We start from the raw sequence: 144,179 nt of genomic DNA on the forward strand, positions 1-144,179 counted from the left end.
AAAATTCTGTGTTTACTTTCGGGTGGGGAAGATTTGGAGTTAGTATTGTCAAGAAGTCTTCTTGGACTACATGCAGTTCTAAATAGTCGATTTTTTCTTCACTGAAAATATTTAATGAGTACCTAAAATTTTTATGTTGATTTGGGGGACAGGGAACCTCCTAATCTAATACATTTCTTCCGTGGTTCAGGTGTGCACCTAGTGAATATTTAATGACCACTGTTGCCTTTTACAGGCCAGGCAGTGGGTACAGAAGAAGAACAAAACTGACCTAATCCCCTCCCTCACTGAGCTTCAGTGTAGCTGATCTAAAATCATCAGTGTACAGCTGAGAGTCATTTAAACCAATGGGAACACTGATCCCAAATTCCTTCCCCGGGAGGAGCATGCTCAGGAAGTAAACTTGGAAACAGCCTAAGAAATCATTCAGCCCGCCCCTCTGCCAGCACAAAGGGCATAAACACTCGCCTGTATTCCTGAGTGGTACTTGCTGTCCTGCTTTCCCCAACCAAATACACAGCACCATCCTGAATTGGAAGGACTCACTGGACCTGCACAGCCCTAATGAGGGAAGGAGATCATGTCTGAAGACAGGTTTGGGTTGAAATCTCAGCCTCAGAGCATCACTGCCCCTGAGTGGCCCTGAGTACATGCCTGATTTCTCTGAGCCTCGCTTTCATCATCCATCTAAAAAGGGGCAGCAGGGTGTATCTGTCTTTTAAAGCTGTGGTGACGATTCAGCAAACTAATCTAACTGGAGAAGAGCACAACATGCAGTGTTCAGTAAATGTTGTTGGGCTTCAAGATCCTGTCCAGTTGTCAACTGCTGTAGTAAATCAAATCTTCTTAATTCCCCTTGGCAGAATATGGGGCGCTCCCTCGTGTTCCCAGCATAATGTAAATGCAACTTTTAAAATTTAAGTCTGCATTTTTTCCCACACAGCCACGAGCTCCTTGAGGGTAGGGGACGTGTCCTCTGTATCTGCACAGCTCTGCCCTCATCCAGTGCTAGAACCTTTTCACTGCTCTGCATCTCCAGCCCCTGCTCAGTTACCATGACTTGTCCCACGAATAGGATGTAAACACGACAGGAGGTCAGGGAATTCCATGGAGCATCCTGTCAAGTGGAAAATTATGCTTGGCAAATCTCTGCCTCCGTGTATACCTGCAGTGTAAGGTCCTATAAATTTCCAGGTGAGTGGCCATATGTTGTTGGCAGCCAAAATAAAGAAGGAAATGCATTTACGTGATTTGATGTGGAAAGAGGAAGGCAAATGGCAGGCATTAGGAAAAGAGCAATTAACTCTGGTATTAATAACCAAAAAATCATTTCTCTGGGGCCTCATATAGAGAACGCTGTTTAATTCAATTAACAATGCACACACAAAAGCACCCTTGCTGTAAATACATGACAAAAGGCACGGACCAGAACATCTACAAACTTTCCTGATGGTCGTTTGCAATCTAGAGACAGGTTTTATAGTACCTAGAGGAACAAATGGACAGCATAATATTCAGACAGTCCTGAATAAACGATGTTTTCCCAGAGCCAATTTGACACGCATGGAGCTTCGTGATGCTGAGACCTGTTCCCTGAAATGGATAGCACTGAGCTGTGGTTAGGAAGCCAGGCTCTGGACTCATCTGATTTAACTCCTTGCTATCAATTCTGTGACCTTGAACAAATCACTAAATCTCTCTGAGCCTCATTTTCTCGTCTATAGAATGGGAATGACAACAGAATCTATATCTTAGGGTTGTTGTAAGGTTAAAATAAAACGTGTGAGAAGTGCTTAGCTTCATGTATGGGACATGGCAAGCATTATTAAATAAATTAGTTATTAACACACACTTTGAAGGGAAAAAACAGTAACTCTCCTAACTAGTTGCTTCCTTCAACTGAGTTTGGTCATACTTCACTCTGACTTACAATTTCTATTCTGCCCTTGCAGGCGTTTCCTTTGTGCCTGTGCTATTGTGAGAAACGAAATTCACTTGAATTTGCAGTTATTCCTTTTATGTGAAACCTAAGCCTCACTTCTTGAAGGAGGCATTATCCTTCAGGAATGTTCCTAAAATGGTCACGAGTCATGCCTCCAAAGCCTCCACATACCACCTGCTCCTCTTTGAGATGACTTACCTTGGTCTCTTCCTAGAGTGTTCCCCTCAGGGTTCAATGTCAAATGTTACCAGACCCACTCAGGAATATTCCATCCTGGAGTTTCTGTGAGATCTTTCAGTAATCACTTCTTAAGCACCGACCACGTGCCAGGTGCTGTGTCTGGTCCTGGGATTGTTACAGTGAACGAGATGGGCCCTTGCTCACAGGGCCCAGGATGGGCTCCCCAGCTCCTGTCCACCACATGCTCCGACACAGTGTGAAGAGCCGATGTATCCCAAGAGCCCGGCCTGGCTCACGACCAGCGTTGGCCCAGGGCCAGCGTTGGCCCAGGGCCTTGAGGAGGGGCCAGTGGGCTGCAGTGTGTGTGTGTGTGTGCACACATGTGTGCCCCCTCACTGGGCCATGCCCTGATACTTTAGATGCTCCCCATCTCTTTTGGAGATTCCAGCCTCACTATAACAATCTTGGTCAAAGTAAGTCTTTGTGATTCTATGAAATCAATTACACAAGCATTCAATTTTGTGGATACTTACTGAGCTCAGGAAATGAGTGGAATCGACATCTTCTGTGTTTGTGCTTGGCATGCTTTCATTTCTCTTAAAGTGGTCTCTGTTTGGGAGGCTAAGGCAAAACTGGTTGAGTGGCCGCAAAGAGAAAGCTCAATATTTGTTTTCCTTCTTTCCCTGTATACATACTTTTCATCAGGACTGTCCCTTTTTTGTCTCCAGAGAACAGCTAGATCCCTGAGTTTTATTCAGATCCAAAGATCCCTGGGTCTTATCAAGGTAAGAATCCCTGCTTTCATCCACCTCTCTAGGTCTAATTTTGTCACATTTTAGATGTCAGACAGAACTTTGGGGGCACAAGAAAAGTTCAGATTTGAGTACCTTCCATGGAGCAAGCATTGAAATAAATGCTTTACAACTCTTATTTTATTTAGTTCCTAAAGTAAAAGGAAATGTTTAACATCTTTTTCTTACAGAAGTGGAAACCAAGATGCAGAGAAGTCAAACAACTTCCCCAAGATCACAGAGCATGTACACAACTAAGTCAGGACTGGAATCCATATCTGAGTCCAAAGCCACACTTTTAACTATAACAGGGTTTCTCAGCCTTTGCACTATTGACATTCTGGGCCATATAATTCTTTGTTAATATGACCTATGTACTTTAGGGTGTGTAGCGCATGCTGGACCTATACAACTAGCTGCCATTAGCACTCTCTATTTGTGACAGTGAAGGTTTCTCCAGACTTGGCCAAAGGCCCCTCCAGTGAGAACTACTGCTTTATAATAGACTAAGGGAAACCATTTATCCAACATAAATAATCTGTTCTCCTGGAAAATTACTGAAATATCAAAGTACATAAGGCCATATGTTAGGTGTGGGGGGAGCTCCACCCACAGGGCCCCCTGGCTGCCACGGATGAGAATAAGTCTACCAAGACAGGATCTACTTGGGGAGGAAAGGTGGCTGATCTCTCAAAGGAGAAGGGCCAGAGCCTTTTCCAAACCCAATGGGCTTTTATTGGGTTCGTTTTGCACAGGAATGCAGGTAAAGCTCACTAACCATTGTCAGACAGTAAGGATCAAACAACAGATAATGTACAAAGAACTCTGAGGGCCTATTCTGAGTCAGGGTTTGTTAGCTAAAGGGCTGCAAAACTTTGGGAAACAAGCTCATTTCCTGCTCAGACCTTAATCATTTAATTAAGAGCATTCTTAGCAAAGCAGGTTTCACAGTTTATATACTCTTTCTTAGGCCAGATCACCTGGAGAACCCTCCCTTTCCAGCACAGGGCTGCACCGGCCCTCTGTCATTGTTTCAGGCTTAAGTCAGGGAGGGGAAGTAAAGCAGCCAAGAGATTAGGAGATTTCTCTCAGACAGAATGAGGACTCAGGCTATGTCAAAGTCAAGGGACAAGGATCTATCACCCCCTTTCTCCGTAGTCCCCCAAGTCCTTCCCCCGGGCTTCCATGTGATCATGCCTGTCTTAGGTCATTCCCCTCTTGGGGACTCTTACTTGTCATTGGGTAACTGATCAAGCATTGGGGGCCAGTTATGGATGAAGTAAAAGGAGAAGCAGCCCTCCTGCCAGGGAGATAAGCTTTGTCTCCTTATTGGCTTATGATCTGAAGGTCACTCACTCAGCCTTGGCCATGGTGGTGGGGGGCGGGGGTTACAGCTTCTGAAACCAGGCAGGGTGGTTTCCAACAGTTAGGAACTGGGAGAATGTAAAGGTGCAAGAAATATCTTTAAGGAGCTTAATAAAAGGGGTTTGGAATCAAGGAAAGGATGTTGGGCTTGTGTGTGGGGATCATAATTTACTGTACCATTCAGTAATCTGATCAGCATTGTGAGTATCTTATAATAACATGATGATAACATGGATAGGAATAATCACAGTTATGAAAGTAAAACTGTGATATTGAGAGTTTTGCTGATGTTAGGGATGAAGGAATAGAGGCTGAGAGAAATAAAGTAGCCTGCCCCAGATAGGGCACCTGTGAAGAGGAAAAGGTCACGGTGGGCAGCCATTTCTGTCCGCTTCCAGCCAGTATGCAGGAGGATAGCCAGGGTGGACAGCCACAGATGCCATGACCAAAGGTGAACAATCACGGATGCTGTGACAAAAGCTGGAAGAAGCTTTGGAAGTGAAGTATAAATAGCAAATTTGACATGAGCTGCAGTGCTGAAACAAAATGAGAATATTTGTCATACCTATTTGGAAAAGTGGTCTCAAATGCTAGAGATATTATCCTGTTTATATACTATAAATAAAGACATCCCTTCATGAACAATCATTTAAGCATCAAATTGCAATATTTATTTACCTCAAAAGGAGGGGCAATCCTAACTGGTAATATATTACACTAGAGCAAATTAGGAATATTCAGGCAATGGAAAGAAAGTTGTTTTTTTGTTGTTGTTGTTGTTTTTTTGTTTTTTGCATAACCCTAATTACCTATAGAAAAAGAAACTCCAATGAGAATGTTTTATCCTTGCTGGTTCATAGACGAAACCCATTCTGGAGATTGTTCTGCCCTTTGTGTATAAGAGAAATTTCCCCAGGCGCTAGGGGATTGTCCTGCATCGTCCAGCACATGTGTGAGGTCTCATTTCCTCTCATGTGGTGAACTGCAGCTGACGAGGAGGCCTGCCAATCCACTCTCCTGGGAGCCCACTTGGTACCATGCACAGGCGTCACAGTGAGAGCCGAGAGTAACCCTGTCAGGCTCATTTCCTTGCCGCCTTCCTATGGCTGTAGGTCTTCAATTCAGAAAGTTGAGATTCAGTCCACTCTAAAACAGGGGCACTCTCTTTAACTGAATTTTTTAATAGTTCTGGTGAGGAAATATCTTTTTAACCATTTGAACAGATGCCATACAAAGTGTTTAAAGTACAGGGAAAATGCCATGAAAAACATATATAACACATTTGAGAAACATTCTTAACACATATGATAGAAATGAGACCAACAGTTTGAATATATAAAAAGCTTTCATAAATCTTGGAGACAAAGAAGAATGAATAACTCAATAGAAACAAGAGAAAGAATGCAAGAAGAATGCATTTAATTTAATATAAGAATGCATTTCTTATATTTCACGTATAAGATATGCGATTAATTAGCCAAGCAATATAAGAAATACACGTTCGCCACCATAAACTTTAAAAATTAAAGTGAGGTACATTTTCCACTAATTACCTCAGTATAAATTTTATACATAAAATTTTGTTCTTTTTAATGTCCCTTTATATTTTGCTATTCTAGAATTTTTTTCATTCAAGTTCCCACTTCCTTGGAATTGTCAGACAGACATAGCTTCACATTTTCCCATTACTAAATATAATAGAATAAAAAAGTAAATGTCAATAAAGAAAATGGAAGTAAAATTATTTAAAGAAATAGATTTGGCAGTTAAATATTAATATTGCAGTGCTGTAATGTTGTCTGTTTTATTTAGCTAGTTATTCTCTATTTTATTTGTTTTGCAAATATCTTGCCTCCAGAAATATCTCCAAGCTCTGAAAGATAGTGCTTGTTTTCCCTAAGAAGTGATAAACACACAGTAGCTGCTTAACTGAATTGCTCTTAATTAACTTGAGCAAGGAAAAAGAATGGGACTAAGACTCCAGAGACTCACAGAGTTGCCTAGAGATCACAGGAGGCTCCAGGCCGGGTGGCTGGCTCACTTGGTTGGAGGGTCCTGGGATACACCCAAAGCTTGTGGGATGATTTGGGTCAGGGCACGCACATACCTAGGCTGCCGGTTGTTTCCCAAGTCTGGGTGCATAAGGGGGGCAACTGATGACTGTTTCATCCCTCTCTCCTCCCCTCCCCCCTCTCTCATTAAACATATCCTCTAGTAAGAATATTTTAAAAAGAGATTACAGAAGGCATAATTACTTGGGATCATCCTAGAGTCTGTCTACCATATATTCCTTCCAAAAAAGTGAACTGGAATCTGACCAAGCCTCTACAACTAATTACTAATTTTCAGACATACAGTTGGCAAAGGAACATGTAAACATTACCATAAAGTTGTGAACAAGAGAAGCCAACCTATGAAAATCTTTGTGTCCACCTTGCCTGCGCCCGCCCAGCGCTAGCCCTTAGTTGGCCCCACACTTGGCATCCAGTGAAAAGCGCCGCTGCGTGGAGCCGACATACAGAGTGAAGACGGTAGTCAGGCTCCTACTGGGGCTGTTGCTTCTTGTGCAGGTCCTACCCACGCAGATTTCTTCAAATCAACAACTGCTGTAACACCTGCAAGTAACCCCGCCCACAACACCTGGACTCCTCCCAGTCCAGCAAATGCCACCACTAAATCAAGTGTCGGTGCTCTGCAGTCAACCGCCAATATCTTCGTGATCTCGTTTTCTCTTCTACATCGCTACTGAGAAAAGACTGGAGCCCAGAAAGGTCTCTATGGAGAAGTTAAGTAACAGGTTAATGTTGCAAGCTTATAAGTAATAGGGCTGGGACTCAAGCCTCTGTCCAACTCTAGATAGGATATCACTCATTTTTATAGGATATCATGATTCCTGTATTAAAATACATGTAAGGAGAAAGAAAAATAATATTGTCGTAAAATGGCAACATGTTAAGCTTAGTGCTTTTCACACATATTTAATCCTCAGAGATGTTATTTGTTTCCCCACATACTTTACTTTTGAAGAATTATACTAAAAATTTTAGTCTAACTTCAAATAACATCTTCCCACTATCGAAAAAAGAAAACAAAAAGGGTATTTGGGTTAAATTAGGGTCCAAAGACTCAACTCTCCCAAAACTCTCCACTAAAGGGCCAACTGAAACCTCAACATTTAGATTTAAGGTTAGAAAAATGTTATCAATTACTAAATTTGGAAATATGGTTCAATGCTAGATCTAGGCAGATACATCCTTACTCCTGCAAATATATGTTGAAGCATGGGTGGGTTTGCATAAACTAGCTGGGCGTTGCTAATTGAGTCATCTTTATGTTACGCAATATATCATTTATACTTTAAAATTTTTAGTTATTTTTAAAACTCTATTTTTTCTTTTATATATAAAGGTGTTGCCTGATCTTGGGAATAAAACACCAGCTCATGAGTGTATCACCTTAAAGAATCTCATTTTAAAGCAGCACATTTTAAGTCTAGGATGCAAACTGGGATTGAAACAGAAGATTTGGAATTTCTAGACCCTATGAAAGATCATTTTATTTCAGCCATAAATTTCTCTTTTTTATTCAAGTAATATTTGACCAAAACTACATAGAGTGACACATTTCATATTAAAAGTCAATATTTTTTGTAAAGCTACCACAAAAACATATTGACCCAAATCAGCATTTTATATTATTATAAGCTTATAATTTCCCTAAAATGGCAAGTCGACCTTTTCAATCAGGCTGTATAAATGATGTATTACTATCGATATCAAAAATTATAAAATCAAGAAATCTGGGGGACCAATGAAAGTCAAAGGACCTCTAAACGCAGATCCATTGCCTTCTAATTGAATGAAAATAAATATAGTGAGGTAAATTTTCTCAGTTCACATAGTGCTATCGAGTAGGGCACTAGAAAGCAACATGGGCTTGACCTATTTTAAGAACTTTCACAGAAATTAGAAATACAAATGTCTTCTATATGACAAGTAATGTTTTTCTAAGTGTGTGTATGAGAGAGAGAGAGGGAGAGAGGGAGAACCTGAAGATTGAGGTCAATCTCTGGTTAGCAGACATCAGAAAATAAAAATGGAAGAAAATTTCACTTTCACTCTAGATGGTGATAGCTGAAAGGTAATGCTGTTCCCACCAAAACAACAAGGAAAAAAGAAATCTACAAAATTATAGCTTTTCTGGAGACCATCAGATGTCTGAAATGGCAAGATGGTAAGACCTGGATTGCATTTCAGTAAGTGATGAGTTTTTTAAAGGAGAGACAGAACACTCAAATTATATCACTGTTTATAGAACATGGGAGGAGAAATTGTCTGCTATAAAGTTGTTAAGAAAGTATCAGGTAAAATCGGAATGGATTTTTAAAGGCCAAATGTGGGCCAGCATGAAAGTTTAAAATAACCGGGAGCCTAAAATACTCAGGAGGAGTTCACAAGTACACACTCAGAAAAGCTCTTTTTCATGGGCCTTTTTCATGGGCCTTTCTTAATGTTCATTAAGATAGATTGACGGAAGGGCTAGATGGGGAAAGCACACAGGTCAGGATGGCTGCAAAATCCTTCCAGCCTCCCCGACCAGTGTGGTTCAGTCGGTTGGCCGTCAGTCAAGGGTTAGATTCCAGATTGGAGAAGAGGCAATGGATCAATGTTTCTCTCTTTCACATGGATGTTTCTCTCTCTTTCTCTCTCCCTTCTCCTCTCTCTACAAATAAAGAAATAAATAAAATCTTAAAAAAAAAAAAAAAAAACCTTCCCTACCTTCCAGGACACATCTCTCATATAAGTCAAAAGCTTTAATTCATTGGGAAAACTTTCACACAAACACAAACACCCACCTGGATTTGGGCATATAAATATGCTACCTTTGGAGGGGAGATAGAAAGAATACCCATCTGCCTGTGGTGGAAGGATTACCCAAAAAACAAACAAACAACTAACAAAACCCTCTCACATGCACAAGAGCTAGCAAGATCTATTGTTTCTAGTAGAGTGGTGGACGTAAAAGCCATCTAACCTTGGTAAAGGAGCAGGGAATTCGCCAGGGGTTAGGATCCTGCACCAGTTCAAAGCAGAGCTCTTGCTACCACTGCAGGCACAGCAGGAAAACCTGTGCCATCTAAGGCACAATTAAAGGCAGTATTTGACATTTTGAAAGAGCAGGAATACTGAGAAAGATCCATATACCCACCTTGAGTTTCACAAAGGTTACATAAAAGCGAGGGTGGACAAGGAGACTTGAAACTCACCCCTCGGTCCTGCCACAAGTAACGAACAATAGCAGTCTACTGTTGAGAGGAACCAGAGCGTGGAGAAATAACCCTGAGGTGTCGTGAAAATTCAGGGACTCCTGAAAGCTGAAGACAGATCAAGAGCACTGGGTAAAAGTCCTCTGATATTCCAGAGCCCACCCTAGACACACGGGTGGGTGGATTGGAAGGCTTCGGTGCACTGGACCAGTGGCAGCAAAAACAAAACCCCAAATGGCTCAATTTCTGGTTAGAATCACTCAGCCTCTTATATTACATTCTGAGAGAGGAGACAGGCCCATTGCAGGGCATAGATATAATTTACCTACACTGCTCCCTTTCATATACACGAAATGTCCAAAATCCAATTCAAAAAAATGACATAACACAGACAGGCACAAGGAGAAAATATCCCATTGTGTAAGAGATAAATAATCTATATTATGAGAATCACAGGTGATTTATATGTTGGAACTACCAGACAAAAATTTTAAAATAGTCTAATTAATGTCAAAGGAGCTTTGGGGAAATTTTAGAAGATAAAACACATTAAAAAGAATGAAATGGAATTGCTAGAAATAATATACACAATATCAGAGGTGAAGAATTCCTCACCATGTTCGCCGGTAGACAGGACTCAGCTGATGAAACAATCAACATTGAAGGTAATCATTGCAGTGGGAAATAAACAAAAACACACAGAAAGAGGATAAAGCTTCACAGAGCTGTAAGGCAATAGCAACAGTCTTACATATTTGTAATTGAAGTGCCAGAAGAAGAAGAGAAATTAAGTTATGAAAATAAATATTTATGATTTAAAGGCTAAGGATTTCCAAAATAAGTTACCACATAGTTCCAGGAACCTCAGAACCCTAAACAGATTGACTAAATTTTAAATAAGAATAATCTCTATCAAATAAGCACACCTAGGTTCACCATATTCAAACCTTCAAGAAAGATAAAAAGAAACGTTGAGGGCAGCCACAGGGAACAAAGGAGCATCATATTTTCTTTCCCATGACTGTAGCTCACTGAGGTCTACCCAGGCGTCTTCACAGCTAGAGAAGTGGTGGGCTTGGTGTAAAGGCAGCATCTTTCAACTTACACACACGGCCAGAACTAATTGTTGGTGCTAGCACGCCACAGCCCTGAGACCTGGACACGCTGTCTAATTTTTTTTTTAAGATTTTATTTATTTATTTATCTTTAGAGGAGAGAGGGAGAGAAACATCAGTGTATGGTTGCCTTTCGTACGTCCCCTACTGGGAGTTGGCCTGCAGGGAACCGACCTGCAACCCAGGCGTGTGCCCTGACTGGGAATCGAACCGCGATTGTCTGGTTCGCAGGCCCGCGCTCAATCCACTGAGCTACACCAGCCAGGGCCACGCTGTCTAATTTATGTGAGACTCTAGTTACTCTTTTATGAAGTGGGGCTATACTCACATTTCCATAGGATTAAATGCTTATCACTTGCCTGGAAAGTCCTGTTACTTCTTATTCAGAAGACTAAGTCTTCTCTCTTTTGTAACCTTGCTTAAGCTGCCATCAGAGAATCCATTTTTGGCTCCTAGATGCGCCTTAAGCTTAAGACTATCTAGCCTAGAAGTTTAGCAATATGATACTCACAGGTGACAAATTCAGGTCTGAAGAAAAGTAACTTATTTTTCTAAACTGACCTATTTTTTCTACCAAACCCCTACCCATCTTCTAACACAATCCTAATCTCTCAGAGTTTTTTATTAAAATCAGCAATTGTCATCCACCATCCCCCTGGGTGTGTCTAATGCTACCACTGTGTATGTGCATATGTGTGTGTTTGGGTGTGTCGAGTGCAGAGTATTGTTTGGGATGGTGGTATCAGACAGAGGTAATTCAAAACACATCTTTATTCCACATCAACACGGAGGTTAAATGGTGGTAATTTAAACACATCTGATGGCCAATCTGAACAAGACACGCCATTCCTGGGCAGGTGGCAAAAGATTTGGCTCTTCTCAGTTTTGAGAGGCTGTCTCCAGCCCTTCTGCCACAGCTGTTTCTGCTCTGCTTCTCCCACACCATAAGAGGAAGCCAAAGAATTCTCTCACAGTACCTTGTTACACAAACACAGGCCCTGTGAACTACAACTATCCATTAAGCAATCAAAGTTCAGAGCCCATCTTCCTGAGATTGCTCATCTTCAATGGATGAATTCCAGCAAAATGTGATCAACAACCTCTCATTAGAAGCTTGTGTATTGAGTTCCATAACAGAGCTTCCAGTCCATGTGACCAGTAAGCATAACTGCCCTAAGGACTTTAACTTTAAGAGTGATTTTATAATACAACATATGAATGAGTCCTAGGACATTTACTCCGTCATTGAAAGAGCAACTATGACTCACACAGGCAATTCATGGTGAAAGTGGTTCACACTGCAAGGAAGTTTGGCTTTGTGGTTGAGAGAAGATTCTGTCTTCAGTCTCCTCTTTCCTTCTGACTCGCTATGTGACCTTTCTGTGTCTCAATAACCTCTTTGAAAAATGGTAATAACTGGCCCCCATTGTGGTATTAATGAGAGAATTAAGAGATTATGTATACAAAGTTCTGAAAACACTGCCTGGCATACAGTAAATGTCAAAAATGATAACTATTATTGTAAATATAGATAAAAACAATATCTTGATTTGTGAAAAAAATGAGAAGTCAGTAACTTTATCTTTAAAATCCTATATTTAAGGCTTTGTTTATTGTAATTTTATTGATTATAGACATTTTTCTTGTTGAACTTTTTATTTGATTGGATCAGACTTACATCTCAGGGTGCAATGGTAGCTAATGGTGGGGCAGTGCTCCTGACAAGAGAAAACAGGGGAAAAACCCCACAATGAAATATAGAAAATATCTGGTAGAAAGTTTCTGATGCAACTAGAAGTAAAGGGACTGAAATACTGGAAAGATGACCCTCTGTTACTTTCTTTACCCTGGGGGACATTGGCTATTTCTGGGCATGGAGAAGAGGCTGACAGTTCAGGTTTTGAACCTGGAGAAGGGGTTGCTAGAAAAACTGGCAAAGTATTTGGAGGAGACCTGAGGAGCTTCAAATGCACTGCCAGCGTTCTCCTCGGGATCTATGCTGAATGCTGGGCCTCAAGGAACCAGGAGGAGAAAATGCAAGTGAAAAGCCTCTGAACAGCAGAGAGGAGATTTCAGTGGTCACAGAAACAAAAACGAGGTTTCTGCACTCAAGAGGAGGAGATATGAGGAATGTACTGGGCTCCCAGCTGAACACCCGAGGAGGGCAGAGAGAACCAGGGATGGATGGAATCTTACAGGACTGCAACTCAGCCTTTACTCAGAGCTGCCCGTGATTGGATTAAGGCCTCCACTCTGACTGCCTAGAGAGAAAAGATAAAGATGACATCTGGAGTCTCTATATTTTTGAAGAAACAATCAAGATTTTTGAAATTAATTAGACCAATAACATACAGACCTCCTGACCAAAAACAATAGAAAATTAAAATAGTAGAAACAGCTGGCCAAGATGGAGGCATAGGTAGAAATGCTTCACTTTCTTGCACAACCAAAAGAAGGATAACAACCAATTTAAAAATAATAAACCACCAGAAGTGCCAGAAAATCAAGGCTGCGTGTAGCTCCGATAATCAAGGAGTTAAAGAAATATTCATCCAGACTAGTAGGAAGGGGTGGAGACAGGCAGCTTAGTAGAGAGGGCCCACAACAAGGTGGCAGACTGTATCACAAGGCAGGGCTGGCTGAATGGGAAACTAAAGACTCAAAACTTCTAGCTGTAAAATACTGCAGGGATTGCAACATTGGGAGAAACTCATAGTCTCACAGAAAATTTCCTTGGAAAGTAGGACTACAGTGCAGTGATCAAGAGGCACTCTCTGACTCATCAGAAGGGTCACACAGTAACAAGGGTTGCCCTGCCCTGGGAAATGCCTAAGGCTCCACCCCTTACAACATAACAGGTATGCTGAGACAAAGAAATATGGCCCAAATGAAAGAAGAGCTCAAAACTCCAGAAAAAGAGCTAAGGTGATGAGAAGATGGACAACCTATCTGATGCAGAGTTCATTACACTGGTAATCAGAGTGCTTGCAGAACTGATTGAGCTCAGTTGCAAAATGAAGGGACAAATGAAGGCTACACAAAACTAAATAAAGAAAATATACAGGGAACCAACAGTGATGGAAAGGAAACCAGCACTCAAGTCAATAATTTAGAACAAAAGGAAGAAATTGGAAAGAATTAAGAAATGAGAAACTGGAACAGAATTAAGAAACAAGAATTTAAGGGGGAAAAAAAACAAGGAGATGCTTAGGACCCCCAGGACAACTCTAAACATTCCAACATCCAAATCACAGTGGTGCCAGAAGGAAAAGAACAAGACCAAGAAATTGAAAACTTACTTGAACAAATAATGCAGGGAAACTCCTCAATCTGGTGAAGGAAATAGACTTTTGGGAAGTCCAGAAAGCCCAGAAGAGAGTTCCAAAAAAATTGGACCCAAGGAGGAACACAGCAAGGCACATCATCATTAAGTTACCCAAGATTAAAGATAAAGAGAGAATCTTAAAAGCAGCAAGAGGAAAGGAGACAGTTACCTACAAAGAAGTTCCCATCAGACTGTCAGCTGATTTCTCAAAAGAAACCTTACAGGCAAGAAGGGGCTGGAAAGAAGCATTTGAAGTCATGAAAGGCAAGGACCTACATCCAAGATTATTCTATCCAGCAAAGCTTTTATTTAAAATAGAAGGGCAGATAAAGTACTTCCCAGATAATGTTAAATTAAAGGAGTTCATCATCACCAAGCCCTTATTATATGAAATGTTAAAGGGACTTATCTCAGAAAAAGAAGAAAGTCAAAACTATAAACAGTAAAATAAGAACAAACTCAACGATCAACAACTGAATCTAAACCACAAAAACAAAAACTAAGCAAACAACTAGGACAAGTACAGATCACAGAAATGGAGATCACATGGAGGGTTATCAGTGAAGAGAAGAAGGGGAAAAAGGGGAAAGTACAGGAAATAAGAAACATAATTGGTGGGCATAAAACAGACAGGGGAATGTTAAGAATAGTATAGGAAACAGAGAAGCCAAAGAACTTATATGTACAACCCATGGACATGAACTAAGGGGCTTGGTGCTGGAGGATGAGGGGGTGCCAGGTGGAGGGGGGATAAAGGGGAAAATCAGGGCAACTGTAATAGTATAATTAATAACATATTCTTAAAAAATAAATAAATAAAGTAGGAGAAACAGATACACAAGTCATCTACCTGCTAGAGTTAGGTAATGTGGATTTTAATGTGACTAAGGTGATGGAAAGAGAAGAAATAACAACAAGATTAAAATTTAGATAAAATGGCCCTGGCTGGTACAGCTCAGTGGATTGAGCGCGGGCCTGTGAACCACAGGATCGCGGTTTGATTCCCAGTCAGGGCACATGCCTGGGTTGCAGGCCAGTTCCCAGTTCCTGGCGGGGGACGCATGAGAGGCAACCATACATTGATATTTCTCTATCTCTCTCTCTCTCCTTCCCTTCCCCTCTAAGATAAATAAATAAAATCTTTAAAAAAATTTAGCTAAAATGAGTTTTATAAAGATAACTAAATGAAAATTCCAGAATTGAAATACAAAGTCTTTCCAGAAAGTATTCAGCCATGTAAATTGCTATACCACGTTGCATTTCAACCAGCAATGTTGGATGAAATGTAGAGTCATGTATTGAAGAAAATACAAGATACAAAAAACATTACACAGAAGACAAGGACATCTCAGTCTCCTTCAAAGTAGGAGACCATCTTGGGACCTCACACAGTTCTCCTAATCACCATCAGCTGTCCCATAATATTTTCCTGAATCTCACCAATGGCCTGAAATCTCTTCCCTTTCAAAGATGATTTTAGTTTGGGGGAAAGCCAGAAGTCCCAGGCACCAAATCTTGGCTGTAGGGGAGCTGAATTACCTGGGTGATCTGATGTTTTGCCAAAAAAAACTCTGCATGTGACATGATACATGAGCAGACATATTGTAATGATGAAGCTGCCCATCACCAATTGCCCATAGCTGTGGCCATTTTCATCATATTGCATCTCTCAACTGATAAAGAATATTGAGGTATTAATTGTTTGGCCTGGAGGGGCATAATTGGGATGGACAACCCCTTCCCAATCAAAAAACAGTTAATGTGGTCTTGATCTTGCTGCAACTTGGAAGCATTTGTGCCACACTTTTATCAGTGCTGTGCTCATTGCATTGTCCCCAAAAGTTTCTGAATCATCCAAATATTTTCTGCGGAGGAATGGTCAAGCTTAACGCAAAATTTGATGCAGATTCATTGCTCCACTCAGTCAATTTGAATGTGAAGGCTACACAGTACACACGCTCACTCAACAGTGTCTACTGCTCTCACTGACTAGTACAGCGAAGTCATCGTTGTTCATTCAGGCACATTCCAGTCCACTCTCCTTGACTGCCAGGTTATACTGATGTTGCACAAACTGTTCTTGTTATATTAATAATGGCTGAACTTTTTTTGGACAGATCTGGTATATAATATTTGAAACTAAATTATTTGAATTAAATTGAAGTTTTAAAAACAGAGTAAGATTCCTTTTTTTCACTTCTATGCAGTGAAATTGTGGCACTAGAGTAGCAGGTGCATAATGAATGATGATGCACTATTCTTTTCTCCTTTTAGTGTCTCTTCTCCAAGCTCTGTCCCTCAGGCTGCAATGTTAATTCAACAATATCTACAGCACTGACTGCATATACAAAAGTCCCAAAATGAGTGACAGCAGGTGGAGAGAGCAGCTGAGAGTTAAAGAGAAAGGATAGATAGGCATGGTCAGTACCCTTTTAGTAAATAAGAACATCAGAATACACATTCAAAATTCAGGAGAGTGGCTTCTGGCCCAGGTTTCCTCTTAACTAGCTGTGAGACCTTGGGAAGGACTATTTTCTCTAAACCTCATTTTAATCCTGTGTAAAACAAGGGGTGATCAGATATCTACGTCAAAGATTCCTTCCAGTTCTGAGGTTGAAAGCAAACTGAACCAAGAAGACCCAATTCAGATATCCCTTTTATAATTGTAAGAGAATCTACTCATGGTTTTTCTAAATGTGTTTAAAAATCAGCTCTGTTGAAGTATAATTTACATAAAATACATTGCAGCCACTTTAAGTGTACAGTTCAATACTTTTTGACAAGTATAATTATGCAACCACTACTACAATCAAGATACAGAACACCTCCGATAGCCCTGAGAGTCCTCATGTCTCTTTGCAGTAAATCCCAGCCTCTAGTAAACACTGATCTGGTTCATGTCAATACAGTTTTGTATTTTCTACAATGCAGTCTTCTGTGCCTGGCTTTTTTTCATCTACAATAATGATTTTCAAATCTATCATGTTCATGCATTTATCAATAGCTCATTCATTTTGTACGTTGCTGACTAGTAGTCCATCTTATAAATAAAACATGCTGTTTATCAGTTCATCACTAGATGCACAATTGGGTTGTTTCCCATTTGGGGCTATTATGCATAAAACAGCTATGAACATTCATGTACAATTTATTTTGTCTAGACATATTTTCATTAATTTGGAGGAAATACTTAGAGGTAAGCTATCTGGTTCATATGACAGCTGTATGTGTGACTTTGTGAAAAAAAATCTACAAAACTGTTTTCCGAAGTAGCTGTACCATTTTGCATTTCAACCAGTAATGTAAGAGGGTTCTTGGTTGCTTCATATTCTATCCAACACATTTGTGTGGTTTTAACTAACACTTTTCTAATAACTAATAAATGTTAACTATTTTTTCAAGTACTTATATATCATATGTATATATTTCATTAAGTGATATCTATTAAAATTCTTGGTTCATTTTTTTCATTAATTTTTTTTAAGATTGTTTATTTTTAGAGAGAAGGGAAGGGAGGGAGAAAGAGAGGGAGAGAAACATCAACATGTGGTTGCCTCTTGGGCACACCCTACTGGGGACCCGGCCCACAACCCATGCATGTGCTCTGACTGGGAATTGAACTGGAGACCCTTTGCTTCACAGTCCAATGCTCAGTCCACTGAGCCACACCACCCAGGGCCATTTTTTTTATTTTTAATTGAAATTTTTACTGAGATAATTATAGATTCACGTACTGGTTTAAGAAATAACATATAATGATCCCTTATAAAATTTTTTTTAGTTTCTGACTATGGTAGCAGCTTTTGAAACTGTACACCATAACTAGCATATTGACATTTATGTAGTCCACCAATTTTATTCAGATTTCCCCAGTTTTATTTGTGTATGTGTGTTAAATTCTCTACAATTTCATCACCTATGTAGATTTGTGTTTCCCCCATACCAGTTAAGAATAGACCCTGGCTGGTGTGGCTCAGTCGGCTGGGCATCATTCCATAAAGGTCTCTGGTTTGATCCCCCATCAGGGTGTATGCCTAGGTTGTGGGTTCAGTCCTTGGTGAGGGCACGTGCCAAGAGCCACCAGTAGATGTTTCTCTCCCTCTTTCTCTTTCTTCCTCCTCCTCTCTCAATAAATAAATAAATAACATCTTCAAAAAACTACTACACAGATCCAGTACCACGAGGGTCCTCCCGCTGCCCTTTTATAATCACTCCTGCTTCTTCCACCTTCATCTCCTTCATGTCCATCCCTGACCCCTGGCAACATCTAACCTGTCTTCCATTTCTAAGATTTGATCATTTCAATATATATATATATATATATATATATATATATATATATATATATGATTGAAATCACAGAAATCATACCATCTGTAACCTTTTGTGACTGGATTTTTCACTCAGCATGTTTCTTGAAGATTCATCCGAGTTCTGTGTTTCAAATAGTATGTCTCTTTTGTTGCCGGATAGTATTCCAAGGTATGGCTATAGCACAGACTGGCCAAATGCTTGGCTAAAGGACTCTCAGATCGATTCCAGGGTTTGGCTGTTACAAATGAGGCTGCCGTGAACAACTGCGTGTGTAGGACACTGGTAGAGAGATTCTACCGTACTCCTTTTGCACCAGGGCCTATTGGGTGCCCGGTATTGAAAGACACCTTCTGCCTCCTCAGGCAATATCAACAGGGTGTCTGTTATCTACATACAACACTACATGTTGTCGAGTGTTTGATTTTAATTGTTTATTGTAGCAAACACTTTTTGTCACATATTTACTCTGCTTCCTGTACACATTTACCTCATACCCTCTGTAAAAATGATTTTGAATTAAATCATAGGTCTAAATAAAATAAAATAAAATAAAAGCTAAAACTCTAAGTAAACATAAAGGAAAATGTTTATAAACTTGGATTATGCAAAGATTTCTTAGGACACAAAACACATGAAACATAAAATAAAAAATATTTGGTCTTCAACTAAAACATTTGGTCTTTCAAAAAGAGTAAAAATAATGTAAAATGCAAGCCACGTGTTAGGAGAACATATGTGCAGTTCACAAAAGTGATAAAGGTCTTGGTGTTCAGCATATTTAAATCATTTTACAATTCCAAAGTCAGAATACAAACAACACAATTAAATATTGGGCCAAATCAGGGCAGGCAAATGGAATAGTTAAAGGATTCAGTTAAATAAGGGTCTAATCCAAGAAGTTTCTTTCACCCCACGGACCAAAGACTGTCCTCTTTTACTTAGAAAAAGCTCCATCTTGGAAGAAATGGGCAATCTCTGGGGTCTGGGTTTTGGCTCATTAGCTCCATTGATGTGCCCAAGTGGTATATGGTCATCTTAAAGTCCATTTTCTCCCATAGTCATCTATCTCCTGGGCTCCTGCATTCTGCATCACCTCTAACCCAAAGGCAGGTAGAAAGTGTGGAGAGTGTTACAAGTGAACATGCTCCCTTTTGATTTCACAAACCTCCATTTTCTAATCTTCCATCCCTGGGAAATGTCTCCTGGGATGCTGCTACTAACATTGCCCAATGGTAGCAGCATCCATCTGGGCCGGAAGAGGGGAGTTACCTCTGAGGGCAACAAAGCTAGCTGTGCAATGGGTCCCAGCTCTGGGGGTCAGGCGTCAAGGAGGGCTTGGCCTCTCAGTCAAAATCAGGTACTAGAATGGGATCTTCAACAATGGCTGCTTGAACACCTGGATATTCACAGGCAAAAGAATGAAGTCGAACCCCTTTCTCACGTCATAGTCAAAAATTAACTCAAAAGGGATTATAAACATAAATTTAAAAGCTAAAACTTTATTTTTTTATTGCTATTTAGTACCCTCATACTCACCCCTTAATCACCACACTGTTGTCCATGTACATGAGTCCTTTTTCTTTTTTGCTTAATTCCTCCACAACTATCCTCCCCACCTTTGTTGTCATTGTGCTCTCTATCTATAAGTCTGTCTCTATTTGTCTTTACCCTTTGGGACAGTATGGATAGACCCAGGAAACATGCTAAGTGAAATAAGCTAGTCAGAGAAATATAAATACCATGTGATTTCATTCATATGTGAAATCTAATGAACAAACTGAACTAAGAAGATTTTTTTTCAGTCCTCACCCAAGGACATGTTTTTCATTGCTTTTAGAGAGAGAAGAAGAGAAAGAGAGAAACATTAATGTGAGAGTGACACATTGATTGGTTTCTTCCCAGATGTGCTCAGGGCCAGAATCATATTCACCCAGACCAGAGTCGAACCTGTAACCTAGGTATGTGCCTGACTGGGAATCAAACCTGCAGCCTTTCAGTTATGGTCTGATGCTCCAACCAACTGAGCCACATCTGCCAGGGCAAGAGCTAAAAGTCTTAAAATTCTTAAGCAAAAAAGTAGGAAGATTTCTTGAGGACCCTGGGCTACGCAATGCCTTCTTAGATATAACATCAACCATAAAAGACACAACAGCCCTGGCTGGTGTAGCTCAGTGGATTGAGCACAGGCCTGTGAAGCAAAGGGTTGCTGGCTCGATTCCTAGTCAGGGCACATGCCTGGGTTGCAGGCCAGGTTCCCAGTAGGGGACACATGAGAGGCAACCACACATTGATGTTTCTTTCCCACTCTTTCTCCTTCTCTTCCCCTCTCTCTAAAAATAAATAAATAAAATATTTTAAAAAATAAAAATAAAAATAAAATAAAAGACACAACAGAAGCAGTAGATAAATCAAATGTCATCAAAATAGGAGTTTTTCTACTTCAAAAGCTGCTCTTAAGCAAGTGAACAAACAACTCCTATAGTGGGAGAAAAGATTTTCAAAACATATCTGACAAGGGATTTCTATATAGAATTATATTGTAAAATCTTTTACAACTCAATAATAAAAGGCAAGGAGCAAAATTTACAATGGGCAAAAGATCTGAATTGATATTTCTTCAAGGAAGATATACAAATGGACAATAGACATATTAAAAGATACTCAACACCCTCGGAAATCAGTTAAATGCAAATCATAACCACAATGAGTTAATACTTCACATACCCTAGGATTGCTATGGTCAAAAAGCAATACAGTACAAGTGCTGGTGAGGATGCAGAGAAATTGGCAGCCTTGTACACTGCTGATTGGATACAGCCATCCTGAAGAAGAAGTTGGCAGTACCTCAAATAGTTATTGCATAGTTACTCTATGAGCCAGACATTCCACTCCTAGGTATATATCTAAAAGAATTGAAAACATGTATCTACAAAAACTCATATGTGAATGCTAAGTGAAAGAAGCCAGTCACAAAAGACCATGTATTATACAATTCAATTTACCTAAAATGTACAGAATTGGCAAATCCATAGTAGAAGGTAAAGGTTAGTGATTGCCAGATTGTGGAAGTGAGTGGCAATTGGGAGTGATCTCTGAAAGCTGTTTTTTCCAGAAGTAATGAAAATGTTTAAAAACTGATTGTAGTCATTCATCAGACAACTTTGTAAATATAGTGAAAATCATTTTATTTTGCTTTTAAAAGATATCTGTTGCTTGAAAAATATCTGCTGCAGCTTTATACTCTCACAACTATTACCCGTGTTGATTAAGGTGCTTACCAATTCTTACTTGGATTATTAACAGCACTTGAACTTGTTTCCCCTTCAGTGCTGCTTTTAATCAGGTTTTCATACTAGAGCCAGAAGAAGCTTTTGGTAATCTAGAGCTCACTCCCCTGTTTAAAACCAGTGATGGTTACAATGTAAGCAGTTACAACTGCTTACAATGTAAGACACGCTTACCATGGCTTCAACGTGTTTCAGTCCCAGCTTGACAGCTTCTATACTATAGTAGCCTCCCCTTTATTCACAGGGGATACATTCCAAGACCCCCAGTGGATGCTGGAAACTGAGGATACTACCAAACCTTACACATACTATGTTTTTCCTTACACATACTTAACTACGATAAAGTTTAATGTATCAATGTGGTACATAAATTAACAATAGAACAATTGTAACAATATACTTTGATAAAAATTATGTGACTGCAGTCTTTCTCAAAATATCTTATTGTTCAGTACTTACCCCTTTTGTGATGGTGTTAAAGGATACGATGCCTATGAGAAGAGACGAAGTGAGGTAAGTGACGTAGCCATGGTGACGTAGGTTGGGCAACTACTGACCTTCTGACAATTTGTAGGAGGATCATGAGCCGTGATGATGCCATCTCATTTACCCATAAATCCAATGCCTTTTCCGTCTTAGTTAGGCCTTATTACGCACTGTTCCCATCACTTTTGCAGTTTGAAGTGTGTTAGTAAAACCAGTACAAATTTATTTTTCCTTCTTCACAATTTCACAGGTAGAAGATTGGCTCTTACATAGATCTTAGCAATCTCAACATAAGCATTTTTTCCTTTCCTTATTGAGGACTTTCACCTTTTTACTTAATGAAATCACCTACTCCTTCTCTTTGGCATATCCCAATTGCTGGCATCCCTAGCTTGTGCTTTGGGACCCATTATTAAGTAAAATAAAGGTCGTTTAAATATGAACACCATTTGCTCTGATAACCAGGATGGCTACTAAGTGACTAATAGGTAGGGAGCATTTACTGTGTAGGTAGCGTGGAACTGCTGGAAAAGAGGATGAATCACACAGGGAGGGGAAGGATGTTACAAGATTTCATCATGCTACTCAGAATGGGAAAACTTATGAATTGCTTATTTCTGGAGTTTCCCATTTAATATGTTTAGACCACAGTTAGACTGAGAGTAACTGAAACTCTGGAAGGGGAAACTGCCGTCAGGGGGGACTACTGGACCTACACAGGAAGAGCCCGGCTGCATCTGCCACTTAACCCTCCCCTCACTTTTCACTTCATTTTCATTCATTCTCTGTTCCTCCGAGATGTCCTGCCCTCTTTCTCTACCTTGAAAGTTATACTTAACTTTCAAATGGATCCTTGCTACTGTACCTGGAAAGGTTTATCCAATTACCGAATACAATGAGTCACTCCAATATTATGCTTCCAGGGCTAGTTGATAAGGCAAAGCTTTGATAATGTTTTCTTTCTCCTCCACTAGCCAGAAGCTCTGGGGAATTAGAAACTGTATTTTACATCCATTGATATCTCCACACCTGACAAATCAGAAAACTCAATAAAGACTGAGTGACTGAAGTAAATACATGAAGCCAAGATTTGTACTTTTTCCAGTATACCACCATTCTCTCCCATTGGTATCTTCCAGGATAGATACCAAACTAGAATCTTACTCAGCCATAAAAACTAGAACATCCTACCATTTCTTCCAAGATGGATAGACCTACAAAGTATTATGTTAAGTAAAATAAGTTAAGCAGAGAAAGAAAAATACCATAAATTGAATGAGTTCAATTATATATGAAATCTATGTAAAACAAATCTAAAACAAATGACTAAAAAAACAAATAAGCCCATCAAACTCATAGAAAAGATTATGCATGACCCAAGTACAGTGACAACAGTTGTGGGGATTACTTGAGGGGCTGGGTAGCCCCTCAGCAAAGGGGGGAGAGTGGGGACAACTATAATAGCATAAACAATAAAATATAGTTAATAAAAACAAATGAGAAACTTCAACACAAAGTTAACAGGGAGTTGAGAAAATGTGTCTAAAACTTAATTTAAAAAACTAACATCAGCCATTTTTTTTGAGCAATAAATGTCTGTGGGGTAAAAAAAAAAAAGAAAGAAAGAAAGAAAAAAAGACTTCCAGCCAAGATGGAGGCATAGGTAGACACACTGTGCCCCTCCCACAACAAAATGAAGGACAACAACAAATTTTAAAACAAAAAACAAACAGAACTGACAGGAAAGTGAACTGTATGGAAGTCGGATAAGCAAGAAGTTAAAGAAGAAATATTCATCCAGACCAATAGAAGGGGCAGAGACCAGCAGCCAGGCGGAGAGGACTTGCAGCAAGGTGGTGGCTGGTGGAGACAGTGGTCCCACATTCACATGCAGATAAACCAGGAGGAACAACTGGGGAGTGAGACAGACCACATGACCCAGGGTTCCAGTGTGGGGAAATAAAGTCTCAAAACCTCTGACTGAAAACACCTGTGGAAGTTGAGGTGCTGGGAGAAACCCCCAGCCTCACAAGAGATTTTATTGGAGAGACCCGAAGGTCCTAGAACATACACAAAACCACTCACCTGGGAATCAGCACCAGAAGGGCCCAATTTGATTGTGGGTAGCAGGGGAAGTGACTGAAAACCAGCAGAAAGCTGAGCAGCATTGTTCCCTCTGGGACCCCTCTCCCAAAACAATGCAGCAAAATGAGTTGCCCTGCCCTGGTGAATACCTAAGGCTCCACCCCTCACAGGCATGCCAAGACAAAAACAAAAAATGACCCAAATGAAAGAACAGATCAAAGCTCTAGAAAAAATACAACAAACAGACAAAGAGATAGCCAACCTAACAGATGCACAGTTCAAAACACTGGTATTCAGGATGCTCACAGAATTCATTAAGTATGGTAGCAAATTTGAGGAAAAACTGAAGACTATGAAAAGTAAAATAAAGGAAAATGTACAGGGAGCCAACAGTAATGGGAAGGAGACGGAGACTCAAATAAACAGTTTGAATTGAAAGAAAGGAATAAATATTCAACAGAAACAGAATGAAGAAAGAAGAATTTGGAAAAAAAACGTGGAGAGGCTTAGAAACCTCCAGGACAGCCTTAAATGTTCCAACATCCAATTCACAGGGGTGCCAGAAGAACAAGTAGAAAAACCAGTAATTGAAAACTTATTTGAACAAATAATGAAGGAGAACTTCTCCAATCTGGCAAAGGAAATAGACTTCTAGGAAGTCCAGGAAGCTCAGAGAGTCCCAAAGAAATTGGTCCAAAGAAAGCACACACCAAGGCATATCATAATGACATTAGCCAAAATTAAAGATAAGGAGAGGATCTTAAAAGCAGCAAGAGGAAAGGAGACAGTTACCTACAAAGGAGGTCCCATCAGACCATCAGCTGATTTCTCAAAAGAAACCTTACAGGCAAGAAGGGACTGGAAAGAAGTATTCAACATCATGAAAGTCAGGGACCTACATCCAACATTACTCTATCCAGAAAAGCTATCATTCAGAATGGGAGGGCAGATAAAGTGCTTCCCAGATAATGTTAAGTTAAAGAAATTCATCATCACCAACCCTTTATTATATGAAATGTTAAAGGGACTTATCTAAGAAAAAGGGACCTATCTAAGAAAAAGAAGGCAAAAATATGAACAGTAAAATGACAACAAACTCACCACTATCAACAACTGAACATAAAAAAATAAAAATAAACATGAAATAAGCAAACAACTAGAACAGGAACAGAATTACAGAAATGGAGTTCACATGAAGGGTTTTCAGTGGGGAAGGAGAGAGGAGAATGGGGAAAATGTACAGGGAATAAGAAGCCTAAATGGTGGAGAGAAAACAGACAGGGGTAGGTTAAGAATAGTACAGGAAATGGAGAAGCCAGAGAGCTTATATGTTTAATCCATGGACATGAACTCAGGAGGGGGAAGGAATGCTAGTGGAATGAGGGGTTCAGGGCAAACGGGAATAAAGGGGGGATATGAGACAACAGTAATAGCATAATCAATACAATACATTTTTAAAATTGTAAATAAAATAAAATACCCAATATGGCAACACACACAGAGAAGAACAAACTGACAGTAACCAGAGTGGAGGGGGTAGAGGAATAATGGGGTAAAATAAAGGAAAGGCCGTCAAGGAAAATTTAAGAAAAATGTATAAAGGACCCATGGACTATCCAGAGGGGGTAGTTTTGAGGGCGGTGCTGGGGATGAGGTGGGGCAAAATGGAGACAACTGTACTTGAACAACAATGAAACAAATTATTTAAAAAGAAAAAATGGTGAGATGGTATGTAACCTTAAAAGAATAACAAAAATATAGGATAAGGGAGTACTTTATAATGACACGTTAAAATTATAACCCATAGTCCAATAGCTCTTGATATTTTATATTCCACCAACTTAATATATCAAAGAACATGGTTCCCTTTTTAATTAAAAATAGAAGACAATAATTCTGGGGGAAATGTTATGTCTGTATTTATTCTGTTATTAGAATTCTAGCTTACACAAAGTTAAGAGATAAACAACCTCAGCATACATTTTATTGCCATAAATTTAAAACTGCTAAGATAATTCCATTAGTAGTCGCATTGTAATGACACTTCTGGTGAAATAGATGTGCTAGAATCCTAACTATGAAACACAAAGACTTGAATTATTAATTTTAAGAATATTATAAGCAACCAGGTTTTGCAAAAGCCTGCAGGTTTCATCTTTCAAGTAAAAACATTCTTAGGAAACCCTGTTTTCTCTTGAACTTATGTTTTATTTACTGCCGTAGCACTTCTTCCTTTCCCCGGAGGGGAAGGCTGACCTTTCCCCAAAGAGCTCCAGAGGAGGGAGAGAGCAGAGATCAACATCTGAGTGTAGTCTGATGCCAGTTGCTATAATCTGACATCACGTTTTGGGGGTCTGCAAAGCTTTCTCTTCTCCTCAAATGTTCACCACTGACTCCCCCCCAAAAACACCCCCTGGAAGACCTTTGCAGGAGAGCGGCCACTTTTATGAGCAGGAGAGATTATCATAAATTACTGTGCTCTTTGGATATTTGCAAACATCACTGACGAGAATAGAAATTAAGACAAAGTTTCAAAAAGTAGTTTTCAGATTACTTAAAAATTGCATAGTGTTTGGTTTAATAGCTTCACTACTGAAAATGTGTTGTAAAGAATTAATCGTGGATGTACATACTAATTTGTCTTTGTAGCACTAGTTAAAATAAAACTATTGGCAATAACTTCAATGTCCAGCATTAGTGGTTCGGTTAAAAAAACACGTTATATGTAGCAAAATAAGAAAATTTCTATTCGGCCTTCAAATTTATGCTATATGAAAAATTTAATGAAATAGAAAGGTGTTCATTATGGATTATTAAGACAAAAATATTGCTCCCAAGCTATTGCTGCTCTTTTATACAAGAAGTATCATTTTAGCCCTGGCTGGTGTAGCTCAGTGGAATGAGCACGGGCCTGCGAACCACATGATCGCGGTTCGATTCCCAGTCAGGGCACATGCCTGGGTTGCAGGCCAGTTTCCAGCAGGGGACTCATGAGAGGCAACCATACATTGATACTTCTCTCCTTCTCTCCTTCCCTTCCCCTCTAAAGATAAATAAATAAAATACTTTTAAAAAGTATCAGTTTTATTCCCATTGACACAAGCTTGCTAATATTTTTAACAGCTGGTTATTGACAGACCAACAATGAAGCTTAATATATACATAATTGTATTATTTAAACTATATGGCTTACAATGCTATTTATAATTATATTGCTGTATTTATATACTACTTATATAATTATTTGTTCATATAGAAATAATTGGACACTCTGCATTACAGCTCCCATGAATTCAGACAAAGGAGATCAAGTGAACCTGGGATCATGGAGAAAAATAAGGAAATAACAATAGTGAACATCTGTTCTTACCATATACCAGATGTGTTTTTCTACAAGTAGAGCACTCAGAACTGTGCCTAAAAAAGAGTAAATGCTATATAAACACCTGGTATTGCTACTCTTGCCTATTTATTTTTGGGATATTGACTGTTTAGTTATTACTATCATAAAACACCTGTTCTTCCACCAGCCATATCTTCACATACTTCCCTACTAGTAGGATATTTCAGGTAAAGCCTCCAGTGCCTATAAAAATCTCCCACTATTATTCTAAATAAACACTATGGTCAAGGACACGGACCTCGAGGACCATGTATACAGGTACACTGTGTACAAGGTTAGCCGCACTGTTAATGACTGACTGGGTAGACATACTAGTCAGGAGAGTCTGAGTTATGAGCAGCAGAAAATCAACAGATGAACAAAGAATCCAAAGAGGAATTGATCGTGTCATGTAACTGAGAAGTTAAAGGTTAAATCAAACTCACACACAACCGCACTAAGGGACTCAAGGGTTTTCCGTTTCTCCTTGCCCTCCTTCCTGTCACTGCTGGACTCTTCCTCACTCTGTGTATTGGTTTATGCTGGGCTCTCGCTCGTCACATGGGGTGAGAAAACGATGGCCATTTCCTACAACCCCCTTTCTTAAAGCTTTGGTGGGGCCGTGGGAAGGCAAAGGAGAGAACTCTGAATGGTTCAGCTGGATCACAAACACAACACTAGGTCTGTCGCTGTAGGCGGAACGGGGTCCCCTGAGGAGCCTGCTGAGGTTAGAAGGCCAGATATGCTGTTTAGACACCCTGCCAGCCTCACATGATGCATTTGGACAGTTTTCTGTCATCCTGTTTTCTTACCCGTAATTGTGAAACACCCCCTCAGCAGGGAGGTAGTGATGATGACATGACATTACCTTGGGAAAAGATGTGTTGTAGGACGTAGGCGAAAAGTAACTATTAACGTTAATTATAATAATAAAACAAAAATAAAGAATGTTATATGGTAGAAAAAGAAAAAACCTTCGTATCTTGATCCATAGTGGTATGTTTTGCCTGTCTCGTTAACCCACCCCATGTCCCCAAGGAAAGGGGAAACTTAAAGAGCAGGGACCCCTGCCTTTTCGTCTTCATGTTTCCATGGCAACAGCTATCACAGAGAAGGGAAAGAAACCAACATATATCAAGCACTACGCATTTTATTAGAAACCTTGACATGGGATCTATTTCATGTACCAAATACAGCAACTTGCTCAGAGCAGTCACCTGATAACTGTTTGATTAAGAAGTCCAATAAATACAAATTGATGTTATGTATTTAGCATAAGGTAACTTCTTTGCCCCCCAAAAGAAATTTCAAAGTTCAGTTCAGGACGAAATAGAATACATCGTATTAACATTAATAGCAGCTCTGTGATGTTTAACATTTGGAACAAAAACACTCTCATTAGGTTTCCTTAAACTCTTTTGAAGTAAATTTTTTGTTCTATGGAAAGCATAATTCGGACCAGCTGAGATTTTGAGTTTTAGAGTCTTATATTCACCATTACAGTTTCAGTGAGTACATTGCACTTAGGAATATACTAAGGCCTCTATTAAGCCTGGGTATTAATAGCAATAATATTACTATTGATTCTGAGAATCAATCAAATTGAACAAAATAAGCTGGGTTGCTGAAATGGAAAATTCCAGATTCATCACGTCAGTGAAACTGTGTACGCGTTTCCTGAGGCACTTCACTCCCGTCTTGGAGAGCTGTAGACCAGTCCATCCGTGTTTCTGCCCTTCTTATCGGAATGCTCAGGCTCTTCTCTCTTCCAATATTAGGGAATTTTCTCATGCTTGGGAGCCCACAAGTCCAAGGATACTTTCATACAGAGACAGCACAGATGAAGCTGACTTTAAACACATGTTTTGTGCTCGTTCCAATATCTGAGAGCAAGTCACGAATGCAGAAGTGAAGGCTAACGAGGCAGATGACAAGAGCGGTAAAAGGCGCCTCCCAGATCCCTTCCTGTGGAATAACCCCAGGGCCATACTCCGTAGTGGGGCTGCAGTAATGCACGGGGGGAAACAAAAAAACTCACACTGGCTCTTTCTGAGGCTCCACTTTTTTCTTGGTGGAGTTTTATTATTATTTATTTGTATAACATACATTTCACTCATTTAAAACATACCACCAGATGGGTTTTACATTCACAGTCTTACGCGAACATCACTACAGTCAATTCTAGAATGTTTTCACTGGCCCCCCCAAAGAAACTCATACCTTGTGGCCACCCTCCCCATCCCCCTGAGCCTCGGTAGTCACTCATCTTTCTGTCTCTATAGATGAGTCCCTCGACCCCTCCAAAAATATCTACCGTTTGTATATGACAGTGTCGTTCGCATTACTTCAGTTTAATAAATAACTAAGCAGACAAAATAGCATCTTAATAGCCACATTTATGAATTACTTGCTATGTTTTTGGCACTATGCTCTGTTTTATAATATTATTCATGACAATGCCATCTCTCACAGTAGTTAAGAAAAACGCTTAGCAGTGTACAGTGAGTGCTACCGTCATTTCCTGGGCTGAGCGCTGTGCTCTGCACTCAGAGTGTTGCCCCTCCCACACATCTAAGCGGAGGCGGTTTGGCGTAATGGTTAGGAGCATGGAGATTAGAACTAGTCTGGCGGGGTCTGAATCCTTTACTAGTTGCATGTGTATGCTTTGGTAAATTGCTCAATATCTCCACACTTCCATTGTGTTCATATAAAAAATGAGGAGATGAGTACTTTCATACAGGGTTGTGGGGATTAAATGACCTAGTAAAGGTAACGTTGTGTATCAGTGACTCTCACATAGTATGTAGTGTATAAATAAGTTGATAAATCACTGGAATGCAGAATATGAGTGTTTGATGATGGAGTCAGTCAAAATCTGTGCACATATCTCTGCAAATAAGTGTTTTCAACTTTTCCCCCATGTTCACTGCAGCATTATTCATGGAGGCCAAGACAGGGAAGCAACCGAAGCATCCTTCAATAGATGGTTGGATAAGGAAGATGTGGTACAAACAATGGACTACTATGCAGTCATAGAAAGGATGGAGTATTTCCATTTGCAACAACATGGGTGGACCTTGAGAATATTATGCTAAGCAAAATAAGTCAGTCAGAAAAAGCTAAGACCTGTATGATCTCATTCACGTGTGGGATATACGACTGATAGTAACAAACAAACAAACAAGAAAAATAAACAAACAAAAAACTCATAGACTCAGGCAACAGTATGCTGGTTACCAGAAGAAAGGGGGCAGAGGGGTGGTAAGGGTAACGGGGACAAATATATGGTGACAATAGATTCTTTGACTTTGGCTGGTGGATACACAGTGCAATATACAAAGCATGTATAATAAAATGTGAATTTGAAACCTATGTAATCTTATTAACCAGTGTCACCTCAATAAATTTAATTAAATTAATTTTTTTAAAAAGCTGTGTGAAAAGCAATTTGAAAACCTACAAAGATTGTGCCATTGTGCTGATCCTTGAAGAACAAATAGAATGACCAGGGCAAAAAAAAAAGAAGAAGAAGAAGAATATTGCAGACAGCAGGAAGAGGTCGCTGAACGAAACAGTCTAATGTGGCTGGAGCACGGTGTTAGGGGTACAGGAAGGTAACAACATACTCTATTTCCTTAAACAAGATTGGAGCTGCAGTTCCTGTATTTGGGAACAAATTCTGTTTTCAGAAGAGATATCTTGGGTTGGTCGTTTGACTTCTCTCTTGACACTTGGTGAGTTGTTTACATATTTGAGTCTCCTTTCTGATCCTAACACCCAAGAACACTTTCTGATCATAAGACCTGAGACCATGACTTAGTCATTTGTGTCTCCACAACAGTGTCTAGCAAGTGCTGGGAGTACAGTCACTGTTCAACAAACAACTGGTGAGGCAGTAAAGAGATCAGTGAATCAATTAATTCATTTGGAAGGTTGTATAAATGATGTTATGTAGCGGATGAAGGTTAGAAAGCACTTAGATCTCATAATACATATCTCAGAACCAAATTTCAGTGGATATTTAGAAAAAAATAGATGAGAGATTCCATTGTAATGAAAGCTCTTGTTCAGATGCACCCATGTTTGAAATACTGCTAGCAGTTGAAGTTCACTCAAAAATGAAAATATCTGAACTGGGCAGTGACCCTTGGAAGCACTGGTAGAGGAGTAGACAAGTGAGACAGGGAAGGAAAGGAAACTAGGAAAGTTGTGCTAATGAACAGGTGCCATGTGTGAAACTTTGCCTTAATTCAACGGGGGACCTCCAAAAAAGTGTATAGAGCAAGCCACAAATTTCTCCTGCCTGAGAGGTGAAGAAGCTGGACAATTTACCTATCAATTTATGTCAGTTTTGTATGAGACTGTTCTGAGAGGTGTTAATGGAATAGCACTCCGACTCACCAATCGTGCAAGACAAATACACTCCATGCACCCAGAGAATGCTTTTAGCCACATGCTGAGCAGATACAGACATTTCGTCTGCTATTGTCTAGTCCACACCTTGGACTGGTTTACTGTGTGATTTTACTAATATTTTAAAGAAAATCACTGAGGAGAGGGAGGAAAGAGAGAGGGAAAGCTACAAGAGGCAATTAGGTGGTATAAGCTCTAGTCTCCCCTGTTGTTCTTAATCTTGAGGCCATAATTGAGAGTCATCATTTCCATCCTTTCCCATCATTCCCTTGACCAACCTGCTTCAAGTTCAGGTTCATCGCATGGTGCAATAACATAGTCTCCTAAGCCAGACAGTATGAGTCTCAGGTTACCTGTGCCCCTAATCCAATTACTTACCCTTCTAGGTGTTGTTGCTGCAATTGCCCTTTCAGTTTTTGCCAGGCCTAGAAGCATCAGGAGCAACCCACTGAGTCCTATGATTTTCAGACAGACTTCTCCCGGCTCCATTGAGCCTTATTGAGCCTTATGTCTTCTTGGTAAGCAGGACAAACTACCCTTGCCTGCAGAGTAACTGCCTTCTCTCACTCCTGGCCTGTGGGCAGGGGAGTCAAAAATAATCAGGAGCAGCTGAAGCTGTAGTTTTCCTAGAACCCTATTGTGTCCCCTGCTAGAAGTCTCTAAACCTCTAACTCTGTACAGCCTGAAGTTGTATGAAGGGGAATCTCACTCTTTTGTGTGGATTATTAAAAGTGACAGTGGGAGGCTTCACTCCTACTTCAACTTCTTGCAGCTAGCTATCCAGGACACAAAAGTAAAGACCCAAGAGCATTCAATAGCAGTGCCACATCACAAGCCTTAACCATGGAGGCTGTCGTTCCAAATGAAAAACAGCACCATAGTCACCATCTCAAACCTGGTCTGCAGAGACCAGCCACCACTGTACTTCTCATAGATGCTGTGTGCCTCTTTTCGGGACACTCCTTATGGCTTCAGTGAAGGGAGTGTTTGGGGGGCCTCTCCTGGGCAACATAATTAGCTGGTAGTCTCTCTGGCATCACAAAACAAGTACATTAGAGCATGCCCACCTCTCCGAGACCTTGGGGCTCTTCTCCAATACTTTGTAGTAGTCCTGGCATCTTGACATCATTTATTTTAAGCCAACATTGTTTCCAAGATTTAAATAGCTATTCCAGTAGCACATTGGGATCATTTCCAGCTGTACTTGCCAGAATGTTTAAAATTAACTCATGGAAGAGCACTTGCATAGAGATAGACGGTTTATTCAATATTATTTGGTCTTAAGTTCTGTCCTCCCTGATCCCGAATCTCAAGACCAATTTCTTAGAATGTTCTCAGAGTCCTACTAGGAGTTTCAAGCCAAGGTCTACAGTTTATTTAATTAACAAGCCAGTTCGTCTTGCAACATAGATCATACTTTCTGCTCGGGTCATACTGAGAATTGACACTAGTTATTTGTCCAGAAGCAGTGAGCAAAGATGGGATAAGAAGTTAAAGCACAACCTTATAAAACATCCCACTGACGTGGGGCTCTGAAGTCAATTGGCTATTCTTCCACTGGAAAGCACAAGGACCTTTTTTTCTGGGCCAGAGTTTCAGAAGAATCTCTGGGTTCAAGATTCTTAAGCACATCTACCTGAATACCTTTTCCTACATTTCAGTGTCTGGCTTCTTCCTGACAAGGCTCCTGATTTTAGTGGAGAAGACTTGCTGCCTTCATGCATTCAGCCTCCTTTATAACTCTGCTTGTCTTAAAATCAAACCTTAGGCCGGATTTTCAGTATGGTCTATCCTGCAGCTAAACGAAAGGAGGATTAATTATCTTAATTGTTGGCTGGAGGTCTTCAAGCTTTCATATTAAATCCTGAATTGAATGTTGGCTGACCAAGTCTATAGTTTTCATTTTCCTGCAGAAATTTTTATGGAGGTTAACTAACTCTATAATCCTGTATCTTTCAAACACAAGAGCAATGGAATTTCCCTCAACCTATATTCTACCTCTGATAGGACTCTTAGTGATTATGGTGCTGCATCTTGCCATGGATTAGCCCCACCCCATTATGCACCAGGAAGGGGGTCCTTGCTACCACCAGGGTGGTGAATGATTCATCTCAAGAAGCTGGTTTAAGGAACTGCCTCCTAGGCCACCTCTGTCCCTGTAACTTAGGTTGGGCTTGTGTTCCTCCATAAGACCCTGAAACAAGGATTGGAGAGGAAGTGGTTTGTTTTGGAAGTGAACCCAGGAAGTGCCAGTAGAGGAGTGGGGAAGTGAGGATAGAAGGAAAGGAAGCTATTATAGGATGAGTCGGATGAAAGGTCCCTCCTGTGGGAACCAGGAACTTAATACCACTGGGAAGTTCTGAGACATTGCACGGCACCTGCTGCAGAACTGTCCTTCCGGGGGACAAAGGACCTGGGGGAATCGTCCCCCCATTTTTGCTGCCACCAGCTGAGGGCCACTTCTAGAGACATCAACTCCCTGGCATTTGTGCTCTGCCAGCCTCACATGTCAAGTGCTCCAGAGATCAGAAAGCGCCCTCAGGGAAAGGCTCACAATGGCTTATAACAGGAAGCTGTGTGGTTGGTGCTTGTGGAAACAGTGAATGCCAAAATAATATGGACAGGACACATCAAAACATCTGTTACAAAAGACAGAGCTCCTATGAGTATAGTATGAATGTCACCAGAAAATAATGCCATTAAAAAGGAGTAGCTATCTGTAGTACATCAGCACCACAGACATTGTATAAAGCAATATGTCACCATGTACATTTTATCTGGGTTTTTTTTTGTATGTTGATTGGCCTGGCGCCTTTCTTGATGAGACTATATGAGGATCTATTTATCTGCTTAGCCAAAAAGATTTGTATACACTACCTACTTTCTCAGCCTAAATGTCAATATGAACAGTAGGTACAGATGGAATACACTTGTCTCAGTTCTAATAGTGCCCAGCAGTTCCCTTAAATGCACATTTCCCATCTCCTTTTTGAAAGAGAATTTTAGAAATGAGTCTTGAGAACCACGGATATGCAGTGAAAAAAAAAAGTTCCCAGCACTAAGAAACTGGAAGCACTTTCAGAAATAAGGAAACAGCATCTGTTAATGTTTTATTTTTCACTTGTGAAAATATATACAATGTATATTACATGTACAGAGTCCCACAGCGTGAGTCAGAGAGAGCTGGCAAAAAGGCACGTCTAGGGGGGCAGATCTTCTCATACGCTTTTTGGTTAGACCAACATTCAGTGTGCGCGGCAAGTGACAGCAGAAGCAGCAAAAGCGCAGAAGGCCTGTGTACGTGACTCTGAAGAGCGAAGTCAGGGGGAACTCAGGTGTGTGGAGAATGGAGGTCATCTCCGGAGAAAACACCGTCTCCGCTCAGAAGCCCTGTGGGAGCAGCAGAGAATGCGAATGCGCTGCGGTCTGGTCAGACAACAGAGGCAAAGCAAAAGCCAGCGCTTGCCCGCCCGTCTGCTCCCTTCCACTTTCTCTCTTAAAACCTGAGGCCCCGGCTGATTCAAAGAGGCAGATAACAGGACCCACTCTAGTCCTGCAGATTTGTGGTGAGCTACAGGACAGAATTTCTTTAACAGACTAAATATTTTCCAAGGTTGTCAACACGGTGCTGACGCTGGCAAAATAACGCATGAAAAGAACATTTGCTATTCCCGTCATATAGGAGAGATACAGACACAGATCTTTGGCTTGCCACATTCATGTCCCTATCACATTCACCCAACACGGTAACAACCGAGATAATACATGAGATGATGGCGTTATTTCCATCCTAGGCCAGCCAGGAAGCCTAGTAAGATTTGACACAGCCGGAGCAGCTGACAGCCCTGGGAGGTGTGAGATGGGGCTTCACCACGTCCGGCTCGATGGACTCCATCAGGTCACACTCATTGGCCAGGATATGCTTCACCAGGCACCTGGAAGCTTCATCAATGTTGATGTTTTCCTAAAGGGAGGGGCAACAAAAGAGCTTTTCTTATTCAATATTCGGAATAATGTTGGGGCAGAGACCTTTATGGGACAGAAGGGAACATTTTTGGCAGTTCATTTAAATATCCCTTCCTGGATCCTCACTTCTCATGAATCTTCTTTCTAGTCCCCTCACTTTTACTTACTCTTTTAAAGAACTTTTCTTTTTTAGCCCTTCACAAAAGTAAAACTACTTATTTTGTTTCATCACGTAGTAGGAACAGTGTTTTGTGGGCTCACTTAGTAGGTTGAATTTAAGTTAAGAGGGTAATTTTCGTATTTTTCACATACTCTTACACTGTGGTATAATATTGTAAAATACTTCCAGTGTACTAAACACACAAATTTGATCTTTGGTAAAGTCAAATCTGACTGTTTTTATCACAATTTGTAGCATTTCTCTGCTGTGTTTCCTCATATTCAATGTAAAGAGATAAGGACTTGCTCGTCACATTGTTTTATGATGAAACCTTGCTGTCCAATTGTAAGTGTAGCTACTTATTCTTATTTTTTGTTTGCATGTCTTAGTTGTGGATATATTTTGAGATCATGGCATGAAGTTGTATCACATGGAAAATGTAAGAGGTAGTGATGGTTTCCACATGGTATTTATGGTTAATGCCCAATGGAATTAGATGAAAATAGTTGTTATATTTCAAGCTCAACCCTCAGTTCGCCTGCTGTGGAAACTTAAGGTAACTTTTCAAGTCCCAGCCAACAGCCTGGTTGTTTTCTCCCATTTACAGAGTCATAATAAAGATGCTTCTGGGGGTCACTGAATCTAAAACAGGGTAAAGTTCGGGTTGCTTTTGTGCTTGTTTGCGATGTTGTTCTATTTGGTCTGTGTACAAGACCAAGTTCATGTCTCTAGGCCTCCCCTTTCCTCACCTGTACAATCATCTTGACAATACTTATCTCATAAGAAATTGCTCCCCTTCACAGGGTGTAGTGATCACAGCTTTCACAGTGTGAACGTTCTATGTACTTTCCATACATAGTCTTTTTTAATTCCAAAATTTGTTTTCTGTTCTTATTAATTTTGTTGTTGTTGTTGGGGTAGGGTGGGAAGGGCCTTACCTACCTTCAGCTCAAGTATTTGCCTCACGCTGTGGAAGCTAGTCCATAAAGAATAGCTTATTCTGCCCTCTCCTCTGCTGTGCAGGTGACTGTGCCTTCCAGTCACCGCCCAAGATTGGCATGCCTCCTGCCACCCCTCCTCTTGCTGAGGTTGTTCCAGGGGTCACACTTGAACTACATGCTCCTGGGCAGTAATCTGACCAAGGTAAGGACATGCCCAGCTCAATGCTTGGCCCTTGAGTCCAGCCACTTGTTCATGTGACCAATTGGAAGACAGATCCAGGTCCGTTAATGTCTCAGATTCAGGGAAAGTGGGAATCCTTACCCAGCTTTCCAGGCCTTGGCTTTCTGGACCAGCAGATCTTCCTAAATAAAACCCACATTTGGGTGGTTATGGGGTGCTTGCCAAGCTATCAGTAAAACAACACTTTGGTTCTCATATGAATATTCCTTGTGTGTTGGGGAAGGAAGCCACAAAATCCCTTCCTAAATGCTAAAAATAGGATATCATCATATCATGTCGGTTTGCAGAGAATAAAACTGAAGTTTAGAGAGACTGAGAGACTCCCCCCAAGATTACACAGTGGGCGGGTTGGAGGGCCAGAACTCACACTCAGTCTTTTTGACATCAAAGCCTGGTTTATTATCAAGCTACACTCTTTTTCAAGATTATTTTGAAGATCAAGTACAAGAACAAATAAAAGTTTTTACCACAGCACTAAGCCCACGAGATGCTAAATAAATCTTAGTTCCTTTCTCCTTCATACATTAGAAGAAAAACATGCTTCAACGACAGGAAAGTCTAGTTTTAAAGATTAAAATGGGCCTTCCTTCATATACAATGTAAGTTAGATCAGGCGATCATATGTTTTAAACCCCCACTCACATATTAACATTTCAGTTAAATGGGGTTTTCTTTTATTAATATGCAAAGTGGCAAAATCTAATAATGAGGATAGTGAAAGGCTGGTGTGGACAAATCAATAAAAATCCATCATCATTATGAGAAAAGCAACTAAAGCCTAAGTCCCATTAGTGGCAGCCTAGCCAGATCACTTTAGTAAACCCTAAGATGAAGCTGAGGAAACTGTTTGTGAAGTTTAACACACTGAGAAAAGGCTGGTTGGTGTCAAGAATAGGACAGGGGACCCTGTCTAGTCCCCTCCGAGCCCAGGAGCAGCAGTCCCTGCTTTTAGACCACATATATCAACAAAGGGGTGGTTCACGGTGACTGAGTCACAGCCACTCATTCAACTAATGTTATTTAGATTCCCGCTGAGTACCAGACATGCAAAGATAAACACATAAGATGAGTCCTGTCCTGAAGTGAGCTTATGCACAAGCAAGGTTTATGTAAAACAGCAAGGGCATAATAAGGTTGGAAGTGGCATCTGAGCCAGGTCACCACAGAAGCTTGAATGCTAAGTTAGCCAGGTAGAGTCACTGAGGTTGTTTTGCAGGTGATGTGTCAACACGCACAATACAATAAAAATCCATCACTAGACAAAACTATACAGATGCTTAGCACTCGGTCTTATCATTTAACCCATCGGGAAGTATTTAGTAAATGCCTGTGATGTGTATCATGGTGCCGACTGGTATGAAAAACCTCTTTCACATTAGAGATTTCAAGAGAAGCCAGAAAGAAGAACAAACCCACCATATACCACTATACTTAACACATATCATCTACAAAAAAGCACAGTATATAGTGCTTAGGGCACAGGCCTGAAGCCAGACTCTGATCTCAGCACCCCTACTTTCTGGTTCTATGACCTTGGAAAAATTCCTTTACCATCCCTGACTCAGTTTCTTCATATATGAAAAGGGAATTAAAAGATCTACTCTGCAGGCGACAGTGTGTTAACGTTAATGCTTAGCATATGTGAAATGCTTAGAGAAATACTTAGACAAGGGCATAGAATACATTTTCTATAAATGTTATTTATAGATGCTTCTCCTTTAATTATCAGAATAACATGATAATGTGTGTATTCTATTCCTTCACTCTGCAGCTGAGGACACTTAGATTTTTTAAAAAATATATTTTATTGATTATGCCATTACAGTTGTCCCATTCCCCCCCTTCACTCCCTTCCATCCTGCGTGACTGGACCCAAGACACACAATAGGAAGTGGTAGGACCAGGTGTGAACCCAGCGAGAAGACTGAACACCAATATTTGCGACAAAAAGCAATGTGTTTAGTGTTGAGAGCACATGCTTTGAGCCAGACCCTGTCTCAATTCCTCCAAGAAAATATTTCTCCAAATACGTAAAGGAACAGCATGGGCAAGGCACATGTTTCCAACATAAACAAGTAGGAATGTGTAGCCAGGGCCTCAGGCAAAGCTGGTTTCTATTGCTGGTTCTTCCATACACCACTGAAGTCACAGCCAAGGGCCTAGACTAGGAGAGGGAACAGCAATACTGACCAATCGTCTCACTCCCTTCTGTCCAAGGCCAGCATGGTTCATCAAACCCTGCCTGACAGAACCACAGGTTCAGATCTTTTGGGCAATTATACTGATGAGGTCTGTCCTGAAAAAAAGTTCAGCCACTGTTAATATAACAAGAATGGTTTATGTGACATCGATGTAATCTGGTGGCCAAGAGGAGTGGACTGGAATGCACATGTGTGAAGGACAACTTCACTGTACTAGTCAGTGGGGGAGGTAGACACCACTGACTGAGCATGCGTACCATGTGATCATTGCATTCAAAATGACTGCGCAAGTAGAGCAATGAATCTACATCAAATTTTGCCTTAAGCTTGTACATTCCTCCATGGAAACTATTCAGATGATTCAGAAGACTGCAGCTATAGGCAACTGGTGATTGGCAGCTTCTTCACATCAACGTGCCTGCTCATGCATCATGTCTCATGCAGAGATTTTTGGCAAAACATCAAATCACCCAGGTGACTCAGCTCCTTCTACAGCCTAGATTTGGTGCCCTTTGACTTCTGGCTTTCCCCCAAACTAAAATCACCTTTGAAAGGGAAGACATTTCAGACCATAAATGAGATTCAGGAAAATACGATAGGGTAGCCCATAGCAATTGGGAGAACTGTGTGAGGTCCCAAGGTGCCTATTTTGAAGAAGACTGAGGTGTCATTGTCCTATATACCATGTTTCTTGTATCTTGTATTTTCTTTAATAAATGTCTCTATTTTTCCTATTATATGGCTTGATACCTTTTGGACAGATCTTGTATTATTGACTGAGCTGCTTGGCACGCAAGCAGACACAGCCAAGTGCTTAATTTCTCAATGACTGTGAAAAAATAGAACTGATGACTTAAGTGCGAAATACTACCTGGGAGTTTTTATTTGCATTTATTCTAGAAAGCATTAATATCTTCAGAAGCATTTTTGCTAAAATTGAAATTCACATACTCAGTGACTTCCAGGAGAGGTTCACTCAGACTGAAGCTGACTATGATTTATTTTTACACGCTTGCACTACGACAAGATGGTCTACTGAGCAGACAGCCTTAGGTGGATGCGTGCTCATCTTCGTGCCTCTGCTTAGAATCTTTTCACTTATATCAGTAAGGATGGCTGAGAAACAGGCTTTGAAATTCTCGATAAGGCATTTTAATAAAAATAAATACTGGGAACCACCAGTTATTATTGAGTGTCTATGCTGGGCATATAGCAGGTGCTTTACTTACAAAACTACGTTCACATTCAACTGTCACAAAAACGTGCTAAAGAGTGAACAGCCACATTTTAAAGGAGAGGAGACTTTAACCTTGAACAAAATTATGTAATTTACCCAGAGCAGAAGAAGATCTTGGTCAATCTGTCATTCCAACAAGCTTGGCCTAATTCCACTTCCTATCTGGCTTCCACATAACTTACAGTGTCTCCCAGGACTAAAACAGCTATTAAAATAAATTTTATTTACAAATCAGTACGTCTCAATCTTGGCTGCATATTCAATTCACTTGGAGAGTTAAAAAATGGTTACCAGGGCTCTCCTCCCTGACATTGTTATAGTTTATCTGGAATGGGGCACAGCATGGGTACTTTTCAAAAAGATTTTCCCTTTCTTAAAATGTTCAGCCAGGTTGGAGACACACTTGCATAATTAAACTTATCTTTAAAGGCGCTCATTTTTAGTTCAATAGTGAACTTTCTGGAAATATTGAATACACTGATTTTAAGCTGCACCGATTCTGATCTTCCTGTAGATAAAGGCATATAAATCTAACTCTCTGAGGTCTTGGGTAATTGTCAGTTTTTTAATTAGTTCTTTAGAACATCTGGCTTGTGTCAAATTATTTAATCTCTGACTCCTGGTGCCAGAGAGTAAAACTATTCCAACAGAAAACCTTCACATCTGCCTAGTTAGAAACTGGCACAGAATTCGTCCTCCCTTAATCTTTCCAAATACATCAGCCTCAGATGAAACACCAAGTGTACCAGAGGCTCCGAGGTTAGGGCACTGAATTCCCCAGCCCTGTGCAATTTTTACAGGAGCAGATGGCCCACTGGATAACACCACTGTAAGAAGTCTTACACAGAACAGGGATTTTTTAATCCTTACTCTAAAATTCAGCATTCGTGTATAGAGCACAGAAGTGCCAAATGTTTTGCTAGTTTTCATTTACTTTAGTTCATATCTAACATGGGGTGAGCATCGTGGACACCTGTGTTTTTGTCTGCTTAGCACTTCCCCCCAATGCCTAATATCACTCCCCATTTCCTTTAGGGAACTGCTCCCTCCCTCTGTAATCATGAGTTTCTATCGAGGCCCCTCCAAACTGAGCCCTAAATCTCAGAAATTGTTCCCAGAGAGTGGCATTTCATTTAATCTTCACAATAAAGCTGAGGAGAGAGATGCTGCCCTCATTGTACAGGTGAGAAAAGTGAGGTTCGGAGAGGTTCGATGACATACAGAGGTCTCAGTAAGCAGCAGAATCTGACTTGCAACTTCAATCCCCGAAGCTTCCACATTATTTTTTTTTCTTCTCCTTGCTGACTTAGAGTCTATGGCCAACAATTTGTTAATGGCCAAGTGCAAGTCGGCCTGCACCCGAAGCACATGGTTGTGCACATGCCGCACTTTCCCCACGTGAGGAAGAAGTGAGGAGTATGATTCATACAAGCCAGGTCCTAATGATGCCCTGCTCTCCGAAAGTTCCCAGGCTTTAGTCTATGTAACACGCACTGGGAAGGGCCATACTGTCACTGATTTCAACACAGGGCAGAGTCACATTGTCAGCATGGAGATGTGGGGAAAGAGGAGAAATGTTCACAAATAAAATTATCTAGAAAGATTGTGTCCCTTTGGCAATGCCTTCCCCATCCTCACCACAGTCCTGCTTCAGGCCCTGTTCTTTATGCACTAGATGTCAGAGTCCATTGCCAATCCTCTCACTCCCCTCTTTTCCATAGCACCAAGGCCTTCTGTCTCACAGCTCTTTTCCTTTATCTCCACGCCCTCATGCTAGCAGCGTCTAGAACCCTACTTCAGCCAAGAAACACCCACCAGCTTACACAGAACCTCCCAATATAAAACAGGGAGGGAAATTAGCTATCATTAATTCACACTGCTCTCTTTGACATATCAGCAAACTACAGCAAGAGTAGGAAAGTGACTAGTCTGCCATCACGCAGGCCACCTCTTAGTTCTTGCTGCTTGCGCTGCTTGCACGCTTCTGTCTCCAGAAATATTATCTCTTCCGAGTAGTCTTCTCTCAGCACCATGAACTGTATCTTCAATGCTTCTTGGCACTTCCTCCCTTCCTGGCACTTACCAGACAGCATAAATCAAGCTCTGCCACCATTGTTAAAAAACAGTGCCTGGGTGAAACCATACAGGAACAAGAACTACGTGTAAAAGTGGATGTGTTAATGAGATTAATCAAATCCATGTCTATGCCACCTTTTTGAATTTGGAATGGCGTGATGCTCGCTAACTACCAGATCTCTGGCCTCAACCCTAGAACCTAAGCCTGCCTCTCCCTGCCAAATCCCTGATGCCTACCTCCCCAATACCACAGCCAGACAAGGAGTCATTCTTAGCCTGAGCAACTCCACTTAGCTTGTGCTACATAATTTACTTCTTCCTGGTGTGGAGTAACACTATCCTTCCCTTTTTTTTTTTCATTCTACAAACTTTTAATAGCAAAAAAAAAGGAGATGCATCAATTTGAAGTTCTTATCATGAAGTAATGAAATATCGTGTAACTCAATGAAATAATCCATTTTTCAGCAAATAATCATTGGGCACTTTCCGTGGACCAGGCGCCACTTGTCAGTCTGTATAGTCTTTGCTGACTCATGTCTTGGAGTCAGCTCTTCAGTGGTGATCTTATTAGTCCACACCTCTCCTGGCTTCTGCTTAGACATAATGATGGTGAGGTTTCCCCTTCTCCCCATCACTGTGACAGTTCATCCTAGGTCAGGTCTTACACAGTCTCTTCTCTAACCACATGGCTCCAATTTCTTGCCACAGCAATCATCTCATATATTCCTTCTAGGCTGTCTCCTGACTACTCTAGTTTAAGTGTAATCACAGTCTTACCTCATCCCCAATTTCCAGTTCAAAAAGACTTTGTTGGCTTCCATTGCCTACTCAGAATCAGTCCAGACCACTAAACTGAGGGCCAACCAACATGGCCGCAGCTTAGTTTTCCTGTCTCATCTCCACTGGCTTCCCTAACTTGGCTGGCTCCCCGCTGAACTAAACCACAGGCCATTCCCTCAAGGTGCTCTGCTTAGGTTACTCTCACGCTGCCTTTATCTGCAGATCCCCTGTCTGTCCAGAGAAAACATATCTCATTTGTTTTTTTTTAATTTTAAAGGCTTTATTTAAAATATTATTTTTCAATTACAGTTCCTATCAATATTATTTTACATTAGTTTCAGGTGTACAGCAGACTGCTTAGACAATTACATAATTTATGAAGGGATTTCCCTGACAATTCAAGTACCCTCCTCATTCGGAAATATGTAGCTACTGACATCTAACTGATTCAAAAGTATTTCATTTTATTCTGCTTTGAACTTTTGGATGTAATTCAAGTATGCTTCTCAGTTTCAGAATCTTCTGGTCACCTTGAATTTTTACTATTAGTGCATTTGATTGTTTAAGAGGAAAAGTGCACTGGAAAGACTAAGAACGGCCTTAGCTCTGCCAACTGCTGGCTGCGTGACCTCGGGGAAGTCACCACAACCTCTCTCCCAACCTCGGTTTCTTCTCCTATGATCTGGGACAAAAACAATGCCAACTTCATAGAGTTGTTGAGGATGTGCATAAAATGAGATGAGATATGTGAAAGAACTCAGCAACAGCATCGGCATATAATAGGCCCTGAAAAGGAAGTATAATGCTTGGGAAACAAAAGAACATCGCATCAATATTACTGACGAGGACCTGCGGCGGTACATATGGGCATGTTTGTGGACGGTGGGGCAGCCATGGGGAATAGGGACATTTATGAAGTGCTTCTGCACTATCCTTGTGGTTTTTCACTCTTTCCTAGGGGGCGCTACCCCCAAGTTTACTTTTCTCCATTTCTCTGAGCCTAGCCCCAAATGAAATTCATGTGTTTCTTTTCACACGATTGCGAACAGAGCAGAGTGAGATAATTGCCCTGATGCACCTCCTTTGGCCGATGCCCACCTCCAACCGGAGCTCGTTTGGGTTGGGTAACTCTCAGGTGCTTTCACAGCAGTCTCCTGTATGAGCTGTTATCAAGCACAATTGCAAAGACTTTAAGAAATGTGCCCTCTCACCAGAGAGTAAACTTCTTGAGAGCAGAAGTGGCACTTTTATGTACTTGGGTGTTGCCAGCATCTTACACAGGGCCTGTTGGCACATATGTGCTCAAGTCATTTATGAATGAACTGGCCTATGAAAGGGAAAGACAAATGGACCAATGCCAACTAAAATTCAAACAAAAAAATACTGTGAGATGTTCTATGTTAAAATCTATTATACTGAAGTGTCTTTAACCCCAGGACAACTTTAGACAGAGCATGAATAGATGTGGATTTTAGCCCGGGTATTGCCACCCACTAGCTTAGTCACCATAAACTGCTCAGGTCTTCTCTCTGGCGTCAGTTTCACCAGCTGTGAAGGAATTTATATTCTGCTCTTTTTTTTTTTTTTTGCCAAACAGAATTAAAGGTGACTCTTGAGACTATCTCCAGCCCTTGACTAATGCAGTTAAATGTGTGGGAGTCCTAAGAATAATGCTCCCTTAATGGGATAGATTTCTCACACTGAGAGTTTCATTATAGAATGTTTATTTAGGCAATCATTTACTTCTTCAAGTGCACTCTTTCAACATGATTGGTCAGAAGTTGTGGGTTGCAAAAATCAGAAACCCATTGAATTGCCTAGGTTAACTGGAGGGCAGTTCCCTGGAGTGCTGGAATGGCTGAAAGATGTGGGCCATTCCAAGAACCTTAGGAAATAAAATTAAACTCTGAAACATCATCAGGTCAGCTTCCATTTAGCTGTCTGTCCAGCAACTTTTTGCACAGAGAAAGGGAGATAGCTCCCAACAGCATCTGGACTTACATTCTCATAGCTTTGCCACCCTTTGAAAAGGCCTCCTACCCCCAAACTGGGTTGGGAAATCCTGGGGATGGATACCAATGAGTCTGGCTTCAGTCACATGTTCCTGCTGGAGACTAAAGCAACTCTGAGTCCAGGAGAGAATGGTACCAGGAGGGACCCCACTTAGTCTATGTGGGCACTATTGGCCAATCGCTGTAACTTGAGAGACAGAGTATGTGGGAGATGGTAACTTTCATTGGACAACCTGTGGAGGGGAGCTGAAAGGGAATGATGGGGGGTAGGAATACAAAGCTGGCCATGGAAGAATCATTCCAAAATCAAGAAACCCTCAGTTGTATTTCCTATATCACTTCATGGACATTTGCAATCATCTACACTAGTATAGATATATTTATATTTTAGATGGACATAAACAATTTATGATTTTAAAAATAAATAGAAAAATGTTTCATAAAGTTGTGTATTATAAACAGAGATATATTTAGCAGCAGCTGATAACTTTAACATATGCAGAATAAGTGGACAGTTGAGACTCTCATATTCAACATGCAAAAAGAGAAAAGTAGAATCAAAATGACTTGAAAGAAAGAACCTCTTCAAGAAGGGAAAGGGGTAAGTCAAGGACACGTATAGAGAACCCATGGGCACAGAAAACAGGGTGGGGATTGGCTGTGGGTAGGGGTGGTGGGGGAGAGCAACTTGGAAAAGGGTGGGACAACCGTAATTAAACAACGCTTTTGATTCATTCATATCCGAAAAAAACAAAGTACCTCTTCAGAAAGGCATGAAGTACTTGCTTAATAAGTTTTTCAGGAAAAATAAAAGAAATAATAGAGGCTTTTTGAAGCTTAAGACTTAATTAACCTCAGTTCTGATTTTCTGGATGTTTTTACAGAAGTCCACCTAATGAAATAGATTCAAAAGGACAGCAACTTTGCCAGATAAAGGATGTTTTTGCTTCAAATGTAAACTTTAAAGATCTTAACTTTGTTCCTGAGAACATTTAAGATGAATTGCATGTTTTCTTGCATTATCAAATATTATTTAGAAGACAACTTAGCTTTCCTTGCTTATCATGGGTACCTTTTACTTCTCTCTTCATACTTCTCCTGGAATCATGTGTATATATAGCTATACATGTGTATAGCTAATAAGCCAGGTCTATGGGTTGATACTTTAATGACATATGGCTTAAAAGAAATAGGATAAAGTTCTTTTTAAATATATACCTATCTCTAATTAAAAGAAAATAGGCAAAAGTATTAGTGAATCAACTTGTGATTTGATTACAGATCATTTAAACCTTATATTTTATAATTCTGGTTATTTTCTAAGCTATTTATAAGGAATATTTAGTATGTTAATAGCCGCAGTCTAAGGTATGAAACAAAAAACATAAGAGTGATTAATTTTGAACCATGAATAGTTGGTAAAGTCCTAAAATCTTTTTCTTAGCTCTTAAGCCCAGACAACAGGAAGGAAACAGCATATCTAGAAATATTTCATGAACTGTAAGATAGAAATATGTAAGAATGAATGGAAATTGTGTAGGTGTTTCTCACAGATGGAAAAAAAATCTGTGAGACTGAATCAGGAGAAAAATAAGGACAGGAAGCTCAGATAAAGAAGTGCTAACTATAAAAGCATGAGTAACCAGACAAAGAAGAGGGAGGAACGAGATTTAAGAGAATGTAGTTTGACTATAGGAATATCTCATATAAAATCAGGTTTAAAAATAACATATGCAGCCCTGGTCAGGTGGCTCAGTTGGTTGGAGTGTTCTCCTGTTTACCAAAAGGTTCCAGGTTCTACTTCCATCAAGGCATGTGTCTAGGTTGTGGGTTTGACTCCATTCAGGTGCATCCAGGAGGCAACTGGGCAACTGATGGATGGATATTTCTCTCTCAGATTGGTGTTTTTTATTCCTATCTCTCTAAAATCAGTATAAACATGTCCTCAGGGTATGATAAATAAATAAATAACCTATACAAAAGAGGGAAAAGAGAAGTAAACTGAGAACAAATTCAAGGGTGGTCTGAACTCATCCAAATGGGGTCAAGGACATGCCAAGTACAAGGGCATGCCCAGAGAAACTGTTGCAGGCAGAAAATGATAGTACTATACTGGGGTTTATTCAGAGCAAAAGCAGTATCATGGAAGGACAGACTAATATTTGAAAAATGTGGTACAAGGTTAACAGATGACACAGACATGTCAGAGTTAACACAAGAAACTAACTTCATTTGCTCTTGTAATAAAGATTTCAGGTTGAGTGATCAGGAGACCACCTTTTACATCTTATCTTTAGTATAATGCCCCTTTAATGTTCTGTAGACAGGGTGGCTATGGGTTGGCTCCAAAGTAAAGTAGGTAAATTTAATTGGCTCAAATGGTGGCTGAGGACTACTAATTATTTAATTACATTAAACAAGAAGAGAGTCTAAGGCAGTGGCATAGAACTTGAACCTCTGATGGGAACTCATTTCACTTTTATCAGAAGTTTGGACTAAGTCAAAATACCCATGCCCTCCACTACCAGCTCTCTCTCGCTCTCTCTCTGGCCTCAGTTTTTCATCTGAATGTGGGAGTGTCCACGGATCTGCCCTTGATCTTCATACCTACAGCTGGACTTTTCTCCTGAACTCCCGAGGCACAACCAACTACCTACTTGACATCTGCTCATAATTGTCTTCTAGATTTTAACATCACAGTAGTCCCCCACTTATCCATGGTTTTGCTTTCTGTGGTTGCAGTGACCTGCCACTAATCACTGTCCAAAACCATCAAATGGAAAATTCCAGAAATAAACAACTTGTAAGTTTTAATTTGCACGCCATCCTGAGTATTGTTGAAATCTCACACGGTCCCCACCCCATATGCTGGGACGTGATGCACCACAGTGTTCGGTGTGTCCACAGTGTGTACCCTACCACCCATTAGTCACTTAGTAGCTGCCTTGGTTATCAGATGATTGTTGTGGTATCACAGTGCTTGTGCTCAAGTAACACTTACAGTAGCCTAACCCCACATCACAATGCCTATGTCATCTACTTCATTTCTTCAACTTCTCAGGTAGACCTTGTATCTTCTCACATCATCACCACAAGAAGCATCAGTACAGTACAAGATATATGAGATGGACCACATCACATAACTTTCAGTATGGCAAATATCATTATGAATGTTCTATTTTATTATTAGTTATTGCTGTTAATCTTGTACCATACCTGTTGTGTAAATTAAACTATCATAGTTATGCATTAGAGGAAAAAAGACTGATATGTGTGGTTCAGTGCTATCCGCAGTTTCAGGCAACCAGTGGGGGTTTGAAACACACCCTCTGAAGAGAGGAGAGGGCTACTCTATACAAAACTGAGTCGTGGACATCTCCCCACTGACTCCTTCACATCCCAGAACCCCTACCTCAGAAAGTGTTGACTCTATTATTCTGGTTGTGCAGGCTGAAAACTGGTGCCATTCGAAAATCCTATCATTATCTCCTTATCCTCAACCAAATTGTCAGGAAATCCTCTGTGCTCTATGTCCAAAAATGCATGTAGAGTTTGACTACTTCCCACCATTCCTCCTTCTTAGATAGTGCAATAGAGTCTGAGCTGATCTGTTTCCAACCCTCCCCGGTATAACTCAGACTCAACCTAACTGCCACCATGATTGTTTAAATTGTATCACATCTCTGATCAGACCCAATGTCTTCTCATCTGACTCCGGGCAAAACCTGAAGTTGTTCCAATGCACTAAAGAGTCAACACAACCTCGCCACCTCCCTGACCTCATCTTTATTTTTCTATTAAAGCCCCACTGTCAGTGCTCACCACAGAGCACTGCACATGCTACATCCTGGACCATTCCCCTCCCAGGAATCTATATGCTGAATAGTGTCCCTCTTCAAATCTGAAGTTCAAAAAATAAAACACCCTCATGGTGAACCTTCCCTGATCGCATGTCTAAAATTGCCCTCCTTTCTTTGAACTGCCCCCCCAAACACCACCCATATATGCCATACGAGCTCTAGACTTCTTCCCTTCTTTAACTTCCCCTTAGCACTTAGCTCATCTGACTAACTATATATTGCATGTATTTATCATTTTGTTACCTGCCTCATCCATTTCACTGCAAGCTCCAAGGAGCAGGAATTTTATGTTTTATCAATTGGTAGAGTCCTGGAGTGTACTCCTAAAACAGTGCCTGTCGCACAGAGGTGAAGTGCTCAATCATGACTGAAGAATGAATGGGTCAAACTGTAAACTAAGGAGTTGGATCATAAGATGGCTTTGAAGTACTATTCAAATACAATTTTTCTGTGTTTCCCTGCACTGAAGGAGGAGACACAAGGATATGATAATTTGGAGGGTAAGTATGGGTTTCTCTTCCTGTGGTAACACTAGACCTTTTTAGACTCTGATAATTTGACTTTTCTCCTCATGTCTGCCCTCCTTTACAGAAGTCTGAAACACGAAATCTTAAACTTACAACCAAATGAGTGAGAAGATGATAATTCTGTCTCCAAAGGAACTCTTCCTTTCAAAGGAACTCATTTGGGGACAGCGGCCCCCAATGAGCCTCTTGAGATAGTATTAAAAAGTGGGATTTACACACTAGGTTTCAGAAACTTTATATGGGTAATGCTGGGCACCTCGTTGCCGATGCGGTCACACTTTGTTTTCGGAACCCTGGGAAACGTGAAAGGTAAAATGCGTGCTCTGCGGTTCTCAGAGATTGGGCCTGCCCTGGAAAATTCAAAGTGACCAAGAGTTATCTCAACAGAGAACTTCCTTCCTCGGGAGCAACTTCTGACAGGCAAAATTATTCTCACAAGATGACTTTACTCCATTTAGTTCAAGGAAATGGATTTACAACTCCTGATTTTTCTGTCATTGACTTTTTCTAAAACATTCCTAGGGCAACCTAATCACTTCAGAACATCCCTGGACTCGTCAGGCTAACCTAGTTTTTAAACCCTGCCCCAACATGTTAGGTCAGCGAACAGGCTGCCGAAGAGCAGCTGCTGCTGCTTCTGACTTATGTCTAATGGGATATTGATTTTCCCCCAATCCCTGCAGGCTCCCCAAGGAATCAATAACTCACTCGTCAGTGAAGCAGACAGAGATGAAACAGAAGACCTTGGGAGAGCAGGGCTGTCACCCACAAATCTAAGGGTGTTTCAAAGATGGCAAACAAGACACATTGAAGAAGGTAAAGGACCACAAAACCAAGGACAAACAAAATCAATACTGAGAAATATGAAGTAATACAGAGAGGAAGAAGTCAAGCATGTCTTAGTAACAAAACCCCTCCTGAACCAAGGAAGCAACTCTTCGCAAAGGGTTCTGACAATGGTCCTGACAGAGACGGAGCCAAGGCTTTTTTTTTTTTCTTTTAAAAGTGCAGGCTGAGATAGAAAGCACCGGGTAGATACAACCAGTCCTGGGTTTAAAATCCTAGTTCCGACACTCCCTAGTTGTGACTTTCAATAAGTTTCTTAGCCTGCTGTGCTTTATTCTCCACTTATCCTCATGATAAAATGAAGATAAAATAATACTACTTTGAAAACATAATAAATTAAACAATACACTGACTAAGATTGAGTCAGAAATAAAGTAGACAATCAACAAACAGTCAAAGGGCATGGATACCTTCTAGTTAAGTGTGGCAGACCGAGGAAAATAGGTTTATTTGTTTCTTACCAAAACTTAAAGAATTGTTTCAAAGAAACAGAGTATTTAAAATAGACTCTCAAGAATGAAAGTAATGAGAAAATTTGTGCATCAGCATTCAAGAGATTTCAACACCTTTTTAGAAATCTGAAAGTAATAGAGAATAATAGTGGATTTACTAGCATGTACACAGCATGGTTGCAGGGTGTGTGAAGGGAGACATGGACACTAAGAGAGCTCGGTAATTCCCACAGAATCCAAGACTCATGGACTGAGAGTGGCTGAAACCAGGAGGACTGGTTCAAGGTCGGAATGGGGAAGGTCAACCAGAGCCCTTCCCTAGTCTTCCCTGTAGAATACTAGCAGCTAGTCATCTATACCCTTAAGCAAAACCTGGTTTGTCCTCTGGAAAAACAAAAGGGGGAAAAAAACTTGAGAATCAAGAGACAGTGAAAAATTCTCCTATGTAGGTGGCGTGAGACTGAAAAATGTGTCGATGAAAAGCCTGCCAATATGGCAGCTAAACCCCCACGCACCTCCTCACAGAACTCTGACAATCTTCCCCACTATTGGGACAAAAGATTTCTGTAGAAAGAAAAACCCTCCAATAGCTGACATTTGGGAGTCCCCAGCAATTACCAACCGAAAGTGAAATCCACTAATCGACGATCAACACAGCCACTAACCAAAAAGCCTACTAAACACACAGAGCTTAGTGTATGTTTTTGGTGGTCCAGCTAATAGAAATGAATGTTCTACCAAGGATCATCAGATGTTTAAGGGGAACAACCTACATACGAACTGTAAAAATAACTCTAATGAAACATCTAATGCAAGAGACAAAAAGTACTTTAGAAGACTAATTAGTATTTTCACAAATACAAGCGATTACATTCTTAACTAACACTGGGATGCTATGAAAAAAGAATCATCAAAATAGGAAAGCTCTTCAAATTTAAAATTATGATTGCTGAAATTAAAATGATAATAACAGATTGGGAAGTGACTCAAAGAAATGTAAAAAATGGAATAAAAATGACAAAGTGCTAAAAATATCAGGGGGAAAAAGGCATAGTAGGTGCACAGACTTAATTCAGGAAGTTGCACTAAGCCAGGAGCTTCATAAAGAAAGAACAAAGAAAATAAAGGGGAAAAAATTCTCAAAGGAGTGATATTTCTCAGAACATAAGCCGAAAGGGTTTATAGAGGGCACCGAACAAAGGTTCACATAGAGCACAGGACTTCGGAATTTCAGATCACCAGGGGTAAAGAGATGATCAAACGTTAAGAAGCTGCCTTTCTCTCAGGCAAAGGTAACAGCTTCTTCTTCTAGTGCTCTCACAGAGAGGTCAGCAGCTTTTATGGAATTTCATACTATATTATAATTATTCGTTTATGTCGCATTTCTTCCAAGAGCCTGGGAACATCTCAGTGGGGGGAAACTGCACCCTTTATCATCAGTGTTCCAATGCTTAGCAGGGTGGTGGCCTCAATACAACCTGAATAATAGGAGTTATTCAAGGAATACTTCAGGAATGAATGATGGATGAATGACTAAATGAGTGAGTGAATTAATGAACAAAAAGTGTAACCCCATGCCTTTTAACCAGAGTACTTATGAAAATCACCAAAAAACTGTTCTCCAAAATCGCACACTCTATTCCCCTACAGGTGTCCCCAAGAGTAGGGACGAGAGGCTTGTGGAGGACGAGTAACTGTTTAGAAGGCTGCATGGTGTGGGTGTCCGGGTGGATGTGGCATCTCCGAACCAGAGGATTTGGTTTGCAGAAAGGCTGATGACGTCAGTTTCAGACATGTGGGGTCTGGAGGGTTGTTAGAATGATATCCAGGTAGATATCCAGGTAGAGATCCAGAGAAATATGGAAATTGGAAATCTGAGAAAGAAGTCATGGCTAGTCATCCACGAGGAAAGCTGGCCCCAGAAGCAGAATCTGGTTGTAACCATTCCCTGGTCTGAGAACAGGAGACACAGTCTACCAGTGAAGACTAGGGACCCTATTCAGTCATGGTCTGTCCCCAGCTACACCCCGACAACGTTTCATTCCCAAAGGAACCAGGACTCTACCTGCTTTTTCCATCTGCCATCACCTACACTTTTCCATGTAGCTCATCTCTGCTTCAGATTGAGCTCAAGATAGAATAGAGCCCCAGGAGCATCCTCCATCCTCGAAATACAAAGAGACAGGCACATTGGCCTTTTTCCTTAAAAGGCTTTTACAGAAATAAATATAATGAGGAGATAGAAGAGAACGACATGAAATGCCTCCCCTCCTGCATACCAACCACACTGTGGCTATACCCTCTGAGAGCGCATTTCTATTTCCCTACAATGCCTTAGTCTCACTCGGACTTCATATTATTCAGTAAATATAAGCATAGACCTAGACAACCTCTTGAGAATTAATAAACGATAAAAATTTAAATGTTATAATTAATTTTTACTGATTCTTAAGCAAATGAGTAACTTGCGTTTAAGACCCTGGCACTTAAGCTATTCCGAACTTTAAGAAACGATTCCATTTTTCATGTAGCACATGAAGAATTTGTCAGAGCAATGATTCCAACAGTTGTACTACAGACTAGTGGGCATTACATAAAATGATCCTGACCAGCCCTCAGTTGGTTGGAGTGCCGTCCCTGGGTTGTGGCTTCAGTTCAAAGTCAGGGCATATACACCTAGGTGGTGAGTCCAGTCCCTGGTCCAGGCACATACTATCCCTGTTTCAGGTGTGTAAGGAAGGCAATCGATCGATGCTTCTCTCTCATTGATCAGTGTTTCTCTCTCTCCTGTCCTCTCCTGCTCCCCCTCTCTTTCGCTGTCTCTAAAAAGCCATGAAAAAATGTCCTCGGGTAAGAATAAAAAAAGTTTTTCTTAATGATCATGACTCTGAAACATTTCCTTTCATTGATGCCTCCTAACTCTGCTGATTTTAGATCTCAGTTTGGGTCCTTACTTTTACGTCCCTAAGTTCAGCCAGCTCTAATCAGGCCAGCCAAAAATACAGGGTCAAATGTGCTGTGGCCAGAGAAGTCAGTGCAGGCATATCATACAACTCATCTAAATTCTTCAGAAATGGACACCTCAAGCCTGGAATACCTATTTCCCTAATGCCTGGACTATCTATTCCTCAAAAGGGAGTTTTAACAATAAGATATTTTAGGAACAAGAACTGGTGCCTAATAACAGGCTTTGAACTCAGAAAGGGCTCAATATACATCGTTCAGAGCCACAACATTCAATACAAATTGTGTTGCTGTAATGAATACACCAGTGACTGTCAAAAATTTTTCATGGTTTGACATTTGAAAAATGGGAACGATCAGAGATGGTCTAATACCCAGCTTAAAAATAAAGGAATTTCTAAAAAATGATGTTCTGTATTCAATCCATTAAACATGAATTAGAATAACCATCTACCCATACCCAAGTGTAATTATCTATGAATTTCCAGTTTGTATAAACACATTATGTTTCGAAGTGCATATTTTCTAGAAGCCTATAAAAAGAAATGATGTGTGATACTTCTCTTCAAGCAGCTTCCAGGAAACTAGCCACTTCTTAACTGCGGCATAGTTCAGCTTGCAGAGCAATTAAAAAATAATGATAATAATAATAAAAGCTCACTAAACTCAATAAGACACAGAAAACTTTCTCTCCACATGAAGATTCTAGGCCAGCATGTCCTAAATTTGTTCTACCGCTTTGCTGAGTGTTCTGTGTGGCCTAAAGCCTTTAGGAGCAGCTGTGCAGGAAGTCCTCTCTGAGAGGAGGTTGCAAAAATCCATTACGTGCATAACTGACCTTAATTCTAGAAATCCCACTGCCAACAGACATATCTTGGTTTCGAAATGTTAATATATGAAGCAGCAAAAGTATATTTTAAAAACCAAAATTTAGGGAGTAACCTCATAGAGCTTTAGGGGAGTCACCTACGTCTCAACTTTTTTCCTTTAACACAGTCATAAAAATAATGCCCACTTTGTAGGATCATGATAAGGATTAAATGAGTTCATACACATAAAAATCTCTGCACAAAGCTCACATACAGCAAACAGCAAGAAACAGCGCCACTGTTACCACCGGAGGTTTGCAATGCACACTCGAGTATCAGAGTCCCTAGAAGTTCTTCAGCAGAGCAAGCATTTAAGTCGGTTTTCTCAAATGCCTTTGAACATGTCTATTAATCCAGTTTCTCAGCTGTTAAATAGAGAAGCTGATGATGAAACAGTTTACTCAAGGACATGGGGTAGCTTGCAGCATTGTTCGGTAGTGTAGACAAACAGGCTCAGCCACCCTAAGCTTCTGGAAACTCAAACCCCACACAGGACAGGCCTGATGAGGGCACGGCTGCAGCCACCACTGAGCACCACTCGGGCTTGTCATCTGCAAACCTCCAAGAAACTCACCCGAATAGAACTGTTCCTGGGGCCAGCAGCCATTCTGTTTCTGTGTCAAGTACAAGACCCTGAAAACTCTGCTATCAAGGATGGAGGCCTGTTCTTTCACCCGGCTGCCTGGGGAAAAATGGACTTTGCACTGCACCTTCTTTCTCTGGTTGCTCACTTCTGAGTCAGTGTGATTGGTGGAATCTAGGCCATGAGCCTGTGCCCTAGCTGCAGAGGAGGCAAAGGAAGAAGGTTTCACGGGTTCTTCCGGGGGAGGTGAGCCTCCCGTGGCTAGGAGTTCCCCAAAGATAGCAAATGTGTCTAACAGTTGCTGGAAAGCCTAAACACATGAAAGATATCTGCTATCCTGTGAAACACCCACTCTCCCCCCTGAAAAACTAACTTTCAAGGGAGAACACTATCGGATGTACTCCTTCTCTCTGTGAGACCCGCATCAACATTCTTCTGTTCAGCTTCAGGGAAAAGACGCAAATGGAGTGGAGTCTAATGTAAGAGAGTTATTCCTAGGACACCCACTGATCTTAAAACATTCTGAAAAGAGGGTGGGCCTAAAATGTCACTGTAAGTAGGACAGAAATGGCCACAGAAATCTGCCAGGAGGAGGGCCGGGGTGGAGCGATAGGAAGAAAGGATACTGGAGTTCTTTATGTGGGTTTGGCCTCTGTCACTACAAGTGGACAGATAACACTTGCTCCATTACTTCCTGTCGACATTGGTGTTTTCCAGGTGACCTGTTTCTGAACACAGCCACAGACAAATAACTGTACCACAAGAGCAGGATGGAGCACCTGGGAAAGAGCTGGGATACAGAAACAGACCCTTGCTCCAAGTGCAGCTGCTATGTTCCTCGGGGCCACGTACAGATGGGGACACCCAGACCAGCAGGTGGTCTGTGGGGACCGATAGTGCAGATGTTAATGATGATGATGGTGTGTGTGAGTGTGTAATCAGACATAACACATCCAGGGATTCCACGTATATTAGCTAACTTCCTAAAGGTGGGTCGCTATGGTCATAGAGTGAGTATAAAAGGAGCAAGTGGTGGGGATGACAGCAATGAGCCCCAAGAATGGACCAGGTGCCCATGCTGGTGTAGCTCAGTGGGTTGAGCTCAGGCCTGCGAACCAAACAACCATGGTTCGATTCCCAGTCAGGGTGCATGCCTGGGTTGCAGGCCAGTTCCCAGCAGAGGACACACAAGAGGCAACCATACATTGATATTTCTCTCCCTTTCTCTTCCCTTCCCATCTAAAGATAAATAAATAAAATCTAAAAAAAAAAAAGAAGAATGGACCTATTGGTCAGCAGCTAGCAGAGTCCCGTCAGCCACTGAGATGGGCCCAGAAGACAGGAATCACAGCTTTGTGGGTGTGGTCACAAAGGCAGGGCAGGGCCCTCATTCTAAAGGGACAAATTTACCAAAGTATATTGTAAAGACTGGGCTTGGGCACAGGAATGCATAAAATAGCCATTAGTACAGCTCAGATGTGATGTGGACAGTGTGAGGTATTGGAGCTCCTGATCAATAGACTGAGCATATACATTTTAATTACAAACCAGGAATAACAGCAGGCATAAACTAAGAGTGTTCCAGGAAAATGGACATGTGATCCCCCCAAGTATACATTATCTAGCCCTAGTGAATACACAGGTTGAATTCAAGTAAACACAATTGATGGGAAGAATGAGGGTGGTTGAAAAACAAAGAAAATCTGCCTTAGGAGAGACTATACTTCTAGTCTTTCATTTTTTTTTTTAATTTTATTTTTAGAGAGGGTAAGGAAAGGAGAAAGAGAGGGAGGGAAACATCAATGTGTGGTTGCCTCTCGCACTTCCCCTACTGGGGACCTGGCCCACAACCCAGGCGTGTGCCCTGACTGGGAGTAGAATGGCAACCCTTGGTTCACAGGTCAGTACTCAATCTGCTGAGCCACAGCGGCCAGGGTTCCTTTGGTTTTGGTATTTGAAAATAAATAGTTGATGAAAAAACCAAGAGATGCTAGCACATATTTAACTTTCATATTTTCTCTCTTAATTCACTGCCAGAAGCTACCCATGATTATTCCAGCAACAACAGCACAAGGCATGCAAACTCTATGAAGTTACTCCGGGAGACTGAAGAGCAAGGTCAGTGAGCCTGGGTGGTGGGCTGAGTGGCAGGATGGAGGCTGGTTTCAATGACAAACCCCTCTACCACCCTGCAGGCTCCAGCTCCAGAGGTGGCACAGCTGATACCCACAGGATTTCTGCCTTTAGTGCATGAGAAATTTCTTAGACAGAAAGAAGGAAATCAGATGTGTATCACCAGACTGATGATGACGTCACTCCAGAGAACTCTAATTGTTAGTAGATTCACTTTCTAAGAGAATGATCTCTATGGGAAATCTTCTTGATCCCAAATGTAATCAAAGAAGGAATCGGTAGCTGTCTCCAAAGGCTGCCATCTTAGCTTCAGGCTGACAGTTTGATCTGGGCCTCTATTTTGTGAATGCAGTAACATTATCCTCAGAAAGTAAACAGAGCTTCATCTGATACTTTAAGAAAAACCTTTTGAACAGTATGACGCTCCAGCAGGTCAATGCTGCAGTATTATTTCTGAGCTTCTAGGTGTGGACTTTGAATACTAACCTGGCACCAAGAAGCCCTTTTCTCTAGTGAGCTACGCAGAAGGGCCATTTCAGAGGCAGTACGTGGAAGAAGGAGAAATGCTGAATGCGGGCACTACCTTTAACAATGAGGCTTTGTACCCTCTTGGTTATACTGAGTGCACTTCAGCTTGTGAAATCCCCTCCATCTCTCTCTGTAAAAAGTTTCTCATCAAAGTTTACATGTGCAGGGATTTAGAGGATTATATAAATCCAGAATGTAAGGTCAGCGGGGCCTTAAGTTAATGAACTTCATGCCCCTAGGCAGAGTTCAGCTAGGCAGTGGCCAGGCAGGAATGTCGGAGTGGGCAGAGAGATGTCCCAAAAGGCCTTGGTCCCACAAGCAATGTCAGCTCCCCCCACAAATTCATAGGCTTCTCCCTGTCTTTTTTATTTTCCTTGCTAGCACTTATTCACTATCCAGCACCCCATGTTTTTACTTACGTTGTGTTGTTGTTATTATCATACATGAAATCAGGATTATGTGTTGTGTAAATATCTCTATTCTTAGCATCTGCTATGTAACACTTGTGCAATAATATTTGTTGAATGAATAAATGATGGAAGAGTCCCCTCTCCATACAAATGTAAGTCATTCAATCTAGTTTCCCCCTCCAATATAAAGTAACCAATTGAGAAAAAGAGTTCTCCAAAATCCACTTTTGGGCTGAAAAGGGACTCTGTTGAAAGAAAGGAACAGGTGGGTGACATGGAGTAAAAGTGAGGGTGGGGATAAGAGACAGGAATTGTTTTAAAAGCCAGACAAACATCCAAGAATCAAGACTGTAAAAAATGCAGTATTTCTTAAATTTCTGTAACTTACTCACATCTGTGAGTTTTGCTCTGCCTCTGTCTTTACAACAATAAATTCTTTAAACAACCCCCCCCAAAAAGTTTAGTGACATCAGGAAGAATGATAGGATAGCTACCTTGTCTTAAATAAAAGGATGGACCCTAAGAAACAGAAGGACAAGGAACTTTAAGGGGAAAGTAAGGGAAAATAAAGGGGAAAAGTTCACTGAGACACCAAGAAGGAAGACGAGGCACTGAGAAGTAATTTCTGAACACAAGGCCCTCTTAGAGACAGCCCAGAGAGAAGGTAGGGACCGAGACCTTCCATGAAATGGTAGAAACAAAAATAATTCCAACTGGGACAGACAGCGTCAGCACAACCTGCTTACTCCTCTTCATCATCTCTTGACCCAAGCAGTTGCTTAATCCTGCCGGTGTTTCCACTTCAGTGATATTCCCACATCACGTTTCCTTTCAATCCCTAAAGCCATTTGCTTAATTCAAAGGCTTGCCATTTTCCCATAGGAATGCAGTAATTACCATGCTTCTGTGTCCAGGTTTACCCACATGCAACCCATCCTTCCCTGGTTCTCAGGGCGAATCTGGCCATTCTACTCTCGAGCAAAACACCAGTCTGAGGCTCCCCCTCAGCCTATCAGAAAGGTGTCCACTCAAGTTGTATTTTCAAACCATTCTCTAATGTTCATAATAAGGCCTAAGTGTAAATTCCCCATGAGAAATTGTACAGAGACAATGCCTATCTGATTGACAGCTGAACCTCAAACAACTAGCCCAGTGCCTGTGTTCCACAAGTATTTAATACCTGCTCCACAAATAAATAAAAGTGGAACAGTCATAATATAAAACTGTAGAATGAAACCCTAATAAGGGAAAACACAGACATGCATACAGAAAATATCAGAAAAATACAGCAAAACATTTATTTATATTTTATTTATGCATTTTTTAACTTTCAAAATTACCAGGAAAGTGATCTTTTTCTCTGATATTGAGATGCAAAAATACTGTCCACACACAAAAAAGGGATTTGAGCAAAAGTCATTTACCTGACAAATCAGAAAGCAGCGTGGGGTATAATGGGAGATATAATACCCTCACCACCCACATCCGACTCTTCGTTCCGGCCCTGACCACGCCCCACTTCCCTGCTACCCCTCGGCCACCCAAGAGAGTGAGCAGTGCCAAGCCACATAATAGTCTTCATATTTCTCTTTGTCATCTACTTTCTCACTCCACTATCCAAGTATTCCCAATGCCACAGTCTGTGTTCTTGTCATCTCTTCATTTCCAGAGCAAAGCATAATTCCTGGCATGGAAGAACTTAGCATATGCTGATGGAGCAAGTTAATTAACACATGAATAAGGCAGAACTACTGACTGTGCGACCCATTCAATTCATTTAGTCTAAAATCATACTTACCTAATGGGGTTGTTCTCAGGACTAATGAGAAGATGTGTGTAAAACATACCTGACACCTAAGCACTCAATAAACAAACATTTATCAACTATTACCACCAGGATGACGTACAAGATGCTTGGCTCCCTGAGGCACAATCATCTTAAATTGTGGATGACAAGTTCTTGCTCTGCCCATCTGACCTGCTGAGGTGAGAAAGAGCTTACAGCAGTTTGGGAACTACAAATCACTAGCCAGACACATATTATTATCATTATGATGATGATGAGGATGATTATATGCCTTTTCCTTTGTGAGTCTTGCCTACAATAAGTTTACCACTGAAGGTCACATTACCTTTGCTGATGTTTCAAACCATCCGACGAAACCGTGCTCCCTGCAGAACTCGTCCATCTTGAGGCCATTATTCACGAGCACATCCTTCCCCTGGTCACATTTGTTGGCCAACAAAACAACAGAAACTGGTTTTCCATTAGGGAGACTTAACTTTGAGTCCAAGTCATTTTTCCACTTTGTCACTGCTTCAAAGGTAGCTGGCCTGGTGACATCAAAGACAATGAATGCACCCATGGCTTCTCGGTAATAGACCCTTGTCATGTTTCCAAATCTTTCTTGACCTATCACCAAAGAAAAATAGAAATCAAAACTTACTGCAGTTCTGCACCAACACACGGCAATGTTATGAGGCCTCCAGTGTGAGCTGTGCTTCACTGCTTCTCTTTGAGGAATGAACTAAATATGCAATCACGCAGCTTTGTTCCTGCTATTGGAGTCGAGAGAGGATTCATTCATTTGACAAGTATTTATTGACACCTGGGGATACCATTTGATGTCCTAGAACTGTGCTAATACAGGATGCCCCTAGCCACATATGGCTACTCAAGTTTAAATTAAATAAAACTGATTAAAATTTAAAATCCAGTTCTTCAGTCACACTCTCGAGCTACATTTTAAGTGTTAGTAACCACATGTGGCTACTGGCTACAGTTTGACACAACTCCAATTCAGAACATTCCTGTTATCACAGGATGTTCTGTTGGACAACACTGCTCTCAGTGCATGCGATACAACAAAAAAATGTAAAAACCCCTGCCATCGTGGAGATTACATTTGGGTGGTGTGATATAATGATAAACATCATAAATACCTAATCATAATAATGTAATAGTTAAAAATACATTCATAGTCAATTCTAATTAAAGGTAGCGGTAATAGCTAGCATTTATTGTATGTTTACTAACCATCAGAAATGTGATTTACATAAATGATCACAAAGGTACAATTATCATCCCCACTTTAAAGTGAGAAAATTGAGACTTAGTGAGGCTAAGTAACCTGTCCAAATTGTACAGATCAATTAACTTTAGAAATCAGAATTCAAAAGTGAGCTTTTTCATCCAGAGCCCATAGTCATTTCCCAACACTGAATATTCTCAACTAATAAACCATAGTCCTATACTAGCTCTCCTCCAGGTTTCCATATCAGGAGTGTCCCGTTCAACTCAATTAAATAGATAACAGATATTTATGCGTTGGTGCCAGTCTCTGAGTGACATGCTAGGACAAGATCAGTGAACTAGGTGACCTCTACCCTCAAGGAGTCTATTATCTATTGTATAAGAAAAGCCCTCTGTCAGAGAGAGAGAGAAAGAGAGAGAGAGAGAGAGAGAGAAATCAGAAGGAGAGATAGGAAAAGGAAGAACAAAAGAAGGAAGGTAATTAATTAATTAATTAATTAGAAAGTTGGTGTTTTTTAGACTGATCATCTGGAATCATTTTTGCTCTGATTCTTAATTTTCTACACTTGATTTTAGCCAAAAGGCCAAGTAGCGATGATTCTTAATTTTCTAAGTGAATATTTGCAAGTTTATTACACACTCTAAGTTTAGCCTTCCTCATTGGTAAAATGCCAATTATAATACATACCTCAAAAGGTTGTCATAAGAATGAAATGAATTAATCTGTGTAAAGCACCCAGTACAGTACCTTATAACAACCTGGTACTTAAGTTTTCCCTCCCTTTCTCCAGCATGTTAAAATTTACAAAAGCCAATATGATATACAGTAAAATCATAGCTCCAGCCCAGGGTTTATAACAAAAAATTATAGGTATTTCAACTGAATAACAGAAATCAACAAAACCCTATTGCTTGTCACTCTATCCACTAGTAGTTGCTGAAGACAGGGTTTAATGAAAACTGGGTTTATATTTTCCAAACCAAAAAGCTCCAGAAATATATGATAAGACAAAGCCCTTTTATTCTTACTTGAGAATTTATGTTCAGTCTTATAAAGTTACATAAATTTTTTTAAGTTAGGTAGCTATTCAATAAGTCAACTTATTTTTTTAATATTTATTTATTTATCTTTAGAGGGGAAGGGAAGGAGAGAGGAAGAGAAACATCAATGTATGGTTGCTTCTCCTGCATCCCCTGCTGGGAACTCGCCCTTGCTGGGAACTGACCTGCAACCCAGGCATGTGCCCTGACTGGGAATCGAACCTCGATCGTCTGGTTCGCAGGCTCGTGCTCAATCCACTGAGCTACACCAGCCAGGGCTTCAATAAGTCAACTTATTGAATAAATAAATTGACTTATTGAATAAATAAGTTGACTTATGGAATAAGTCTTAGAATAAAATGCTGAAAGTGGCATGTATCTAAGAACACACAGATTAACACACCTCTAAGAACAGTTTACACTTAAGTTGGAGCTCAAGGTTTTGTGATGATGAGTTTTAATTCAAGTTACCAAACTTTCTTGTAGCTTGTTATGTTCACATTGGCATTAGCACAAATTGTAAGTGAAAACAGAAGGCTTACCTTCCTCACAGGTAAGCCTGTGCGTTCGGGTCTGACTAGATAGAGCATTTTCATCAGAACCACCAGCTCATGACGATCCTACAACATGTCTTATGTGGGCTATAACACAATAGCATTTTTAAAATTTTATTTTCCTAGTCATCCAGTCAATGAAAGAAAGGGTTATAATACTCCTCATATGATACATAACCCAAAGGTAAACTTTCCTTTTCCCAAGATAAGTTTTAAATTTCTTTTCTGTTTTCTTTTCTCTTTTTTTCTTTTCTTCCTTCCTTCCTTTTTTTTCTTGTTCTTTTTTTTTTTTTTAATTTCTGATGCAAAACAGTGATCTCCATTGACAAAACCCAGAGTGGCCATGACATTTCAGGAACACTGGGGAAAAAAGCTGCCCTGTGTGATCATTCAGGACTCTGAAGGCCTCTAGGCTTTGTAAGGATGTCTTATGATCCCTTTCAGGGGGCTAATCAGATAAAGGGCAAAGTCACGCATTACTTAGTAATCTACTTGTCCAGAGGTCTTCATAGCCGAGTAAGGCAGCCCTCAAAGAGAAAGATTTTACATTTTAAATATGTGGCAAAGGGTCCTTTTCAAAACCATACAAAAAAAAGCAATATATAGAGGTTGAACACATTCATAGGAATCCAAAAAAAATGTGTATGTATGTTTGAGTTTGTGAGAATATGTGCGTCGGGTAAGAAACAAGGAGAGTAAGTGTGTTTCTAGAAAGAAAAGACCTTTGTTTGTTGAGGTCACTGGGCCAATAGACTTGGAAAGTTTGTATCTTTGGTGTTCCAGAGAGAGGTCACGTTCAGACCAGGGCATGTCTGGTACTCACATTTTATTCTTCCTATCCTGTCAGCTGACAGCCCTATCTGCTGTTTCTTATTAAAATAATGAGAACCATATGATTTTTAGTGAGTGCCTACATATGGGCAAACTAGAGACCTGATATATTTATCATAGGTAATTTACTATTAATAAAGAAGAAATAAACCATAGACCAAAAATCACCCTTGAGGCTAGATCACTCATTTAACACACATTTATTGAGTAGCGAATATGGTCTAGGCCCTGTGTTTTGTGCTGCAAATGCATATAGTCTTTTGTCCTCGAGAGACTTCTAAGCTAAGAAGCGCCACACTGGATACATGCACTGGAAACAATCCTACGTGGACGCCTGCTTCCTTTTAGTCTCTGAACACACAGCCCTGTGGATGTGGCTCATAATTCAGCTCCCAGTTTCAAGGGGTATTAAGTGGCAATCGACTGAATCATAATAAAATACAATGGCTGCAGACACAATCTGTATAACCTCACTGCAGAAGTACTAACTTGCCCTGACCAGCACGGCCCAGCTGGTTGAGAGTGAACCTGCAAAGCAAAGGGTTGCCTGTTCAATTCCTGGTCAGGGCACATGCCTGGTTGCAGTCATGGTCCCCAGTTGGGATGTGGACAAGAGGCAACTGATTGATGGATGTTTCTCTCCCTCTGTCTCTCCCTTGCCCTCTCTCTAATAATAAATAAATAAAATCTTTAAAAAAAAATGAAGTCACTAACTTAATGGGTCAGAAAACATGGGTCTTAATTTTAATCACTAGTCAGCCTTAGACAAACCCATTTCTCTCCCTGAGATCCAGTTTTCTTTTCTGTAAAGTGAAGTTGTTCTGACCTATCTCTAAGGTTTCTTTCTGCTTTTGTGCCTCCTAGCCCTATGATATCACCATTAAATCAACACTTGGCTCTCTGTCTCAATTGCCTGGAATTTATACTTTTGGTGTCATGAAATTGGTTAAAAATATACACAAGCAATAAGGCCATATATCATTAAATATGCAACAATAATGCATATTTAATGATATATTTACTTGGCATTTAGTACTATATAGATGCTCTCAGTATACATAACCAAGCAGTGAATCCTCTCAACAGGCATAAACACAACTAGAGGAAATGTGTTCAGTTTTCTATTAACCAACTAGTTTTGTAACCTCAGATTTGCCACTTTACTATTCCGAGCCTCAGTTTCCTCATTGGTAAAATAGGAAAACTGGATTGGATACCCCAAACTAAATTCATCACTGACTCTGGCAACCCCCTCTAATAGACCTTCCCAATGGGCAGGCATCCAAATCTCCACCTCGTATTCCTCCTGTGTCCCCCACTCTGGTTCACAACATCACCTTCCACACCTCCACCCAGAGTGGTACCTTCAAGTCATCTTCAGACTCCTTCTTCATGGCCATACCTAATGGGTCTTCAACATCCTACCAACACTTCTATTTCACACATGGCTCTTGATCTGTCCCCTCCTCTCCATCTGAATTGCCAAAGCTCCATCCAAGCCCTCACTGCTTTTCCTCTGGACCCTGACAGCATCCTAATGGGGCTCTCGGCATCTCAGTTCTCCCCACCCCCACTCTCCCTTAGTATAATATCGACACAGATGCAGGTTGCAGACAGTTGCCACGCTGGCAGCTGGGGAACTCCCCTGATGGTATATCTCTGAAGGAAGTGAAATGACTCCCTTGAAGAGATATCCGCACACCCACGTTCACTGCAACATTACTGACAACAGCAAAGACACGGAACAACCTAAGTGTCCATCAACAGATGAATGAATAAAGAAAATGTGATGTGTACATACACACACATGAGTGCACACACCAGATTATTACTCAGACATAAAAAAAAAGAAGAAAATCTTGCTTTTTGTGACAATATGGGCAAAAGCTATGAGAGCATGCTAGGAAAATAAGTAAGGCAGATAAAGAAAAGTACTGTATGATATCTTATATGTGGAACCTAAAAAAATCAAAATCATAGAAACAGAGACTAGAATGGTGGTTGCCAGGTGCTAGGGGTGGGGAAACAGAGATGTTGGTCAAGGGCACAAAGTTCTAGTTATAAGATAAATGAGTTCTGGAGCGCTAACGTATAGCATGGTGACTATGGTTAACAATATTGCCTTATATACTTGAAAGTTCCTAAGAGAGTATATCTTAAATGTTCTCATTACACACCAAAAACTGACAATTACATGAGATGATGGAGGTGTTAACTCTATAGTGGTCATCATTTTGCAATATGTAAGTATATCAAACCATCACACTGAAGGCCCTAGATTTATACAATATTATTTGTCAATTATATGTCAGTAGAGCTGGGAAAAAGAAGAAATCATGTGAGATATTTGATACATTCTTCAAAGAATCTCATTGTGTTGGCTTTGTGTGGGGCCCAAATCTTTGGGGGTTTTTTAAGCACTCCCTAGGTGAAGTCTTAGAACCCTATTTGTATCCAAATCTACTTTCAAAATGTAAATATTATCATTATGCTCTGCTGTTATAGCCCTTCAATGACTCGCACATGCTTAAAAAACAGACTTCATTACTGACACTACACATAAGGGGTCTTTGGCTCCAAACACCTTTCCAAACTCTTCCCCTGCCACTTCCAGGAAAGGGCGCAGGGCTGAACCACAAATGGATTGGTTTTGGTTCCAAAAACACATCTTGCATTACTCCCTGGATTTCCTGGGTTTTGCATCTCTGTTCCCGCAGCCTAAATTCCCTCCTCATTTCTCCTCTCTTTCTGTTCAATGAAATTCTATGCATCCTCTAATTGAGCTCTGAAATGTCACACATTTCTGCCACTTTCTCCGTCCTGCCAGCTGGAACTCGTGATTCCCTTTCTCACAACCCCACAGCATTTTCCTTCTTCTATACCATTCACACTTTTCATGAATGTATTCATGCTCTGGTTCCAAGTCTCCAATGCTGTAAAAAAAAAAAAAAAACCTGGAGAGAAGGTTAATCACGTTTTAATGTTGTAAATTCAAGGTCTATTTCTCCACTTTTCAGATATAGCAAGAGCTCAAGATACTATGGTAGAAATAAACAGAAATTAAGACTCCTTCTTCCTCTAACATAGAACATTTATCATGTACTCATGAACTAGAACCGCACATAAATGCACTTACTCTACATTCTACTTGAATTGCCAGTAAATAATCAAGAGAAGGTCAGTGATGGATAAAATTAACATTATTCTTACAGGGTTGTGTGCATATCTCTTGCAACAAATTTCAGACTGGAATGGCATGCTTTCATAATCATTCTCATCTTAAGAAATAATTCCTTGGAATCAATTTATTCCATTCCAAAGAATGTATGTTCTGAGGGTCATGACACAATCAGTGAAACTAAAAGTGCCACCGAGGTGTGGAGTAATGGTATAAGCAGGAAGATAAAGCCACCAGTAAATACAGATCCTGCACAAGAAACTGGGGGCGGGGGGAGGACAAACTATACAATGGACAGGATGATCAAACGGGCTTATAATGGCTTAAACCGGTTTTGAAGGCTCAGGGAGCCCCACAGACAAGGCTCAGAGTCAGACTAACTTCCTGGTGAGTGAGGTTTTCTCGTTTTTAAGAGCCCACCTGACTCTCTGGCAATGGCTCTGCAACTCTTTCATTTTCCTTCTTCACTTCTTGGCTCCACCAATCCACTGACAGAAAAATGCCAATCAATCACCTAGGGTTATATTCGGAAATTGACCTTGTGTATTCTATCCCTACAAAGTTACTCACTTCCCTCTAGCCAGAGCCAAGTTTCTGCAGCCCCTATGACAAACACTGCACTCTGTATACAGTAAGGGTTCAACTGTGTCTCCTTCCTGAGTGAAGAAATAACCTGTAATTCTTTGCCCCCTCCCAATGGATACCTGCAGACTGAACAGGTCTCTGAGAGTCATTCTCTACTGTGTCTCTTACATTCATCACTTTCTCTCCACTTCCACTGAAATCACTTCCATTAGGATTGCCTCAGCTCAGGTCACCTCATCCATTCATTTAACAAAACAAGTTTTGAATGCTTATTATTTTCCAAGCACCATTCTAGCAACTAGGGAAAAAAAGGGAATCCTTGCCCTTATAAAGCATACATTCCAGTGAAAAGAGGCAACAGTAAACAAAAAACTAAGTAAGGCATAAATAACAACACATTCTCTGTTGAAAAGTGCTATGGAGAGAAATTAAGCAGGAAAGGCAAAAGCGGTGTTTGGGCAAGGAGGGCAAAGTTCAGCAGCGTGGATAGTGATGACCCACTGAGAAGGAATCCTTTGAGCAAAAACCAAAAACTGGTAGAGGAGCAAGCCATATGGAGATTTAGGAGGGGAGGATTTTAGACAGAGGGGACAGCAAGTATGAAGGTACAGAGGCACTAGTGAGTCTGGCGAGTGTTTGGGGAACAGCAAGGAGACTGTCATGCGGTAAGGCAGATCGCAGGGACCAGACTGGAGACAGTTTGGGACCATTACACGGAGGCAGCCTTTTATTCTGGACAAGAGAGGAAAGCGCTGAAGGATTGTGAGCAGATGAGAAACACGAACTGACAGAAGTAAATGGCTGACGATCGCTGCTGCCTGAATGATTTACTGGAGCCAGGGTCAGAACTGCGGAAACAGTAACCCAAGCAAGAGATAATGGTTTGGGCCAAAGTGGTAGTGGTGAAGGTGGTGAAGGTGGTGAAGGTGGTGAAGGTGGTGAAGGTGGTGGTGAAGGTGGTGGTGAAGGTGGTGAAGGTGGTGAATGTGGTGAAGGTGGTGAATGTGGTGAATGTGGTGAAGGTGGTGAAGGTGGCGAAGGTGGTGAAGGTGGCAAAGGTGGTGGTGAAGGTGGTGAAGGTGGTGAATGTAGTGAAGGTGGTGAAGGTGGTGAAGGTTGGTTGTTTCTAGATATATTTGGAGATAGAGACATCAGATGGGATGTAGATTATAATAGGATTTGAGCATGATTTCCCAGACTGCCGGCCTGAATTATTGAAGTTATGGAGTTGCCAATTGCTGCGATGACAAAGATTTTGGGGGGTAAAGGTTTTGTGGAAGTGGACTGGGACTATGACATGTCAAGTTTGACATATCTGTTTGGCAGACATGTTGGGTAGGTGGTTGTGTATGCAAGGCTGAAGTTCTGGCGGTGGTCAAGTCTGAAATTTTACTTGTATTTTAATTTCTATACATGCCACTTTTGCCTTTGAAAGCCTGTTCTTGCCCGATCATTTTCCTAATTAAATACTTTCAGAGATCTACCACTGTCTACAGCAGCTGCCAAAAACTGAAGATTGGGCTGCTAACATGTTATGTGACTCACACGAGATTGAAAGCAACTTGAACTATTTCCTAAAAGTTGTAAATCAGAAGATGTCTCATAAAATGAAGATTGCAACATCTTGAAAACTCAGAACACAAAAGTCCAAGGTCCACATCAAATGGCTACTATTTAGGTATTAGTCCCTTTGATCTGACCAGTACCGAACATGCAATTTTTAAAAAAGATAAATTTTGCTGAGATGCTATGTCTTCTGTCTTATTATAAACCACAATAACACTGCCTTAAATTTGTGTATTTATATCAACTTTATAAAAATAAATCTAAGAAAAATATTTAGAGCTCAATTACATTTATATAATTTTTTAAAAAATTGTTGCTATTGGTTCGTTTTTCTTATTGTATCTTATAAATCCCCTGAAACCTAGGATCCCGCATTTGTTTCTTTGCATCAAAACACTATTTAACACCTTGGCCTTGTTCCAGTACAGCCATCTAGCTGTACATGGAATTTTGTGGAAGAATAAGATGTGAGCCAGGATTATGGGGAAGTTTTGTTCCTATTTCCTAGGGAAACAGGGAGCAGTAGCTTGAGTGATCCAATATGAAGAACAGAAGCTTCTGAAAGATGAGCAAGTAAGTTTTTGCCAAGTAAAGAAAGAGTTCATTTATTGTACCTTCTGGGATCTTACGAGATTTTCAAGGTTACACATCTTGATCTACAAGGTAAAGGATACTCCTCGGACTGAGATCAGAATCCTGCCCAAAACGATGCCTTGTTAGGCTCCACTAAATTCTTGCTTTCTTGCCCACTCATTCCATGGCAGCCCCACTCCCACCACAACACCCTCTCTCTCATTCACTACCTAACCAGATTCTAGCTATTCTTCAAGGTTGGATCAAGGCCCCTACCTTCCGGGCACTGTTCCTGACTACTGGCCCCACACGCAACCCCTTCCTCCTCTGAACTCACTCAGCTCTGACACTGGGTCACTCGCTTGCCCTGCCTTGTACTCCTTTTTTGAGGGCTGAAAACCTCTGCAGCCTGTGTCACCAATTGCACAGCAGACTCCTTGAGCCCACGTTGAATTACTCAACTACTGTCCCCTTATGTCTCCTTAGCACACACACTCCGAGTGGCTCTTAGCCTGTGCGCTCATGAGGGACTTGTGAAATAGAATGGAACTGGTAATACAAGTACTCTTTACATAATGAAGTAACAATTAATACTGATTCATTATTCATGAGAGGGAACCCCAGCTGGGAAAGAAGTGGACTGAACAGAGCAAGATCTCTGATTCAGCTCATTTACTTTCTGTGCCTTCCTTGTTCCTTCTTAAGATCCACTCTGAAAGAGAGGCTTCATTCTGTCTTATCTCCTGGCTGACAAGGAATCAAGCACACTTCCGGAATATGGCGTCCATCTTTCTCTCTTTCTCTCTCTCTCCCCCCATCCTCTCCCCTCGTTCTCTCTTTTTCTCCCTCCCTCCTTCCCTCCCTCCTTGTTACCCTTCCTTTTCCTTTCTTTTCTTTTTTCTTTAAAAAAAAAAAACAAAAAGATCCACTCTGAAAAGAAAATATCTGCCCCGATTCAGAACCACCCAAGCTGTTTATGCAATATCTTTAGTTCTCCTCTGAACAATGACTCTCATTTCATCTTACTACTCGTTGTCCTATCTTATCGGCAAACCTTACCTCTCTCCAATAAGAAGGTAAAGTTAGATGCAGTGGATTGAATTAAGATAATGTGTGCAAGAGAATAAGATGACATAAAAAGTAACAATTAGTTTCTGAGGTGTCCCTAAATAATGTAGAAATAGAAAGGAAGGGTGGCTAGATGATAGTGATCTAGGTTTTAAATTAAATTTCAAAAATACAGGGTGGGGCAAAAGTAGGTTTACAGTTGCTTGTATGGAAATATTATAATTAATAAGCAATTATACAAAAATAAACTCTGTGTTTTGCATACTCACAACTGTAACCTACTTTTGCCCCACCCTGTATTTTCAGTAAACTCTGAATTTATATTTAAATGTAAGGCAGTGTGTGTTTGTGGGTATGTGTGTGAAAATGAGCATCCCAGTATCCTGGAGGTATTTGTCAGAATTTATTTTGACCGGGGTTTGGCATTACCCAGGTCAAGTGAAATAACTCACTTGGACAGAGAAACAAGATCATACAATAACGCAGTATCCAATAGTGGATGGGGGAGGGGAGTGAAACCAAGTCACAAAGAGAGGTTCACCTGAATCAAGGTAGAACAATTAGCATCTTGTGCTTTTAATTAAATGAATTACAAGCTAAAAAATGCACACCAAACTACCTAAAAATAGCTCAACTGAATTGTAAACCCAAGGTATTGAAAAGAAAACCTTTCTCTGAGTTACTTAGCATCTGAGACATCACCTCTAAGTAACCATTAAAAATACTGTCATTGTAACTCACAAGATACCCTGGGCTCTAAGGGTTTTACTCAAAGAATTTCTAGATTCCTTTAGAGCAATAATTCCAAAAATGTACACCAAGGTACTCAGGGGTGCTGGGTGCCGCAGTGAACTCACAGGTGAACAACAGGATATTACAACATTTCAAGGTGAACACAGTGATGCTTAAGATCAGACAGAAACCTCAGGAACTACCAGCTTGAGGTAATTCATGATTTTAACATTAGATCAAGCTACATTCCTTTTAATATGATCATAGGGTCTTGAAACTAGGGTTTTCACAGTGTGTGTAATAAAAAGCCAGAGTGATGTGAAAATAAATGTGAAACAGGAAATGAGAGTGGCGGTGTCTAGATTAAAGTATTGTTTTCTTTAAATTAAAAACAAACCCACATGCCATGCTACCCATACAAGAAAATTTTTATTCCAGTATCACCGAGCATCGTAGCCATTCTTGTCTTTAGTACTCAACTAGAGACTCGCCTCCCTCCGTCACTATGAATTTCCTGCCCAAAGGTAGTATTTAAGATAGTCGTTATTACCAAACCAACTACAAGTCTGCAGCAGTGATGCATGGGAGAAATAGAGCTGAGTCAATTCTTAGCTCTACCCAAAAGTGTAAAGGTTCAAAAACATAATAAATGATTGCTTTAAAATAAATAATGTGTATCTTCTAAACGCTACTTAAACAAATTCATCACATGTGAAAAATATTGCACTGTTACATCATCCATTAGAAAATAGTAAAATAGAGTGGTTAGAAAATAGGATTTATAAATAGACAAGTCTCGGTGTATATTCTGGCACTACCCCTTACTAAGTATGACTTTGAAAAGTCTTAGGAAGTTTTTTTTTTTTTGCTTGTTTATGTATTTTCTAGTCTGTCTAAGGACAGATTTTTTTGTCTCTGTGATAAGCTCCTTGTGTGCATTTTGTCTCTATGATAAGCAATAAGTAAAGTGATACAAGAAAGGCACAGCACCATGCCTGACACCCCATAAATGGTGGCTACGAATGCCATTATATTGCAGGGAGAACAATCCTCCAAACAAGTAATTTGAATTAATTTGTTCTAAACTTCACCCTATTGAAATGTGACTGAATCCCACACGCTATAGGCAATCCCTTTGTTGACATTAAACTGAGGAGCTAATGTAGATACATTCGGAAAGCAAAACTGGGCTTCTGGGTGACACAAGAAGCTAGTTTTTCACCCCTCGTCTTGAGAGAGCAGATTTATGCACAGCCAGTGAAGAGCAAAGGTTAAATAATGTATCAGAATAACACAGACTGCAAAAACTGAAGACTCAGAGCTGCAAGTAATGATTCTGATTTCCCATAGACATTTGAAACAATTGACTATCGTCTTCCTAAACTCTCTCAATTTGTTTTCAAAACCTGCCTTTGGTCTCCTCCTACGTGGTCTTTTCTCCTTCTCTTCTTTGCTGACTCCACAGTCATCTCATTAAATTATGTAACAGACAGCACGTGGCAAAGACTGCTAAAAATCATGAGGGATATTTGGAGAAGTACAGAATTATTCTAGTATATTGATTGCTAAAGGGAGAAGTACTAGAAGGAAATAAAAAAAGTTGCATGTGTCTCAAGAGAGGAAGAAGCACCACTGGAATGAGAAAATTAGGGAAGTCTCTGTAGAGGAGTTGCCCCATCTTAAACATAAGGTAGGATGTAGATGTGCGGAAATAAAGGAAAGGGCACACGTGTGAGCCAGCAAGAAGAGCAAGAGCAAAGGCCCAGAGGCAATAAACAGGGGGTGTGAATAAGGAACAGCAGGGAGTTCAAACAGCCAAATCGTAAGCCTCGTAGCGGAGGGTGGGGGGAAGTTAAATAGAAATGTTACTTGAAGACAGACTGTGGACGACCCCGTGCGCCCTCAGTGCCACACCATCATCCTCTCTTCTTCGTTGCATTAACTCCCGTGGTGCTGGGTGTCTGTTGGGAACCGCTCTGCCTGGTTTCAGGAATTGTAACTGCCCCCCATGGCTAAGGCTGAGTGAGCGACCTCCGAATGCAAGACGCTTAGGAAACAAAGCTTGTCTCTGGTGGCAAACGCTGCCTCTGCTTCTTTCCCCTGCCCCCAAAGCATGGTCAATAGTTCATGACAGATAAGACTCCTTAAAGAGAGGGGCAACCTAAGCCAGACACGATCACTTGGGAGGCCATCATGGAAGGACTGGCAGGGCGGGGGGGCTGCAACAAAGAGGGAGTGATGGACCCTCGCCCTCCAGCTATTCTGACATAGCCCAAGTCCCCATGTCCTCTGGGAGAAGTGCTTCCTGGCTCTAATCCACTTAAGCCTGAAAACCTGTGACAGGGGAGGTGATACAGCTCCTTGCCTTGCTAGAGTGATATCAGGGTAATCAGGCATAAGAAAGAATTCCTAAAAGTCCTGTGAAACCTGCTTTGCTAAGAGTGCTTTCATTCATATGTTAAAGGTCCAAGCAGGAAATGAGTATGTCTCCCAAAGTTTCTGCAACCCCCTTTCCTAAGACTCAGACTAAGCCCTCAGATTTCTTTGAAATGTTATCTACTGTTTGATCCTTACCACCTGTATTCCTGTGTATTACAAGCCAATAAAAACCCCTGGAGAAACAGGTTCCTGGCCTGTTTCCTCTGAGAGATTGGTCACCTCTTCTCCCCAAGCAGGCTATGTCTTGGTAGTGTTTACTTTCATCTGTGGCGGACAGGGTGGATGAAAGTGCCTACCAAATTCAATGATTTCTGTGTCCCAGTACTTAAAACACCAAAACATATGGGGTTGAAACAGTAGTTTTTAATTAGTCAAATCTCATCACTAACAAACCAGAGGGGACTTCATTCTCATTCCAGATCTACCCGTAACTTTCTCTGGGCCTGAGAAAAAAAGGTGACTCCCGCCCCCTGCCTTTCAAATCACAGCTTCTTATCTGTAAAACAATGGGTTTGGTTTGATGAGTCCTCAAAGTCTTAACTCTGTGAAAATGATCATTCAAGAAGGTATTATTACTTTCCTACTGGATCCAGAGATCATAGAGAAGATAGTTTTGTCATTTGACTGCCAAATAAATCATGTTTCACTCCAAATTATGAAGACTTTGTTAAATAAAGAAGCACAGTTAGTAAGAATGGTCTTTAAGGTCACTCCCTCACTTTTGTGGCTAAGTGCCACCTTCAAAAAGTGCCTACCATATTTATTGATTCTAAAATATATGTATTTTTATGTTCATGTTCTTAAAATTATGAAATCTTTCAAGCACGACCAAAATTAAGTTTGTTAACTTCTATTTCATTGGAGAAATGTTTATATTGATGATATATCTTAGAGTTAAAGCAATGGAGAAATAGATGAACAAATCTTTACCAAGAACCAAGTACTAGGCCAGGTCCTAGTTTTGGCTGCAAATTAGGTGACAGTTTGGAGGACTTCTAATGTGGGGTAAGCAAGGGATTTAATGGGAGTCAAGAAACAGTGCCTCCCTTACTCACATGGGCTCAATACAGACTTCCTGAGAGAGGTAGGATTCTGAAGGCAATGGGAATCCACTGAAGGATGCTAAGCTGGAGAACACCTAATGGAGAAAGACACCATACTGAGAAGTCTCACCTTTGTGGATTACACACTGATGAAAGCTAGAGGAAGGGATGGCTATGAGGCATCTGCTACAGTGAGTCAGGTGAATTGTGAAGAAAACATAGCTACTGAAAGGAGGAATGAGAGTTATTTTTCAAGCCCTGGCTGGCATAGCTCAGTGGATTGAGCGTGGGCCTGCGACCACACGATTGTGGTTTGATTCCCAGTCAGGGCACATGCCTGGGTTGCAGGCCAGTTCCCAGCAGGGGACTCATGAGAGGCAACCACACATTGATACTTCTCTCCTTCTCTCCTTCCTTTCCCCTCTAAAGATAAATAAATAAAATCTTTAAAAAAGAGCTATTTTTCAAGGTAGAAAAGGTAGCATTTGATTAATACCTGAAAGTGGGAAACTAAAGTGACTGAGGAATGGAGGAAGTTAAAACCTGAGTTGTTTTCAAAGAGTAATTTATGATCATATCATTTTTTAAAATCAAATTCTCAAACAGCTAAAATAGACTATCGGAACTTAATAAATAACTTGGAACTCCAGGCTCGCATCACAGACATGACCCTGTGAAGCTGAGGAAGCCATGTTAGCACACCAACCGAGAAGATCAGACTCCTCCCTGACCCAATAAACCTGACCCCCGACCCCTGCAANGTGGTGCTGGGTGCCTGTTGGGAACCGCTCTGCCTGGTTTCAGGAGTTGTAACTGCCCCCCATGGCTAAGGCTGAGTGAGCGACCTCCGAATGCAAGCCGCTTAGGAAACAAAGCTTGTCTCTGGTGGCAAACGCTGCCTCTGCTTCTTTCCCCTGCCCCTAAAGCATGGTCAATAGTTCATGACAGATAAGACTCCTTAAAGAGAGGGGCAACCTAAGCCAGACACGATCACTTGGGAGGCCATCATGGAAGGACTGGGGCGGGGGGGGGGGGGGCTGCAAGTAGCCCAAGTCCCCATGTCCTCCGGGAGAAGTGCTTCCTGGCTCTAATCCACTTAAGCCTGAAAACCTGTGACAGGGGAGGTGATACAGCTCCTTGCCTTGCTAGAGTGATATCAGGGTAATCAGGCATAAGAAAGAATTCCTAAAAGTCCTGTGAAACCTGCTTTGCTAAGAGTGCTTTCATTCATATGTTAAAGGTCCAAGCAGGAAATGAGTATGTCTCCCAAAGTTTCTGCAACCCCCCTTTTCTAACAGACACTGACTCAGACTAAGCCCTCAGATTTCTTTGAAATGTTATCTACTGTTTGATCCTTACCACCTGTATTCCTGTGTATTACAGGAATAAAATAAAAGCCCCTGGAGAAACGGGCTCCTGGCCTGTTTCCTCTGAGAGACTGGCTACCTCTTCTCCCCAAGCAGGCTATGTCCTTGGTAGTGTTTACTTTCATCTGTGGCGGACAGGGTGGATGAAAGTGCCTACCAAATTCAATGATTTCTGTGCCCCAGTACTTAAAACACCAAAACATATAGGGTTAAAACAGTAGTTTTTAATTATTCAAATCTCATCACTAACAAACCAGAGGGGACTTCATTCTCATTCCAGCTCTACCCCTAACTTTCTCTGGGCCTGAGAAAAAAAGGTGACTCCCACCCCCTGCCTTTCAAATCACAGCTTCTTATCTGTAAAACAAAGGGTTTGGTCTGATGAGTCCTCAAAGTCTTAACTCTGTGAAAATGATCATTCAAGAAGGTATTATTACTTTGCCTACTGGATCCAGAGATCATAGAGAAGATAGTTTTGTCATTTGACTGCCAAATATATCATGTTTCACTCCAAATTATCAAGACTTTGTTAAATAAAGAAGCACAGTTAGTAAGAATGGTCTTTAAGGTCACTCCCTCACTTTTGTGGTTAAGTGCCACCTTCAAAAAGTGCCTACCATATTTATTGATTCTAAAATATATGTATTTTTATGTTCATGTTCTTAAAATTATGAAATCTTTCAAGCATGAACAAAATTAAGTTTGTTAACTTCTATTTCATGTTTATATTTATGATATATATTAGAGTTAAAGCAATGGAGAAATAGATGCACAAATCTTTACCAAGAACCAAGTACTAGGCCAGGTCCTAGTTTTGGCTGCAAATTAGGTGACAGTTTGGAGGACTTCTAATGTGGGGTAAGCAAGGGATTTAATTGGAGTCAAGAAACAGTGCCTCCCTTACTCACATGGGCTCAATACAGACTTCCTGAGAGAGGTAGGATTCTGAAGGCAATGGGAATCCACTGAAAGATGCTAAGCTGGAGAACACCTAATGGAGACAGACGCCATACTGAGAAGTCTCACCTTTGTGGATTACACACTGATGAAAGCTAGAGGAAGGGATGGCTATGAGGCATCTGCTACAGTGAGTCAGGTGAATTGTGAAGAAAACATAGCTACTGAAAGGAAGAATAAGAGTTATTTTTCAAGGTAGAAGAGGTAGCATTTGATTAATACCTGAGAGTGGGAAACTAAAGTGAGTGAGGAATGGAGGAAGTTAAAACCTGAGTTGTTTTCAAAGAGTAATTTATGATCATATCATTTTTTAAAATCAAATTCTCAAACAGCTAAAATAGACTATCGGAACTTAATAAATAACTTGGAACTCCAGGCTCGCATCACAGACATGACCCTGTGAAGCTGAGGAAGCCATGTTAGCACACCAACCGAGAAGATCAGACTCCTCCCTGACCCAATAAACCTGACCCCGACCCCTGCAATATCGCTGGGACCACTGTAACCCGCTGAGAATGTCCATCTGAGAACCAAAGGGAGTGGAAGAAATAAAAGCATTCTCACTGATTTGAAAGCTTGCAGGATTCCCAAAGCAAGAAAAGAGGGAGAAAGGGCTCTATGCTTACCTACCACAAGGAAACTATACTCAGAAAGCTTGTTCAGGTGAGTAATGACTGAAATATCAACCCCAGAGACCACTCACTGTATTTTGCCATGTATAATGTGCAATTTTTGAGGGAAATATAAGGATATACATTATACATGGGTAGTGCTAATTTCATATCAATATAAATGTTTTTAATTCTTTTATTCATGGTTATGCATTGAAAGTTATTGCTCTCTAAGTCAAGAAAGCAATAACAACATCCATATGAAAAATAATACCCTGGAATATGATAATGGGTTTCATTCCTAAATATAAACAAATAAAAAACTGAATTAAAAAATTAAAATGAAATTTTTTTTCCTGAAAGTTTGGGCCAAAAACGGGGGTGCACATTATACACGGCAAAATATGGCAATACCAAACCAGATTTACTGAGCAACCACAATGTACCAAGCACCACGTTCTACTTACTCTCGGCCCAGTTTCCTCACCTATAAAACTGGGAACAGTAAGACCTAGTTTCCAACATGACAATGGTATTAAAAGTGTAAAACTTGGTACGGCAAATTGATAAATGTAAGGAATTATCACTCTTAGCCTTAAGTTTGGCATATGCGTTCTTTCCTAATTGGCTCCTTCCAACTCCCCACCGCCCCCCCCTCACACACTGAACCTCAGGCTATGCCGGCTGACCCGCGGTCCTCGCCCGTCTCCTCCCCGTGTGGCTGGGGTAAGCCCCATTTTTCACCCTCTGTTTGCACCTGATACTTTCCATTCAGAGCACTTACCAAAATAGTAATTAAATAACCATCTCCCTGATTTCTTTTAATACCTTTATGCCCCACTAGAGCATCAGACTGCCTAAGAGCAAAGATTGACCCATTTCATTCCCCCCTAAATTCCTCTGCTTACGAAGCGAATGACTAAATCTTTTCAGGCAAGACCTGATACCTCTCAAATCCTCAAGTTTTAAAACTACTATTTTAATAAAATTCAGTGAAACAAAAATGAGTAATTTAAGTGCCACTTGGCTACTCCTTAGAGTAACTGTGTTCCTGAGGACAGGGCCACAGTGAGGCAGATTCCGGGCTTCCTTTGGTCACGGCCAAGCCTGAAGGACTCCAGTCACATCTCACTTGCCAGCACCTCACAGACTCCTCCCTCAGTAGCTCTATGACTTAGAATCTGTCCTCTTGCTAACCTTCAGCCTGCCCATCGCTTCCTCTCCACCACTTTAATTCTGCTCAGCATGATGTTTGTAATCTAAAGGCAGTACGGAGCCATCAAAGTAACGTCCTGGGAAGATACACCTAAGCTCGGTACATATAAGAACTGGAGGGCGAGGAGACTGGATGGAGCCAGGTAGCTATGACAGCACAACAGTTAAGTAATTAATAGTGTTGGCACGGGTCCAGGGCAGTGAGTGGCAGGGGAGGCATAATCCCCATCTGACTTTGAAATTGATGGTGTATGCAGGTCAAATAAGGAGGAGAAAAGGCGGCAGAGGTTTCAAGTCTAGGGACCGGAAGAAAGACAGCATGGTTAAGACAAATTAGAAAGTCCAGGGTGTGTGGAAAGATGTCTAGTTTAGCCTTACAAAGCACATCCTTTACTACATATCATTAAGAGGGGTGATTGTGGATATTGTCTGTCTGTATTCCTTTGTTGCTGTTTTCTTTCATACCTTCCAATTGTGCTACATAAAGAATATATTACCTTAACAGAAAAAAATCCTGCTTTTTTTATGCAACTTGCTATTGACATATTGATCTTGCAAGATAAATGAGGTATCATAAAGAAGACATACAGCAGGAAGACAGGACTGAAGGTCTGAAGCGCAAGAGAAGTCAAGGTCATATGCACAGTTCTGGAGTTGTCAGCATAGAGTTTAAAGCCATGAGAATGCATGAGATCTTCAGGAGAAGAAGAATTAAAGAGGGCCAGAGCATGAACTTCTGTCTCAGTTGTGCAGCCCTGAAATTACTCACAGGGAGTAACTGGTGCCAGGTACAGCACAGGAAATATCACATTCGCTAGACACTTTGTCCTGCTTGCTCAGGTTTAACCTCTAAGACTGGATGGAAGTGGTGTGGCCAGAACCCTCTCTGCACCACCAGAGTATTTCGGAGTTACCGATATTGATACACTCTGCTCACAAACGCAGTGATTTGCTGTTGTGCTATCACGTCCACCAAAATGTGAACTTCTTGAAGTCAGGAATCAAGTGTTGTTCACTTCTCTACCCTACTTTGTTTTCTCCTCACCCAGTACAGCACTTAACCCATACCGGGCTTTTAATAGACATATCTGCTGAAGAAACCAACCACACCCATAGGAGCGGCTCCTCCCCACCCTCCCCTCCATCCCTCAAATGACTTAGCTTTCTTTGGTCAGTCTGCTGTGTGCTCCCTTGTCTGAATTAGTCCTCTAAAATCTAGATGAGGGGACATGTCCCACAGCCTTACGTTCACACGCCTGTGCCAGATGGGAGCTTTAATGATTTTCTGCACAAAGCCCTGTAATGCTTTCTACACGAATCCCTCGCCCTACTTTGAAGACCCACCCTTTTGCTTGGTGAATGTATTACTTACCTGTAAGCACATAGCATTTTGGTACACATAGTATTTAGAAAATCTACGATCATCCAGGCAGCAAATTGCTCAGCAGAGAGCACTCCCAGTTAGATAGGCTTTTTTGTTTTTGCTTGATATAGTGGTTGTCAAATTTAGCTCTTTCTACATTTCTAGATCTATCATGCTGATATTTAGGATCCTTCTTCTAAAACTTCTTGGAGAATTTCAGTATTTGGAAACAGATACTGATGATATGGTCAAGTACAAACCCTTGTGGAAGCACTTGGCAACCTCTAAAAGAACACAGCACCCTGACCAGATGAATCTCACAGCCACTGGTGTGCAGAGTCAGTGTCCCGGGGCTCCTGACCTTTGCCCCAGGCTGCCTCCCTCTTTCACTCTGCCTGTGGGGTAGTTAACGCCCTCCAATGCTTCTTTGTCACAAGGCTTAGGCTGGGAACGTTAGGACAGATGTGCCCTGCAGGAAAATATTTTTCTTATAAGTTGGATCTTGTTTTAAATATTCAAAGGCATTGATTATTTAGAACAGCTTTGCAGTGAAACTTTCACATAGTAAAGAAGCACTCTCTAAATTATCTGTCAACTTAATTTATATTCCACTCTCTGGGTTAAATCTAGAATTGGGTTCCCGCTGTTCTTGTCCTCCTTGGCCACTTGCTAGCTCTTGCATCATTGGGCAAGTCCTTTACCTTTCTGCCTTTTAATCTTCTCTAAAATAGATTTAACACAACCTGCTTTGTCTGTACCCTCAGCGATGCTGGAAAGATCAGGCTGGCAATTGTATGCAAAAGTAATTGGTGATTACAATGAAAACAACCAGCATAACAACGAACATTCATTCAGCCTTTATTATATGTCAGACCCAGCTTCACATGAATTAATTCATTTCATTCTTTTAATACCTCTAAGATGCAGATTTTGCTATTGTCTCCACTTTACAGACAGGAAACCAAGACATAGAAGCTAAATAACTTGCACAAGCTTCTTGGAATAAGAAGCTGGAATAAGCAACCACATACTACCTGAACCCGGTAGAATATACTAAAGCTGACACAGAGAAGAGATAGTGTAGTACAAATATGACACCACAGGAAAATCAAATCTATAACTTAGAGTGTATTTAGGATAGGTCTAAAGGATTCCATTTTTAAGTTATGGGAAGTAGAGGAAACTGTTAGGGACTGGGGTGCTAGACGCAGGGGCCAAGTTTTAAATTCCAGCATGCCCACGCAAACAGCTATTTTACTGGGAAATTAAACCTGTGTGGACAACTGTAAGTGTCAGTGCGTAAGAAATGTTAGCTACCATTACTCTGTCCCAATTCCTGCAGTTAGGTCCCAAAGCACATCAAGAGGGAAAAAAAAAGTCTCGAGTGTGATCACTTTTTTTACTCTTTCTCATAAATTTATAAAAAGAATGAAACCTATAACCAAGAACCAAATTTTCAGAAATACGTTTTCATTCCACTTCCTTCCAATGTCTGCTTAGGGGTACTGTATAATATCCAAAAGCCTATTAGAAATAGGAAGGAAAAGGCAAAGATAATCTACCTACTGAAGAAGCAGGGCCTTTAAAGGGGAAGAGGGCATAGACCCTGTGGGCCACCTGTGCACCAAGCACTCACAGGCTTATGGCCATAAACAATGTGGCACGACTCTAAGCCAGACAGAGAACTAGGCCAGCTCCAGCTCTTCCGCTTGTTAGCTGGGTGGCTTCGGGAAAACTGACTCAATTTTTCTCACTCTCTGAAGAACTTCTGAACCCACAGCTGGTCCAGCTCTTCCTCTCAAGTGGAATCACTGGACTAGGGTGATGGCTGTTTTGTATGGTGTTTACGAAACTTGTCATGTTGGTTTCAAGGCTAAGTTCACAAGCCCTGAAAGGTACTTTGTGGAGTCTTTCAAGATCAGACTGCCCAGCCTAAGTGGCTACAAGAGATATATCACGGGAATCTGTTGGACAAACAGAGCCCCACTTGGCAATGAACCAAAAGAATATCAAGAGTCTAACTGAGCAAACTTCCCCTCTGTAGCAGGTTAATCTGATATGCCACCAGGACAGGGCAGGTCTCCATCTCAGCCACACCCCCAGCCCTCTCAGAGAGAGGCCCACCAGCCTCCACTACCTGCTCTTCGCCGATACACACCAGAGTTGAGCACAAATGAGAGAGAGAAGCACTTCTATGTTGGAGGAGTCAGGCTGTGATTTGAAGGTTCTGTAAAGTACACTTAGCTAACTGGAGTCTATTCAAATAGATGCAATTGATGCTGGATTTCATAACTTCATTCCTTATAGGGCTACCTATGCAGCCTGAAACATATTAGTACTATGCTCCAGATATCCTTTCCCACAATGGCCCAACTTCCCCCAACTGGCTTTGCCTGCTGCCCGACTTCTAACTCAGCCTACACTGCCTTTGGGCTGGAGGCTGCCAAAGACAGGTTACCATAGAGCATCAGAGGTCTGGGACAAAGAAGCTCCCTTACTGAGATGTTGCACACCTTATCTGTAGAGCTGAATTTCCAAGGCTCCTCAGATTTCTCATCTCCCCAAGCTTCTGTGATTATAGTATCTATGAGAATCTTAGCGCAGAATCATAGCTCAAGGAGGCATTTCGGAGCTTTGGGGTTACACTGCTCATGACAATATGTTGTAATATGGGTAAAACCGATGCTGGGTATTTTGGAACTTATAAATAACATAGTTGGAATATTATATAGGAATCATTATTTATTTGAATTTAACCAGCACATTTATATCATGTCCTTCTTGCCTAGCATTTATATGTGCTCAAAAAAAATGAGAGCTACTGTGACAGGGACCCTTGCAGCTCTCGTAGATGGAAGTACTGTCAGCTTTAGCTAGTATTTGTTATTTGCTTATCTCTCATTTGTTGGGAGAAAGCATTTTGCCTCTTTACCGATAAGGAAACAAGACCAGGAGGTTAGGGAACTTGCTTAAAATCTCCTAGGACATGTGGGATAAAACAGGGATTCAGATAGAGGCAGCTTAACTCTGGAATTTAGGTTCTTAGTCACTGTGACGTTCTTTTTCCCCTGTTAGGTGAGGACACTGAGACCCACGGACATTGTATAAAATGCCTGAGGACACCTCCTTCGTTACATTTGACACATTTGTCTAAATTGCAGCTACCCCTTCAAACCATAAACTAATTCTAAACCTGAGTCCTGGAGACTTCTAACTCATTAAAAAGAGTTCGAACAACAAAGTACACAGACTCATAGTGGATTTTCTAGATGAAAAGTCCAATCAGATAGTGGCTGATGATATCTTCTGGTCTCTGATAACCCCTGTGTTACCAAAGCTGCAGAAGATGACTCTTAACTCATGAATTTGTCCGCATGCCAAGAGCTTTATCATGAGACCTGGCAGCTGATGATTAAAGAGGCACTGGAGTCTCCAGAATCAGAAATGCCCTTTCAAAAATTTTCCACATTTGTTCTCGCTTCAAGCCATGATGAAGTGTTTCCAGTCAAATGCACTAGCTAAAATGAACTTATTTTCTGAAAGGGAAGCAGCTACTGTGGGCCCAGCCCTTCAAAAAGTTCTTAGTAGCCCTGGCTGGCATAGCTCAGTGGATTGAGTGCAGACCTGCAAACCAGACGATCACGGTTCAATTCCCAGTCAGGGCACATGCTTGGGTTGCAAGCCAGTTTCCAGCAGGGGCCAGTTCCCTGCAGGGGATGCATGAGAAGCAACCATACATTGATGTTTCTTTCCTCTCACCTTCCCTTCCCCTCTAAAAAGATAAATAAATAAAATATTTTAATTTAAAAAAAAGTTCTTAGTGCCACAGACCATGAAACAGTCAGAGGCGAAGTGGGATTGTTTCAAGTGATTCCACCCAGAATCCCAGAGGACCTTAAAGCTTCTGAGCAGTGAACAGAAAGATTCCTGAGCAGCCATACCCAACCCCTCTGCATTTCACAGCAATGCACTGAGCTGAAGGCACGTGTCTGAAGCCACTGAGCATGCTGAGTGGCAGAGCCAGGGTCTGTAATGAGGGCTTGTACACGACCAGGTTTCAAGCAGCCTCAGCCCAGGGACTCGCGTTTGGAGCAGACCACTGCATCCTCACAACTCCACTGCGCCTACTTCCTGGTACAAACTCTCAGAATCAAATTCTGATGTCAAACAGTGTAAAGAAGCTCCTAGTTTTCCAGGTTTCTCAATGAAAACTTTAGGACCAATTCAAGAAATCTTATAGTTAATGTCATAAGCCCTTACACAATAGTGACCCTAAAATATATACACCAAGTTTTTTGAGACGACAGAGAGCCAGAGAGAGAGAGAGAGAGAGAGAGAGAGAGGCCGTGCAGGCGCAAGGGAGAGAAATAATATTTTGCCCCCATATGTACATAGGAAGCTCTGTGGCTTCCTCAGTGCAAACAACCTCCAACTTGCTTGACTGATAGTAAAGAAGGGGATGAAGAGAGTTGGAATAAAATGAGCCATCGAAGACAGGAACTAATTCCTCTAGCCTGAAACTTTCTTGGTTTCTGTTGTGAACCGATTTAGGGGCTTTCCCCTGCGTTGGACTAGGCACGGAAGGACAAGCGTGACAGTCAGGGTCGCGTCACCAGCCCGGAAAATGAGCTGGAGGCCAAGAACCAATTGCAAGTCTAAATAGGACTCCTTCTGCTTCCCTGGAGAGACCCCCGCAGGACAGAAAGATCCCAGGGGAGAGTCCAAGAGGTAGTTAAAGCAACAGTTCCACGCGCCAAAAAGTGCGCTGCAAGTTTCAGCGAGAGCAAGAAACTTTTTTATTTTCTTTGAAGCCAAGTTTGCATCCCACCAGGAAAAGTCTCTTTCGTCGCAGGTCTCAGAGACCTGCTTCTCTCACTTAGCCGCAATCCTCAGATCTGCCTCGGTACTGCAGACAGGCTGCGAGGCGCTCCCCCCCCCCCCCCCCCCCCCCCCCCCCCCCCCCCCCCCCCCCCCCCCCCCCCCCCNGTCCCCCCCCCCCCCCCCGCCCCCGCCCCCGACCTCCTTTCCCAGCCCTCACCTGCGATGTCCCAGAGCTGAAGACGCACCACTGTCTCCGGGTCCCAGTGAAGCACCTTGAGCGCGAAGTCCACCCCAATGGTGGCCCGGTAGTGCGAGGAGAAGTTCTGGTGCACGTAGCGCTTAATGATGCTGGTCTTACCCACGCCCAGGTCGCCGATTACCAGCAGCTTATACAGGTGCTCCTTGTTCGCCGCCTGCATCCTGGCTGCCCGCCCGCCGTGCTGTGCCGAGCCTGCTGGGCCGGGAAGCGCAGCCGGGGCCTGGGCGGGAGATAGACTCTGGGAAGGCAGCGATAGTGCCTGCGCACCGCAGAGGAGGCGCAGGGCGGGGGCGAGGGGCGAAACTCCTCCCCCGCCAGCTGGAGAAACGCCCTGACGGGAGCTCGGGGGTTAATCTGCCTTTCCACCCAGCGCTGTGTGGCTTTGGAGAGGAGTGCAAACAGGAGGGACTCCTGGGACTGGAAAGTTGGAGTTCACGTGTTAATACCTGTTGCAGATACCTTTTGCATACAGCGCTTCACAGTTTCCAGAGTTTTTCCCACCTGTGATCCTGTCCATAAAGTTGTGAGGGGTGGGTTGCACCACAAAACTGAGTGTTAAAAATGTGAATTGCAGGAGATGATAGTCCGTGACTAGCCTGGCTGAAGACAGGGCTCCTGAGGCCAGGGGCCCTGTAACCATCCCACACTGCAGAGAGAACCTGGGAGGAGAGGCAGTGTGTGATATAATTTCAAGAGACAGGACCTGTGTGTAGGCCCTGCATGCCCTGGATTTTGAAGCAGTGACCTTGGCCAAGTCGCTTGAGCTGCCCCAGCCTCCTCCTGCAGTGACTTGGTAATGGTAATCCAGACCCATCAGCAGCCTGGGATTGTGAGCAGGGAGTGATTTCACACGTATTCAACTGTTTATAGACCAATGTGGAGGAAAACTGGGCCAAAACACTGAGGGCAGACACAGTTTTTAGCCTCTTCCTCTCCTAGCCTAACGAGATTTGAGTTTTACTGAAACAAGTTGAATAACTGGTCAGATTATTTTAAGTGATAATAGCACGCAGTCATCCAACTCTTGCTGCCTGCCAGTTTTCAGGCATGTCACTTAATCACCTCAGCAGTACAAAAAATGAAAAAGCATTATTCTTCACATTTTAAAAACGAGGAAACCAAGACCTAGACATTTTAAATAATGTACCCAGGGTCATACAGGTAGTGAGGGAAAAGTCAAATTCAAACCTAAGTCTTTTGGTACCAAAAAGTTTTGGGGGTTTTGTTTTGTTTCAAAATGATTCATTCTTTTAACCAATAAATATTTGTGCTCGGGATGATGCAGAAGTAACACAAACATTTCTGTATCTCAGAAAATTTCCCTTCTTGTGAATGAAGACAGACAAGATAAACACAAATAAATGAATACAGTTTTTAATATATTAGTTAGTTCAAAGTAGGGAAAGGGATAAGAAGTATTGGGATGGGGTTGATCTTTTAGATACGGTGGCCAGGGAAGGTCTCACTGCCACGGTACCAATTCGATACAACCCTGAAGTTGGTGAGGAAGTGGCAGAATTAGTGTTGATGACCACATAAGCTTCTTGCCAGACCAAAACTGCTGGTTCTGTAGATGTGAGAGCCTGGTCTGGGCAAGGAGCTAATGGTGATAGAAACAAGGATGGGGGTAAAAGTTTGAGACATAACGTGAGCCAGCCCTCAGTCTAGGAGATGAACATTCTGTGCCCATGGAGTCATTTTGTGCCTGAATGTGCTGGGGAAATGAGCAGTGCCCACAATTATCTCATTTCATCTTGCCAATTACCTTATGAAGTGGAGGATTTTGTTCAGTCTATAGATGAGGAAGCCAAGACAGAGAACAGCTTTCCTGAGGCCACACAAGTGTTTGCACGGAAATTTAAATCCAGGCCGGTGTCAAACTGAGAATGGAAGGTTTGGCACACCCCTGCTTTCTGCCTTCCTCTGACATTCAGCCTCCACAAGCAGAGGGTTGCCCTAGAGGCCTGCCTGGACAAATCACATAACCTTTCTGAGCCTCAGTTTCCAAGTCGACAAAATGAGGGTAATATCTGCCTTCTAGAGTTGTTAGGTGCTGAGAGCAGAGCCTATAGTAGGTGCTGAATAAATGGTAGTTATTAATATCCAATGAGGGACAAGTTTTTTAAACCATGTTCTCTGATAAAAACACAGAGAACAGGCACTCTATATTATCAGCTTTCTGCTCTCTCACAGGGCAACTCAGAAGCCTTGCTCATAATAGGCACTAAGTAAAGGTATACAGAGTTGCACTGGTACATGTTTATTGAGTACGGAGATAGGTAGCCATCACTCCTTGGTTTTCACCCACACAGGGACACGCCAGGCAGATTATATCTAAGGGAGCCAAGTATTCTTTCTACCTGCTCAATGTATTGGTCAACACCCATGGCTTTGCTTTGTAGGGAGAGGAATTCACAGTTCTGAAGTGCTTAAGCCACTCTCAGAGCCTATAAAATTAGGGTTGATGGCAAAATAAGATTCTCATCAGACCAAAAATCCTGGTTCTATAGACCTGTAAGACAAGTCTGGTCTGGGCAAGGAGCTAATGGTTATAGAAACAAGGATGGGGGTGAACGTTTGAGACATAACGTGAGCCAGCCCTCAATGTTACGCCCGACACAACTCTTTCACAGGCCCCAGCCTGTTTTCCCAGCGGGCCCAGACTTGAGTCATCCTCAGCCTCACCTGACGTCCTCCTCTGATCAGGAGAATACTGGAGCATCAGATGTTTAGATTTACTGTGTGGGACAGGCAGGCCATGATTCAGGTTTTCTGGGACCGGAAGTTCCTAAAGTTAGGTGGAAGAGGACTCTTTAAACAAAATAAATAGGTCCTGAAGTTTAAGCTCACTTTTTCTCTGGGGACAGGAAATCCCCATCCAGGACAGCAGGGGCAGCCATGGTGAGCAAGCTCCGTGGCTAAGCAGGAAGTATGTGCGATTTATTTCCAGAGTCACTCATTTAAGTCTCATGACAATTCTTCACAGTGGGAAGAAATTGCTGTCGGTTTATAGTTTTATTTTTTTTAAGATTTATTTTTCAAGAGAGGAAAAGGGAGGGAGAAAGAGAGGGAGAGAAGCATCAAGGTGTGGTTGCCTCTCACACACCCCCAACTGGGCACCTGGCCCACAACCCAGGCATGTGCCCTGACTGGGAATCAAACCAGCAACCCTTTGGTTTGCAGGCCAGCACTCCATCCACTGAGCCACACCAGCCAGGGCCTGGTGTGTATTTTTAAAATCCTTTAGACTTTCATGGCTGGGTGAGCACCCCAAATCAGCTCTTCAGTGATATGTTTTTGAAGGTCACTCAAGGACCTCTGAACCTGAAAATCCTCTGGGTAAAATGAGGGAGTGGGGCTACAAGGTCTATGGGGAGTACTTTTGACTAGCATATCAGAATTCTAGCTCTTCTAGACATTCTCTGGAAGGAGGGACACCCACGCTGGTTCTAATCACCTCCACCGTAGCCCCATTACCCAAGAGGTGAAGTTTTCCACCCTGAACTCCATCTGCCCCTCCTTGAGGAGATTTGGGAGAAAGGCTAGGAAAGGGCCATTTCAAAGCCAGCATTATGCCCTAGTTCTCATCTGGTTACATGGCTTTATTCTCTCCTCAGCTATCGTCCCTTCCCCACTCCCTCACCCCCGACTCAGCAACGCCCCCAAAGAAGGGTTCTGCAAGCACATTCTTTTTTTTCCAGAGAGCAAACCTCTCTGTGCTCCCTTGCCTTGCTTTGAACCTCTTCCCTTCTCGCAGAATTAGACTACAAATAAGAAGCCAGGCAGCTGGGGACAGAAATACAAACTAGACGCAGGCTAGAGCAGTTTTCGTGAGAGGGCATTTGCAAACAGGTAGACCACCCTTCCTCCTGTCTCTCTTTGCCCGCACATTCTAAGGCTTTTTAAGAATTCATCTGCCTCAACCTGTGAATCCCTCTGCTTCAGACTTTGGGGGACTGTCCAGAAGGATGCCTGGCTCTGTCCTGCCAAGCAGGCTTTCCTTCCTTGCAGACAGAATGGCTGGGGTTTCGCCACGTGTCTCCTCCTCCCAACAGCCGCACCGCTGTTTCCATAGCAGCTCTCAGAGCATCTCTGATGGTCTTTGGACAATTTCACTGCCCCCAAATGGCTAAACCACAACATACCCTCTCCTGAAGAACAGAAACGCAGGTGGCTCAAGTCTGTAAAAGGTGTGTAAGACCACAAAGTGCTCAGGCTTCAAGCATGGGGTGGCATTCCCGAAGGCACGGGGTCACATTTCTGAGTCTCCACTCCTTGCCGCCCAGTGTGGGTACAACTTCTGGCACTTGCAAATGATTGGAAATGGCTTTGAAACACAAACATGAAATTCTCCTATTTCCTCCCCAAGGCTGCTGTGTTAGATGGGTCCCTATGACATTAGCTTACTTGCTTTCACCAGTGAGAGAGCCATAGGGAGTGAGTCATTAGCTTATGTGGATCTTAATTACTGCTCTGAAGACGTACTTCAATGACTCTAAGATAGGGTGCTACAGAGTCTGCTGTAGGAAACGAAAGTAATTTTTGTTAGATTAGGGCAAAGCATGTCTCTTCAAAGAGACGGGCTTTGCTCTGAAGAAAAGCCTCTAAGGAATGGCCATAGAATTTATCACACAAACAGGGACCCTGAAGAGTGAAAGGGGGCACTGTTAATAATTACACCAAAGCACAGGAACAAGCCGGGGCTGTCCTAAAGCATGTTCATTCCTGCAGCAGATGGTTAGAGTTCTCAAGTGAAATCTACAACTAAGAATGGCATTTGAAAAATCTCCTAAATCACCATTTTAATAAATAGTTCTGCCAAGTTAAGGCTGCAGCTCATTTCTCTGTTGTCTACAAAGAGTTCCCCTTTTATCTGCTAGGCTTGTCTGAAGCCTGTGCTAACTTGCAATGGGAGTTACATTCAGTATTGATTCAGGCGGAAGAATTGTCTGGAAGGAGGCAATAGTTTTTAGATTATTTGGAGAGAGGCCAAGGTGGATTCTGTATGGGAAGTGCTTGAAATGAACACATTTCAGTTCATGAAAATTTTGATGCTGGATTTTTTTTTTCTCAGAAAGAAAAACTATAATGAAATATTTACTGATTATCATCAGAAACCGTTTGCAGGTAAGTTTCTGAAACCACTGTTAGCCTGGACCAAGAAAATTAGATTTTGCCCTAAACCATTTTCAGCAAATGTATTACCAATTAACATCTCGTACCATAGCCGCACACATTAGACTTGCATTAGACAGTGAGGCTGAGATGGGACTCATTTGCTCTCTAACCCACCCAGCAGGGATGAGCATAAATGAGCTACAGAATACTCAGAAGGCAAGCATGGAGAAGAACATTAAAGTAAAGTGATTCTATATGAAATCAGAGTCTCAACTTCCTTGTATTTGGTAGTTACAATGGGCCAAATCCTTTATCTTGGTTACTTTATTTAACCCTCACAACCACCCTGGTAGTAGGTACCCTCACTTGATAGGGAGGGCAATGGGACTCAAAGAATTTCCATGATTTGCCCAAAGGGACAGAATGAAGAATTTAACTTCTAACTTCTAAGTGGGTGCTTTGCCTACTATACTACAATTCTTCACATGTGGTTAAATCCAGGTCCAGTTGTACTTCTGTTGAATGACTACATATCAAACCATAAAGAAAAAAAGGGTGATTCAAATTCTATTTTACGAAGTCCTAAGTGTGTAGGGGAGTCATCCAATAAAAGAGGAAAAGATAAATCTATGATTTATGGACAAAAGTATATATCCCACACTTACTCAACGACTCAGGCAAAAAAGCAACACAGGAAAAGCAGCATGCAATGTGTCAGTGGGAGTGAGCTCACCCCATGAAGACAGCATACACCAAGGAGTCTGCCTCTGCTGCTCGCAGAGAAGGCACTAGCTTAACAATACTGAGGCACCCTGTGAATGAGAACCTACCCATAACAAGCGAGGACACAGGGACTGATAGGGCCTAGCTCTGGGGATAGAACTCAGGAAAATTAGTGACAGACCACTGGGGCACTGACAAGGAAGATTTATGTGCAAAGCACTGTGACAGAATTATATTTTTCAGGAGCAGGGTCAGGAGTGGGGTCTCAGATTTATGTATAAGAATGTGTAAGATATAATAAGATACAAGCCTCTACCATCAACATGTTTGCATTCTGGCCCTGGTCAGTGTGGCTCAGTTGGTTGGAGTGTTGTCCAGTAAACCGAAAGGTCGCAGGTTCTATTCCCTGCCAGGGCACATGCCGAGGCTGCAGGTTTGGTCCCTGGTTGGGACACGAACAAGAGGCAAAAGATCTATGTTTCTCTCTCACATTAATGTTTCTCTCCCTCCCTTCCCCTCTCCATAAAATGAATAAGCATGTCCTCAGGTGAGGATTAAAAAAATGTTTGCATTCTGCTTACAGTGTCAGTCACCATGTACGCATGTGGACCTCCCCCTCTGCTTCCTCTGAGGTCCCTTCATTGGCCCCTTCCCTTCTTTTCTGCCTACTGCTAAAGTGTGCTAGTTTCCCCCCTGGGGACTGTCCCCGGTGAGCTCACCATCCACTCCTGTGTCAGTAGAGCAAAAAGGGCCAGGGAGAAAACTGTGGAATCAAGCAACTTACTTGATTTCACATTTGACTTTCACCACGAACCAGTCACAAGAACTTAGTAAAGTAATTTAACTTCTGTAAGCCTGTCTACTCATGTGCAGAATGAAGACAATAATTTCTACCTCCTAAAGTTGTCAGGGAGCCGAAAGGAAGCAATGCAATGAACTGCTTATTAGCACAGTGTCTGGCCCAGGATGTGCACTGAGAAGAAAACACTGAACTACCAGATGTCTGTTGGAGGTTTCTGTGTCTGTGTTAAAACCCCAGCCTTACTCCTGCTCTCTGTACCCTTGTTCCAACCGCGTTTGGGTCATTTCTACTCAGCTTTCTGGCAGGCATTTCAAATGCAAAGGGTGTAAAACTGAAGTCATTATCTACCCTAACAGCCGTGTTCCTTTTCCTGTGTTCCTGGTTTTAGTCAGTGGTTTCGCCCTCACCAAAGTCCACTAAGCCTAAAACTCAGTCACACATGACTGTTCCCTCTTTACCCTTCACACATCCTATCATCCTGCATCCTCCAATTCTTTCAAATTGCGGAGTGGTTCTCTACTCCATGAAGGTGCTGCTAGAGGGCAAAGGTGAATGTCTGCTTAATAATGCTGTGGGCAAAGGGTTTTTAAGCAGTATTGTAAAAGGCAGAAACCATAGAAGAAAAAATAAACATTATAAAACAAATGGTGATTATAACCTGGAGAAAAAAATGCTGCATTTAGGACAGAAAAAAAAGAGAATATATATATATATATATATATATATATATATATATATATATTCATACACACATACATATATATATGGCTCTTAAAAATTACTTTAAAACATCCTAATGGATAAAGGGACAGGGATATAAATAAACAATTGACCACACAGGAAAACAAACAAAAAATGCCAATAGTAGTGTGAAAAGAATATTTGTCACTAGTAATGGAAGTAGTAAAATCATCTCTTAACACAAAAAATACCCAATATTGACAAATTTCAAAGAAATACATACTATCACAGGATCCTGGTGAAACTACAATTTAAGAAAAAGGTGTGGGAGAGAAATTTGGTTATATATATCAAAAACCTTAGAAATTTTTGTGCCTTTTACCTAACAATTTCATTTGTAGGAATTTATGGTAATGAAATCGTTAGAAAGAGAGGTTTGTATACATTTAACTTCAGGATGTATATAACAGTGTTGATTATCATAGAAGAAAAATTGGAATGTTCTAGATATGCTAAATATCATAATGCTATAAATATGTAATGATACATCAACCAGCCCTTATAAATGATGTTAAAGAAAAATATTGCATGACCTGGAAAGATGTTCACAATGTTTTTTAACAATATTTAAAATTAGAAAAAAATACAAAATATTATAATAGCCAGTTTGGCTATATAACATAATCATATGATAGTATATATGATTTCCATGTTATATGTGTATACGTGTCCTTGTATATAGATACAGATACAAAGGTGTAGAAAACTATACACCACTATGTCATCAGAGACCATCTCTACATGATGAGGTTACTGCTTTTTATATATTTTTCTACTTTTATTTTTTTCCTCTTTTACTTTCATAGAAACATTATTTATTTGAGGAGAAGAAAACAACTTTCTTTTCAGAAACGAATGCGCACCTAATGGGTCTTGGAGGAGGACTTCCAGCAGCTCTGGTCCCAGGTTTCAGCGATCATCGCTGAAATGGCTTTTCCAGGTCTCTCCCTCAGGTGCTCAGCCTCACTGTTTTACTTGGTATTCCTTGGCCAACCTTTAGAGTCCCCATTCCGCTAATCTGATCAATGCCAAGACGTTTGCCCTCCCAAGGGAACCAAGGCACCATTTCGTAGGTGGCATAATCAGGCTGCGGCACACCATACAAAGTCTCCACACTGCCACCGAGTGACTGCTACACAGCCCACCATTCACAGGGCACTGACCAGAGCCTCCACCATCAGTTCTGTGTGTCTTAAAGGAAACACTGCCTTTCTTCCAAAGATTCGGCCCTCCTAAACATGATACCATCTTTACCTCTTTTCTGCCTGTGCCCTGTATTTCTGCTCTGACATCAGTTTGCTGATTCATCCCTCCAACATCCCTCCCACCCATCCTTTCATTTCAATCCCTCTCAACATTTCATCCAAAAGCTGCTTCCTCAGGAAATCTCCCTGACTCTGTTTCCCCTGCACAAACCTCTGTTACCACTCCAGGATTCTATAAAAATAAACAGTTCCAGTAGCAGACTGCTCTACTCTCCACCTCTGAACTTATTTAATGTCCAGGGGGAGTAAACTCTGTCTTATTTAATCCTTCTGAGTTGTGTTTTCAGTTATATGCAGCCAAAACCAAATGCTAAATGACAAAACACTTTGAGTCAGACAGGAAGAAGTCACCTCCCTCCAGGGTACAAGACTATATAATAGCAGTTTATATGTATAACATCTCATCTCATCTCATCCTACCAACATTCTTTTTATACATTTCCTCCCAATCTATACCCTACTAGCACCTGGCACAGTACTTGCCATGTCATACCTGTGTGCTCAAAACACGTTCTGTCCTCCTTCAGGCCAAGCTGCATTTAGTGTCTTGACTTACACAGACACTCAGGAATGCTTTAATCACAACAGAAAGATGAACCACATGAAACCCTATCTTATGTCACTGCCAACCACTTTGAGCCCCGGATGCAATCAGCTGTCTTCCCCCACCCCACCCCTCACAAGGAACTTGAGCGTGGCTGCAGGCTTCCACAGTAAAAAGGGAAGGCGGGAGTAAAAGACTGCTGAACTAGAAGTATTTAAGGAGTGTGTTCTGTTTCTGATTGTGCCAACTCCCAAGTCAGCCTGGACCCTTCACCTCACATGCCCCAAGCCCCTTTAAATAGCATCCTTACACTGATAAAAGATAATCTGACTCTATGCATTGAGTCTTATGTATAGGCATAATTATCAAACAACAGGTAAATATTCTTTAACCAGATGTTCCTGTTTTAAGAATTCATCCCAAGGAAATAATCAGTCTTTCAAAGATTTATGCACAAGAAATGACTGTAGCACAATTTTTCGTAGCAACCTGAGTACCTTGGAGAAGAGATTCTTACCTAAACAGCTGGGATCATTTTCTCCAAGTAAAGGATATTGTTGTACAAGTTGACCTATATAACAGGGCATAGAGACACAAAGAGGACCAGGGGCATCCCAGACATGTCTACTGGGCTTCTCGAGGCTCATAATCTCATGATAAAGTCCAAAAGAATGGCACCAGGCCCTCTAGGTTGTTGGATATCATAATGCTCAGGATGATCAGCACTATAATACCCCAAACTTCAGGACTTCTCCAACAGGTACTTACAACAGGCTAGGTAAGAGGCTCTCCTCCTCCTCTGAAACAGTCTTGTTTAGTGCTCCTGATGACAGCCATTGCTGAGGCTTCCTCCACTTGATGAAAAAATTCTTTCACCAAACACTTGCTGTTGACTCATTGAAGATAGGGTCCTCCAGTAATCCAGTCATGGTTTTTTTTTTAATTATTATTTTATTTTAATTGTTATTCAACTACAGTTTTCTGTCTTTTACTCCCATCCCAGCCCAGCCCCCTCAGCCCTCCCCACTTCCCTCCCATTTCCAGCCCACCCCCCTAGTTTTTGTCCATGTGTCCTTTATCCTTGTTCCTGTGAATCCTTCTTCCCCTGTTCCCCTGAAATTCCCTCCCCTCTTCCCTCTGGTCATTGTCATCCTGTTCTCTATTTCAGTGTCTTTGGTTATATTTTGCTTTTTGTTTGTTTTGTTGTTTAGGCTCCTGTTAAAAGTGAGAACATAGACAAGGGACATGAAGGAAAGAATAAATAAATGGGCCCGTGGTTTTGGTGAACACATCTCTCAGCTGTTCGGGGGGAAAAGTTTGTGCATGGCCAACGACACCTTGGCTTAGCTGATGTGAGCTCCTTTGGGAGTGACACAGTTTAATCAGCTGAATCACTCCTGAGTCATCTGTAGTAACTCAGTGTACCTTATGCTAGGCATTTTTTAAATAAAAGGTTTTACAGTTTGTTACTTCTCCTCCACTTCAGAAAATCTTATACTACTAGGAACTTTTCTTGAGCCACTTTTAAAGCAGCTCCCTTGGAGAATAACCATCAGACAAGGAAGTTCCTAAAGCTTCCCCAACTCTACCCGCATTGGGGCTGTGGCCTCTCAAATCCATGACCCGGTCTTCCAGCTCCTACTATGCAGGGCTGACATTCTTTCCTGCTGACACAGACTCCTGAGGCTCAGCCTGGGGGATTAGACAGCCCCTTGCCCTCCAGAAAAATGGGCCAAATAAACAATAATTGAAGATGAAAAGGATTTTCACAGTTTCAACTAAGGCTAAGAAGATTACTGTATTCTAACCCTAATCACAGTGGTAGCTTTACTACCACCAGGGTTCACAGTGAGGTTACAAGTCATTGGCAATAAATAGAGGCTTCAGAAGAGTAAGAGTTATGCATCAACACACATTGTCTGCTGTTTGCTAATTAACTAGGTCAGCATGATATTTATTATACAAAGAAGTTAGCAAAACTAGGAAAAACAACATTTGGAACACTGGGGTGACAAGCATTCCTGAAACGGCAGTAATTATGGGTCCCAGCAAGGGAAGCACTGTTTGTCCTGGCTGAGAGTAGAAAATACATGGAGCAGATCTTGGAGATTCACTAAGCTGAGAATCTGATGATAACTCTTAACTTTGCATTCACCATGGCTCTTCAAATTATACTTAAAAAAAGACAAATTAGGTCCTGATCAAGATGGCAGCATAGGGAAACATTCTACTCAGAACCTCCCACAGCCACATCGAAATTACAACTAAATTACAGAAAGACCACCATTCAGAACTAACTGCCTGACATCTACCTGAACATAAGGCCTATAACTATGGCTATCAAGCAGAAGCTACATAGGGAGTGGTAGGAATGGTAGAGACATGGGAGGAGCTGGTCTCACACCCATGTATGGTGTTTAAAAATTGGGAGGGATATCTTGGCTGTGGAAGTACTCCATGAGGAGCAAGGGTCCCAGGGTTCCAATGCTGGGAAGAGAAGTCCCTATAACTTCTGGCTGTGAAAATTAGCAGAGATTGTGATTGAGTGAGACAGAGTGCTTCTGAAGTCCCAGGCTTTCCTATTACAGGCCCTCGTGAACTTATTGAGACTTACTCACTTCGACCTCCCTCACTGGGGCAGCAGCTCAAAAGGCACCAGGACATACAAGGAGGAAGTGAACTGTAGGTTTAGACTGAGGGCTAGAGGGACAGCTTTGTCCCACACAGAACTGCTGGCAGAGACCAATGTTTCTTTGCTGAGCCCTCCCCTACAAAGCCAGCAGGTGGGTACCATATCTCCAACAACATGGCTAACACTGTTTACCCACCCTAGTCATTCCTTGAGACCCCACTCCACCCAACTTTCCACCCCACCCAAGCAGTGTCCAGTAGCTTTACCATACAAAACATCTCTTGGCTCATGCTTCATACTTTCCTCAAATCTTTCCAAAAACATCATCTAGCCTCTACATACCCTGTACCTCTTCTAAGTGGTCCCAGACCCAGCACTAGTGATAGCTAGCCTTGGTTTGCAGCTTGGCCTCTCCCAAGCACCTCCAAGCCCAGCGCAAGTAGCTGCCATCTGCAGATGGCTTTGTAGCTCATGCCAGGTGGCCCAGGGCAGGGCACATATGGCAGCTCACCTCGGCCTGTGTCAGGATGCACAAAAACAGCTTACCCACTGGACAATTTCAGACAATACCAAAGCACCACCCAAACACCTCCATTAGCAAAAAACTTGGGATGTACTCAGTGGGTACCTGGGCCGTACTGAAGCAAGTTCTGCTCTGTGGGGTCAGCCTCTGCACAGCAGATCCACTGTGGTGGTCTCACCCAGTCTTTGAATCTAATCAGCCCGGGGATAAATCCCTCCCACTGATATACCAAGAGCAATCAAGGCTCAACTGCAACAGGAGGGCACATACAATTCGCACAGCTTGGTTAACAGGGGAGGCTGTGCCACTAGGCTCTACCAGACACCTACTGCATCAGTCTACTCTACCAAAATGAAGAGACAATGCAGTTCTACCTAATACATAGAAAAAAACACAGGGAGGCTGCAAAAAATGGGGAGACAAAGAAACATGGCTAAAGTGAAAGATCAGAACAAAACTCCAGAAAAAAAGCTAGACAAAATGGAGACAAGCAATCTACCACATGCAGAGGAAAGGAACTTAGGAGAAGAGGAAAGGAACCTAGTGAGAAGTTCAACAAAGGGACAAGAAACATAAAAATGGATATAGAAAATATGAAAAGAACCAGTCAAGATAAAGAATACACTCCAAAAATAAGAAAGCAGAAATACCCAATCAACAGCAAAAAAATAAAGAAGAATAAAAAAAAATGAGGATAGTGTAAGGATGCTTTGGGACAAGTCCAAGAATACCAACATTAGCATTATGAGGGTGCTAGGAGAAGAAGAGAGAGCAGTAAGTTGAAAACCTATCTGAAAATATAATGATAGAAAACTTCTCTCATCTTGTGAAGGAAATACACATACAAATCTAAAAAATTCAGAGAGTCCCAAATGATGTGAATCTAAAGAGACCCACACCAACACCCATCATAATTAAAATACCAAAGGTTAAAGAAAAGGAGAGAATCTTTTTTTCAACTCTGTTCAGTTTATTTGACCATAAAAATATATAGCATTGTTATAAATGAATGAGTAAGGAATATATATTTGATCAAAATCCTGAACAAAATGGAATGTTGCAACAACTTAAATATTTATTACCGGTCACATACCAAAATGAAAGTAAAAGTTCATATTAGTGCAAAAATTTTTAAAGCAATTTGAGAGTAAACAAAAGGAAAGCTTCTCAAAAGGAGAGAATCTTAAATGCAGCAAAAGAAAAACAGTTAGTTACCTACAAGGGAACTCTCATAAGACTGTCAGTTGATTTCTCACCAGAAACTTTGTAGCCAGAAGGGGCTGACAGGAAATATTTGAAGTGATAAAAAGCAAGGACCCATAACCAAGATTACTCTCCCCAGAAAAGCTGTTATTTAAAATTGAAGGATAAAAAGCTTCTTAGAAAAGAAAAGGCTAAGGTAGTTCATCACCACCAAGTCAGTACTGCAAAAAATGTTAAAGCATACTCTAGAAGAAGAAAAAGGAGGAGAAGGAGGAGGAAGAAAAAGAGGAGGAGGAGGGCTCAAAGTACAAATAATAAAATGACAATAAATATATATCTGTCAACAATTACTTCAAATGCAAATGGATTAAATGCGCTAATTAAAAGATACATAGTGACTGAGCCCTGGCTGGTGTAGCTCAGTGGATTGAGCTCGGGCCTGTGAAGCAAAGGATCACGGTCCGATTCCCAGGCAGGGCACATGCCTAGGTTATAGGCCAGTTTCCAGTGGGGGACACATGAGAGGCAACCACACACTGATACTTCTCTCCCTCTCTCCTTCCCTTCCCCTCTCTCTGAAGATAAATAAATAAAATATTAAAAAATAAAAAAAATAAAAAAAAAAAGATATATAGTGCCTGAATGAATTACAAAACAAGGCCCTTCCATATGCTGTCTACAGGAGACTCACTTCATATCAAAAGACATACACAGACTGAAAGTAAAGGAATGAAAAAAGATATTTCATGAAAATGGAAACAAAAATGCTGAAGTAGCAATACTTATACCAGGCAAAATAGACTCTAAAACAAAGGCTACAGCAAGAGACAAATAAGCAGCCAGCTTTCCACTTCTGGGTATCTATCCAAAGAAACCCAAAGCAATACATTGAAATGGCACAGACATTCATATGTTTATTGCAGTGTTATTTACAATAACCAAGATATGAAAGCAAACTAACTGCCATCAAGAGATGAATGGATAGCCCTGGCTGGTGTAGCTCAGTGGATTGAGCGTGGGCCTGTGAACCAGAGGATCGCGGTTCGATTCCCAGTCAGGGCACAGGCCTGGGTTGCAGGCCAGCTCCCTGCAGGCCAACTCCCAGCAGGGGACGCACGAAGGGCAACCATACATTGATGTTTCTCTCCCTCTCTCCCTCCCCTCTAAAGATAAATCAATAAATAAAATCTTAAAAACAGAGATGAATGGATAAAGAAGTAGTACAAATATACAATGGAATATGATTCAGCCATAAAAAGGAATAAAATCTTGCCATCTGCAGCCACATGGATGAACCTAGAGGGTACTACGCAAAGTGAAATAAGTCAGATAGAGAAAGGCAAATGCCAGACGATTTCACTTATATGTGGAATCTAAACAAAAATAAATGAATAAGCAGAACAAAAACAGATTCATAGATACAGAGAACATTTTGACAGTTGCAAGATGGAAGGGGTGTGGGGGAGATGGGTAAAAAAAGGTGAGGCGATTTAGAAATACAAATTGGTAGTTACAGAATAGTCATGGGGATGTGAAGTACAGCATAGAGAATATAGTCAATAATTCTGTAGTAACTATATATGATGTCAAATGGATACTAGATTTATCAGGGTGGTCACTTCATAAATTACATAACTATCTAATCATGGGTTTGCATACCTAAAACTAATATACAGTATGTCAACTATAATTTAAAACTTAAAAAACTGTTTTTTAAATGGACAAAGGGCTTGAATAGACATCTCTTCAAAAATATTTTTGAGTGGCCAATAAGCATATGAAATATGTTCAGCATCATAAATCATTAGGTGAATATGAGTCATAACTATTATGAGATACTACATCACACCCATTAGTATGGCAGTTATTAAAAAATAGGAACAAACTGTTGGCAAGTATCTGGAGAAATTGGTAGACTTGTGCACTGTTGGTGGGAATGTAAAATGGTGCAGCCATTGTAGGAAACAGGCAGTTCCTCAAAAGACTAAAAATAGAATTAGCATATGATCCAGCAATTCCACTTCTGGGTACATGACCAAAAGAACTGAAAATTGGGTCTCAAGGTAATATATCTACACCAACTTCAGAGAAGCATTGTTCACAATAACTAAAATGTGCAAGCAAACTGTGGTATTACATATGGTGGGATATTATTCAGCCTGGAGAGGAAAGGAAATTCTGTAATATGCCACATGGTTGAACCTTGAGAACATTATGCTGAGTGAAATAAGCCAGTCACAAAAATATACATATTGTATGATTCTATTTATATGAGGTACTTCTAATATTCAAAATCAAATAAAGACAGAACCTATCATGGTGGTTGCCACAGCCTGGGTGAAGGGTAAAATGGAGAGTTATTGTTTAATGGGCACAGGTAGAGTTTTAATTTTTTGAGATAAAAGAGTTATAGGGATGGATGGTGGTCCTGGAATATGCTTAATACCACACAACTGAACACTTAAAATGGTTAAGACAGTACATTTTATGTGTATTTTAAATAATAAAAATGAATTTAAAAAGCCGAATTATCGAGTTTAGTCTCAGCTCTACAACTTAATTGCAATGAGGCTTCAGCATTCACTGGATCTCTCTGAGCTTCATATACTTTATCAGTGAAATGTAATATAGTATCCACCCCCTCTACTTACAAAAATCAAATCACTTGAACGACTGAGCAATTGCTTATTGCAATCGAAGAGATCGCTGTACAAAAGTAAGTTATAATTTCTTACTATTCCTGCTGTCTCCACTTAAGACTAAAATAAGTCTGTTATAAGACTTAATACTAATGTTCTACTAAAATTTAAACCAAGGGGCTAAAATTTTTCTATTGCCCATAATATAAATCAAAAAAGATTCAGCCTTCTCTAAGAAAGATCACAGAACATTGCAACTAGAAGTGACTTCCTAGCCCCCTTGAAAGTTTGTAACACTTTCACTACAAACATTTTATTTCATCATTTATTTCTTTGGGATGTGTATAGGTAGATATGTAAAAATACTGTTATAACAATACTATGTATGTACTTTGGATTCTGAATTCTACTTGTTTCCACCATGAAGATTTCCTTTGTTTCAAGCATTATAAAACATACTTTTCCAGTCACAGTTCATTGTCTCTGATATGTGTACTGAAGGTAAAGCTCAGCAAATTATCACCTTTGAAAACAAATAGAGCTTTTTACATATGATATCACTAGAATCTTATGTATTTTTTCCTCATCTTTAACATATTATCAGGTGATATATCACTGAAAATGCCATGTTAAGAAAGTATCATTTCCTTTTTCAAAAGATAATAAAACATACGTCTTTTTTCCCCAAAATGAAATAGAAAGTCATAAGAATATTCTTCTAAAACTAAATAAATTATCTTTCACATAATTTGGGAGTCCATTCAAAATACAAATATCATTAAAAATCAATGTGGTATTTGAACATAATTTTTAGCACATGTGAATTTTCTACATCTAATTATACTTCCCACTTAGCACTTCTCATCTTGAGTACATCAAAGCATTTCACACATCTTAATAAAGACTCAAAGTTTTTTTTAATTAAAAATTTCATTTGGGCTGATATTTAACAAAGAAATTTTTCAAAAATAACCTTAATAAGATGCTACATGTGATATATGGTTACAGACTCAACTTCTAGAGCACTAAAGTGAATGCTCTATTTCTAGGTAAATATACAGCCAATTGAATCAAATAAACCCATTTATTTTCATTTTTGCCTATGATAATTATTTGTTAAAGTGAAATAAATACATATAGTAATTTTTAACAAGTATGGTCAATTAGATAATAAAATTTTATAAGTCCTCATGCTTTTAGGCCTTTCATTTAAAATATTTTTCCTTGTCATTTTTTTTAGTGTGTGATCTTTTGCAGTTATTATTTTGATGTCTAATTGTCCTTTATCAGTAACACCTGTAAAATATATTTGGGTAGTGGCAATGAACATTATGCCAATTGGACAGGGAGGCATTACTTTTACAGTCAGAAAAAGAAACTGTCGATTGAGACTTCTGGCCAAGATGGAGGCATAGGAAGATACACTGTACCTCCTCACACAACCAAAATTAGGGACAACAAAAATTTAGAAACAAAAAAACAAGCAGAACTGACAAAAAAAATGAACTGTACGGAAGTCTGACAACCATTCATCCAGACCGGTTAGAGGGGCAGAGTCAGCAGTTGGTGGAGAGGGGTTGTGGCAGGAAAAAGCGGCAGTTGGCAGATCCGGGCGCGATGGCGGTGGCTGGTAGACCCTGGGCTCAGGGTGGCAACGAGCAGACCCAGTGAGGAGTGCAAGGCAGCTGGCTGACTGTGGTCACACATTCACAGGTGAAAATGGGCAGCAAGACAGACTGTACAACCCAGGGCCCAAGTGCCAGGAAATAAAGCCTAAAAGCCCAATTGAAAACACTTGTGGGAGTTGAGGTGCCAGGAGAGACCCCCGAGCCTCACAGGAGAGTTTGTTGGAGAGACCCACAGGGTTCTAGAATGTACACAAGCCCATCCACCTGGGAACCAGCATCAGAAGGGCTCAATTTGCATGTGGAAAGCAGCAGAAGAGACTGAAATCCAAGAGAGAGCAGAGCAAGCACCATTGTTCCCTCTCTGACCCCGCCCTCACATACAGCGTCACAACCCAGCAACTGGGTTGACCCACCCTGGTGTATACCTAAGGCTCTGCCCCTCACTACGTAACAGGCACAACCAGACCAAAAAAAAATGGTTGAAACAAAAGAACAGATCAAAGCTCCAGAGCCAATACATCTAAGCGACCAAGAGATAGCCAACCTATCAGATGCATAGTTCAAAGGACTGGTGATCAAGATGCTCATAGAACTGGTTGATTTGGGTCACAAATTAGCTGAAAAAATGAAGGCTACACTAAGTGAAATGAAGCAAAACACACAGGGAACCAATAGTGATGGAATGGAAATTTGGACTCAAATCAATAGAGTGGACCAGAAGGAAGAAAGGAACAACCAAACAAAAAAGAATGAAGAAACAAGAATTCAAAAAAATGAGGAGAGGCTTAGGAACCTCCAGGACATCTTTAAACATTCCAACATCCAAATTATAGGGGTACCAGAAGGGGAAGAGGAACAGCAGCAAGTGGAAAACTTATTTGAACAAATAATAAAGGAGAACTTCCCCAGTCTGGCAAAGGAAATAGACTCCCAAGAAGTCCAGGAGGCTCAGAGAGTCCCAAAGAAGGTGGACACAAGGGGGGACACACCAAGGCACATCATAATTTCATTACCCAAGATTAAAATGAAGGAGAGAATTCTAGAAGCAGCAAGAGATAAGGAGACAGTTACCTACAAAGGAGTTCCCATCAGACTGTCAGCTGATTTCTCAAAAGAGACCTTACACGAAAGAAGGAGCTGGAAAGAAGTATTCCAAGTCATGAAATCCAAAGACCTACATCCAAGATTGCTTTATCCGTTCATTTAGAATTGAAGGGCAGATAAAGTGCTTCTCAGATAAGGTCAAGTTCAAAGAGTTCATCATCACCAAGCCCTTCTTGTATGAAATGTTAAAGGGACTTATCTAAGAAAAAGAAGATAAAAAATATGAACAGTGAAAGGACAGCAAACTCACAGTTATTAACAACCACACCTAAAACAAAGACAAACTAAGCAAACAACTAGAACAGGAACAGAACCACAGAAATTGAGAACACATGGAGGGTTAGCAACAGGGAAGTGGGAGGAGGAGGGGGGGGCAATACAGAGAATAAGTAGCATAGATAGCAGGCAGAAAATAGACAGGGGGAGGGCAAGAATAGTATGGGAAATGTAAAAGCTAAAGAACTTAAGACTCATGGACATGAACCAAAGCGAGGGACTGTGGGTGAGAGGGGGTATGCAGGGTGGAGGGGAATGAAGGGGGGTAAATGGGATAACTGTAATAGCATAATCAATAAAATATATTTTTAAAAAACTGTCCATGCAACTACCAGTCTAGGAAGGAATAAAAGTACTGATCTCCAAAACAATATTTGTGTTTATATTCTTGATTGGATTATTCAAAAGGAGATGAGAGAGAAGAAAAGAAAGAAGATAAAAGGAGTACTTGTAATCCTACTCTGTGCCAGGCACTCTTACTCATGTTGCATCATTTAGCAATTAGTCTACCTTCGAAATAATGGTATTATCTACAGTTTTACAATGAAGTATTTAAAGCTCAGAGGAGGAGAGCTCAATTTCATAATTAACACAACCTGTAAGTAATGCAACAAAGCATGATCTTTTTTGCTGGGGGAAGGTCTTGCCTTCAATTTGGAAAACACACATCTGTGAAGCAGAATAAAATGAGGTATGCCTATAGCTTCAAACTTTAATGACTATATTTTTTCCACATAATATCACATTAACAATCTAGAAATTGCCTGAATGTCTATGAGCTCTTCCCCTGCCTAATTTATGGAAATCACTCAATTTGGCTACTTTCCAGCACACTGCAGAGTGCCTCATACTCAGGAGACACTCTGTGAATGATTCCCCAAATCATAAAAAAAAAAGGGAAAAAATGAGTTTCTGTTCTTATAAAGGAAACAAAAGAAGGCAGACACCAAAAGATAAGAATCCGGCTCAGCTCTATTTGGCTTAGAATGTAGGCTTTCTTGAATTGCATTCAAGCATTTCAGAATTAAGACAAATTCAGATCAGGTATCACCAATAAGTGTAATTTGGGCTCAGATGATCTCTCAAGGGCGAGGGCAGGGCGGGGCGCAGGGAGGGGCAGGAAGGTGGGAAAGGTTGTGTTTAAACCAGTGACTAATATGTGAATTTTCTTCTGGTCTAGGGAAATTCAAAGGTGTGGTCATATATTCTGAGGCCTTGGTGAGTCATCACAGATTACCTTCCTACTATAAGATTAACTCGCAAATAAACATGAATTCCAAAAGCTCCCTCAGACCTGGAATTAGCCTGTTCCCAAACTCCTGTCTTACATATTTTGAAGCCTCATCACTTGGACTGAGCTGAATTCCCAACATGCAGGTCTGATACATGAGATACTTTACTGGGAATTGGGAACTCAAGCATGATACAGTTAGACTGTGCTTCACAATAGTTCGACTAACAGCAAGGCAGAGGTGGGGGTGGGGGCAGGGGGAGTGGTTGTTAGTGGCTGTTAAAGGAAAATTCACTTGGAAACTGTTATATGCAAATTGCGAGTGAAAGGAGTCCACAGAAACTGAGAGCAACTTGATGGTATATTTATTGGCCAAGTTTTAACCTGCGCAGGGGCGAACTTCCCAAATGAGACCGCAGTCCCGCGGCTACGCAGAGCCGCCAAAATGGAAGTCGCGCCTGGCTTACAGACTGTTGGGTTTTTATAAGAGCAGGCAAGCAAGCTGGGGATACAGAAGCAGATGTAGCGGTTAGCTATTGGCTCGATTGAACAAAGGCAGAGGTTTTGATTGGTGGGGGCTCTTGTTGGCGGGCAAACCTGAGTGGTGAGCAACTGTCATTAACGCCTTAAGATTAAGCAGGCTCTTTATCTCCATTCCCCAGTTCCTCTAACCTTCCTTGGCGCCTTAGGTTATTAGGGCAGTCTGGCAGCTCTTACAGAAACTGTTTTAATTACAATGCTTGGCATAGCAAGTGACAGAAAATTCAACTAAAATAGCCTTCGACAATAAAAAGAGCGCTAGCTTACGTGGTTGAAAAGCCCAGTTATAGGGTGAAACTTGACAGAGTAGCACAAAAGAATTTAGAAGAATTCAGGTTTTTCAGTATTTCTCCTCTAGCTTCCACAATATTGGCTTCTGTTTAGAAACTCCTCAGCTATGCACCAAAGTTTTTGGCTCATCCTGTCGACACAACAGGATTATGCATATTCCCTGGCCTTCCTTGCAGTCAGTTTTGGCCCTGTGAAGGGTTCTGGCCAAAACCCCTCAAAAGTGATGCATCTACTTCCATGCACAGCCCATGCATGACCCCCACCCGTTCTCCTTCCACTCGCTGATGGAGGAGAACATCGCAATCCTAGGGGCTGTAGGTAGGAGATGGCAAGCCTGGGTGGGCGCCATTTGAAAGAGAGCCACCTGTGCGTAAGGAACACACATTTTGGCCTTCACATAAAAGGAAAATAAATTATAGTGTTTGAGCCATTGTGTTACTTTATCTACAGTCTAAAGGACAGTCAACAGGACAGTCTACAAGGACAGTCTAAACTTTATGACGTCAGTTTAGTTGTAGTTGGTTTAGTTGAAGATAGAACACTCTGGAAAGCTGGTGATCCATATTTCACGAATGGAAAATATTTTATAGAACAAATGTTTCAGTAATTTGAAAGGTAGTTGTGGCCCTGTAGCACAGGGGAAGTGGTAGAAAAGACCCATAATCTTAGCACATATTGCTACTATTTTAACAATTCACTGTAAGAAAGATATCAGTTTAGGTAATAGTTTTCCATCATAGATAAAAGGTAATAATAATAGGTAGATTCCAAGACTTAAGGCCTCAATGGATTGAAAAAAATGACTTATTCTAAACCTCAAACAAAAAAAGGAAAGACTGAAAAAAACCTTAACAATAGCCTAACAATGTGTGGCATCGCCACAGATGCCTTCAGATGGTTTTTAGGTGTTAGGACCCCCCTGCCTGGTTTCAGGAATTGTAACTGCCCCCCATGGCTAAGCAAGCAACCTCTGGAGTGCGAGCCGAAGGAGACAAAGCTTGTCTCTGGCAGCAGATGCTGCCCCTGCTTCATCTCCCTGCCCCCAAAGCATGGTCGATGTCCATGGTGGGTACGACCCCTCAGAGAGGGGCAACCTAGGCCAGACGTGATCACCTGGGAGGCCATCATGGAAGGACTCAGGGAGGTTGTGACAAAGAGGAAGCAATGGACCCTCGTCCACCCCCCAGCTATTCTGACATAGCCTGGGTCCCCATTTCTGTCTGGTAGAAGCACTTCCTGGCTCTAACCCACTTAAGCCTAAAAACCTTTGATGGGGAAGGTGGTACAGCCCTTTGTCAGCTAGAGTGGGATCCTGGGTGATCAGGCATAAGAAAGAATTCCTAAAATCCTGTGAAACTTGCTTTGTTTAGAATGCTGTCATTTAAATAATAAGGGTCCAAGCAAGAAGTTTGTTCCTCAAAGTTTTATGGCTTGTTAGCTATCTGACCCTGACTGAGAATAAGCCCTCACAGTTCTTTGAATGCTACCTATTGTTTGACCCTTACCTGTATTCTTGTGCAAACAAACCCAATAAAAGTCCCTTGAGCAGGGGGCTCTTGGCCCTTCCCCTTTGAGGGATCGGCCATCTTTTCCTCCCCAAGCAGATCACATCGGGTCTCAGTCATGATTACTCTCATCTGTGGCACACGGTGGGGTTGGGGGGCGGGGGAGACTTGCAAGGAAAGTTGTCTCCACATCTAGGTAGCCACCAATGAAATAAAAATGAACCACGTTTCAGACTCATGCCCAAGAAAGAATGTTAATGTTTTTAGGTGTTAGGGTTTACAATCATGTGAAACTGCCTGGAGGCAAAGAGTTCTACTAATTTGGGTGGAAATGAACTGCTAATGAAGCCATAGACCAATACTAAAAATGCCTTGAACATTCACACTTCAAACACATACAAGCCCCCAAATTCCATGAACAGAAAAGAAGTATGAAATTTCAGGAACCCCTGAGAAAGGAATGCTTCCCCAAACTAACTTCAGCTATCACCATGAAAGGTAATGGAGGATAATTAACTAGGAAAGTACCTCCCAGCAGGAGGAGTCAGGTCCTGCAAAAAACAAAAGATGAAAAGTTCTTCTAAGAAAGAAAAATAAAATGTATTCAGGGAATCTTCCTGCATTTGTTAGGGGTCAGGGCTCTCACAATGCCTGCCTGACGGCATGTTCATCATTGCTGTAGATAATGGTCTGCAATAGAATCCCACTCTTTTCTTCGTCTAAAAGGAAAGGTTTTGTTTTTTCTTCACCCAAGGGCATTTCTTTATTGCTTTTAGAGAGAGAGGAAGGGAGAGAAGAAGAGAACATCAGTCAGTTGTCTCCAGTACACACCCAGATGGGGGAGCAAGCCCACAACCTAGGCATGTGCCCTGCCTGGGAACTGAACCCACAACCCTTTGGCTACTGGATGATGCTCCAACCGACTGAGCCACACTGGCCAGGGCTAAATGGAAGTTTTAATTGTACTGATCTTATTCTTGCTCCGATGCTTCTCACTGGGTGGGCCTGGGAGAGCAATTAATTTCTTTTCTTTTTCTTTTTTTGTTATTTATAGGCTGCAAAATCATTATAGGTGACATCAGACTTGATGGAGAGGAAAGAGCATCACCTGGAAATCACAAATGTCTGCATGGTGGTTTTGACATGGAATAAATCTCTTCTGTTATGTGGAAGGAAGAGTAAAATAGGTATTTGGTGTCCATGAAGTTACCCTGTGGAAGAAATCAGCCAGCCATTCACCAAAAACCATTTCCAATTTTTTTCTGGGATTACAATTTGACTATCATTTCCCACTGGTGTTTCGCCCAGATGCAGCAATGTGACCGGCGTCTAGTCAGGGCAATGTCACAGACATTAGGTAACCCCTTTGAGAGGTGACTCATAAGAATTACTTACATGTGATCCTTCATGCTCTTTTTCCATGGCTCGATGGAAGAGAGATCTTACAAGCCATGTGTTGAGAATGGAGTTGCTGCAAGACGTAAGGAGGTTGCCTCTAATGGGGATGGAGTGAAGGGACTAGATTCACCCTCCTTCCTGAAACAACCAATACATTGGACAAAATATCTTTAAACAATGATTTTTAAGGCACTGCACATTGCCATCAGGCAATGAAGAACAGTGATCACTGAGAGACAGCAAGCAAGGCAAGCACCTCCGACTGCCTTGAGAAAGTCTGTAGAATATGACTCAGGGGCAGGGACCTCAGGTAGATCCCTACATGTGTCTGAATTGAGGAGCTTAGATGAGAATCTGGGGCACCAAGGCACCCCAAGTTCACAGGATACGGTAGTGCCTTCCATCCACAGTTGGGGATCCACTTTTGTTAGCGGCCAACTTATGTCACACATGGGTCTTCTGCTGTGCTACAAGCCAGCACCTCTAACTTCCACGTTGGTCAAGGGTCGACTGTACCATAAAGAAAGAGCTGCACAGGAAGAAAACTTGGAAGACATAGAGAGGATCCACCTTCAGTGTTTAGCAAAGTACTGATTAGCAAATGTGTATGAGGAAACTATTCGAGGCTGGAAAAAGAATGTTCTCAAGGGAACAGTACCTGGAGTCCACACAGCCAAAATTAGCGTCTCTTCTCACCAGCTGGGCTGGGAAACCTCGTGGTAAATGGGGTACTGGGTAAAGTTTTCAGAAGAGCCTTGTCTCAAGAGTGGGTCAAAAATAAACTAGGTCAAATGCTTTTTCTACTTTTGCTTAGAAAATATTAAAAGCAAGTCTGGAAAGGATAAAATTGTTTGTAACTAACATAACAGCATTCAAGAACGAAGTTCAAGAATGTCAAAAACCATGTGGAAAATGTTTCCATGCTACCTATCCTTTTCTCAAGACAAGAAATAAAGTAAGCTCCTGAGCATAAGATGCATTATATCCAAAAATGACCAAGAGTTAGACAATGTCTCAATAGATACCATACCCCAGTAGGTTTCCTGGGGATTTCCAGGACTCCTCAGTGAAACTCCACTAAATCTAGGAAATCAAACACAGGAGTAAATGGATCATCTGGAGAACTGAATTAAAAATTCAGCTTTGCCACTGATTTCTGTGCCTCGGTTTGCTTGTGGGTGTATCATCACTTTGGAGTTTTCCGATGGCTGAAAGCTGGCATAGCGTCACCTTGGTAGGTCACATTGAAATCAAAGTAAACTGGTGCCCACACAGTCAGTTCAGGTCGTAAGCAAATCGGTTGAGCTGGTCCTTTGTTTCTACCCCCCAGTTTGTACCTGTTCCTTGGCAGTATGTACAGAGTAAAAATAAAACAAAGGGATGTTTATTAAATGGGCCTTGAAAATTTTCTGTATTGTATTTTATAATGACTGATTCATGTAATTGACCCAGTAAAATGGTGTTTTAGCAATTACAAGAATATTTCTAATAAAAATGAAGTGAAAACAGAAACTAAGCAAATGCATATTGCATATTAAATTTAATATTGAAATTTAAATGTCAAAAAATGGCATCACCTGTCAATTTAAATTAATATTTTAATTTTAATTAAGTAAGTCCTAGATTTATATATCTATCTAATTGATACATGTGTTTTGTTTTTCAGTTCTGAAAGAACTAAGGAGTTTATACCCAGTCTTATTTTTATACACATTTTGGCAACATTATAAAAAAAATAAGTTACCCCAACACTAGGAATCTATGACAATGTTTTTATTCTAAGGGAGGTCTATACTATACTTGTTTGAAAAGCAATATTATATAGAAATTTTTCTAAGTTAAATGTGTCGTTAGAGGGCTTGGTCTACATTTCTGAAATTCTCAAGTTGATGGGAAAAGTACCAGAAGAAATGGGATCTGGGAGAAATAGGTAGAAGAGGGTCACAGGATGAAACTATACCACCCAGAAATTCCTCACACCTCAGACAATGAATAAAACAAGTGAAAGGAGACACTTCAGATACGGCATTGTTCCTTTTGTTCTGTTTAGACTAAGTGCCTGAGGGAGATTTTTATATCTTAGTCATACTCTTGTACTCTTATTTAACAATATGGGTTTAAATAAATACAATCCAAAGTTGGTCAAAATTAAGGAAGTGGGAGGTTAGGCCATAAGTCATGCATATTTCAATTCAATAAAATTTATTTATTCTGTACTGAGAATACGTTATTATACTAGGTGCTGTGGATGTACAAATGAAAATAATATAATATTTCCCCATGAATAATCGCTGAGATAGAAATAAATTAGAGTAAAATAGAATACATGCTTATTTTATATAATATATATTATATTTTAAATTATTTTAGATTTAAAATACAAATATATGGGTTCCAGAAATTGTTCAGAGGATGAAATTATCAACTTCAGCCCTGGCTGGTATAGCTCAGTGGATTGAGCGCGGGCCTGTGAACCAGATGATCGTGGTTCGATTCCCAGTCAGGGCACATGCCTGGGTTGCAGGCCAGTTCCCAGCAGGGGACACATGAGAGGCAACAACACATTGATCTCTCTCTCCCTCTCTCCTTCCCTTCCCCTCTAAAGATAAATAAATAAAATCTTTAAAAAATAAATGACCAACTTCAGAGTGGTAGCCATGGAGGGAGGAGGGTCATGGAAACCTCTACAGAGGAGGTGTGGGGTATAGCGATCATTCTAGCTTGAGGGATAGTAGGTTCTCTAGGAAAACAATGTCCAGAATTTTAAAAAAATCGAACTGTATGAAGTGGTGGATACTGTGACAGAATAAACTACCTAGAAGAGTGATATGTTACATTCACTTAAACTAAGTAACATACTTGAATTTACCTAGTTAAATATAGTACTTAACTAAACTCACCTCTGTGAAACCAAAGACAAAATTGTAACACAAAATATTCTCATATAGACTGTGGATATTAAGGTTTACACTTCATCTGATGTAGTAGTCAGTGTTCTCCAGAGAAACAGAACTAGCAGGAGAAGACGAAAGAGAGAGAGAATAGGAATCAGCTCATGTGGTTATGGAGACTGAGAAGTCTCCAAATCCACAATCTACTCTCCGCAAGCTGGAGGCCCAGGGAACCAATGAATCAGTCTGAGGCTGAAGGCCTGAGAACTAGGGGAGCTGGCATGGTATACAAATCCCAGTCCAGGGGCTGGAGAAGACGAGAGATGTGCCAGCTCAGTGAGTGTGGGAGAAAAAAAGGGGGGACCCAATTCCTCCTTCCTCTACATTTGTTCTCTTCAGTCCCTCAGTGTGTGTACGGGATGATGCCCACCCACACTGGGGAAGTCAATCTTCTTTGCTGAGTCCACTGATTCAAATCATTGCAGCTGGAAACACCCTCACAGACGCTCAGAGAAACTATGTTTGATAGGGGCACCCCAGGGCCAGTCAAGTTAAGACATAAATTTACCACATCCAATTACCTTTGTGATGGGTACTTTGATCATATCTATTCTTATATCTGTTACAGTAAAAATTTGGTTCTTCTTGCCAACAGTAAAATATTACAAATCAGCAAGTCTATTAGTGTGCAAGCAGGCTTATTGGTGTTATGTTCTCATGGAAGAGAATGGGTCTCGCTGAGGTGGGGGAGAAAAGGAAGAGAGAGCCTGGCAAGGGCAGGGGTGAGAGAGCCTGGTGTGGCCAGAGAGAGAGTCCTTTGTTCCTAGGGCTTGTGTAGTTGGCGGGATGGGGCTAAAGAAGTTACATATTGATTGACAGGTAGAGTTGGTGCCAGCTTCCAGAGGTGATGCATGAATACCCAAAGGTGTTAATGGGCTTCTTCCTTTGGACATTGTGGGCCATTTTCTGGCCTTTCAGGCCTTGGGATGAAAGCACAGGTTCAACAGCTTTCTTTCCCAGGGAGTGGAAAGGACTCAGAGAATTTCAAGGATGCCCTCCTCTTACCCTAGCATAGTGTTTCCTATGGTGTTGGAAAGCCTGGCAATATTATCTCATCAGGTTCAGGACTGCGGAGTCAGTGGGTGAGACATGTCTCCTTCCCCCTGCCTGCCTTGGTTTGCTTTCTATCCTACCTAACACATCCTGCGCTGAAGTTCATGTGATAAAATAGACTTACTACAAATAATGCAAAGATATGGATCTTAAAACCTTAAAACATGCTATTAGTGAATGGAGTTAAACATTCCAATTATTGATTCCCTGGTTTAGAGCTCTGGAAATTATTTGGCAACACTTTAAATTATCTGGATCAAAACTGAATACAGTTTGAGATGAATACAGTTTGGTAGACACCTAGTAAAGAAAAATAGGGCCTTACTAGAAAGTAATAGCCAGGAAGTACTAATTGTGTGCCAGACTTTTAGCTCTAATAGCTGGAACTGTGAAACTGAAAACTTGCAACCTTTTGCCAAATTTAGGGACTTGCGATAATCAAAAGAGATCTTGGCTGAAGAATTGGGGCATTGCTCATCCAGCTTCCCTGATGAGTGAGCATGAGCTCCTTGCCCTCTCACGGGGGCTGTCTTCTCCTTGTTCTGAGGCCTGCTTCCCTATGGGTGACCCTCTCTGTTTTTCTTCCTGTTCTCACCCACCACCACCCACTCTTCCACCTACTGACATTCACTGCTCCACATGCTCCATCTGCCCTGCAGCCCTTTGGAACTATTCCTTTGTGCCTTTGTTTTTGGTCCTACCTGTCACTTTCCTAGGCTCAGAACATCCAGATCATTCTCTGGCTACTGGACTCTCAAATACTCGTTGCTGGGAGACCCCTATTGTGATCCCACTTTTACCTGGGCCTCAGCATTTCAAATCCTTCCATTACGCCTTCAGGAACTTACTTTCTCTCCGTCATCAGCAAAATTCTCTATTTCCATAACACTGTCTTTGAACAGCCTCTCTTTTTTGTTTTTGTTTTTTATATACATTTTATTGATTATGCTATTACAATTGTCCCATTTTCCCCCTTCATTCCCCTCTGCCCTGTACCTCCCCCCTCCACCAACATTCCCCCACACCCCCTCAGTTCATGTCCATGGGTCATATATATAAGTCCCTTGGCTTTTACATTTTCTATACTCTTCTTAACCTCCCTCCATCTGTTTTGTAGCTACCATTTATGCTTCTTATTCCCTGTACCTTTCCCCCATTTCCCCCCACTCCCACTCTCCTTCTGGAAGCTGATGCCATGGCTGTCTAACTTGCCTGGATAATCATCAATATGTGGTTAGCAGTTGAGAAAAAAGACAACTCTGAGACAGGATACTGAGAAGCTAGGAAAATTCTTTGGCAAGTGGAGTAGGGAAACTGAGACAGGTAGCTGAACACAATGGCCAAGCAGTTTACAGCCAGAGCAGATGGTCTCCAGGGCAGAAGGCCCTGAGAGCCTGGCAGGGGGCAAAACTGGAAAAACAAGGACCTCAACCCAAGGGTAACCTCTCCTCCCTGGCCTTTCCTTCCTGGAGAGAACATCTAGGCCTCGGTTGTGTTATCTGACCTATCTCCCCAGGGCCAGAAAAGCAGCAAAACCAGAACCAATTGCAAAGACTAAAGGGCCCCCTGTCCTATTACTGACCAATCAGAAGAGATCATGACCCTGAAAGGGTGCACCTGGAGAACTGATGCACATTCTGCGAAACCCTCCCCCGAGACCTCCCCTAAGGTTCCTGCCTGTGAGAAAGAGATAAAAACTCAAGACAAAGGACCCGGCATGCACTCTCCCTCTGGGGAATGGCATTTCCTTTCCCTTCTTCTTCCCTGACTTCCTTTCTCACAGGCTCATGTCTCCTAAACGCTAAGACAATGGGCAGCAGCAGCTTGTCCCGGGCTGATCCCCTGAACCTGTCCCCAAAACACCCCTTTTCTCTGACTTTCCTAGTCAAATAAGCCTGCCCAGCCTCGGCTCTGCCGTGGCTTCTTCTATGCTAAGTCCTTCCTCATTTCATGGTCCCCACTTTAATCAGTGGGTCCTCATAGTCACCTGGACTCAGGTTGTGAAATCTTTCCTACCTGAAGTCAAGAAGCCACACACTACAGCTGGCCATAGGCAGCCCCACTCAGGGCCAGGCCCCTGTCCGGTACCAATTCCACAGGGAGACTTCCAGAATGGTTCTTTCAATCTCCAGACAAGTGAGCTTTGGTGGCTTTGCCATGATATGCCATGATATCTGATTTCCTTATATATACTATTGCATGCTCCAAGTAGAACAGAACAGACTACAGAGAATCTTTGAGTTACAATTTTTTTCTTTTCCCAGTAAAACTATGAGAAAAAAGGTGGGGAGCACATTCTCTGGTATTGTTCAAAGAGCCTAGGTTTGTACTTACTTCCTGAGGTTTGAATGCCGGCCCTTCAATCTTCTACTTGTGTGTGTGTGACTTGATGTAAGATTCTTAACCCTTTTCAGTGTGAATTGTCTTATTTTTTGAACATAGAAGATCATATCTTTGAGATCCTGGAAATTCAGAAATGACATACGTGAAACTAAATGAATAAAAAATGTATACAGTGACATGTGTTCCTCTCTTTTGGACTTAAATATATGTCTATGAAGCCTCTGTCTAGACCAAGGGCATTTGAACTACGCTTCGGATATCATATCTCTATGGCTCTTACAAAACAGCAAATATATAACGGGAAATCATCCCACTTTTTAGATTGCTCCTTTACTTCTACATTCTAACAAAATCCCCCTTCAGTTTTGTATGCTCTTTTTCATTATCTATGACTTTTCATAGGTACTGCATTATTTTCACAACTCTGCAAATACTAAATTATGTTCAAAGATAAAGAGACAGAATTTTAAAGAAATCCTTTTAAATTCACACTGCTCCTCAATAAAAATAATCTACTTAGACAAGCTTTGGTTTAATGATTATATCTCTAAATACAAGAAATTCCTGAACTCAAGAGATGCTTCATAAAATTAAGGAAGATTTAATATAATAAAATGTGGTTAAACTTTTAAAGAGTAATAGGACAAAGAAGTGCACTTTCAAAAGTACCTATCTAGATTATACCTATATTCCCACTGGCCATAAATAACTAAACCTAGAAAATAAAGATACATTTTACAAATCTTAATTTTAAAGGCATCATCACAAGGTTCTGTGGAAAACAAAAATTAGATGAAAATTTCAGAGAAGAAAGTACCCTGAATAAGTGAGCTCCAGGCCTCCCACCATTTTCCTCCCCTCGAGGGGCATCTGCCCATTCTGACAGCAGGTGGAAGACTGGAGTTAGCTCAGGCCCCGCATCTCTGCTGCAGAAAGAGAAATCAGAAAGTCTTTCACAATCATGCAGGGCTAGTGTAAGACAAACTGGAAACTGGAGGGACCTCGGAGGCTGCAGATTCAGTTCCCAATTTCCAGTGGGTGGGAGGGGGTTTCTACACCACCAAGAGCTCTCTGACACCTGCTGGGTGTACTGGCAATTCGACTCAGTCCTAACACCAGCTACCAGAGATAGCGTCGGATTCCACAGGTTAAGAGCTCAGTCCCTCAAGACTGCCTCTGCCCACTTCAGACACTAGTCACAGGTCCAGGTTTTCAGCTATGCTCCTGATGACCACCTATATAGATTGGAGGGTCCAGTGGTCCCTTCCTTGGCTTCAATTACTTTACCGGAGTAGTTCGCCAAACTCAGAAGAAAACATTTTATGTGCTAGGTCACTGGTTGATTATAAAATGATACAACTCAGAAACAGCCAGAGGAAAAGGCCTGGAGCTTCTGTGTCCTCCTCTCCAAGCATACCTCTGTCCGAGCACTTTGACGTCCACCAACCCAGAAGCTCTCAACCCCAACCTTTTGGGTTTTTACAGACGTTGCATCACTTTAGACACAATTAATGGAATGATTGGCCATTGTTGAGTGAACTCAGTCTCTAGCCCCTATCTCCTTCCCTCTCTGGGCATTCAGGGCTTGGAATGGAAGTTCCAACCCTCGATAACATGGCTGGCTTCACTCCAACCAGCCCCTATCCTTAGGGGCCTTCCAAGTTATTTTACTAATATAACAAAAGCTATCTATTGCTCTCAGCACTTAACAAAATTTAAGGGTTCAGGGAACTCTGGGCTAGAAAGCAGGGGGAAGACCAAATATAATATATTATTTGCTATTATAAATCACAGTATCGTAAAGGCGCACATAAAATAGTTCTCGAAGGTGGGGGCTAAATAGAGGCTTGGAGTTATGCAAAAGATTCTACAAGTAAAAGGTGAGACTTCCTTAGTCTCAGGGTGATTCAAATATAAAGAAAGCCCAGGGAGAAGAGGTTGGTCTCAAGCACACAACCAATGTCTCCCTCAACACGCTTGCCAGATTTTGCAGTTAGCTGAGGTAGGAAGCAGACGAGCTGTGTGGGAACCTCTGAAGGACACAGTTGGCTAGCCCATGTTCAGTCAACTGTCCCATTTTTTTCAGCCCTAAAGAGAAAAACTGCCAATCTCTCAATCTAAACCTCAAGATTAGAATTGTTATGTGTTTCTGGTAACGTGTCCTCCCTATTATAATGTGATGACCCATTATCCCTGGTAATATTCCACATTCTAAAGTTGGCTTTGCCTGACATGACTATAGTAACATCGGCTCTTTTGATTAGTTTTAGGTTAAATACAAATGTACGTATCTCCCTCTCCCATAGCAGTTTCTCTCATTTTTTGATGGTGATAAGGGACCTTCATTTTGTGAACTTAAGAAGTTTTCGCATTACATGAAGGAATATGCGTGATGGCCATGTGGTGAAAAGCATGAAGCAGGGTTTAATTTTCATGTCCCTTCAACATGTGCTCTCAATGACCGTTTTGCAAGATACGTGTGACCCATGAGATTCCTGCCAACAAAGCAATCTCTCTAGCACACTCAGACGATGGCCAAAAATTTTCAGGCCCTCGAGTTCTAATTTTTCTTCTTTATTTCCCAATCAGAATGCAAATGATTGACACATGACATTTCGTCAATCTATTCAAATTTATTTTTTTAAAATAAATCATTTCTTGAAAATGTTACTTATTCAAACAGCTAACGATATTTTAAATTGGTGATTTTCTCAGTATTGGATGCGGGCACACCCAAAGCTTAAACAAAACAATATATGCCAATACCCACTCTCCTCAAGTTCCAAAGGGATAGTATATCACCTATGCAGATTTTAAAAAAATAATGTGACTAAAAAGCTACCTCCTGAGTTGAGGTTGAGGAATGAGAAAGTTTTTAAAGGAGAGTGGTTGAGAATGTCGCAATATTTATAGTTCGTTGTCACTCTTGCTCCCAAAGTGAAAAGTGTGCTTCTCCTTCCATCAGATTTATTGAGAAAGGTTTCAAAAAGACCACTTGGACAACTTGATATACATCCCCTGGGGTGTGGAAACTAATGCCTGAGAAAACTAAAATGAGTGAGCTGTGACTCCGGTCCTGGTGCCGGAGTGAAAAGGAGCGCTCTGCATCGGGAAGCAGCTGGCTGGGTTTCCGCGAATGACGGGTAAAGATGCAAAGTGGTCAAGGACCCACAAGGATTGTGCAGTAGGGAGACATCCCGGAAGTTGTTTTAAGATACATAGACTTTGTCCAAGAGTCAGCCTCATTATAAATGTGTTTATTAGCTTCATAAAGAAAAGGGTGGGGGTTGTGAGTGGACGTCAAGAGGAAGACCTTGCTGATAGCGATGGTGTGGAAAGTAGGTATTCCCAACTGGGAAATCTCCAAGGAACTGACAAATGTGCCTCAGGAGGAAAAAAACATATCAGTGAACCCCCACTGTAGCCCCAAAGCACCAGCTCCAGGTCACACCAGTACAGTGGAAGACTGCCGATTCCCGAATCCGACCTCTTCGCTCTCTCCCTGCTCTGATCCTGGAGAACTCAAAAATCACAGCTGGTGAGAAGAAGCCCATCGCGTGTCCTGGCTTTTCAATGTGATGTTGGTGCAAGTTGGAGAACAAGAAGAGTTTAGTTTCTAGTGGATTCCACAGTTTTAATTTTTCAGTCTGGATTTTTCAAGTAGTAGACCGAATTTGTTCTTGGAACTAAATAATGATTTAATATCTGGGAGTGACTAGACTAGTCTTAACTCATGATGTCACTTCCAGATGGAGCAGGGAAGAAACAGTATCGTAGTTGTTGTATGGATTGATATTGGTGGATTTTTTCTAACATCGGTTCTTGTAATCCACGGAATTGATAACATTGTTTCCGCTGGTATCCTGTCACAGACAGCTGGATACTGAGCAATTCCATCTCTTCTTCCAGGGAATGCAGGAAAAGTAATTTCCTAGTTTCCACTGAATTTGGGTTGGGGTCATGTGACTGGCATCTGGCCAATAAAATTGAATGAAGATGTGCAACTATGTAGGCCTGGCTATAAACCACCCTAAGGTTTCCCTAATTTACACCTGACCTTATGACTAGATGTGAGGGCCTCTGAGATTATGTTATGCTGGGAACCATGCCACATGATAGGAAATGAATATCCCTAACTAACTGCTTAGAAACCAGCACCACCCCCAAACCCCCAGCAAATCACCTGACCCTAGGCAAACTATAACAGAGGCAAAATAAACTTCTGTTTTTTTAATCCACTGTGACTTGAGTTTGTTTTCCTCAGCAGCAGAGTTAATTACCCTGATGAATACACAGTCCTAACTCTCCATAAAATTCTGACAATATCAGCAATTATATGCATCGTTCCCACACTGATTCTGATTAATCAGTGAATGTTAACATTAGTTGAGAATAATTTCCCAGGAGAACCAAGTATCCAAAGATCTCTACCTAAAGCCAGTTGAGAATCATAAAATCACTCAAATCTGTCCTTTAGTAAACAGGGGGTTAGGACTATGTCATAATGCTGTTGTATGGAGAGAAGAGTAGGGTTCCTCTATCTGAGGTATGTAGGAATGGGTAAGACCAGCTAAGAATTTAAACCCTATCCAATCCTAAATCAAGGTCAATTCTGTGAAGAAGAAATTGTTGCTTCTGGTTGGATTAATCAGAGGATTTGGTTAAGTACAAATTTGAGGATGACTTGGAGATGTGGGTAGGATCTTATTAGACAGAGAACAGAGAGGACATTACTGGAGGAAAGTATAGCCCCAAAAGGGGGTGCAGATACAGGGACGGATGTGTTACAAGCATAGAAAATGGACCAGTCATTCACCATGATGGATTCCCATATTTGGACCATGGACATTAAAGCTAAAAAGATCAAAAGGGATAAATGAATTTTAAATAAAGGACTGATAAGATAACATAATTTCCCCTGGCTGGTGTGGCTCAGTGGATTGAGTGCTGGCCTGAGAACTGAAGGGTCGCTGGTTCAATTCCCAGTCAGGGTGCAAGCCTGGGTTGCTAGGTCCCCAGTATGGGGTGTGCGACAGGCAACCACACATTGATGTTTCTCTCCCTCTCTTTCTCTCTCCATCCCCTCTGTCTAAAAATAAATAAATGGCCCTGGCTAGTGTTGCTCAGTGGATTAAGCATAGGCTGCGAACCAAAGGGTCGCCAGTTTGATTCCCAGTCAGGGCACATGCCTGGGTTGTGGACCAGGTCCCCAGTGGAGGCCTGAGGCAACCACACATTCATGTTTCTCTCTCTCTTTCTCCCTCCCTTCCCCTTTCTCTAAAAAGAAATAGATAAAATCTTAAAAATAAAAATATAAATAAATAAATAACGTCTTTTTAAAAAGACAGCAAAACTAGGCTATCTTTGATTCCCAAGAATAGTATATTGAGATATTACCGTGTGACAATTTCTGTTCTAAGTTCTTCATATTCATTTAGTTTTTATAATCCACTGAGGTATGTATTTTTACATTTCATTTTATAAATAAGAAACCTGAGGGAGAGGGAAATAAGGTAACTTGATCTCAGTTCACAAGCATAGTACGTGTAACATCCAGAATCCAGGCTTAAGTAGTCTTACTCCGGTAAATGCCCTTAACCATTGTACACAGGGAGACCCCAAAATAACTGGAATTATCTTCTGGAGGGCAGGCCTTCCCCAGCTAGGTGAGTGTAGCAGCTGGTGCTGTTGTAAGGGGTTGCATTCAGCTTCAGTGAAAAAATTTTAAGACTCTTTCAATGCATTTTTGCCCATTTCGTGAAGGGCGATTTACAAGTGCACCCGCCCACATCGTGCTGAGTGTTCAGCAGTTTTTGACCAAAAAGAACATGACCCCGTGCCCCACCCTCCCTATTCACCCAATCTCACCCCAAGCAACTTTTTTTTGTTTCCTCAGATGAAAGAAGTCCTCAGAGGGAAACGTTCTGCCAATGTGGAAGAGGCGACACCAAAAAACGGCAGAAGAGCTAAAAGGTATCAAAATCGACAGTTCAAAAACTGTTTGGAGCAGTGGAAAAAATGTCTGAATAGGTGTACTGCATCAAATGGAGAGTACTTTGAAGGTGAATGAAGTTTAAGCATGTAAGAATAAGTACACAACTTCTATAAATAAATAAATCCTGATTTTGTGGGCTCCCCTCATATTATATTTTAATGATAAGAGTGAAGTTTGGAGGCAGTGTGAGGAGTAGTGGAAAGAGCTTTAACTTTGAAATCATAATAGTCTTGGCTTAAATCTTTCCTTTATTGTATAAAGTCTTAGCCACATGAAATTTTCTGAGTCTGATTTTTTTTATTAAAGATAATACCACCTGCCTTCCTTTTTAATTTTTTGTTAATGAGATCTCTGGTACCAACGGTAACTTGTAAGGGACATAAAGCCCAGTAGGTGGCTCGATCCATAGTGGCCCTTATAATAGCGCAACGTGTGAGATGGGGAGAAGGTTATGTGTTTGAAGTTTAGATATATTGCTTTACAGTTAGACGACAGAGATGGGCGTGGCTAGAGAGTACTGTGCAGATACCTGGTATTTAAAGCCAGTGTAATCAGCCCTGGCTGAGTGGCTCAGTTGGCTGGAGAGTCATCCTGCACCCCAAAATCTCCTGGGTTCCATCCCTAGTCAGAGCGCATTCAGGAGGCCACCAACCAATGCTATTCTCCCACATCAATGTTTCTCTCGTGCATCACTGTTTCTCACTCTCTCACTCCTACCCTCCCCCACTTCTTCTCTCTCTAAAATCAATAAATATATCCTCAGGTAAGGATTAAACATGATTTTTAAAATAATAATAAACTAAAGTGAGTTTAATCTGATTCTTATTTGGGGGTGACATGGGGCATTCAAGTGGCTTTGCCTGATGACATTTACAGACATGTTCCTGGAGCTTGGGGTAAAGGTGAATGTCAAAACAACAGTCACCTGTATAATGTGCGAATGGAGTTCTAAACAGTGGAAGAGATTTGTGAGAAAGTGGTGGAAGGTGGAAGGGGGGGTACAAAGTGGCTGATAGGTTGCGGGAGATGAAATGGGTCCAGAAAAGACTGGTCAGAGAAATAGTAACTACCTTTGGTTAAGCTTAAATAAAGGAGCGTTTGCACTTCCTAAAGATAAATGGGCTCATGGAAATCACCTGGAATATCCAGTGTCATGAATAAAAAGATTGCTACAGATGAAACACTTGTCACACACAATCCATAATGTGAATTTACATGTAGATAATATTTTAACCATATTTTGAAATAAAAAGTTCCCTTTCCCTTTTCTTGAAAATAATTGGTAAATTAAAAGTGTTATTCATTTTTACATTGTATTATGTAAACATCGTACGGCTTCTTCCATTTCCATTGGACCCTTTTTTTCCAGAACAGCGAAAAGAAAAATAATTCTTTCCCATGAAGAATTTAAGACGACCTTGTCTTTTCAATTTCTAATTTCTATTGCATTTTTCCAAAGTAGTTTTTCTGTTATTGAATCAACAACCAAATATTTGTTGAGCACTTACTAGATAAAGGGCACTGTGTTAGGGTACCTGGGGATTACAAAAATAAAATTAAAAACAATCACTATCTTTAAGGTCTATAAAGTTCAGAGAGAAAGATCTTTACAGAAAATAGGCACACAAATCAACACAGAAAAAGTCTTTCTGTTTAGGTCATGGAAAAAACTTTCACTACTTAGCCCTAGGGATGCAGAACTAAGCAGTACAAATACACAGGGTCAAGACAGGTAGAAATGAGAGGTGACAAAGAAGGAACATTGCCTGAAAAACTGAGTCATTACGAAGAACTAAATTTGGAGGTTGTATCATTCTTGTTTAAACAAAGCTAGTGTATAATTATGACTTGCTGCATTAATAAATGTTAAATACCCATAACTTACAGATTCACTCGTCTGATTTTTTATTAAGCCATATTGAACATTCTAGCTTATGTAAAAATTTTAAGACAACTAGTTGTAAATTTATATAATTATCTTACTGTTTGACATATACCTATTTAGGTGTAATTCTAACATTCACACAAGTATGAAAAGGAAATTATCTTCCAACTGCACGATCTGGCACCTACTCAGAAGTCAGGAAAAGATCCATTGGCCACATGAATCTAACCTAGTCAGGATAAAAGAACTAGCTCGGTTAGTAGTAGTTTATTTATGGTGCTTTCAAGATTACTACCTATTAAATAAATTAAGTTTTTACCACTGCAAAAATAAACCAGTCCTCTGAGTTTTAGAGTTAAACTTCCTTCTCTTTGAAGAGTGTCACAGATTTTTTTAAGGCTTTGTTACCAAGGCAACACAGCAGAGGAAAAGTAGCCCACTCTACAGAATTTGGTTATCAATTTGAGTGTCAGCTTACTATCATAACCATCACTTCTTGAGAGTAAATCTTAGATATATCTATTTTTACCATGTTTTGCATTATCAATCCTATGCTTATACATAATATGGGTTGCCAAGAGGAGCTAAACAATTTACTACATGCCTCAAGTTTATAGGCATCACAGCCTAAATGAAAACACTTCATGTTTTCTTTCTTTTCTTTCTTTCTTTCTTTCTTTCTTTCTTTCTTTCTTTCTTTCTTTCTTTCTTTTTTTCTTTCTTTCTTTCTTTCTTTCTTTTCTTTCTTTTCTTTCTTTCAAGAGAGGAAAGAGGGTGGGGAGAGAGGAAAGAAAGAGAGAGTGAAAAATATCAATGTGAGAAAGAACATTAATCAATTCCACCCCCACCTCCCTTTTCTTAGACCGACCAGCTGAGCCACCTGGCCAGAGCAAACAGCTTATATTTTAGAGTCAGGTAGGTCTGAGCTCAAACCTGACTTTATTCATGACTAGTGGGGTACCTTGAACAAGTTGCATATTTGACTTTCATTCCACTATTTTTAAGAAACGTGCAATAATATGTAACACATTGTATATGTAAAACCTCTTCTATAGCACTTGACACTGAAGCTCAATAAACTCACAAGCCTAACAGTAGGCACAGTAAACTTATCTATGCTTTAAATAGTATTGTCCTGATGTTTCTTACCACATGGCCTGAGTTTCACCAATAAATCCAGTTAGGAAGAACACAGCCCGTAGATAAATTTTAGTATACAAAAGCTAGATGTGAGTATACATTAATGTTGAATCACAAGACAGAAATTATTTTTAATACAGATCCTTGATTATAGCTGAAATACCAAGTCAGGTGGCCCTGCTGCTTCTCTTTGGAACCCCATGATAACATTATATGTATGAATTAATTTATTCTCCCAGCCCTCTCCCTTTTCCTCACCCTCCGTTATTTGTAGTTTGAAGATCACTATTAACATTATCTTCTTTAGTTCCTCTGATGTTCAGATGTTCATAAGACATACCCAAACCTTCCTTGTCAAACATGATCAAAGCTTTAAAGTCATTCACAGTTTTCATGGAAGTTTTTTTGAAAACCATCTTATGATGAGCAGGTTGTCTCCTTTTATTGGGGCTTATGTGCAATTAATGCTAACATTTTATGGGTATTTTTGAATGCTTTGTTTTTGATCTGGATTTCATCTAAATATGTTTAAAATCCCTTAATAATGTTTAACAGCATTCTGCATAGAGGAAGACCTTGTACATTATTCATTAACTATGTAGTTGAAAGTTTTCTTCTAATCACTTTTTGCTGGGGTATAAAATGCAAATTGAGATATAGTCTTTATACAAATTGATGTATTCATGTTCAATTAACTAAATTCACTAATTCTTATAGTTTACCTGGAGATTCTGCTGTGTTTTGCACATCTGTAACCATGTTTCCCATCGACAGTGACAATCACTCCTTCCTTGGCAACACGCTGCCATGCATTCTGACCAGTGTCTCCAGGGTAACCTTACCCAGAAGAGGTGGTAGTGGGCATCTTAATCTCCTTCCTGATCTCATGGTGCAGACTTCAAGGACTCTACCATTAATCGTGAGGCATACAGTGAGGGTTTGTAGATGTTCTTTAACAGAATAAATTAGTTTCTGTTTCTAGTATGCTTAGAGTTTATAATGTGAATGGATGTTGAGAAATATCAATGCTTTTTTTCTCCACCTATTAAGCTGATCACGTAATTTTTCCTTTATTTTTTTCTATAGTGGACTATATAGATTTTTAAAGATTGAAACAATCTCTGATAAACTCAACTTTATCTCACTCGATTCAGTTTTCAGCTAATGTAATTTGGGGTTTCTGCCTCTGTGTCTATGTGAGATATTAACCTGTAATGTTTTTGTCTTATAATGTCCTTATCAGATTTTGTTGTAAAGATTATCCTGGCCTACAAAAATTGGAAGTGTTCTCTCTTTTTCTATTCTTTGACAGTTTTTCCCTTAAATTTTTCCCTTAAATGTTTGTAATTTCTCACCTCTAGACTTATCTGCACCCTAAGTCTCCTCTGTGGGGAGGTTTTAATGTTCAGACAGATATCTCTACTAAATCAAGGGCTGTTAAATTTTTACATCTTGTATATGTTTTTAATAAATTGTTTTTTAAAGTACCTTGATCATTTTATCAAAATTTTATAATTTGATGACAGTTGTTTTTCATTATTTCCAATTATATTTTTTAATTTCGTTATTTTAATTTCTCCAGAATCTTATAGCAATGTCTCCATTTTCATTCTGGATTTTATTTGTGCTCACATTTAAACTTCACAATGACTCTTTGTAGTAGGTATTATTATTTTGTCTGTTTTATAAATGAGGAAGCAAATCTCCAAGAACTAAGGAGATGCCCAAGTTTACCAACCTAGTAAGTAAGCTGAGAGCCAGGGCTCAAAGCAAAGGCTGTAGCCTCTACAGCATGTGTTATTTTTTTATTTTTATTTTTTTATTTAATTCTTGTTCAAGTACAGTTTTCTGTCTTATATTTCCAGCCCTGTCCCCCAGTGCTCCCCACCTCCCTCCCATTACCGCCCCCCACCTTAGTTATTGTCCATGTGCCCTTTATACTTGTTCATGTGAGTCCTTCCCCTTTTCCCCTGTGATTCTCTCCCCTGTCCCCTCTGGACCCTGTCAGCCTGTTCCCTATTTCAGTGTCTTTGGTCACATTTTGCTTGCTTGTTTGTTTTGTTGTTTAGATTCCTGTTAATGGTGATATCATATGGTATTGGTCTTTCACCACCTGGCTTATTTCACTCAGCATAATGCTTTCCAGTTCCATCCATGCTGTTGCAAAGGGTAGGAGCTGCTTCTTCCTTTCTGCAGCGTAGAATTCCATTGTGTAAATGTACCTTAGCTTTTTGATCCAGTCATTTACCGATGGGCATCTAGGTTGCTTCCAACTCTTGGCTATCGTAAATTGTGCTGCTATGAACATTGGGGTGCATAGGTTCTTTTGGATTGGTGTTTCAGGGTTCTTAGGATATGCTCCTAAAAGTGGAATTGCTGGGTCAAAAGGCACGTTTGTTTTTAGTTTTCTTAGAATGTGTTCTTTGTAACTGCATCATTCTCACTTCATAGATACATCATAGCCATGGCTATGCTGAGTTTAGACCTTTCAGAAAACAAAATGCATATGAGAGCAGAGTTTTTGTCCAAGAAAAAAATGAATTAGGAAAAAGATAAATGTACTTTTCCTCAGCCCCTAAACACATCAGAGATTTGACCTCAATACTATTTGAATCATTTCCCAGTTGACAAGAACTTTTATGTGCTATTTACCACCTGTGAAGAACTCCTCCCCATCCTATTAGAAAACTTTGAATTATCCTTCAAGTACCAGCTTCTATTCTGTGAAGGACTCCTTCTCTTCTATTCTGTGCCTTTGATCCTGAGAAGGACTCCTTAACTCTTCCAACAAAAGAGATGTCTCTGTTACATTGCCATTATAGTTATTTTAAAAGCCTCCATTGTGGCTCATCTATTTACATGCGGCACTGTAAATATTTGTATAAACATCTTCCTTTCCTACTGAATTATCAGTCTCTTGAAAATAATAGGAACCATGTCTCCCGAATCTTTCCATCTCCGGTGTTTAACAGCACACAAAGCAGGTGCACAGGGAAAAAATGACTGTTGTGCTACAGGACTATGTATTTTCCCGTGTTTTTCTCATCTCCTCTATGGACCTTTCCCTTGAGGAGTTTACCACAGCAGAACTTCGCTTGGCACATACCTTGTTCTCTCCCCTTGAAATTTCCGCAAAGAGAGAATGATCTGAACTACCTCCATCATTTGGGGGCTCCAACTCTATTTTAAATGAAGAAATGCTGACACATGGTTACAAAAGCTGAAGTATATTTTAAGTGTTCCCATTCAACCAGTTAATGCTTAAATGCATACATTCACGTACTCAATGGCTGTTATCATCTCAATTAGAGGTAACATCAAAGTCTAAATTTGAGGCTTTACTAAATGTGAGGCTCAAATATTTATCCTGCTACCCTTTTCCTCACCATCCTTCTCCATTCTCCTCTGTTGCATTGATCATGAATGCACTACATGACATACAAACCAAAAGCTTCAGTGAGGACATCTAACCACAGGCCTAAGAAAATCTTGTAGAACTTGCAGCTGCAATATGAGACAGAGCCACTAGGTGGAACCCTATAAAACCTATGGTTGCTACAGCTCACTATTCATCACTTCAGTCCTTGGGCTGCCAAGAGGACCTTCATTTTCAGAGGAGGAATCTGAAGGCCAGTCAAGGAATGGAATAACATATGTCCCACACTGAATTAGTAGTTAACACAAAATCAGCACCCAGAGCCGGTAGTGCCCTAGGTCTTCGCGTTTGTCACAATAATTGTTTTGCCCCAGGGAAAATGTGTACACCCTAAATAGAAACGGGGGACATGTCTTATCGGGGTCCTCCACAGCTAACCAAAGCGGTATGGGCATAACATTAATGAACTCATGTTCTGGAGTCACACACTCTCAGTCCCAGGAAGTGGGCCTCAAGGACAATGCCTGCAACAGGGACTATGCGAATGAAGGTATCCAGGCTTCTTATGACATCATCAAAGAGGCCTATATCCCTGGTCTGAATCAACTACAGGAAAGAGTTCGGGTAGACTAAGTGGGAATGACAGTCTGTAGCTCTTCTACTAACAAATTAGGTGCTATCAGAGGCAATTTTCCAGCCCACTGTTCCCAGGGGGTAAGATGGGGCAGTCTGCTTTGCCCTGAGGGACAGTCAGAACAGGGAGTTAGGAGGATTTGGTTTCAAATGATTGTAGGACAAAAGAGATTGCGACAGGTTATCATTGGTGGCTTCTTTGCCCCTTGAGTTTTTTCTACAGTACCCTCATTCTACCATGCCTCTGTCCCAGAAGGGCATGTGGGAAATAAACCGCAATGACATACGGTGATTGGAGAAATGGAATAATACAACAGGTAGGGATGGCTGTGATGTTAGGAATGACATGTGCAATTATCACACAATCTTGGACATGTACGTAGCAGTGTTCAAAAAACAGACTCTATTTCTGTGATGCTTCATTCCTCCCAGATATTTTTACATTAAAAGAATAGCTAAAGTGAAAACATCTCTTATCTCTATAGCTGAAGTAATCTGGTCTGACAGAGTCTTCGTGCCATTATATTTGTATATAGTATAGAGCAGCCACTATAAAGAGAGGTGCTCCCTATATAAGGATTAATTAGGCTTCTGGAATCTTCATTTTTTAAAAATTTGTGAATTGAAAGTAAAAAGTAAAGAGTTAGAAAGAAAAGAAACTGACTCTAATGTTCACAGAAAAAATACCATCCAAAGCAGGTCAGTGCTCTCACAATTTGTTACTGATACGCTGTGTTGTTAAGTAACACTTGAGAAATGCTTTCATAATCCAGTAATATTAAAGCATTTACTTATTCCAGGCACTGTTTAATTTGCTTTATATAATGATTATTTCACTTATTTATTACAATCAAGTCTCGGAGTCAGGTAATGTTACTCCAGGGTTTCAGAAGAAAATAGCAACAACAACAAAAATAAAGTGTGTTAGTGTTGGAATTTTATATTTGGTCTATTTGACTCCAAAACTGATACTCTTAACTACTACATGCTTAGGTTCATTATTTGTTTCCTTGGACTCAAAGCTAAGAAAACAAAGTATGGATTAAACTACTTGCACACAGAAGTTTATAACAGTGAAAAATTGGAAGCCACAAAAGGTCACAGAGCAGTAGAGTAAATTATGTTGCTATATGTAGTCATCTGAAAGGATTTACATAAATATAAATCTATACATAGTATAGTAAAAACATAAAAATGCTTGCGCTATTCTAACATTTTAAAAGCATGGTACGTATCAACAATTCTTTCTGAACATTTTCCTTTTGTGTGAATGCTTCCCTTTGGGGAGATAAAGGGAAAAGAACAAATGTCAAGTTTTTTTCACTCACGGTGTATATTAAAATAGGAGAGTAAACCTAATATACTCATTCTGATCAGCAAATTCTGTATGAATTACTGTATGAATTACTTCAGGTGTTTTAGTTCCTAGCGTTACTAAGCTTTGTCTCACCAGGCAAGATCAAACATTTGAGACGATAATCATCATGACCTTATTTTTAATAAGTAGGTTTGAGAAATAATGAAGTTGGTAAGAATAAAGCCTGGGATTCTGAGGTCCCCTGCCTGGGACCAAAGCTGGAGAAGAGGGTGCCCCGTTTTGTGAGGACAAGATGGAAGGCAGGCCCCGGAGAGGCAATGCGGCTGCAGGGAACGCCCTTCCTCTTAGCTTCTCCTTGAAGAACACTCAGTAAAGAAGAAAGTTCCTTACTGTGAAGTTACTGACTGAATGTCAGTATGAATATCTCACCCATCACGAGTCATATACATCCAATGGGGTAATCCCAGGACCTTGAGAAAATGTGCACTGAGCCAGAGTGGGCGCAGTCAACCTCATTGATTTTTTTAGGCTCTCTCTATCTTGCCCATCCTCCCCTCCCCTCCCCTCTCTTCACCCCTTCCTTCCTTCCTTCCTTCCTTCCTTCCTTCCTTCCTTCCTTCCTTCCTTCCTTCTTTCCTTCCTTCTTTCATTCCTTCCTTCCAGAACCAAGTGATTAATTGCTCTCAAAGAAGATTATGGAGGACTGTTTTTCTTCACCTTTACATTTTTATCAACACATATAAAAACAAGGCAGAAAAAATGCACAAACTTGTAATCAGAATAGTAAATCTTACAGAAGAACAGGATTATGGGTGATATGTTTGCGTACATGCCTTTTTCTCTTGTTTTGTTTTCTATATGTAGTTACATTACTTGAAAATTTTCTTTAAAAGAACATTAACGAGACTGGAGAGTAGTTGGTGGAAAAGAACTTGAGAATCTTGAACGATCTAGCAGTTTATCTCCACTTCCTGGTAGCTCTGAGATCCTCTTTTTCTCTGTCTTCCTTCTCAGAATCTAGAGCCCCGATGTCACACGCACACACCCCATACATATCTGCACATCCACATGCAACTGTACACACCGGCACACACAAATATTGCCAAGCTTCCTGCTTTCTATTTAATCACACACATCCTGACTGCACTTCACACCTCTAGAATCCTCCTGGATTCCCTCTTGCTGTGAGATCTCTTCTCACTCTGGCCTATCTCTTCCCCAACCTCTACACACCTTTTTTCAGACAGTATCTTCCAGTAATTTGGAAGCACATGCATTTTTCCAAACACAGAGAATGTTCAGTAACTCCGTGCCTCAGTACAAGCCTCACTTCTGAGATCTTTCGACTTCTTCACTCCAAACTGTACTTACCAGTCTTCGGGTGACTCATTCTCTAGGGAGCCTTCCCTACAGGCCACCCTCCCTCCCTGTTACTTACTGGCTTGTTACAGAATCAAGGCCCAGTAATCCCTTCTACCACTGTTTTAGAGTCTCCATTTTATAATAGAATTATTTATTTATACATCTATTTGTTCCTTTGGACTGGGAGGTCCTTAAAAGCAGAGAGCCAGTCTTATTTAACCGTATGACTTCATATCCTAGTATGGCACTTTCACACATTAGCTTTTCACCAGTAATAGGGAGAGCGGTATTGATGATGGTGATGAAGAATAATAAAAATAATAATATTAATAATAATACATGCATGAATCAATCAATGAAAGGGCACACAGCAACCGTAAGTAAGTTGTTGAAATTCTGCCAACCTATAGCCTGCTGTGGGGGCTGGTGCAGCTCGAGGTGCAACCCACCCAGCTGCTCTCCCAGGTTGCCGTGTCTGTCTGGGGTCGCTGTTCCTGCAGGGGCTGCAGCCCAGCCTTCTGTGAAGCACAAGCTGCCTGGAGGTTGCTCAGTGCATAGGAAAGACGCACTGTGTCAGCAACCAGAAATTTGGGGTTCTGCTTTACAAAGAATCCTGCCTCAAATTGCTAAAGAGAATTTTGCTTTAAATTGCCCTGTGACCTTGGGCAAGTCTCTGTAATTTTCTGAAGGAAATTCTGTTTTTCATTTACAGTGAGAACTGTAACCCTGGTCTGTCTTTTCACATCACGTGGTTGTATTAAGAAGATTCTGTATGAGATGTATCTCTTAAACAATGAAGTATGACTCAGATTTAAAGTTCTTATTAAATATTGTTTCTATTTTTGTATATTTAGTCTTGTTTTTTTTTCCTCAGGTCATTTTGTTTTTCACTTCAGCTATAGCATTTTCATCTCCAAATCCACAGGATTAGTTTGTGGGGAGGCAGAGTGTGTTGAGGAAATAACTTGTACATTTGTTTCAGATTTGTGTTGAAATCTCAGCTTCATTGACCTTGGAAAGTTTACCCAACATTTTTGCCCCTCAACTCTCTCGTCTCCAAAATGGGAATACCTATGCCTCTCTTATAGGTTCAATTTGAAAATAAAGTATGATAATTTCATGACATAGCATATAAGCTCCTTAAACATACACCGTAGGTACTTAGTAGGTGGACACTGAGTAGGGAAGACACGTTTGAGGGCTTGCACAGACCTGAATCCTAGTGACGAAAATATTCCAATTGCCTACGATTAAAAAAATTAAGTAAAGTAACAAAATACTTTGTCTCTTTGCAAAAGAGTTAACTGGAATGAACCAAGAAATACAGGAAGGGCCGGACCTCCTCCTTGCCTAGGAGGAGAGTGTTGCCTCACATCCGGGTATCACACCCATAACCTTTGCTCCATCAGAGTATTATCTGTACTACTATTTTCTTCATTGATAAAGTTGGTCGTTACTTAGCCAGATCATCCATGAAATCACAAAATGCAGTCTTTTTTGTCTAAAACACATATACAGATTAAAAAGACAGAATCATCCAAACAAAAATACCAAAAGGTGTATGCGGCCTCGCTCGGCGCACTTTGCATTGCAAATTCCTGCAAATGTGTGCACCCCGAGGCCTTGCTCACACTTTTTCACCAACTGCAGAAGCAACCACAGAGAGTGACGCACCTTATGACTTGAAATGTTTCAGATCAGTTTTAAAATGAGCATTACACAAAGAGTAAGCTTTTGCTTGCTTAGAATGTCCAAATTCTACTTTGTAAGAGTGTTTTCATTTCAAGCAAGGGCATGGGAGAGAATTCAGATGTATAAGAATTTAATAGAGGTGACGCCTAGAGGATCCAATTTTATCTTCTGTACATGTGCTAAAGCCAGCGGCACTTCCTCCGTGTTAATTTGATTGCTAATTATCTAATAGCCAATAAAACCAAAGTTTAAAGTCAATCTGAGAGGTGAGATAATAGAGTAGCATGAGGCACTGAGCCAAGGTATCCTACCCATCTGGCAAGGGGGCACATTCGGTGAGAGAGAGGAACTTTATTTACTTTCTCCATAACTCTTTCTTTCATCTTTGTTATCTCTATTTGTAGAACCTTAGTTTAAAGCCTTAGTCATTTGGGAAACGAGAGTTTCCTCACTGGCTTCCCTGCCTGTATTTCACTTGATTACCCTCTAACTTCTACAAGACCATCATTTATTCATCCATTCATTCATTTGATAAATACAGGGTCCAGCAGAGGCAAGGCCTGCTTGAGTGTGGTTGGTAGGGTAATAGTATGGGTGTAAGAATTTATAGTTTTAATTTGAACATTTCACCTAATATGTCATACAGTGTGCTTGAGTGTGGTATTGTTGTTTTACACAATTACGTGCTTATGATTTTTAATAAAAGATTTCATAATAAACGGGGACATTATTTATGGCGGACCCTGCATACATGGAGCCCCTGCCATGTGCCAGGCACTATTCTTGAGCTCTGATTGTGATTTTACCTGCTTAAGCCCCACCCTGTGGCCCTCCTGTTGGAATCTACACCTCCCGCCCGAGCTTGGCAGTCAAGGCTTATGCTGATCTGGGCCCCGCTCACCTCCTATCCACCCCTTTCCCAGTATTTTATCCTGCAGTTTCACTGCACTGCTTGTGTCCTTCCTGGTACCCCGTGTTCACACTCCTCACAGCCTCTGCACGAACCCTTGTCCTTCTTCTCCTGGCTGTCTCCCTCTGACCTGTGTAAACTCACCATTTCTGGGAAAAGGAGACTGAAAAAGACAGAATCCCCCAAAGGTCCAAAGGGCATCTACTCTCATAATATCTAAAAGAAAGAAACAAACAAAAATCAGTTTGTCACACACATGCACACACACGCACACATACACACACACACGGAAGACACATTATAAGGCTAATTGTAGTGATTTCTAAATAATAAAAAGCGCAATTTTATCTTTCCATTTTTTTGTATTCTCAAAAACAGTATTTGATAATTGTCTCTTTAACTTCATAATGGGAAAAAGAAACATTTTTAAATTAGCAAGGGTGGAGGAGGAGAAGAAAGCAAGAAAGGAAGACGGAGAAAAAGGAAGATCTAGGGGCAAGGAACAAACTCCAGGACGCCAGATAAGCTCCTCGTCATCTCCCTGAGCTTGCTGTTCTTCTCATGTAATAAAAACCACCCACATGTTTCCCATTTATAGCCAGGCTCAGTTAATTACAGCATTATTTGTTGTTGCTTCTGGGCAGGGTCAATAAAGGTAATGAGATCTTTTACAGTCTTTAGAAAGTTACTCTCCTTCCCTGTGAAATGTCGATGCCAGATGCAGTGCGTGTTGGTATAGACTTGGTAACTAAGAGGGATGAGTGGCATGGTCCTAAGTTTAGTGAAGTAAAACGGGGAGGAAATTATGATGATAACTCAGACACAATTTCTTGCCCCTGAATAACCAAGAGAAGTAATTTTTGTCAGAATTATTTAGAAAAAGGTCTTTTTGAGGGTCAACAAAGTCAGGGACAGTAAAAAGTCATATGCTCTTAGAGCTACACAGACCCTTCGGAGTTGTCAAATTTTGTTCTTCGTGGTGAAAGCTTTTCTTCAGAGTCAAACGCTGTAAATAGAAGCTAGATACCATTCATAGCCTTTGGGTAGCATGACAAGAAGATAGAGCAGGAATTATAACCTTAGACAAATCTGGGTTTCAATTGCAGTTCCATCCTTGGACAATACTTGGACTACCTGAATCTCTATTTTCTTATGAATAAAATAAGACTAATGACATCTACTTCAAATATCAGTCGTAAGAACTAATGAAATGCACCCTGGATGTGTGAGTGGTATTAGTAAGCACATGCTGTAGTTGGGTAGCCCTACAAAAACTAAAAACTAGGGAAATGAGTTTGCCCCTCAGAAATTAAAATGAAAACTGACATATGAAAAATCACTGAACACATCAGAATAATTTATAATTCAGCAGAACTGGTTTGAGTCTGATTGAATTTATTAACATTTAGAGAAAGAATGGGAGGCCCAGAAGGCGGGGTTGGGAATCTCAGAGGCATTCTGCATGTTAGCATTTGCACAGCTAGTCAATAATCTCCAAGCCTGACTCATGAAGGGATCCCCACTGTGGAAGGCTGGAGAGAATTTCTGCCCAGAAGCATTAGATTTCTATTTTCATAGGCACTATTGCCCTTACTTGCAGATGTGGGTATCAGGGCGTTTAAGACTAATGCTTTGAGTGCCTCTGGCCTCCCTTTTTGCAATTACATGCCACTTGCATCATGACTGTGGCTTCTTTGGAATTCCATGTAGGTCAGCCTCTAGCAACAGCACACAGTGGTCACTTGGAGGTTGAACATTCCAGTCCCCATGGTCATTGCTTCTTTTGGTTAATTCATAGACTGATATTTCGTTCTGTGTCTCAGTTCTGTGAGCTTTACAACCCTGCTGAAGGGATAAATCTGCTCTTTGTACTGACAGAGTCAGCAAGGCCTCGGATTGGGGAAAATTCAACAAGACAATACGTGTCCCACGGTGAGAGTCCTCTTGGAGGAGAGCTGGCAGCCTGCTTTGGTAAGGCAACCCAACATCCCCTTATGGCTATGTGATTTCTTTTAAAATTTCCATCCTAGTCACCCATTAAGTATTCATTACACCTCTGTCCTATTCCAAGCAAGGTGTCTTTGTCTTTGGTTGTATATTCCCTGCAGAAACCACTGAGACAAACATTTGTGTGCAAGTAGGATATTTGGAAAGTGATCCCAAGAATCACCAATTAAAAAGTGGACTCAGGAGACAGGAAATGGAAAAAAGCCAGAAAAGTTTACAATATCAAGCAACTTATTATTGAGAGTGACTAGGGCTCAATCCCAGTGGAAACTTAGAGACAATGTAGAACATGGCAGCGAGTTATTCACATCCCCCCGCCCCCCGCAGATAAGGAAGATGCATATTTATCTGCTTGTTCTGTTTCTTTTTGTCTTAGGGCTGCTGCCTGGTGCATCAACTCCTGGCACTTTTAGCCTGCTGGGGTCTGTAGCCTAGAGGATGTCCTCAGGTCAAAATCTCAGGAGCTTTTGGCAGAACTGCATAGGCTTGTACTAGAAAGGGAAGTATAGGGGAGGGAGGAGTGAGGAGGAAGAATGGGGCAATAAACAGCATCTANGTAGGATATTTGGAAAGTGATCCCAAGAATCACCAATTAAAAAGTGGACTCAGGAGACAGGAAATGGAAAAAAGCCAGAAAAGTTTACAATATCAAGCAACTTATTATTGAGAGTGACTAGGGCTCAATCCCAGTGGAAACTTAGAGACAATGTAGAACATGGCAGCGAGTTATTCACATCCCCCCGCCCCCCGCAGATAAGGAAGATGCATATTTATCTGCTTGTTCTGTTTCTTTTTGTCTTAGGGCTGCTGCCTGGTGCATCAACTCCTGGCACTTTTAGCCTGCGGGGGTCTGTAGCCTAGAGGATGTCCTCAGGTCAAAATCTCAGGAGCTTTTGGCAGAACTGCATAGGCTCGTACCAGAAAGGGAAGTATAGGGGAGGGAGGAGTGAGGAGGAAGAATGGGGCAATAAACAGCATCTACTCCATGGTATGTCATGAAAGAATAAGGCACAATTGCTTTATAATGCTCGTAGGTCAAATGCTTATAATGACTGGGCATAATTCTAAATGAAAATCCAGTACTCACAGAGGTAAAGGCAATTAAAGACTTCTCTGAGGTTTCAGATTTGGCTCCCAGCAAGGCACCGGAGGAAAGTGAAGGCAAATCTGAGCCTGATTCCTATTTTTTACATCCTCTGGGATTGGAATAACGGTGACTATAGCAACTCACTCCCCCAAGCAATGCTAAGGCAGAATGGAACAGTCCTACCTTGTATTTGCTCGGTAAGTCCTCACTTAAAGCTGTGGATAGGTTCTGAGACTTTAAGAAAAACAACCTATCGTGAAAGCAATTTTACCATAGGCTAATTGATATAAGCAAGAGTTAAGTTCCTAAGTATCTGATCAATGTTCTAACAAAATGATGTTGAATGAAACACCATTATTCTAGGAACTGCTATGTTCTGTTTCAGTGTCTGGCCGACACCCAAACATGGGAGTCTGCCGTCTTAGGCAAGTGTGAAGAGAACGGAACACAAGTCCAAAAACTTCTCAATACTCCCAATGTCAGTGATACCACATTTATTTAAATTTCTCAGTTTTATTTAAGACTCACCGAAGACTCCCCACCCACCCAAATTTGTGGGTGATTCAATATCAGTTACTTGGAGGACTGTTGCTATGAGCTCCTTTCTCTCCCCTTGTATGTTACAAGAACACTGGCTTGGGGGGGAGGTGGGGCTCAGACAGACCTGAAATGGGGTCCCCTGGGCATCAGAAACTTGAGCAGGAGGAACACACCTCTGCAGCCCTTGCTCCTTGGGGCTGTGTGATGCTTCAAAGGTGCAGTGGTCCCCCTACTTCCTCTGCTCCAAACTGCAGTGAAGTGTCCCTGTCCAGCCTTCTGTCCAGAAGGATGACTCTTAGGAGACCCCAGGCCCTCAAAGCGATAGTGAGTCCAGCACTTCTTCACACAGTGGCCTTAGGCCACTGCCTGGCTCTGACCTGCACTCCCCCCACCCCATCCTTTGTTCCAAGATCCCGGGAGGTATGGGTGTCCCTCCCTCACCCCCAAACCACACAACTAGAAGTCAGAAGTGCTCTTTACCTTCCTGTTTTTGAACAAGAAAGTCTAATTGACTCACTGAAAATAGCTTCTTTTTACTTGGTTATTTTCAACTTCCTTTTTTGGCCTAGGAATCCGCAGGCGTATGTAAACACAGACTTGGTTAGAGAGAAGTAGGAAAACCCGACTTGGTGCTAAAGGGACGGAGAGGGCCACACAAAGCTCCAACGCTGCTCATCACCACTACAAAGTACCAGCAGGCATCACGAAAGGCACCCCAGACCCTAAAAGCAATAAAAGTTCTGGCCTAGAATTCTGCCAGAAAATTTCGGGAGCTGCAATTGTTTACTCGTCTGAGTTTCTGATAGAAGGGTTCTTGCCTCGAAGTGGCCATGGCCTTTACTTCAAAGGCCTCTGATTTCAGCCAGTCTTTCCCTCCCCATGCCTACCCCCCACCTTGCCTCCATTTGCATCAGCTGAGATCTCCACAGCCACACTATACTGTTCGTGTGCTGGTTAGAGACAAAGAATTCACAGAGGGCTTTCTCTCCCATGTTACGGCTTTGAAGTGCGCCTTGCATTCCCATCTCCTCTGTTGACCCCACTTCCATGTACAGTGCGGAGGGTGACACTTCTGTTGACACTTCTGAGATCACTTCAGGAATCTCACTGAAGGCTTGTAAGCCTGAGCTTGTAAATCTGAATGAATGAACTAACTAATTTTATATACCTATACATGCACATATACATATACATATATATGACAGGAAGAGTTAACATTTGTTTAGTACAATAACTTTCCAATCTAAGTGGAGAATTGCTAAAGAAGTTTGTTCGAAGTGCACATTACAGTACATTACATCCTAACAAAATAGATCTGGTATGGGCCTCAGAATCTGTATTTTCAACGGCAACTTTCAGACCCAGGAGGTTAGAGGACCCCTTTCAGTAAAACACTTAATTGGTATCATCTATGTGTAAGGCAACTTGCAAAAAGCTTTGCAGGCCTTATTTTATCAAATCATCACATCAATGTCATAACAAAATTATTACTAGTTTTATTTTACAGATGAATAAATGGGGGCTGAGAAAGAGAAATTAAAATCTAATGTCACTAAACAAGTATATTAGATCAAATATGCAAATTCAATTATACCTACATGGTCGCAAATCCTAAACTCTTTCAGTTACATTTCACTATAAAATAAATTCTAGTGTTAAGGCTACTTTAGTTGTAGTGAAAATGGTAATTCTCCACTAATATACCTTAGTTTTAAAAAACCCTGTTCTTTAGTCACAATTTGCTTATTAATCTTGCCCATTAGATTATGCAGTAACAACGAAAAGCCCCTGGAGAAAAATGGCTTAAAACAATTCAGATTAATTTTCACTTTCCGTTCTCACCCACCTTGAATGGTGCCAGGGGTTCTGTTCCATGTTGTCTGCATTCAGGGACACAAAGGACCAGAGCCACCACAATCTGGCACATCACCAGTCCTGTGGCAGGGGAGGGGAGCAGAAAGTTACCAGCTCTTCCCCCATTCATTAATCGGAGCAGGGGTGTGGCTGGGCTTGACATTGGGAGGAGAGGGCAGCACAGTGCTGCTTTGTGCTCAGAAGACAGAGGCAGGAAATCCTTGTGAACAGCACACATGTTCACAACTACTACAGCTGGAGAAAGGGAACCTGGGTTCAAATTCTGACTTTACAATGTACTAACACTATTACTTCAACCAAGGGAATAAATCTAGATTTCTTGATTTCCTAACCATGTAGAATCACATTTGTATTGTATGGTGGTTGTGAAAAATCAAGTAAGACTAAATTTGTAAATTCAAACAGCTCAGTGCCTGAGGCAAAATAGATGTTTACACTAACGCTAATTGAATTAGAAATAACACTTGGCTGACTACAGTTACCTATGCACATACCAATGCTGTTTCAGATTTACATGGTTATTTTATTTTTGTATTTAAATTCAGACATGGTGTCTAATGAAACTTGGGAAATCACCGTGTGGGGAGAATGGAAGGCACTAACTTGCTAATAGGAGAAGCTGTCATAGGCTGTGTTCCCCAGTCAACAGGCCCAAGGGCAAACATTTGTTTGCAGGAACGGCAACCGCAAAACAGTAAGGGAAGCTGGACTGCATGAGAAAATTTGACTTGCAATGCAGTGATAACAGAACCAATCTACCTGGGAGCTCAGGAGCTGGGATGGCCCTTCGGGGATGTTCTGGATTGTGACAAGGGAGACAGGCCTAACCTGGGGCTGGGTGGGGCCCTTGGAGGGCAATGTCTGGAGAGGGACTTAGCTGAGAGCCCTAACCAGACAACACTCGGTCCAGCTAGGTAAACCCAGTGGGGAGGGGGTAGTACTGAGAGTTTCAGGTGTGAATCAAGGGGTCTGAACAGTGTACCAGAGGATCCATTTTAAAGGTAAATCTGAAAATGCAATAAGGCTGTGAAACATTTGAACAGTAAGTTAACTGTTGAGGTTTACTGTTCTAACATATAAATGGGGACATTTACAGGAAAATGCATAGTTGATGTAGAACCCAGTTCTTTTTCTCTTGCCTCGATGTTGTCCTCCTCTAGAACTAATTGGCCTCCTAAGGACCACTGTCAGGATGTGAGGTCTAAAGCCAAAGAAGGAACTTATTTTCATGACAATTACCTCAGAAATAATTTCAAGATGGCAAAAATGATTACTTGGCTTATTTCTACCATGGCTGAAATATTTTCGAAAGGTGTAATTCTTGGGCTGGAATAGTAAATTTCCCCAGGAGTGCTCAGGGCTGGTGCAGGGAGATCTGGGGGCACTTCTTCTGCGTGGGTGTGATGGGACGGCTTCAAGGGTGGGGGGGAGCAGCCTTAATAATTTAGTGTTTTTCAATGTACAAAACATATATACTAAGATTTACAAAATTGCATTATTTTTTAAAATATATTATTTACTTATTTTTAGAGAGAGGGGAAGGGAAGGAGAAAGAGTGGGAGAGAAACATCATTGTGTGGCTGCTTCTCATGTGGCCCCCGCTGGAGACCTGGCCTGCAACCCAGGCATGTGCCCTGACTGGGAATCGAACCAGCGACCCTTTGCATCACAGGCCCGTGCTCAATCCACTGAGCTACACCAGCCAGGGCCAAAATTGCATTATTTTAAAGCTAAAACTATGTCCTTTACAGATGTAAAGGAGCCTTTCAACTTATATTAGAGCATTCAAAGCACACAGAGACACAAGTCTGTTCTGCTGTGCCTTTAAGGGCTTTACTGGGAAAGTTTGAACACTCTATTCTAAATTGTTAGAGCTTTTCCATTATTGTCTGGTCATTGTTTCTTTCGCATTTTACAATTTTTATATGGAAGAGACACACCTCAGGCAATCAGTGGTTCCCTTGGGGAAGAGAATAAGTAAAGGGGGCTTACCCAGCTACTGCAGGGCACTGAGGGCAGTGACCACATCGTGCCTGCTGAGGGCCTTTGTGTTAGTTAGCAAGAGCAGCCACACTCCGAAGAGACAGGAAGAGCCCTCCGTCTCCGAGTGTCTTCCAAATTAGGCCGGGGTGCAGTGTAAGTAAAAATAGGATGTGAAATAGTATTTATCAAGCATTTTCCACAAGACCAATACCTTTTACAAAGTTCACCTCCTATAATTCTATAAAGTTTTCAAGAAATGTTTCTTCTCCTGATCTGATGAACGAAGAAACTAAGGCTTAGAGATGTTAAGAAAACAGGCAAGGGCTTAATCTCAAGTGTGTTGGTCTTCAAGGCTACAGCTCATTTATCCATGTTAAACACATTAATGGCCAAAATGTCAAGTTTTTATAACTAATATAGGAAAAGTCCTATAGTACAGACAAAAGCGTCTGGGCTTTGGGATCAGACTGAAATTTAGGTCCTGGTTCTGTTGTGGACTCTCTCTATGGCATTTGGAAAGGGCTTAGTATTTTTCAGCCTCAGATATTTTATCTGGAAGATGCAAAAAATACATACATAAAAGCAGAGCAAAAACTGAATAAGCAATAATAATTTTGTCAAAGATTGTATCTGACATGCACAAAATAACCTAGAAGCTTCCAGATCTAGTATTATGTAATTCCTTAAATGACGAAGTCAATTAATATGTCTAGATGAATATGCCCCTCCTCCTTCCCAGTCTACTTAGGATGAAGCCTGGGGGGGGGGGTCCTGGCAGTCACTCAGGAGCCCTGCCTGGCCACAGGAGGGAAGCGCTCTGCCTCTGTGGTTTCCTATCCGTATAATTCAGCCTGGCCCTGCGATGCCTGTGCTTCCCTAAGACAGTTGGAGATGATCAGATCATCAAATAGCTTCTTTAGTTTTCCCAAGGAAACCTTGGTAGTATTTCCAGTATTATTATTATTCTCCTTCTTCTTCTATTTTCCTCTTTTATTTGACCCACTTTTGCATGGGATATTTTCTCTAGTAATTGAACAAGTTTTCATTAAAGCTGGTAATTCTGGGGTGTCTTCCGCGTGCTCCCTGACGAGTGCGATATAAAGGGACACAATAAACAGACCATCTAATATAGATAGAGTCTACAGCTGCATCTGCTAATTAGGAGCAATAAAAGGCTTCTGGGGCAAGAGTTCCCATGTGACATTTGTTTAATTAAAGCCTTTGTCTGCTCTACTCAGAAGGGTGAAAAATATTCCACTTACAATGTACTGAAAACAAACATAGCCTTCAGAATGCAGAGCATTCCATAATAATCCATTCTGAGCTCCCAGAAGGAAACTTTTGGCCACAATCATATTTTTTCTTGATAATACATACACTGTTCTTGTCATTTTAATTAAACCAGATAATTTATTCTATTTCCAAATCCACATGTATATATACATAGGAGTATGTCTAGCCAGTAAGCTCTGAGGGCAGAATAGGTTCAGAGACAAGCCAGGGAAGATCCAGGCAGGGATCAAGGGATGTAACTGCAGAATGGATCTCTCACATATCACCCTATGGAAGATAAGCTCATTTTGGCCACCGATGTAATTGTTTGCTCTCAGTAACAGGCTAAGTTATTTACTGTATATACTTATAATAGTTGTAACAGGTCAAGGAATAAGACGCATTGTGAAAAAATGGTAAACTGGAAAGGGCCTTTGGCAGAGAGACAGAGTATGGATTTCAGTCCTAACTTGGCCATAAATTTAGAAAATTATTCGTTAAGTCATAGTTGCTTTATCTTTAGAAATGAAAGTGTGATATTTCACTTGCTTGATTTTGAGATGTTTCTGGCTCAAGTTCTTTGATTACACATTCTTTAATCAAGAGGATTTTTCCAAATA

At 41.1% G+C, this 144,179-nt stretch overlaps 1 protein-coding gene and 1 long non-coding RNA gene across 2 annotated transcripts; both read right to left on the bottom strand.

Moving 5' to 3' along the window:
• Window positions 1–35,048: 35,048 nt before the first annotated feature.
• On the bottom strand, window positions 35,049–86,542 carry RAB38 (RAB38, member RAS oncogene family). Its single transcript, XM_037042920.1, has 3 exons — window positions 85,933–86,542; window positions 60,870–61,150; window positions 35,049–35,915 (listed from the first exon to the last, which is right to left on the bottom strand). The coding sequence occupies exons 1-3, from the start codon at window positions 86,132–86,134 to the stop codon at window positions 35,760–35,762; spliced, it is 639 nt and encodes a 212-aa protein (XP_036898815.1). The 5' UTR covers window positions 86,135–86,542; the 3' UTR covers window positions 35,049–35,759.
• Window positions 86,543–88,072: 1,530 nt separating this feature from the next.
• Window positions 88,073–116,595, bottom strand: LOC118984753 (uncharacterized). Its single transcript, XR_005065983.1, has 3 exons — window positions 116,476–116,595; window positions 110,135–110,275; window positions 88,073–88,762 (listed from the first exon to the last, which is right to left on the bottom strand). It is a non-coding gene; the product is annotated as an uncharacterized LOC118984753 (long non-coding RNA).
• Window positions 116,596–144,179: the final 27,584 nt, after the last annotated feature.

This window comes from Sturnira hondurensis, unplaced genomic scaffold (genome assembly GCF_014824575.4).
Source record: "Sturnira hondurensis isolate 20B ecotype Veracruz unplaced genomic scaffold, ASM1482457v3 Scaffold0003801, whole genome shotgun sequence".
Lineage (NCBI taxonomy): Eukaryota > Metazoa > Chordata > Mammalia > Chiroptera > Phyllostomidae > Sturnira > Sturnira hondurensis.

Bases quoted from the DNA above. Each gene is read 5' to 3' on its own strand.
- RAB38 (XM_037042920.1), bottom strand. From the start codon at position 86,134: ATGCAGGCGGCGAACAAGGAGCACCTGTATAAGCTGCTGGTAATCGGC. The intron at 61,151-85,932 runs GTGAGGGCTGGG...CTTTGGTGATAG, and splicing joins TCAGCTCTGGGACATCGCAG to GTCAAGAAAGATTTGGAAAC. The intron at 35,916-60,869 runs GTAATGTGACCT...CCCTCCCTTTAG, and splicing joins GGTTTGAAACATCAGCAAAG to GAAAACATCAACATTGATGA.